The sequence below is a fragment of the Vulpes vulpes genome, chromosome 7, assembly GCF_048418805.1.
Source record: "Vulpes vulpes isolate BD-2025 chromosome 7, VulVul3, whole genome shotgun sequence".
Lineage (NCBI taxonomy): Eukaryota > Metazoa > Chordata > Mammalia > Carnivora > Canidae > Vulpes > Vulpes vulpes.
In genome coordinates this window covers 108,307,217-108,432,201 of record NC_132786.1, presented here as the reverse complement: position 1 = coordinate 108,432,201, position 124,985 = coordinate 108,307,217, and the positions used below count along the sequence as shown (strand labels likewise).

Below are 124,985 nucleotides of genomic sequence, written 5' to 3'. Positions count from 1 at the left end.
AGGCCCCCCTTGGTCCTGTGCAGACTGACCATGCACACCCCCCCCCAATCCTGGGGCCCTCGGTCATGCCTCCACCCCGGGCTCGGGCTCTGAAATGCCGCCAGAGCCATTAGGCCCTCTCGGGGGGCCGCACTGGTTAACCTCATTAGGCACCTGCTCCTCCCGGCCGCGCCAGCCCTGGCGAGCATCTGCTTCGGCGTGGGCAGTCCCTCGCTGAGCTGGCTGTCCTGGAAGGTGGCCTCATTGGCAGACGCTCCTCCTTAGTAGGCAAGCTCTGGCACCCAGACCCCTTGGGGGTGGGGGAGAGCCCTGGACCCTCCTGTTTAGCCCTTTCACGGCCCAGATTTACAAAGCTGAGGAAGGCCTGAGACCACAAGAGGATTCCTCGCCCCAGCCTTCTTTTTTCTTTTCTTTCTTTTTTTTTTAAAGATCTTATTTATTTATTCATGAGAGACAGAGAGAGAAGCAGAGACACAGGCAGAGGAAGAAGCAGGCTCCATGCAGGGAGCCCGATGCAGGACCTTCGGCACTGGGCCGAAGGCAGGCGCTAAACCCCTGAGCCACCCGGGGATCCCCTCGCCCCAGCCTTCTGGCCCCACTCCCAGCAGGGCCCCGACGCCCTGACCTGTCAGCCCAGTGCGCGGGGGATGAGCCGCGGCAGGTGCCGAGCATCTGTGGGGTGGGAAGTGGAAGGTGAGAAGGACGCGGCCCTGCTGGAGGGTCTGTGGTGCAGGCGCCACCCGAGGCCCAACGCCACGGGACCCCCGGTTTCCCGAGGAGGAGGCGGGCTAGCCGTGGAGAGGAACGTGGACGGAGAGAGGAATCCGGGGCTCCCGGACCCCGAGCACCGTGTGAGGACGTAGGTAGCAGAGACCCGCTCGGAGGCTCACAGACACGCAGGCAAGGGCTCCAGGGGCCGCAGCGGAGGCCCAGGGGACCGAGAGCCTGCTGGGCCCTGCAGAGGTGCCCCCGGGCACCACGAGCGCACGCGTGCCCCGTTCACCAGGGCCCTGTGGGTGAAGGGGGCGCACAGGCAGGGAGGCAACTGGATGGGAAGGGGGGCTGTCCCACACCAGGTTGGCCCCGTCACAGGCCTAGGGCTGACGCGGGGTGTCCCGGAGTGGGGGGGCTGTGAGGCACACGGTTGGGGGGGCCTTTCCTAGAAGGACACTTCCGCCAGGGTCAGGGAGACGTCTGTGGAAAGGATGGTGTCTGCAGCCAGAGAGCCTGGCCAGGGGCCTGCTGCCCTGAGAACACGCCTGTGCTGCGGGGCTGCTCTGCAAGAGCAGATTTGGGGACCTTCATCTCCAGACTGGGTGGGATCTAGGGATCTGCATGTTAACAAGCCCCTCAGTTGCTTCCGTTGCTGTCTGGTGTGGGAGCCACTGAACAAGGGGACATCTCGTCTCTTCTTTCCAACACACACGTACTACTCTAGGAAGGGAAGGGGAGTGACCTGACCTGCCTTTCTGGAAACCTGTAATGGAAGGCCTCAAGGCGGTGGCCTCGGGTTTGAGTTTCCCCCAGATTTTGTTAGTAGGGATTTCTTCTTCTTTCTTCTTTCTTCTTCTTCTTCTTCTTCTTCTTCTTCTTCTTCTTCTTCTTCTTCTTCTTCTTCTTCCTCCTCCTCCTCCTCCTCCTCCTCCTCCTCCTTCTTCTTCTCCTTCTTCTTCTTCTTTTCTTCTTCTTCTTCTTCTTCTTCTTCTTCTTCTTCTTCTTCTTCTTCTTCTTCTTTCTTCTCCTTCTCCTCCTCCTCCTTCCTTCCTTCCTCCTCCCTTCCTTCCTTCCTTCTTCCTTCCTTCCTTCCTTCCTTCCTTCCTTCCTTCCTTCCTTCCTTCTTCCTTCCTTCTTCAATTTTATATATTTATTTGAGAGAGAGAGCAAGAGAGATGGAGTACGCAAGCAGGGGAAGGGCAGAGGCCCAACCTGAGGGCACCTCTCCACATGTAAGCAGAAAATTGGAAGATGAGGGCCTTTACATCCTTCTAAGGCTCCCCTGCAGGTGTCCACCTGTTAATGTCACACCGCCATGGGGCCCATGCCTTGATGGGCCCTGACTTCCTACCGGGTGGAGCTAAGGAACCAGACCCCGTGGCCTGGCTCTCCAGGGTTGTGCCCACGGTCCTGTCCCCAGAGGAGTGGAAGCACTCTCCCAACCGCATGTCCTGGCTTAGACAATTGACTTTAGGATCACCCTACTTAAACCTCACATTTGCCTAAGGACGAAGCAGGAGCCAAAAATGCTGCTTGGATAAATGACTGATGAAAGCCAGGGCCACAGAAACTCCAGAATGTTAACTACTGCACTTTGCAAAGAGAGCCCAAGCAGGGGGACCTTCCGAGGCAAAGTCTCTCATCCAGTCTTGATAACTGCTGCTTGGACAAATGAGTGAGTAGGAAGGGGCATCCATCCCTCTGCTTCTGCTGTGAAAACAAGAAAGTAATTAATTGTGCTTCCTAATTAGTTCTGCGGGGCACCAAGCGAAGCCTCCTCTGGCTCCCGAGGCCCAACCCCACTCACTAAACAATCCAGCATCACAGATCCCCATGGAGGCACCTCTGCCCAAGAAGATAGAGAAATTCAAAGACTCTTGTCCTTTCTTCTTTCCTCCCCCAGTTCTGGTCTCCAGGTCCTCTGGAAAAGGCTGGTGGTGGACTCGTGAGCAACCCTGCAGCTGCCCCCTCTCTTTATTCTTCCAGCTTGGCCCAAATACCTTGTCCTTCTGGGGCTTTCCAAAGTGTGCATGATGGAGTCGGTGCCTCTAGTCCCTGTGCTGATGAACCCCCTCAGCCCTGTGTCTCCAAATCCATGTCAGTTCTCGATTTGAACCAGATTCCAGGCTAACCTACACCCCACACCCTCAATGCGCCACACCTAAATGTTAAGGTCTTTATGACATGGGATCATTGCGCATGAAGGTCAAGAAAGAATTCTTTTTTTTTTTTTTTTTTTAAGAAAGAATTCTTGAGATGTTTCCAAAAGGTGCTTTTATTAAAGCATGGGGACAAGGTGGTGGGCAGGAAGAGCTACATTTGTGAGTATGAGGAGTGATGGATTCTGTTCTCTGTAGTTAGTGGGGGTTAGGGATAAGTCTCTAAGGAATTTGTGCACATTGAAAGTGAGGTTTAGGGCATCTTGGAGATCCTGCTCTTGTCAAGAGAAGGTTACCCTGTCTCTTCTAGTAAAACACCTGTCACAAGAGCCTTTAAGAATGTCATGTTCTACATGTCTCAGTGGTGCATCCGTGGGCCGCATGTTGTATATGATTTATTCTTAGTTGTACTTTTCCTGCCTTTGTTTCCCTCAATGTTTACCATTGAAGGAATGAGGGGAAAAAAGGGTCCTTCCTTGGAAATGTGATGCATTCTTTCCCCTACCTAGAAAAATACAAATATATAAAACATACTATGCATTAAATAGTGCAGAAGATTTCTATGGAAATACTCAAAAGAACCACAGACCCAAATTTAAAAGCACATGACCTCAAGACAAAATAAAAGTGCTCTGAGGTAGCTGATGAGTTTCCTCCATTGGTGGTGCTCAGGCCTGCCTGTGTGTTAGAGGCGCTGGGGCATCGTGCGTCACACGGGTTTGTGAGCCCTCTCCAGACCTCCTGAAACACAATCCCGGGGTGTGTGAGTTCGCACTTTTAACAAGCACTCCAGGAGTGCTTCTCACATAGAAGGGCCCCGGGAGCCACCAGTACCCTCCTTCCTTTCCTGGCACACAAGGCCCTTGGCTCCCCGTGTCTCCTGCAGTGTGCATCCCTCCCCCGCAGGGCACAGCTCTCTACCATTCCCCGCACCACCTATCGTCCATAGGCTGGGTCTCCAGCCAGAGCCTTGCCAGCCCCAGCCCTGAATTGCCAGTATCCAGGAAATGTCAGGGTGCCCAGAGAGGTTTCATGTGAACAAAGGGTTCCAAAAACACGAATCTGAAAACCACTGAATTTACACAATCTTAGTCTCTTGGGCTCTCTCCTCTTGGCAGTACCCAGGATAGGAAGGAGCTTTCTAAGTGAGATTGCTAGAGGCAGCTTCTACCCAAGCACGATGGAATGAATCAAAGACAGTACACAAATGAGTGCAAACAGTAGGGCCAGATGTGCCAGGGCACTGAATTTGGAATTAGGGGGTAGACATTCCAGAATAAGCCAGCTTTTACACCAAAATACTAAAGGAGAAAGGAAAGAAGTGAACACTACCATGTGCCTCTGCATGGCAGACAGGACTAAATGTTTTTTCATGTACTTTCTCATTTAATCCTCTTAAAAATCTTGCAGTGTAGGGATGCCTGGGTGGCTCAGTGGTTGAGCATCTGCCTTCAGCCCAGGGCATGATCCTGGAGTCCTGGAATCGAGTCCTGCATGGGGCTCCCTGCGAGGAGCCTGCTTCTCCCTCTGCCTGTGTCTCTGCCTCTCTCTCTGTCTCTCTCATGAATGAATAAATAAAATCTTAAAAACAAAAATCTTGCAATATAGAAAAACTCAGCTTATAAAGAAAAAAAAATGCTAGCTACTCTGAGATACCAGTTCTTTTCAGGACGTCTAACCCAGACCTGGGAACTCTTGTCTCTAAAGGGCCTTGAAGTCTCAGAGTTTCTCTGCCTCGAACCTCTTCTCAGAGTCTACGCATTTTATAAGAAATTTAAAATTTACTGCTTTCATTTTAGTTATAAAATGCTAGTGATACTCTTAAAAATTTAGTAATTGTCTTAAAAATATTTCACCTTAAAACACCCTTTTCATAGTGTCAATGGAAAGATAGTTTGATAATACAAAGCATTAGCTGAAGTTCCTCTAACATATCCCACGGGGTTTTGAGATTGGGGTTTTGAGATTTTGTGTCCACTACCGGTTAATACGATATACTACATTTGTTAACCTGCCTTCGTACTATCTACTCGATGACTGCCGGGCTTTTAGACTTGGGGACCTGCATGTTGAGCCAAGAGTTGAGTTATGGATGTGCCTTGGGGGTAGACATTCCAAAACAAGCCAGCTTTTACACTAAAATACTAAATGTGGGAACTACCCTAGAGAACATTTTTTTTTTTTAACTTCAATTAGCCAACATATAGTGCATCATTAGTTTCAGATGTACAAGTCAATAATCCATCAGTTGTGTGAGAATATTCATTCTTAAGTCAAATATTTATTGAACACCTACTGAGTGCTAGGCACTCCTCCGGGCATAATGGGCATATAGCCGTGAATAAAACAGACCCAAATCCCAGACCTCATGGAACCTACATTCTGACAGGGAGGGTGAAAATTAGACAAGATAAAGAAGGAAAACATACTACAAAATGTTAACCATGGGTGCCTGGGTGGTTTAGTTGGTTAAGTGTCTGCCTTCATCTCAGGCCCAGGGTCCTAGGATCGAGCCCCGTTTGGGGATCCCTGCTCAGTGGGAAATCTGTTTCTCTTTCTCCCCTGCCCCTCCCTCCCTGCTTGTGCTCTCTCTTGCTATGTCTGTCAAATAAATAAATAAAATCTTAAAAAAAAAAAAGTGTTAACCTTTAAAGAGGACAAAATAAACGAGGAATGGGATATAAAGTGCATATGTGTCTGAAAGCGAGGGGAGGAGGGTTTGGCTGGAGGTTGAAACTGGGTTTGGCTGGGGAGGCCCCATTAGGGTGAGAGCAGAGGGAGTACCTGTGAGCATCTGGGGCGTGGCAGGAAGTGTTACAGATGGAAAAGCCAGTGCCAAGGTCCTGCTTCTGTGTGTGCATGCATGCGTGTGTATGTGTGTGTAGGAGGTTGGGGGGAAACCACTGAATCTGGATTTGAAGGACGAATGCGATCACTTCAGCCCCGATGTCAAAAATAGACTATGAGACCGAGTTCAGTTAAGAGTCTTGCAATAAACCAGCAGGGAGATGATGGCCACACCAGGGTGATGGCCCAATTCTGAATACCCAGTGAGGATGGATTTGATGGCCTGGATGTGGCATATAGGAGAAAGAGCAGTCATGATGGGCATCGAGGAGCTGTTACTAACTGACAGGTCAGGTTTGCAAGCTTGTTTCAGAATTCCTTTCAGAAAAATGAAAGGTCTGGTCTCGATTTTTAAAAGAATGTTAATAATTTTTTTTAAGCTTGTCGGTTTCTTTTTCCTTTCCCACAATTTCACTGTGCTTAATCTCACTATCAATTAACTTGCACTCAGATGCAGAACAGTGGGTTTTGATGAACTAAAAAAGGTTTTAATTAGCCTAAGTTGTTTTAGTTAGCATAATCGCTTTTGCGTTGATTGTTGGTGATTGAGTCTTAAGACTTAAAAAATGCAGACATTGTCTGGAAAAAGTCTACACAGGCTCACTTCTGTACCAAGTCCAGAACATTACATGAGGGGGCAGAGAGCTTTGGCTCCCAAAGAGAGAAGGGCTCTCTCTTTTCAGCCTCATGTTTATGAAACTTCCATTAGGTTCAGGCTCAGGCTCTGGCTTGGGACAGACATGGAGGGTTACAGCAGGGCCATCACAGCTAGATTCTGGAAGGGTTGGGACTGGAATGCACATTATATCTAGTACGGCCCTACCCACCCATATCCTGAAAGCTCTTGGCTCCATGAGATCACCCATGGACACTGAAATCCCACTGCATACTTACTTGCCCCTCTTCCCCGCCCCACTTATCTAATTGTCTCACTGGTATGGTTTTTTTTTTTTTTAAGATTTTATTTATTTATTCATGAGAGACACAGAGAGAAAGAGAGGCAGAGACACAGGCAGAGGGAGAAGCAGGCTCCATGCAGAGAGCTCGACATGGGACTCGATCCCAGGTCTCCAGGATCATACCTCAGGCTGCAGGCAGCGCTAAGCTGCTGCGCCACCAGGGCCGCCCCGGTATGGGTTCTTAATAAATTCGTATTTTCAAGGGGAAGTGCTTTTGGGGGAGTAATGGATCCAGCATTTCATAGTATGAAAGTTCACAACAGTAGGATAGTAGTGAAAACACCAAAAGGAACCACAATCTCTGCTGAGGGATACCCCCCCAGCTCATCTTGACTACATTGCCCTGCCCCAACACATACATTACAGAGTCTGGGCTCCCACAGAGTAGATGGACATTTGCTAATTCAAACAGACTCCTTTCTCTTTGAAATCCAATTGCACATCATGAGGACTGATGCGTCTCAAGTCAGTGTCCAGGGCTATAGGTCTGCAATCTCCTCTCTGCCTAGTTTGGATTGGCCTTAGATTTAAAAATCAAGGCAGAAATGGCTCACTCGTTGGCTTTTTCTCACTTAACACAAGTGCCAGTCACCCCACTGGGCTCTATCTGCCTAGAGCTCTGATGACAGAGAGCTTCTTTCTTTTTGAATGAGGATGTTGAGTTTCTCTAATAGTCAAGGCTTATTGGCTTTAGGTTATACAAATTGCTCAAGGTGACACTACCTGTATGTAGTATCAGAGCTCAATTCACATGTGGACACAAGAATTCAGGCCAAGGACAGAAACTTTCCTCTCAATCAGCTCGCATGGCAAACTTCAAGGAGTGAGGGAAATAGACATACACTCAGCTATTTCATGGGCACATTTGCTAAAAATGGAACCCATTCTGTTCAACCAGCTTTCAGAAAAGGAAATAAGCCTCAAGGACGGTAGCGAAAGGACCACTGACAACTCAGCTCTCCCCTCTGCAAGCAAAGGCCCTCCCTCATCGTTCCCCTTATCATACTTCCCTTAGCACCCATCATAGCACCGTACACCATAGAGCTGTGTACAGGTTTGTGCCCTAACTGCCTGGGCCGCTGACTTGGTTCTTGGACACAAGCCCTAACCTGGGCAAAAGAATCTGAAATGGTTTCACAAATGATACCTAAATGGTTTTGGTAAATCTAGGTATCAAGGCAAACATGCTCTGAAAGAACCTCCCCATGCTGAGTAGAAACTGTGTGTCCTTCATGGTACATACTCCCAAATGGGCTAATTTCAAACAGCGGATGAGATAAAAGCAGGAAGATGAGCAAGTGCCGAAGTGCCAGAGCAGAGAGAACAAAGCGGGGAGTGGTAACGGGAGTGGAGAGGAAAGGGGGAGGACAGAAGAGGAAGATTAGCTAGCTAGGGAACTAAGCAGTCAGTGGTTGAGGACAGAAACTGAGGTGCATGGAGACAGAACGTAGTTCCGTAGCACACAGGGAGCGTACTAATAGTCTTCTTACCCCTTCTCTCCTCTGTCAGCAATATCTTCCTTAAGGAGAGATCTACAGTTTTTCTTGAGTTAAGCCATGACTGATAAAACTAGACTTCTTAACCGGGCTGAGAATCAGCTCTTACAAACGCCAAAAGATTGGACAAGGAGGAAAGGTCTTGAGTTGTAGGGCGAAGTTATATACAAATAAGCGTTTCCAATAGCAAGAAACTATTTACACCTTGTAATATGGGGCTGAGTCCAACTCTAGTTTAGTTAGGATAGTGACCAGCATGGGAAGTAAGTTAGTAGGCTTCTCCAGGAGCTCCATCCCTTACAGACCTACGAACAGATCCAGTTAGCCACAAAACCAACTTCTCGATTCCAAGACAGTGATCAAGCTGGCTCTAGGTCAAGCTTAGCCATGTTGATTCCAAGAGCTCAAGCTTTTCCGACCCTCGAGAAGGGAAGTTCCCACTGCTGTCAGAGAGCATGCAGATATCCCCATCCAGTGAGGCTGAATATCCTGAGACACTTTTCTAAAGGTAAGATTTTCTCAGACACTTCAAGACACTCTTTCTCAAGTTCTCTTCATCTCTAGTCACAAAAGGTAGAAACTAGCAAAACACAGATGGCAGCATAATGTGTTTGACTTTGAACGTGGTTCAAAACTGGTTCTGCCCTCTACTACCTGAGTGAACCTGAAAACGTTTAGCTTTCTTTTACTTTTATGGAAAAGGACAATAATAATACTTAAGTTACTGGAAGGGTTAAAAGACATAACCCATAGGAACCCTCTTTGGACACGGCTTGTCACATGGTAGGCACCCTACAAACGTGCCCTTCCCTCTGTAAACACTGTTACAATTTCACTGAAGTCTCTGGACAGAACCAGAGCTGGCCGGGCAAATGGGTCAGTTGAGAGGAATTCATCCCCCAACACAAGGTAAGAGAAACAGAAATAAGCTGTAGAGATGCTCAGGGTTTGTGAGAGCACATTTAGAGATCTCTCAGTGGAGTACCACAAAATCAATGCCTGCTAAATTCACCTTTTTCTGGAAACTTTGAGATTGGCTTTACCCCTATTGTCAGAAGAAACCCTTTATTCAGGAGGCCCTTCCCCAATTTGGGCGGAAGTGGGGAGCAGTCCTCAGTCTCTTTATGGCTTGGGCTAAAGCATCCGTTACAGTAGTGGTTCTCCTAGCGTGCTTTCAAAATAATACCGATGCACAGGGCCCATCTTGGAGAAACTCATTAAACTGGTTTGAAGGGGACATAGACATGGGTATTTTTTTTAAAGCTCAAGTGATTCTAATGTGCAGCCAGGGTTAGTATCATTTACTATGGCAACAGGTTTCCAAAGATGTGTCCTTGGGGCACCTAGGTGGCTCAGTGGTTGAGCATCTGCCTTTGGCTCAGGTTGTGATCCCAGGGTCGAGTGCCACATTGGACTCCCCGCGGGGAGCCTGCTTCTCCCTCTGCCTATGTCTCTGCCTTTCTCTCTGTGTCTCTCATGAATAAATAAATAAAATCTTAAAAAAAAAAAAGATATGTCCTTTAACATGCTAAGAAGATACACCATCTCGCTGGGAGAATAGCATGTCACCAACACAGGAGAGCTCCTGGACAAGAGGACAGGGTCATGGGCTGCTTCCTTCCAGCAACTCCTGTCAAAGCTCCCAAATTCTATCCCAATTTCCAAAAAAGACTTTAATTCCATCTGCAAGATTTTAACACAATTACTGCTTAGAGGCAGCCTGATAACCAAGAATTACTGAAGAGGCAACAAGAGTTGAATTCTGAAGCACAGCAAAATTGTTCATCCATTCACTTATTGAATCAACTAAATTTCTTTGTGGTGTTGGCCAAATGCCAAAATAAAACCTGCCTTAAACAGACTATCAGCAAAGATGCTGGTGCAAATTTCTTGAACATGAGCAATGCTATCAAAAACCTCTCCATCCTAGCCTCAGCCCAAATATACAGATGAATAGTTCTCTTTGGTGACAAAGGGTTAAATGCAACTATATCCAGAGATAATTTGTATTTATTTCCAGGGTACCTAGTTCTCTTATGAAAGATTCCATTAGCTGAAACAGTTGCTACCATTACCCTATGTTTATATTGATTAAGGAAAAAGCAAAGGAAGGTCTAAAATGAGTGCATTTCAAGTGATTTATTGAACAAAATAATTTTGCAAGCTGTTGTCACAGAGATCATCTAACATCTCTAGTACCATCTCATGCAATTAGTAAGATCATTTCTATAGTTATATGACTTGGCAATGAATTCCATTTCTGGAACATTCACCTATGTTCAGGATTTTACTGTTATGAGCTGTTAGGCAGTATTAAGTATTTTTCTGGACTCCTGCAGAAGTCAGGCACAGACCACTTCTCTGGACATACCTCCTTACTGTATTTGAATGCCCTGAATTCCAACCTAGGTTTTAAAGAAACTACTGTGTTCCTATGCACATTCCACAGAAACCAGTTTGAATCTGACCCTTCACCATCACTATTTTTGGAGAGTGATAAACAGGGGTAACTTCTCGGAGACAGTGCTATTTATCTAGCTCTTATAGAACTAGCCCACAGTCTGATACATACAAATACATAAATACTATTAAAGGCCTCATAGAGCATCAAGCCAGAAAGACCTTGGCTTCAAATATATATTGAGCTTGAACAGAAGAGAGGTGTATGTGTGAGCATGCACACACATGCACAAAACTCTTCATTCATAAGATAGTTCTTCAACTGCTTATGCTCAGCATCAAGCACATGTGGCACAAACAGAACCAGTGAGCTCTGCTTCTGGCCCCCATTCCCCACTCAGGTAATCAATCACTCTAGGGACAGCAGGTGTTCTCTCAGGAGAAATCATGCACTGGTCCTAGGGGAAGAATAGAGAAGAGGAAGGGAGGGCTCCCAGAATTAATATCTAGCACTGAACTCATGACAGATGTATTTGCCAATGAAAAGTGAAGACAGCTTTAGTTATAATCCCTTTATGATCCAAAGTAGGCAGTCACACTATGTATTAAATGTGTATCTTTACCGGTGCCTGGGTGGCTCAGATGATTAAGCCTTTGGCCCAGGTCATGATCCCAGGATCCTAGGATCAAGTCCTGCATCAGACTTTCTGTTCAGCAGGAAGCCTGCTTCTCCCTCGCCTGCTTGTCATTCCCCCTGTTTGTACTCTCTCTCTCTCATGCTATCTCAAATAAATTAAGTTTTAAAAAATGTATCTTTACTATTAATGAGCTCATAACAATGTGAGGTGGTGGTGACTGATTGGCTATGGAGGTACTGGCTGTAAAACGAAGTAAATGAGAATAAGCAAAGCCCAGCCCCAATGTGAGAATGCTAGACTATGCAAGTCAGGAGCTTTAAGAAATCTGAGGTGAGGGCACCTGGGTGGCTCAGTCAGTTAAGCATCTGCCTTCAACTCAGGTCGTGATCGGGCATCTTAGGATCAGCAGGGAGTCTGCTTGTCTCTCTTCCCTGCTGCTCTTGCTCTCTCTCTCTTAAATAAAATCTTAAAAAAAAAAAAAAAAAAAAGAACGAGGTGAAAGGAATCCCTAGAAAATGAACACTCAGTGTACTCAAAATCTAGTTCCTTATCAGTAAAAGGACCAGACAGAAGAGAAATAAGCTTCAGTAAAAAGCTTTCTTCCCCCAGAGATTCATTAAAAAATTCAAGACTCATCCAAAGTCTATGTATTGAATAACTACTATGTTAAGTACTGTGGCAGACACTATCAGAGAGGAGATAAAAATGAAGGGAATTCCTGGGAGATCCACTATTTCAATTGTTCTTCATTCCCAAGACAAAAGAAACATTCTGGAGACTACCCTGCCCCTACCCTACGCTGTCTGAGAGGAGGCTGAGACACTAGACAAAGTCTTAACTCTAGAGAGTTGTTCAAATTTGCACATCCCTGAATGTTTTCCTAACAAGTAAATATATGTGTTTGAGTGTTCTATACAAAAACATAATAGAAGTAAAGTCCCTCAAATCTGAGCCCAAAACTTCTAGGCTAGAATCATGACACTGTGATGGTTGAGAATTACTAAGTCAGACAAGATGGGTGGCAAGTTCAACAACTGCCAGAGCTACTTGCAAAGCCAAGACAAGCATGCCCTAGGATAGCAGGCTTCTGCCAATGCGCTCCCCCTCTTGGAGACTCAGAAGAGCAAAGTCCTCTGTTCACATAACATCACGGCTGCCAGCCCTAAGCCCCCACTGCAGCATGCTTCCTCCTCTTCCTCCTCCACTGTTCCTGCACCTCCCATCCCTACCTCAGCTTTTTCTAGAAGTGGTTCCAGCTGCTGAGAGAATGCTGTCTCTTTAACACAATGCATCACTTTCTCAGAAAAAGAGAAAGAATAGAAAAGGCAAATCTAGAGAGACAGAGAGTAGGTAAGTGGTTGTTTGGGGCTGGGGTTGGAATGGACAGTGATGCTAAGTGCACATGTGACTTCTTTCTGGAGTAATGGAAATGTTCTAAAATTGGATTGCAGTGATGGCTACACAATTCTGTAAATACATTAACCATCACTGAATCAGACACTTAAAACTATTGAGTTTTATGGTATGTAAATTTTACCCCAATTACAGCTGTTGATGAAAAAAATGTATTAACTGCGTTTAACATTAAGCCATGAGTATGTCTACCCAAAGGTGGAAAAATACAGCTTTGCTGAAAATGCAGAAACATGAGCAAATGAATTACAAGTTTTTCAGAATTCCTTCAACTTTAATTATGGGGGTCAAATTAGGCAACCACTGAGGATAAAATGCAGTCCTCAGGAGTAATTGCAATGCTGTTTGTAAAGTGGACATGATAAGAGCTACTTTGTCATCAGGGCAAGTGGTCGTCAGATGTCGCCAAATTCGTTATTCCTCGATTGCCAGTCTCTTGCCCTTCAAAGACAGGATACCTGGCCTCTACATCGGCCCACGTGATGCTGCCATTGGCCAGATCACAGACCACACTGGGCAGTTCAGAGACCTGGGGGAAAGGAAAGAGAATTGCAAGAATCAACAAACTTAATTAGACTGCCAAAAAGAAGAGTCACTCTGAACTCAGGAGACCTTCTAGAGAGCCAAATCAGTGTGTAAATGATGACAAGATCCCTCTGTAAACTGGTCCCCACAGAATGTTTCCCATCATTCCTACTGAAGCCTCCTTACTTACTTATACTCACCTCTTTCCCAGTCCTGCGGTCATGCTTTACCTCCAGCCCAAAATATCTACCAGCTGCCCTGGATAACTTAATTCTCCCGCAAAGCCCCTCCTAGTTATTCTAAATCTCTGTCACCTGAAGCTACTTCATGTGTGTTAAACTTTAACTCTTAGAAGAGGAGCTGGTCAAGTAACATGAGTGAGGGAAAGCTGGCAAACTGGAGAGCCCTGAGCAAGGGGGCCAGCTGTTCCTTAGCCATAACCAAATATTGGTTACTACACAGCAGCAATTCTTAAACTTGTATCATAATCATCCAGAGGTCTTGCTGAAACAGTCATGTCATGCCCACCCTCATGGGTCTCTAACCTCCCACCCACCTCTGTTTCTCATTCAGTAGGTGAAGATTTTGCTTGTTGACAAAACCCCAGGTGATATGAATGCTGCTGGTTCAGGGACCACACTCTGAGAATCACTATCAAGTGGGTATGTAGGTTCAGAGTAGCCAGATCTGGGTTTGTAAAAAGAAAAACCAGAAATCTTTGACTTCCAAATTAGAATATAGACTCCTTTGGGAAAAAAAGCATTCTTTCACTTCTGTTTTCCTATTATTAACTCTCTGTAGAAAGCTGAGCACATAACAGGCACTCTAAATAAAACCTCTGCTCAAAATTAATAAATTAGTCAGGCAGTTGTCAATTAAAGTGAGTGTTCTTTCCTTTCCCATCTCCATTAACCCTTCCCATTAAGTAAAATTACTGAAACATTATTGGCTATTTTGAATGGATTAATAGGAAAAGCTTATACATACATATGTATACATTTGTATAGAAATATAAAGATAAATATGTCTAAGCCCACCAAAGCCTGCCAATAAAACTATGGCAGCAACCACTCGGGATTGTATTTCTCTTACCCAAGTAAACAAACAGCTATATAAAAGCAAACTGCTGGAGAATGAGCCCAGAGTGAGCCAAATGGTTATAAAACATTAGATAACTGTTAACGGGTATTTTCGTAATTAAACCAAGGGGATTTGGGAATCTGTGCTCTGATATCAGCCTATGATTAAAATTCAAAAGGGGAAAAAAAGGGAGGGTGCATACAAACAACAAAATCCGGGTCAAGTCAGAAGGAACCAGTAGACATTTCTAAGACTAAAAATGCTAAAGAAAACGCCAACCACCTCTGCTCTAATTTGCCGCATAGAGTCTCGGTCCCGCAGGGTTGCTGTGTGAGGGGTCTTGTTCACTGTATCGAAGTCAATGGTGATGCCAAAAGCCACGCCAATCTCATCAGTCCTGGCATAGCGTCTTCCAATAGACCCAGAGGAGTCGTCTACTTTATGAGAGACGCCGTTCCTGGTCAGGGCTTCCGCTATCCAAAACAAATTAAGTAAATTTAAAAAAAAAATGGAGAAAGTCCCAATGTCATTTAAATATTGTCACACAAGCTCAAGAAATTTGTAAAAGGGACTGAGACAAGAGAGCAATAAGTAACAACTGCAAAAGAAAGAAAAACCCCCAAAGTTTACTAAGTGCCTTGCTGGAGTCCAACCCTTCACTCCTACTACCATCTCACATAGGAGAATGAGTATCACACCAAGAGTCAAGGCCGGAAGGCCCTGTCCAGACTCCCTCACCTCTACTTGCATGACTCCAAGCAACTCAATGAACATCTCCCATTTCCCGATTCTGAAATAAGTGGGCCCCACCACACGAACACTAGGAGCCTGTTCAGTGCTGTGGGAACAGTGGATGTAGATCTACCAGGGTTGTTAACACTCTACTAGGATTCCCCCAATGAGGGGAGCAGTGCCAAGGTCAAGAGGAGAAGTGAGGATACTTCAAATCTGACCCTTGGTTCCTATCTTTGACTAATTCAAATGCTAGGAGAAAACATTCTGAACAAGCATACTCTCTCTTTTAGAAATAAGGGCAGAGGCTAAAATCACTTAGATTTATTCTTTATTTAATATGTATTTCTATTGAAAAAAAAGATACATTTCCTAAAATTCAGATTCAGTCTACTTGACAGTGTTCCCCTGGAGATTATTACCCAATTGGATTTGCTTACATAATTCCTTGACAAATGGCATGAACTCCTGGTTTTGACTCAGTGGCAGGACCGAACACTTGAATGGAGCTACTACAGCAGGGAAACTGAAGAACTGCATGTTTTTAAAAAGAAAGAAATCCAAAGGTGTTAGTTTATAAACATCTAAACATTATGTCCAAACTGTATTATCAAAATACCAAAACACATGATATGAAAAGCAGAGTAACAAAAGAGAAGAAACAAGATAATCAGGACCAGAAGGATCTGGTTTTCAGCTCTAAATTCAAACTGCCTTAGTGAACTCTGGATCTTAGTCTCTCCATCTAAAAGCAGGTACCTACCATCTGCTCTTACTTCACACGTCTGCTGTAAAAAGCTGAATGATGTGAAAGCATTCAGAAAGCTACCATATAAGATGGTCATTTTCTGGTACCACTTAAAGCCTTACGTCTTTCTATGGAGACTGCTAAAGACCCTCTCTCCAAATCACCAAATAATAGGTGGCAATGCCAAAAAACAAAATCCCATTCTGTCCTTTAAGAAATTCAGCATAGCTGAAGGATCTGTGAGTCTTAGTGACCAGGTAAAATAGAAAAACTTAAATAATTTGCAAATGCATATCCAAATAGTATGAAACAAAAAGAGATGCTTTATATACCTGCATTGAAAAGTACAACCCATCTAAACTGCTCCTGAAATAGGTTTCAGAGTTACTCAGAAATAAAAAATCAAAGGTACTCTGTGGAAGGCAAACTAGTCTTCCACTTTGAGTTAGAAATAAAAGTTGAAGCCAGTTTTTAAATAATATTTGTATAAAAGGTCCACAGGAAGGCAAGAATATGGAACTCAGAATGACAAAGTCCCATAAAAATCACTGACATGGGTTCTAGCTGAGTCCCTCAAAAGCCTCATTAGCCTTAAATGCCAAGCAATGGTGACTACCCACTGTGAGTAAGCCCTAGAGTCCATGGCTTCCTGAATCATATAACATTCAGAATTCCACTCCTCTCTTCTATCTGGTGAGAGAGAAGCGAGGACCTACCTTTATAGAAAAATAAATTTTTTTAAATAACTTTTTAAATCTCACTGACAATGTTTTTATACCAAATTTATAGGAAAATGGATTAAGGGACTAGGTAATAAAAATTTAGAAGCATTTTTTGGCTTCCAAGAGCCTAATCAAATTTCTCTTCATGAGGGTAATCTCTATACGATTCATAAAACACTGTCACTAATTTATTCTTGATTAGGCCTTATAAAAATCTCTATTAACATTCCAGTTATATCAATATTGTTAGATTCAAAGAAACAGCTAAAAGATTTTTAAAAGACCTTTTTATTAGAAAAATAAATAGAAAAGGCTCGAAGCAAACTTGGTATCTAAAAAGAATACTTTCAGTATGCTGCCATTCCTCAGGAATAACCATGCCTATATTTATTTACATGTTTGGTGTCTAGACCAGGTTCTTACTGTCTGTTGAATGAATGAGGAGCTTATTCCTTAAATGTCAGGAAATAAAGATGCAATTAGGGTAGAGAATAAAACAGTAAGTTTATTAGCTACATTATTACCAAGAGTATATCAGATTTTTTAAAATACTGGCACCAAGAACGTATCAGTCTATTCTTCAAGGTTAAATGTCCTAGAAAGATCTACAGAGTTGATGTCTCACATCATATACACTCATCTGTAGAATGGTTGTGCAGATAAGAATGTTTCATTCACTTAATTTGGCATATACAACCTCTCCACTCTAGCCAGTCTTCTGATTTTCCTGGAAATCTGTGCCTATAAATTAAAGGAGTATAATTTCTGCAGGCAGTGGCAAAGTGTGAAAGGTAGAATAAGGCACAGTGAAGAGATAAAGTGGAAGGCAAGGAGCAGTGAGTCAGACGCATCAGAGCCAAAAAAAAAAACAGCTTGTGGGAGTTAATGAAGACTTCTTAGAAACATTTATCTTTAGCAGTGCTTGAATGCTAGGAAAGGCTATACTCCAAGTACTACTGCCCAATTTACTATCTGTCGATCTCTCACTTGGAATTCTCATAAGAAAAAAATATAGATCCTTGGGCTCAGTCCTGTGAATCAGTATCTTTGGACCAAAACGTTTACCCCTAAAGTCCTCGAATTTTATGTAGTTTGAGAAAGTTCCCTTTAATGCTTCCTCTTCCTCCCAATTTTCTGAAAACATGAGTATATCCAGAAAGTGCCAGTATCTTTCATTGAGGCAATACAGATAGTAGTATGTTCTGTCTCAGATAAAGAGCACCAGGCAACTGCACCTAGAATAATCTACATATCCCAAAGCTCAAATGAGCTAACATAAGAATGTAAACAGCAAAGGAGAGAGGAGTGTTCACACCAGTAGCGCATGCAGTAACTAACCAATCACTAACCATTTCAGAGCCTTACTAATAATGTACTTCAGTAAATTTCATTCCCTGACACTATGAGAGAATAGCACAATATCCAAGACAACTTACTGTTCTCTGCTCATCTCCCTCACGCACATGGAATGTATGTTCAAATACCGTATACATGATCCTGCCCAGTCCAAAGGAGGGTTCAATTACATTCGGAACAACCTCTTCCACTGAAAAAAAAAGAGAAATCCAATTAACACGTTCTCTCAAACTCTACATAATGCATTGTGGGTCCTCTCTCAACAACTTATTAACACTAAAAATATTTCTACTCTTTTTTTTTTTTTTAGGATTTTATTTATTTATTCATGAGAGAGAGAAAGGCAGAGACACAGCCAGAGGGAGAAGCAGGCTCCATGCAGGGAGCCCAACGTGGGACTCAATCCCGGGTCTCCAGGGTCAGGCCCTGGTCTGAAGGTGGCGCTAAACTGCTGAGCCACCCAGGCTGCCCCAAAGATCTCTGCTCTGCATGGACTTGATTGATCCTATACATCAGGACAAAGAAGTGAGAACATTCCTTAAAACTATCTGATAGGAAACATGATGCCTTTAAAGAGAAAGTTGGAGTGAAAAGATTTTTCATCAAATGTTTGTTTATACAACATAAAAATGAAACAAGGTAGCAGAGCATTCCTTCCATAGTAGACCACAAAATGTTATGTATACCAAGTATACCACAGTTGGTAAGCTATGAGCAGCAACAGCCAGTCCATCATCTGCCTTGCCTTGCAGAAAGCATTAAACCTCTCAAGCTTTTATAACACTTTGCTAGAACCAAAAATCTACCACCACAGCTGGCCAAATTAACAAAAACAATTCCTATACACAATAAATATCACATGCTTTGTGTTTAACTTTTTATCTTGCTATCCTGATGAGAACTCTTTAAGAGAGCCAAATTACTGCCATTGTACTTCCAAGGTTCTGGGGTCAAGAGGCCCTCAGAGAGGAGTTTGCTCGGGGATCTGCACTCAATCAAAGAAATTTACCAGAGGCCTCACAGAGGAGAGGCTCCACCTCTGGTACACACAGGAAATGTATTAATTATTACTTATTATTTGGAAAGGAAGGAGTGCTAAGCACTAGGTCTAAGGTAACTAAAATGATTTAACTTTGGACAGTTTGTTTCAAGGGAAATGAGATAAGTAGAATAAAAAATTCACATATGTGGAAGAAAAGAGCGGCCGTTTCCTTTGTGATATAGAGTAAGAATAACATCTTAAAAATAGGGATCCCTGGGTGGCTCAGCGGTTTAGAGCCTGCCTTTGGCCCAGGGCGCAATCCTGGAGACCCAGGGTTGAGTCCCACGTCAGGCTCCCTGCATGGAGCCTGCTTCTCCCTCTGCCTGTGTCTCTCTCTGCCTCTCTCTCTCTCTCTATCATGAATAAATAAATAAAATCTTTTAAAAAAGGAAAAAAAAAATCTTAAAAATACAACCAAGGCATCCTCTGCCCATCCTTTTGGGTCACCCAAGCAACGGTGAAGTACAGTTCTGAACCAGCTGTCAGGATGGTGGTTAAAAGCCCCAGAGAGGGGCACTGGAGTGGCTCAGTGGTTGAGCGTCTACCTTTGGCTCAGGTCATGATCCCAGGGTCCTGGGATTGAGTCCTGCATCAGGATCCCTGCAGGGAGCCTGCTTCTCCCTCTGCATATGTCTCTGCATCTCTTTCTGTGTCTCTCATGAATAAATAAATAAAATCTTAAAAAAAAAAAAAAAGCCCCAGAGCAAGAAAGATCCCCTTGCTTACTCTGATCACTGCTCAAATTGTTTTTTACAGCTCCCTGAAGCCTGGCTATAGGGCAGACCAAAAACAAACAGAAAAGTAGGCATGGTCTCTCCATGAGCAGTAGCTTCTCAAATACCCACCTACTACCCCCAGTTTCCAGAAGCTTCCAGCCAGTCACAGTTAACCATAAGCATCCTCTGTATATTCCCTGAAACACTCATGTTCCAATTCATGTAATTTGTTCTTCAAAAAATAATCACCTCCTTATCTTTTAAAAAAAGCATGAAAGATCTAAATGACTTTTTAACAGATTAATTTGCCACAAAAGACAGAAGGGGTGAGTTCTCTCCTTTGCTTAAAAAACAAAAGGACATTTCCTTAAAATGGAAAGAAAAAAAAAAAAGATGGGTTTTAATTACAGAGATATTCTTCATATGTACTTAGGGCCGCAGGAAATATAAAGATGGCATTATGAACTGTCTTTCAGTATTAAATACAATTAAGTTTTTAAAAAGGCAGAAGATAATGCCTTAAACATATTCATAAAATTTAGAGTTGTGGCACTGAAGATTTATTTTTCTTCTTCAAATTTTCTGTAAAATGGTTATGTCATTAAAAAAAAAAAAAACTTTAAGGAGTAATGACCTTTTGTGTTAGTTTCTTAATTATTTTTACAAACTTACCATGTAGTGTTTTCTGGAATCTCTTCACGCTGACCATGTCTTTTGTTAACTGAAATGTTTTCCCCTCAGTTTCAACAGTGAATTCCCTACAAAGAAAAACACATAATATAATCAGTGAAACATGCATCCCTATGCCTTAATTTATTTATTTATTTTTTTAAAATAGTTTGTTTTTATTTTTTTTTAATTTATTATTATTATTTTTTTAATGATAGTCACAGAGAGAGAGAGAGAGAGAGAGAGGCAGAGACATAGGCAGAGGGAGAAGCAGGCTCCATGCACCGGGAGCCCGACGTGGGATTCGATCCCGCGTCTCCAGGATCGCGCCCTGGGCCAAAGGCAGGCGCCAAACCGCTGCGCCACCCAGGGATCCCCCTATGCCTTAATTTAAAGGATTTTTTTACCAAATGCTAAACTGTTTTCATTTTAAGTGTAATACAGCTTGGTCAATATTTTTATCCAGATAAAAATAGCTGAAGTCAAATTTAAATTATTTGGAACACCAAATTAAGTATTATAAGGAACACTAAATTAAATATTATTTTAACAATGACATCAAACAGTATTCTGGGAAGCACCCAAAAATGTGACTAGTTTTATAAAGTTCCACAAGTGTCTCAATGATTAATTCCTTTGGTTTTGAGATCAAAGTAAAGTCGAAACCACTTTTTTAAAAAATTCAGTTTTAGAATAATTAACATAAATTTGTCAGAAACCGGTCTGCTGGCAAAACGATCACCGTTTTCATTACTGTTCTAACAAATGTAAAAATGACCAGCTTGTCATCTTATAGAAAGTAATCTTAAAATCCCCAGACTAATTCAATGTAATTTGACACCTACATTGATAAAGAGCAGCTTGCAGAAGTTTAATGATTTGGGTTGATATGTCAATATAAAACATTATCCCTCTGAAAATCACGGACTATATTATGCTCATACCCTGAGATATGCCCATTTCATTTGTAAGATTCACTTTTATCAAGTGCTTCATGTAATACCTGTATTTCAGTTTAGGAAGTATTTCCTTAACGTTTTGATCTGTTTGGATTTGTCTTGGCTCACAAGCAGCTCAGTACCAGGAAAAGAGAGCCCTCGTGTGGTTGTCTTTAAGCTGTGTAGCTGGTACACTGCACTGCATTTTGCTAGTTTCTAGCACTGATAAGCTTGTGCATCATGAATGGTTCTCACTGATTCTGTCTATTTTTACTATTTTGTCTGAGGTTGTAAAGACATTAAAATTTACATAAACATTTTCATATATATTCTGTGAGTACAGTTTTAGAGTAGGTAATAGTCATAAAAAAGCTAAAATCAGTGAAGAGACGTTATTTGAGAATAAAGGTTTTTGACAGATAATGATATCTAACTAGTGCTCTAACTTGCCCATTTTAATGAGATTTGATGTTGTTTTTAGCATAAATAGATGTTAATTCTGGGAGACCAGAATGCTTTAAAATTTTCCTACTTAAATGGTTGATTGTATCTTCAACTTGTTACAAACTTTCATATCACAGAAGTTCTTCTGACAAATGTATGTGCACATGCAACCATCACGCTCCATTTCAATCTTCTTCATTCCCAAACAGACGTGCTTTCTTCCACTATAACCGAGACTCATCTTTCCTAGTTTTACATATAATCTTTTCTGTCAGACTTCTTTCATTTTGGCCAGATATGAAGTACTTCATGGTTAGCAGGCCATATGCAGTCTCTCCCATGTTGTCTTTTTAAATAACACTTTGAAAACGCAAACTTCAGTTAGAGGGCTATTCAAAAATACAACATAAAAGACTTTATACGTGCACTTAAAAAACTATACTCTTCGGCTATTAGATATTTTTTAAATGGCAATTAAGTTGGTTATAAATTTATACCTTCAAACTCCTATCATTTTGTTTTGTCGGCTTACTCTACCAATTACTGAGAAGGGTGTAGAAATCTCTGACTACAATTGTGGATTTGTTTATATTTCCTTCCAGTTCTGTCAAGTTTGCTTTATAGACTGAGGCTGTTTTTAGTTGCATAGTTAGAATATGCCTTCTTGATGAACTGATTTTTTTAAAAGACTTTTATTTGAGAGAGAGAGCGAGCAAACGAGCAAGCACACAAGAGGGGCAGAGGGAGAGGTAGAAGCAGACTTCCCACGGAGCAAGGAAGCTGAGCCAATGTGGGGCTCAATCCCAGGACTCCGGGATCATGACCCAAGCAGAAGGCAGATGCTTAACTGAGCCACCCGGGTGCTCCTGAGCTGATCCCTTTAACATTAGGAAATGCAACCCTTGTCCCTAGCAATTTCCCTTGTTCTGAAGTTGACTTTGATATTAATACAGCCACTCCTATTAATTAATGTAACACTCATCACTCATTTGTATGGGAAATATTTTTTGATTCTTTTACCCTTAAACCTCTTGGTGTATTACAATTACAGTCAATTTCCTGTAAACAGCACTTAATTTGGTCTTGATTTTTTTAACTAGTCTGACAATTGATGGCTATTAATTCAAGTGTTTAAATAATTGTATTTAGGGCAGCCCCAGCGGCACCGCCTGCAGCCCAGGGTGTGATCCTGGAGACCCTGGATCCAGTCCCACATCAGGCTCTCTGTATGATGCCTGCTTCTCCCTCTGCCTATGTCTCTGCCTCTCTCTCTCTCTCTGTCTCTATGAATAAATAAATAAAATCTTTAAAATAAATAAATAAATAAATAAATAAATAAATAAATAAATGCATTTAATATAATTATTGACACTACTGAGTTTAAATCTCCATCTCAGGAGTTACTTTCTATTTGTCTCATCTTTTCTTTGTGTTTTCCTTTCTCCTGTCTTCGTCTGCAGTTATTTTTTTATTATTCTATTTTATCTTCCTTATTGGTTTACTAGTTATAGCCCTTTGGTTTCCTTGTTTTTTCCAGGTAATTGCTCTGGAGTTTACTGTATGTACTTTTTCAAACTTATCATAGTTTATCCCCCCCCCCCCGCAAAGAGTATCATGCCACTTCACATATAACGTATGCACCTTAGAACAGTATGCTCTCTCAATTCTTTGCTCTCATTCTCTGAGCTGCTGATGGTGTATGTTTTACTTCTAGAAGTTTCACAATACATTGTTAGTTGTTTTTGCTTTCGACAGTCTACCATCTCTTAAAGAAATTAAGAGATGTCATTTTAAAGAAATTAAAGAATATGTTATTTATATTCACCCACATATTTATCATTTCTTTGAGTAGCTAGATTTCCACATTTCTGCCTGAAGAACTTCTAACAATTCACCTAGTATAGGTCTGCTGGCAATGTATTCTCTCAGCTTTTATTTTATGAAAGTATTTTGCATGGTAGAGTTATTTTTGGTTGCTATGCACTTTAAAAGATCTCAATCTATTGTACCATGGCTTGCACGTTTTTTGACAAGAACTCTAATCATTATTCTTATCTTTGCTCCTTTTTATGTAATGAGTCCTTGTTCCCCTGGCTACTTTAAAAACTTTTCATTATTGGTTTTCAGCAATTCTTTTTAAAGATTTTATTTATTTATTCATTAGAGACAGAGAGAGAGAGAGAGACAGAGACACAGGCAGAGACACAGGCAGAGGGAGAAGCAGGCTCCAAGCAAGGAGCCCAACGTGGGAGTTGATTCCAGGACTCCAGGATGAGGCCCAGGATCGAAGGCAGGTGCTAAACCGCTGAGCTACCCAGGGATCCTGGTTTTCAGCAATCTGATTCTAATGTACCTTTCAGGTGGTTTTCTTTATGTTTATTCTGTTTGAGGTTGAACTTCTTGAATTGGCTTACAGGTGTTATTACATTCAGAAAATTTTGACCTATTCTACGTATCTTTGGATATTTTCTCCATATGTCCTCTGTGACTCCCAATTACACGTTAGATTGCCTTATATTGATCCAAAGGACATTTTTTTCCCACTCCCTTTTTTTCTATGCTTCCCTTTGGATAGTTTCTATTGCTATGTCTTCAAATTCAATGATCTTCCTTCTGCAATGTTTAATCTGCTGTTATCCCAGTTGGTGCATTTTCATTTGCAATACTGCCTCTAAATTTCTGCTGGTTCTTTTTTTTTTATATGTCTTAATTTGTTACTTCATATGTTCATGTTTTCCCTTACATCCTTAACCATATGAAGTACATTTATTACTGTTTTAACATGCTTGTGTGTTTATTCCATCACGTTCGTCACTTCATGTTTCTTTTAACTGACCTCCTCAATACGGGTCAAATTTTTGTGCTTTTTCATATGTTTAGATTTTTTTAAGTAGGCTCCATGCCCAGCATGGAATCCAACATGGGGCTTGAACTCATGACCCTGAGATCAAGAGTCAGACACTTAACTGAGACACCCAGGCACCCCTGTTGAGAATTTTACTGTTTGTCAGACAGTAAATTTTACACTGTTTAGTGCTGGATTTTGTCATATTCTTTTATAAGAATACAATATATCTCTATTGTTTTTATATTCACGCTTAAAATAATTAGAGACTACTCCAAAGCTCAAAAGAAGAACAATGACTAAAGAGACATGTCATTTTTAATTATTCTTCAGTCACTTCCTTAGACAAGTACTCTCCTCTAAGAAAGTTATCACAGAAAAAAAAATATTATGGTTCATTTCAAATCTATTTCCAGGCTGTAATGCCAAAATTTCAGCAAACTGCTGAGATTTAAATATAGCCAAGAGATAATACTTACCTGGAAAAAATTTCTAAAGAAACTGATCTCACCCTTTCCAAACCCGCACAGAGGATGTATCTAAGTGGAGCCCACATAAAAGCACAAATTTTAAATCTTACCCTTTTTCATTCAGTAGTTTCTCCATTTCTGTAATGTAACACTCATCACAAACAGCCAGGTACTCCAGCACCAGCTTTGCATCCTTCTTATATGCCTTACCAATTGCTCCCTTACTGGGTTCAAACTGAACAACATTGACAGTTTTGTATGAAGTAGTCAAGGAACCCAAAAACAGAGAATTGTCATGGTATTTTAGGAAACGATCTTGAGAACAATCCATCATCGAGTTAAAATGACTAGTTCTCTACTGGCATCCTAGATACTGTTTATAATGACTTCAAATGTAAGATTAAATAACTACTGACAAAATCATTCAGACAAACCTCACTCAAAATAAGTAAATGCTGTCAACAAAGACTTCTACAAAGTTACAGTGAGATAAAAGGGATATTATATCTAATCAGCAACATAACCCGAGACACAGCATAATTACCTCTGCTAACTATTGCTGATTTCTGAAATGTCCCAAACACAACAGGATCTACTTTCTGTCACTGGCCTAACCCTAAGATGAGCCTACAACATCACTGCCTGGTAAAGAATGGAAACTTCTACTTTGCTGATTTACAGATCAAGTGAGCTAAATTATTATGTCATCTACCATAGAATGGCACTTATCTTTTAGTAGAGAAAGGATTCACCAGGTGCCCTTTATTTAAAGAACATGTATGTAGGTAGGTACAGGTGTGGAGAAATGCATTGTGGAAATAGTTAAGAATAACTGGCCAACACTCAGAAAGATGTTCAGGGCACTCTTCTGAACATGCTTCTTTTAAAAACTGAATATTGAGTGAGTGTGCCAGATTACAAAAAAAGAGACTCAGAAAGGAGCAATAAGATGGGTAGAATAATAGGTTTAAATAAGTATTACTACAATATTCCAAACATCTCAATAGACTTGGACTTAACTACTTTCAGGATGTTTATACTTTAGTCCTAAGTTGCTGAAGTGACCAGAAAGGATATGGGCTCTTTCAGAGGTTTCTCAGCGACAAGTGGGACTTTGGTGGCTCGAGCATGACAAGAAAGGTCATAACAGGAACGATCAGCACATCCAACAATTTCAATCCAGCCCTAGGAAGACATAATACATAAAAGCACTTATTACTTATGATGGGTTCATTCATAGATGCTTGCAGATTATAATTCAATTATAGTATCTCCACTCAACTTTTGTAAATGTTTAAAATGGGAATAGTTCTATACATTAGGCAGCTAATAACCCTATAAAATATTATTCACACATGTACACAAAGTTGTCTTATTTTCTAGACTTATTTTGCCATATTGTGAATATGGGGGTAAGCTAATATATTCTAAGATTCAATTAAGGAAATAAAATGTGAACCTAGACAAAAACTAGTAGATGGCGTTTCAAATCTGTGACCATGATTCAAAATTAACCTGGCAAAAACCACCACTCCCTTTGGATGAAGCATCTATTGCATTCACAACTTGGCATCACCTGGTTGCGCTAAATACACACCTCAGTTGGCCATGAATAATGTGGGCTTTTGTGTTCAATTCTATTTCCTTCCCAACAAAAGAAATCTCAATAAAGAGCAGGTAACATTTAAGTCAGAATAAAACTTAACAGCATTACCACCACATAGATGTCAGTTTCCATTTCTCGTATGATACTTTTCAAAAGCACAATCTAAACTTTTTTCTTTTTTAAAGATTTTACTTATTTATTCATGAGAGACACACAGAGAGGTTGAGACACAGGCAGAGGGAGAAGCAGACTCCTCGCAGGGAGCCCGATGTGGGACTTGATTTCCAGACGCCGGGATCATGCCCTGAGCCAAAGGCAGATGCTCAACCTCTGAGCCACCCAAGTGCCCCTAAATTGTTTTCAAAGACCTGTAAGAACCTGTTATTTGAGTAAGAATGAAAGAAATAAAAGGCTTATTTTAGTAGATATCTAGTTAGTCCTTCCCATGATTATTTGGATTTTGCCTTTGACCCAAAGAGTATGAAAAATTACAACTGTCACAACTACTAAGCTTTCCAAGCATGGTACCACATAGGGTGCATCGATGAAAGAGGGCAAATAAAAACCTCACAAGCTCAGAAACCCCAACACATAACAACAAAACAAGAATTAAAATTCAAGGCTAAAATCATGTACCTTGATCATCTAACATTCACTGAAGATGTTAGCATACTTATAAATTAAAAGGAAAAATTATAAAAACACGTCCAAGAATGGCAAACAACAACTCTGGAAGAGTGGTTACCCCTAAGGAAGAAGAGAAGGGTGGAACATTACCTAACTTTTTTTCCATTAAAAGAATAACATTATGGGGCAGTCCAGGTGGCTCAGCAGTTTAGCGCCACCTTCAGTCCAGGGCAGGATCCTGGAGACCCAGGCCTGAGTCCCATGTCAGGCTTCCTGCATGGAGCCTGCTTCTCCCTCTGCCTGTGTCTCTGCGTCTCTCATGAATAAATAAAGTCTTTTAAAAACAAACAAACAAAAAGAATAACATATGAAGCACAGAGAAGTGTTCAAGTCCTTTTTCGAATGCATACACTGTCCAGTTTTATTCACCAGACACTGTTCTCTTGATGGAGTGCTTCAGATGGGGGAAGGAAGCTCTTTACCTGTTTCATTTCCCTGATTTAAATGAGTAAGAAACAATTCTCCTTTGTTCCCTTAGGCTGCGATGGAACAACTTTAACAGGGTTTTGGCATTTCATTTACTTCATAAAACATGCTCAGCAAACTGCACCAGTTGTTCACAGTTTGGTAAACTGTTAACAATTACAACATTTTATAAAGCAACTAGTTAAACTCACTATTGTGAGGACTTAAAATAATAAAAAGTCTTTAAAGGGACTTCTCCCCTCTCCTCAAAAATTCCTGCCATTTTTGAGCTTCTGGTTTTGTGTAGTTTTCTAGTGACCTTACATAAAATGCTGTAGCATAATCTCAATGCTGGGCCCACATTTTCTTTTTTATCAATTTTTTCTTTAATTAAAAAAAAAAAATTTACAACTGACATGAAACATCGTTAGTTTCAAGTATGCAATATAATGATTCAGTATTTGTATATATTGCAAAATGAGCGCCATAAGTCCACTTAACATCCAGCACCATATGTGGTTACAGAACTTACGGGATTTACTCTCTTAGTAACTTTCAAATATATAATACAGCATTATTAACTATAGTCATTGGGCTGTTCATCTCATCTCCAGGACTGAGGCATGGACTGGAGTCATTTCTGACTCCCATTACAGGACGATTTAGCCACAGCTCACCATGACACTCAGAAAGGATGAGCAGGAATGTAGTAGGTTCTATTAAAGCAACGTAGCACAATGGTTAGGAGCAAGAGCCTGGACGGAGACAGTCCTGGTTCATATCCCAGCTCTACCACTCACTGTGAGAGTCAAGCAAATGTCTTACCTTCTCAGCACTTGTCTCCTCAGAAATAGGATCTAGGTTGAGGATTACATAAGATACTACATATGAAGCAATTTAAATGGTAAGCAGAACCCCTACCAATTATACAGGCTGAACGAACAAACAAATGAAATAAATAAAATGTAATCCAGGCCACATTCAGAATCTCAAATGAGATAGTAAGAATCTACACCTGCTTTAACCAAATTAGCGTCAAAGCAAACTAAGAAAGGGAACTGGTATGAAACAAAGAGAAAATAAATAATCTTTTCTCATACAACACAGAGTATTTTATTGGTTTGACTTGCAAATATGAAGAAATCCCAGAAAATCTAAAACAAGTGAAAAAATTAATAGTCATCTGTAATTAAAAAACTACTACTACTATCATTTTGGCATATATATATATATATATATATACACGTCAAGCCAGCCTGTGAGGAAAAGAAAGTAACAAGAAAAACTTAACAGACTATAGAAATTCCTTCCTAAATCCACAAAAGAAAAAGAATACATTTAAAGCAACATCAATAAGAGCCACTACAGATATTTGCATACCATTATGCATGTATACATGAGTGCATGTTTATAATGCATGTAAAGCCATCTAGAACAGGGGCTGAAAAGCCCATGGGGCTACATTTTAAAGAGTTGTAAAAAAGAACTGACAAAAATCTGCAAAGCCTAAAATATTTTTACTATATTTACTATAGAAAACAGTTGCTGATCTAAAAGAGACATGAACCACTTTTGGGAAGATGTATATAACTGAAGTTTCACTTTCTACATAATCTTCAGAATTACTTTTTGTTTTTTATTTACAAAAATGAGTCCCTTTCTAAATGGCTGATTTTTAATTTTTAAAAGTGAATCTGTTAAAAGAAAGTCATTTTGAAAAGTAAAGAGTGAAACCAAGAGCATATAGGAATGAATGATTATTTTAAGTCATTGGGAAGCCTCTCTAGCATCAAATAAGGGAAATGCCAGAAGGCTCTCAGGCCCTTTGTTCCGATGCTACCTTATTCCCACTGCCACCAGGGCAGAAAGCATTTTCTACATCCAAATGTCTTTGTTTTTTTTCTTCTTTTTACTTTTTAAAAAAAAAATGTTTATTTTTAGTAATCTCTATACCCAAAATGGGACTCAAATTCAGGACTCTGAGATCAAGAGTCACACACTTTTCTGAGTCAGTCAGTCAACTTTTCTGAGTTTGCCCCTCCTATGCCCAAATATCTGTCAATCTTAAGGTCCGGTATGAATGTTCATGTTTGGGAGGTGGGGGGTGGTAAGGTATTGCGAAGTGGTAGCCTGGAGGTCTTCTCTGAATTATTATTAAATACACAGAATTTGAGAAAAGGTAACTCCTAAACAAGAGATCATAATCTACTAGTCTATCGATAAAACCTAATAAAGAAGCTCTCTAAACGAAGAGTACCATGTCTGTCTTTACTCATCCCTACCACCATTTCCAACATTTGCTAGTGTCCTTGTCAGGAAGGAGGCTACCCCATCTTAGCTGCACCTGGGGATACTACCCAAAACACTGCCTATCCCAGGAATGTACACACCAGCACTGCCCCACCATCACTGACCATCCCCCCCACCTTCGTCCTCTGTTTGTAAGTCTATAAAGGACTCTTGGGATGCAAAAATAACCCCTTCCTTCTTAGAAGGCAGGCAGCAACTGCTTTTTCTATTTTGCTTGGGAAAAGACCTCTTTTCTCTTTGTTCCACTCTGACATAAAGCACACAAAAAGCAATTTTGATATCCATGCTCCTAATTAACAGTGTGAAGATCATATGCTCAAAACCCTTCCATTCTCCTTACATAGGATGTTTTAGATTCGGCATCCCAACAGTCACAGGCATAGTGGGCCATCTCATTCTCCATGTGCTGGCGGAAGCGGAGCTTATCTGGAGATACTCCAACCTTCGTGAGGTAGAGGTAGATGCGGCCAATGAAGTAGCCTAATACTGAGTTGTTAATCACACCCTAAAAATCAATGAATAGACAAGTAAATAAGCAAGGAAACATGCAAGGACATAAAAAGGAAACAACACATTCTCTCAAAGGTCAATGTACCATTTTCAATTTACCCCTAATCTATTGAAAAACACAAGGTAAGCTAATTTATCCAGCTTTCAGAACAATCTCAAATACCCAGAATGTGATTGTGGCTATTTTTAAAGAAGTTACTCTCAAGTAAACTAACTGATAAGAACAGTTATTCAACATCTTTCTGCCACACTCACTGGGTCAGCAAAATTTCAGCCCAATACTTCTTATCTTCTGAATATATAGTACTAAAACTGACATTCATAATAATGACCCTACAAAGAGAGAGAGGCAGATTTCTTTCTTCTGAACTAACAAAAGTAGTAATACATGTTGAGAGGAGTTCAATGTATCCTCATCCACTGAAGTTTGTGCACCTCATACTGTATATGTCATTTTATGATTCCAGGACCAGAAGGATCTTAGAAATCATTGAGCCTCATTTCCAACCTGCTACAGGGCTCTCTTCTGCAAAATGGCTGGCAAGTCATAATCCAGTCTCCAGTGGAATATTTTCAGGAGCAGGAAGTTCATTGTTCCCTGGGGCAATTCATTCCATTCTCAGACAGCAGCTACTATTAGAAAGTTTCACTCACTCATTTCTCTAGACAAATGATTAGAGAAATTCTATTCTATGCAAGACTTAATCCCAACTGCTATGCGGAATACAGGAAAGATTAAAACCCAGAGGCCTTGCTTTCTAGGAGTCAAAATGTTTCCCCAAAAGTAATACATGTTGATAAAAGTTGGATTGACAGGGCACAGTTCAGACCAAGATCTTTTTTCCAAGTGATCTGCTAAATATTTTTTTCATGTTAGCTCCCTGGACTGCAAATTGGCATGTTTGGGTAATTTCTTCCCACTATATTAAAAAAAGCGGGGGGAGAGGGGCGCCTGGGTGGCCCAGCGGTTGAGTGTCTACCTTTGGCTCAGGGTTGTGATCCTGGAGTCCTGGGATCAAGTCCTGCATCGGGCTCCCTGCAGGGACCCTGCTTCTCCCTCTGCCTATCTCTGTCTCTCATGAATAAATAAATAAAATATTTTTAAAAAATCTCCTCCCCTTATAATAATAGTGTAGGATAAATATGGTCTAAAAACAAATACTAGGGGATCACTGGGTGGCTCAGCAGTTCAGTGCCCGTCTTCGGCTCAGGGCCTGATCCTGGAGACCTGGGATCGAGTCCCACATTGGGCTCCTGGCATGGAGCCTGCTTCTCCCTCTGCCTGTGTCTCTGCCTCTCTCTCTCTGTGACTATCATAAATAAAAAAACAAAAAAACAAATACTATATAAAAAATAAAATGATCACTAAAATAAATATTTTGTCATCCAGTACACAGAATTTGCTAAGAGCTGTAGGCCCTAATTAAGAATAATCTAAATGAAGTCACTGGTGGAATCTTACCTGATCAACAGCGTCTCCTAAGCGCATTTTTCGAGCAGATTGTCCGCTGACTTGGGCTTTTGCTGAATACAAATAAAGGTGGAGGTCTGCCACATTCTGAAACTTAGGATGTTCCTTCTCACTGGGATCTACAAAGTGCTCAATTTCTGCCATTGTGAATTCCCTGGAAGCAAAAACATAAGGGATAAAAAATAAACAAGACCCTTATTTTCAACTTTACTCTACAATGATATAGGCCCTCATACTACAGGAATCTCTTATCACCAAACAAGAAAATTGTTTCCTAAGGGAATGGTAAAAAAAAAAAAAAAAAAAAAGTTGGATTAAGTTTGTCTGGGTGGCTATTATTTTAAACATATTAATGAAAACTTTACAACTCACTTGAATAGTATTTTAAATAAATATAATACAATCAAACATCCCTCAAATATTAACTCTTGTCTAATGACAAAGATTCTTTACTTGCCCAAATGTTAGTCTCCTGAACCTTTCCTTCTAGGCCCATCTATATACTTCCTTGTAAAATTCAGTTTTAGCAAGAACCCTAATAAGTTATTTTATTTTTAGATTTTATTTTTTATTTATTCATGATAGAGAGAGAGAGAGGCAGAGACACAGGCAGAGGGAGAAGCAGGCTCCACACTGGGAGCCTGACACAGGACTCGATCCCAGGACTCCAGGTTCACTCCCTGAACCAAAGGCAGGGACTAAATCGCTGAGCCACCCAGAGATCCCGATAAGTTAGTTTAACTAGAAATCCCCTCCCACCCCTCCAGCCCCCCCAACCCCAGCTATGTGATCACCTCTGATATCTTTTTTGGGTCCGTCATCCTCCACCATCCCCTAGGTGGTATCTGATCACTCTGGCCTGTGTCCAGCAAGATCCTATTAGGTTGGTTTAGCCAGAAGCCCCCTTACCTTGGCCCTGATATTCCCTTTTAGTAATTTTCTAACCACTGACTCCACTCACCCTGAGCCTTGGCTATGAATCCTCTCTTGTCTATACTATATTCAAAATTGAGCCCTGTTCTATACCGATCTCTTTTCCCCTACTGCAATAGTGTTGAATAAAATCTGTTTCTACCACCTTAACTATTGTCCATCTGTTTTTCCTTCCATACTAGTCACAACAACAAAAGATTATTACTTTCAATGGAAAATAATTTTTATGGGCACCTGGGTGGCTTAGTTGGTTAAGAATCTGCCTTCAGTTCAGGTCATGATCCCAGGGTCCTGGGATCGAGCCCCAACATCAGGCTCTCTGCTCAGTGGAGAGCCTGCTTCTCCCTCTCCCTCTGTCCCTTCCTCATCCCTCCTGTGTTCTTTCTCTCGCTTGCTCTATCTCAAATAAATTTTTTTTAAATAAAGAAAATAATTTTTAAAGAAAAGCTTGATACAGTTTTTAAATATTAGGGAAACTTAAATGTTAGACACAAAAAAGAAATGACATACTGGATAGTGACTTCCAAATAAAATGATTTTCTTTTATAGCACTAGCAAGTCTTTATAAATACTTACTAAGTGAAGTTCCTGATATTTCCTTTTCAAAGAATGGGAAATTAAAAGTGAAGTGAAATTGTTCTTTAGAGCTTTTATAGTAGTTTGGTTTCTTACTTTTTATTGCTCTGAACAAGTAAATGACTGATAATGGCATCATACAGCTGGCTTCTTTAGAGTAACAGCTTTTTGAATAAAATGTTATTCAAGGCAGAGGACATAAGACATGAATTGAACAGGCTTGCATCAAGCTAACTGCATAATGATGAAATAAATATGCATATAGTAATGGTTTCCCAAAGAGATTTCTCTGAATGGCAATTAAGTAGCTATTGGGGGAAAAGTATTTTAAGTTAATTTTATGAGTCAAAATCAAATCTCTCTTCTTTTAACGCACTCCTCCACACACATTTACTAGTGCACTTTCATGATTATCTCAGATGTTTTAGAAGTAATGAAAAATTGCTTAAATGGATTCTAAAAATACATGAAATGCATTGCAAAAGAACTCTGATTTTTAAAATTTTTAATAGTATTTCTTCTTTGGTCCTATAGCACCTATATCTTGTCTTTCAACCACTACCAAACATCATCTGTGTGCAGAGAAATACGATAGAGACAAAGAAGCACAATGTCTATCCTCACATACCTTATAGCCTGGCTGATAGCAAAAGAACATCTAAAATGCAAGATATCAAAATAAGGGCCCTGCCCAGAATCCCCAGATAATCTGCTGCCAGAGCCTTTCCATCTGTTCTGTCAAATAATCCCAGCTCACAGACAGGAGATGGAAATCAACACCAATGGTGATTTTACCAGCGGTCTCTTGTCTTTGAGTTCAGAGACTATACCTGAGCTGTGGAGAACTACAATACATATAGTCTACAAGACAGAAACAGCCAATCAAAATAAAAATAGATTTTTAAAAATTTCACATGAACAGTCTAATACTCCCAACCTAAATAAAAGAAATCATAGCCATGCAAAGACTAATCACTGGACAACTCTAGAAATCAAGAAAGAAATCACAACACTAAACAAATCCTAGCCTTATCTGTGGAACAAAAACCATGGGCATACTAGCTCATGGAAATGAGTGGACTTCTAGTCAGGATCTTACAGATGTATGTAACAAAAAACCAGCCAGAATCCAGGCCAGGATGCTTTAAAGTGAAAATGGCCAAGGAATAAAATATCAAGAAGCTCCACAGACCTTTTACCAGTTACCTCCTAGGATCACTCCTCAGTTCTGAGCTGCTTTGTCAATTTACCACTTTCTAATCCTCAGGCCCCAGGTTTTGCCTTACTTCATGGTCCTTCCGTAACTTCCAAGAGCTGCTCTATATTATATAAATCCTCTCCAAAACACTGGCTTTAGACAAAGTCAGCCTTACCGGGCTTCCTTGGTATTTTGAAAGCATGCTTGCAGACACTACTGGAACAGATGGAAAGCAAAAAACAAAAGGAAAAAGAGTGACAGAAAAACCCAGATGCCAGGAAGTAGAGTAAGACTCAATCCTGTCAAGTTTTTCATTGTTATTATAGCTGATTCAAGTTTCTGAATACCTCTTCTTTCCGCATGAAGGCAGAATCACTCCCACCCCATTTCTCTAAGTCGTGTAAGGTCCTTCCTTCTCTGTGCAGTCTCCCCTTTCTTGACCAGAAGGCTGACCAATCACAGGCCTGAAGAAATAGTTTGGTCAATACATAGGGGTGTTTCCTCAGCAGGTGTCATGGGGATTAAAAGATGAAGCAGATGCTTTGGGTGCTTTGATGTAGAGTCAGTGGCTGGGATGTACTATGACAAGTCTGTGATTATACTGAGTAAGAAAAGAGAGGAGATGGGTGGGGTGATGGAGCTGTAGAAAATCCTTCTGGAGTCTAAGATAGTTAAATTTACCTATGTATCTTATTTTTTATATGGAATTTATTACATCAAGAGATGCTATCAGTAAGAAAATACAAAGAAATCACAAAAAGCTTAAGTCATAGGCAGCTAAATCACAGTAAATTTCTAAAGAAAACTATAACTTATTGCTAATATGCCCTCCCACACATTCCTGGATACATCTGGCAAAGAGAGGTTATTAGAATAGAGACAGGTTTCTCGAGAAGCAAGCCTGCTAGCTGGCCTGCTATACAGGCACCTCAAGTATCTGGAGGAATGTCAACTGGTTATGGAAACACCCTTGGCCCAACTCCAACAGTACTGTTTGCCCTGGACACCCAGCTTGACTCTCCCCTCATGACCATCACCCTGTCCTCACCTCACCCTAGAGTTACATACATCACCACTGCCAGAAAATGCCTTGGTTTAGACAATCAAGATCTTGCCATCCTCTAAACATATGATGAACAAGGGTGAAAGATCATTTTGAAGCAGGTGAGAAACGTGATCTATTCTTTACCTTCCTTCCTTTCCCTCCAAGTTCTCATTAGTTACTCACAACTACCTGATGTCCCAGAGATTACAAACAAAACATAATTTTTTGGACCAAATAAATACATGGTCATGCAAAAATGAAGCAGAATTGTTTCAACACAGAAAGCTTCCCTTTTCCACTCAATGCCAAGCTCATTCATGAATTTTACTGGAGAATTATATGGGCAGTACCTGACTCTGATCAGTCCAGATCGAGGGGAAATCTCATTTCTAAAAGAATTTCCAATCTGAGCAGCAGCAAAAGGCAACTTTCCTTGGTTGAATTCCAAAAGTCTCTTGAAATTCAGGAAAATCCCCTGTGCAGTTTCTGGTCTCAAGTACCTATAAATTTAAATAAATCAGACTGTTAGAAGGAAAGAAATTATGTTTTCCAAAAATCAGAAACTCTAGATACAAATCCTAAAAGTCCTAAATATACTAATTTCACACAAAACAGTACCTATACTTTCTAAAGAAAAGTTTTAAGAGTATTTTCCTTGGTAGCAAACATTCTCAAGCAAGTGTCAGAGCATGAATCAATCAACTGGTATGACAATACTACTATTTACTATTAGAAATGTCTTTTATTTCATCAGTCCAGTGAGTCAAAAGTCAAATACCACATCTCTCTTAATGTCGCTAAAACCTAATTTATCATTTACATGGAGGCAGACAATAATTCAGATTCTTCTGAAAATAAGACTCTAAATATATGCCTGTTAACCCACATATTAGAGAATAGGTGGGTGGCTACAAAGAAGCCAGTATAGGCTCACACTTAACATTAGAGCTCACTCATCACAATCATCACAACAGGCAAATTTCAACGTTTTCCTTATCATTTTCTCCTTTGGTAATTCTACATTTCCAGCCAGAGGCTTCTTCTTTTCTTCTCCGTGTTTTAAAGATACAACCAAGCAAATAAAACATGATAACCATTGCCCTCTTCTCAATTTTACAGGAAATATTCTGTGCAAAAATATCAATTAGGAAAGCTTTCCCAATAGCCTACTTCAAAATATAGTTGTACCCTCTTCTCACTCTAACACACCAACTCCTCATTCTGGTGGCCCTTTCCAGATTTCATCCAAAAGAAGTATAACTACAGTTTATATACATTTTTTTTAAAAAAAGCTGTGAGATTTTCAATTTTTATTTATTTATAAGTAGACTCTACACCCAACATGGGATTTGAACTCATGACCCTGAGATCAAGAGTCGTATGTGTTATCAATTAGCCAGGTACCCCTATGTGCATGATTTATAAGAAGAATGTATAAAATTATGTATTCTTTATTTTTCCATTTTTGAAATAATCACAAAAATTTCTCATATTTAACAGTTGCAGAGTATTCTACTAAAATGATCCACTTTACTATAACTTACTTACTCATCTCAAGTTTTTGGACAGATAGGTTATTTCTACTTTGAATCTATATAGTCTTGATAAACATAGCTTCCTTTCCTTTTGAATTATTTCCTTAGATAAATTTCCAGGAGTGGGATGATAGGTCAGAGGGTCTGGCCCACTTAATGACCTTCTGTATGTACTGCCAAAATGAAAGGCTTATCTTTGGACTCTTTCTATAAAATATCCCAAGTCAACCCAGTGTGTGACTAAAATAATTCCAGTAATACATTCTGTCAAAATTTTTACCATTCTTTCATTTCTACTCCAGAAAACATGATCTATCTAGATTCATCTAACAAAAGCCTACCCCTACCCTCTACTACCCTACAATGAGACTGTAAGAAAAAGATCTCAAGTTATAAAGTGAAATACTTTGGCTAAGTTTGTTAACATGGAGAAGGAATCTGTAAATACACATTCTAGTTCTGGATCATACTGTAAACAGTTTAACAGCTTTCTTTACTGTTAAAACCACATCTTTTAAATAATAAGCTAAATCTAAGTTGTTCAAATATGGTAGACCACTAGTGAAATGCCTGTTTAAATTTAAATTTAATACATTTCAAAGTTGAGGTCCTCAGAAGTACTAACGCCATTTCAATGGCTCAACAGCCATATATGGCTAGTGGCTACCATACTGGACAGTACAGATCACAGAACATTTACACCATTGCAGAAAATTCTATTGGACAGTGTTGATCTGTACTAAATGGTTTCTAAGTCTCCTTCAGCAATAAGTTCAATGACTTTCAAATCATTCTTCAACTATCTCTCCTGCCCTATACAGCTATCACAAGACATAATTATCACAGACCTGTTTATTTTGTGGCAAAAAAAAAAAAAAAAAAATCACACACACACACACAAAAATTTCATTCAAAAATAATTAGAAGGAATGCATTTAAGAATATATGTCATTATTTCTCCTTACTATACTTATCTATACTTTCTATATATATATATCATTTTTCAAAAAATTTCCTTCACTGATTTGATGTTTACTTTTTATTACAAGCAATTTTAGTAATTTCATTACATAAAGAATAAGTGATACATACCCAGGCATGTTTCCTCCAGGCCCAATGAAGGTCTTGAACATTAAGTTAAAAGATACTGGAGGGGAGAGATCATTTCCAGTATTGGGGGATTTTACATTATAGTTCACAAAAAGATCCCCAAGTTCTTGCTGTCCATAGTTATCAAGCTAAAGGATAGGCAGAGAAAATAACGTAAAAGACAGGAAAAAACAGAGCATAAAAGTATTATATATATAAAACCCATCCATCATTAAGTCACCCAAAGTAAGAACATCCAAGTTAATCTAACCTTCAAAAAACTCAAATTAAAACCATAAGCAGCTCACACACACTTTTCACTTATCAGTTTTACCATTTACCACTCTAGAGAAATGGAGTATCTTTCTGGGACTGACCTAAAACTCACATATTCATCATTTCACAAGGGAAGATAAAGAAAAATATCTTTGGTTCAATTATAATAGTTACTCATTGGCAGGAATCTGAAATCATATAAGTTTTCAAAGTTAAATTTTATGACTGTATATTTAAGAGTCAGGTACATACCTCTGTCTATTAATTAAATGTGCACGTACCTTTTCTTTCCCACTAAATATTAAGCTCTTAGAGGTAAAAATTATTTCCTATTCGTGTCTACTTATTCCAGTGTATTTCAATTTTTATACAATGGTAATCATCGTGAAACCCTCTAAAATGGTGCATGACCTCCAAGTCAAAAATTTCAAATGATTATGACAAACCATTTAATACTGAACAATATTTAAAAGTTAAAAAAAAATCTCCTAATAGAAACAAAATCGATAAATCAACTCAAGACCATAAGAACTGAGGCTCTGGAGTCAGAAAAATGTGGATAAACTGCCCAACTCTACCATTTACAGATTGCGTGACTCAAGAGTAAATTCTTACCTAACTACTCTGAGCCTCAATTTGCGTATCTGTGAAATAGGGAAATAGAATCTACTTTACTATGAAGATTAACTACATAAAGTACTTAGCATAGGGCCTGGCACACAGCACATGCTATACCACTTACTAAGTGTTTTGCCAAAATATCTGATTGGGCCTCTAGGCCTGACTACCAAATTATAAGTAATGTAGACATAAAGCAAAATTTAGTGATGTAGAAACATCACTAAAATAATGCAGTCAGCTAAATCCAGATAGTAGAAAACATTAAAGAACAAATGTCTCAAAAAAAAAAAAAGAACAAATGTCTCAACTTCAAAAAATAATTTTTTAAATGAAAATGAAGGAAAATTAGAGATGAAGAACCTACAGATTGCAAGAGATTTAAGAATTATACCAACCACTCATAAAGTATGGACTTAATGTGGATCCCAATTCAAACAGAAAAAAACTGGTTAACATTTGAGAAAATGTAATACAATGATGTTATAGATGTACTTCAAAATAATCCTGGAGAAGATGACAGGAAAGCAGGGAAGGATTCAACAAAATCTGATAAAACTGTAACAGGTTCATGAGTATGTAAGTATTTAATAAACTATTTTCTATTTGTATATGTTTTGAATTTGTCATAACAAAAAGTTTAAAAAATGACTTAATAACTGGTACATGCAGAGATGGGTCAGCACAAATGGACAGAGAAGAAAAACAGTTCTGAGCTGCTGAATCCACTTACAGGAATAAAGCTCTTCCTACCAGAGGGTGAATCAGTGCCTTTTAAGGAAACCATCATGCTGCATAAAGCTGAAAAGGAATCACAGGCACTAACAGGTGGAGAAAACACTATCATTTGATCAAGCAAACAGATGGGCCTTTGGCCATAAATCCACCAGGGCCATTACTGAGACCACAGTCTCCAAATTTTCAATAAAAGTTAGTTACATTGACAGCTTGTACGTACATCTGATATGGCAAATCAAGAAACAGATTGCTCTCTCGGGCACCTGGGTGTCTTAGTTGGTTAAGCATCTGACTCTTGATTTCAGATCAGGTCATGATCTCAGGGTCATGAGATTGAGCCCTACTTTGGGCTCCCGCATTGGGCTACACACTGGGTGTGGAGCCTACTTAAGAGTCTCTCTCCCTTTCCTTTTGCACCTTTCCACACCAGCACATGTGCATTTTCTCTAAAAAAAATCAAAACCAAAAAAACAGATTGTTCTCCTAAGACCATGGATGTGTGAATGAGACAGTGTTCAAACTATAAATGGCTTAATAAACCAGCTAATTACTTCCTGCTCTGACAACTGACTCAAAAATAAATGAAACTGTTAAGATCAAAAACACATATGCACAAAATCTTAGTAAGTCTAACATTCTAAATGGGAAACAGTAATTTAGGGGTAATTAGCAGGGCTTTTCATTTCTTCTTTCTAATAAAGGTCATGCCTTTGGGAAAGAAAGGAAATGAGAAATGAATGCTCAGCTATAATGGTGTCAAAATCCAAGAATTAATTTACTAAACTATGAGCAACAATACTAAAGCAATGAGCTTCAAGCAAAGGAAAAATATACCTCACAAGACGAAAATAAATTGGGAGATGAGTCAACAGCCAAATTAAGAGTTTCTTTCAATTTAAATGAGGAAGGAGAAAATTTCTTAGCTACTGTTAGAAAGCCAGATATCACAGGGAGAAAAAAAATCAGCGTATTTTTAGAAAATAAGGCAGCAGTTCAAAAATACCCAATAAACTGTCATGAGAAAAAAAGCAGAGATAAGGATTCCTATATATAGCCTCACCTATTTATATACCAATATAAAGAAAATATTTATAAATACAGCACGGGTTTCTGTGTGTATGCATGTACATTTTTGCCCAAGTAAATAATATTTAAGAGGTGAGCCTTGGTGGACATGATCAAACATGGTGTTGAAGAAATGTACTTTGCCTTAAATGGATACATGAGGTGACAATATATATACATGGACCTGTGCATCTTCCTGGGGAAAAGAGGTGCAGTTTTCATAACATTCTTTTTTTTTTTAATTCATGAGAGACACAGAGAGAAAGAAAGAGAAAGAGAAAGAGAAAGAGAAAGAGAAAGAGAAAGAGAAAGAAAGAGAAAGAGAAAGAGAGAGAGAGAGAAAGAGAGAGAGACAGAGACAGAGACAGAGACAGAGACACAGGCAGTGGGAGAAGCAGGCTTCCTGCTAGGAGCCTGATGTAGACTCGATCCCGGATCCCAGGATCACGCCCTGAGCTGAAGGCAGGCGCTCAACTGCTGAGCCACCCAGGCATTCCTCATGATATTCTTAAAATGATATGTGACCCCAAAAAAGGATAAGAACTACTTCTGATATAGAGGGTATTCCTGCTCTTGGTAAAAATCAGAACATTATTTCTATGGTCTCTTTTAAGTCTTCCCTAAACTTTGCCAACTTAAACAGAAGTTAAAAAATTTTTAGTCTATAGGAAAAGCAGGGGGCCTGCTCATCATGTTCTAAGAATAATACCATGTAGCCAGGCTCAGTGCAACCAGAAGCAGACAAAGTGGCTGATGAGACAGTGCTCAAAAGAGATCTGCCCCAAAATCTCCACATCAAGACTGAACACTATTCATCACTAGTCATGCCTCTGGTTTTTACTATTAAATCCAGAAAATTGGTTTCCAAGGAGACAGAACAAATTTCATGCCTATTTACACTGAATTGCTAGTTTGGGGTAAAATAAAGTGTTAGTCACAAAAAGTAGAGAGAGAAGAAAACAAAAATTCAGAGAGAGACAGAAGGTAATTCCCCTTCCTTACAATCGTGGCCTGGGTCAGCACAATGTGGAATTCAACAGTCACTAAACACTGAAAGACAACACCTACCTGAGTTGCTATGATAACATCTCTAAAGTACTCACCTGAGCCAAGACACTTTCCATCTCTGATTTCTTCTCAGCAGAACACTTCTTATCAGACATCAATTTCTGTAAATGAGCTATAAGAACAGTGTTGGTACATGTCAATTTCAATCAATGGATAAAAGGACAATGTACTTTGAGTTTCAGTGCTGGAAAGGTAAGAAAATGAATACAAGGATAATGTTCTTACTTTATATAAATTCCATGGCTGATTTTACAGGGAGAATCGTGATGCTACCTTGATTCTTTTGCTAACTTAGAATTTCTAATTATCATATACTACTTTTTGTTAAATAAGGGACTTGGGTTGTATAGGCATACCTTGGAGATAGTGTGGGTTCAGTTCTAAACCACCACAATACAGCAAATATTTCAATAAAGCAAATCAAATGAACATTTTGGTTTCCCAGTGCATATAAAAGTTGTTTGCACCATACTGTACTCTGTTAAACATGCAATAGCATTATATCTTTAAAAAAGTATACTTTTATTAAAATATATATTACTAAAAAAAAATGCTAACCATCACCTGAGCTTTCAATGAGTCCTAATCACTGAACACCATAACAAATATAATAATAAAGTTTGAAATATTGCAAGAATTACCGAAACATGAGAGAGACAAAGTGAGCAAAAGCTGTTGGAAAAATAGCACTGATAGACTTGCTTCACAAATTGACCTTTGATTTGTAAAACACATAGTATTGTAAAGCACAGTAAGTGGAGTGCAATATGAGGTCTGCTTGTATGTTTAATTACAATCTATGCACTTTACTCTGTGTTATGCCCAAAAAAAATTTTAATAGAAAAAATGAGTATACACGCTGCCAAAGCAAGCTCATAGAAAAAAATGAGAAAAGTTTAATCTAAACCCTTTGTTTTGATCATTTTTACTTGGAAGAACATTTATCTGAAGTGAAAAAACCATACCTTTTAAAAGATGGTCAGCACGAAAACACTCTCCATTTTTTACGTCTTTCACCATGAAGTCTGCAAATTTGTCTACATGGCCAGAGGTCCTAAGTTAACAAATGCCAAGCCAATTGGTTATTTTCATACAAATTAATACATAGACTTTACCTCCTAAGACAATAGTATATCATGCTTAAATAGTATATCATGCATCTGTGTATATCAAAGATGGAAACTCCCATATATATATATATAGTGATACATCCATGGTAGATAATAATTTAGGCCAGAGAAAATTCTTCCTCAAATCTATCCCCACCCTTTCCCCAAGCTCTTCCTTTCCACAGGAAAAAGACTTCAACTGGATTACACTGTTTTACAAGCTGTCATAAAGTACGTGCTATCTTACAGAATCAATTAATTCAAGAGTTAAATCAATTAATTAATTACATAATGAATTAATTACTAATGCTTAGATCCCATTACTAGTGATCTAAGCAAAGGTCAAAATCATGGGGAACTTGACTAGGAAAGAATTCATGATAAATCTTAAGGAAAGCGTCTTCTGCCACTGAACACTATAGGGACACTGGCATTATCTCTTACACAGTTCCTATTAGTGGAGCAAGTAGCTAAGGAAAAGGTTGTCTTGATCTTTTAGATCCATCATCAGGAATTCATCTTGTTTTTATTGGCTGAAATTACTGAGAGAGCCCAAAGGATCTAAACAGTGAAAATGGGCTCTTTACCAGGCAGCATTAAATGAAATGATGAGGAGCACCTGGGTGGCTCAATCAGTTAAGCGTCAGCCTTCAGCTCAGGCCATAATCTCAGGGTCCTGGGATCGAGCCAAGCATCAAGGTCCCTGCTCAGCAGGGAGTCTGCTTGTCCCTCTCCCTCTACCCTTCCTCCCCACTCATGAGCACACTTGTAGGCTCTGCCTGTCAAATAAATAAATAAAATCTTTTTAAAAATACAATGAAGTGATGAGAGATACAAAATGTAAGAATTCTTCTTCTTTCATTTTATATTCTACAAATCCTGCCCTGATTTCAATGTTAGTAGGAATGACCTAAATTTCTGCACTAACACTTCAGCACAAATAGTAATTATAAGTGTATACACACCTTTGCCCAGAACTTCTAAAAACTTAGAGTAAGGAAATAATCACATATACATAAAATCCATCAGGATGTTCAATGGACTCAAACATCAGAAACAAATTTTTTTTTTTTAAGATTTGAGAGTGAGCACACACATACATGAAAATGAGGGCAGGGGCGGGGGTGGGGGGAGAGAGACACACCTCACACAGGCTCCCTGCTGAGCACAGAGCCTGCCGTGGGGCTCAATCCCAGGATCTTGAGATCATAACCTGAGCTGAAACTAAAGAGTTGGCCGCTTAACCAACTAAGCCACCCAGGTACCCAAGGAACAATTTAAATGCCTACAATATGGCACTAGCTAAAGAAACTGTGGTATATCTATAAGAAAATATTATGCTGTCATTAAAAATGCTTTAGGAGAATATTAATATTTAATGATATAAGTAAATGTTCACCTATATTACATTAAAAAAGCAGTGTGCTAACACTGATGTATATACAAGGACTTACAAAGAAACACTGATGTATATACAAGGATTTACAAAGAAAGAAGACAATAAGGATAAACACAATAATTTTGACATGGCTGTCTATAAACATTAGGTGTATATTTTGTTTTTCTTTATGTTCTACATTTTTACAATGAATATGTTTGGTAATCAGAAGTTACTTAAATACACATATTAATGAATTTCAGCCGCCAAAGTAGAAATCTTACTTTAAAACTGGCTCAGGAGTGAGCATGGTACAATCAATCTCCAGGATCTGTTCCTCTTGGATAAAGTGCTGCCTCCAGGTCTGAATAATATTGTTCTTCAAAGCACATCCAACTGGCCCAAAATCATACAGACCACTAACACCTATAAAATATGAACAAGGAACTTTACCTTGTCACTGTCAGCAAATGAAAGTGAGGAGACATGAAAAACTGTAAAACTTCACATATTCCCTAAAAAGGTATTAAAGTCAATAATTCAAGCCCCTCAATATAGAAAAGCCTTACTTCCAGCTAGCTACAGAAGTAAAATTAAAAACTCTTGCTTCATTTACTATCTCCATATCAAGAATTTCAAGTAGGATTAGTAAAAAACTAAAGGGAAAAGATGTTCCTCCATATATGAGAAACAATGAAAAACAGACTACAGTTTTCTGCCATAGAACTAACTTGTTGCATCAGCTGATAACAATGATGAATTTTAGCACCCAATTCTCTAATTTATTCTTGGATATATGAGCCACTATATTTAAACCTCAAAAACCAAACTCGAATCAAGTTTCAATGGTAAAGTACTGAAAGTCTAACACCGGTATAATGATCTCCACTGACTATGAAAGATACTACTGCACATTTAATCAGGGAATTATCTTTGCCTATACCTTCATACAATGTTCAGAAGGATGCAGATTTACCTATATATCCATGAAGAATGTTTTCTCCTGACAGTTGTCATGAAGAATAATCTAGGGACCCTGGCTTATCACTGCCCTTGTGTGGAGAGGCACAGTACAGTAGTTCAGTGTTACAACGGCCCCTGACTGCTCCTAAGAAGAGTCTATCTGATAGGCACAGGGACATATTAAATGCTTACTACTTGGCCTCCTAACAATTCCCTACATCCTAATGGAAAAAAGCAGTCTTTGAGAATAAGTAGAGTAGAAAGAAATAAACAGATTTTACACCAAGTGGCCAATTTTAAACAAACAAGGGCAAAATACTGTTTTATGTGACCTGATACAATTAGGTATCAATTGAAAAGCCAAGTTTTTTTATTTAAGAATATTAAACCAACCAACAACACAACTGCTCTATCATTAATCCCCTACCTCCATAAATAGCAAAAGCTTGATCGTAGAAAAACCTCCTTTTCAGGGTATCTTCCATTTTTGCTCTGTCTACAATGTCATCTTTGGGTTGTAATGCTAGCTCCTGTAAGGGATTTTTAAATAGAAAACGTGTGATTAGGGATGAGAAGAAACATAAATTTATATATGTGAATTCCACTGATTCCGTAGCCAAATTCAATATAAAATTTAACAGACAAAATTTTGATAACTTTAAAAAATAAAATCCTTAGGGTTTTTTCCCCTTTTAATTGCAGAAAAGATACCTTTAATTATTTAGGAATAGGAAGACTAAGCTTACTTAGATGCAGATACTGATAAGCAATATCTGAATTTTTAATGGATCACTGTAGTGAGACTTGGAACTCCAAACTATTTCAGTTTGGTGATGGGAGATTTATTGTTTGAAAGATTTGAGAAGAGGTATCAGATAGATACACCCTTTCCTTAAAAGAAAAAATATTTAATACATAACCATTATTTCCAAGCATAGAATTCATAAGGAAGGGCAAGAACAAAACAAAACGAAACAAAACGAAGAGCAAACACAATGCCTTCCAGGGAAATTCATGAAGTGTATCAAATCCAGGATTCTGGGGAGGGGTAGGTCAGAAGTCATAGAGGCTTCACAGACAACGTGATGTTGTAAGAGACGGTGTGAAAGCATGAGAAATCTGCCAGGTAGAGGAGGAGAAGCCATGCTGGATAAATAGAGATAAAGCAAATGATACTTGCTCAGAAACTTTTTTAGGTCTTTCCCACCTAAAGAGATTAAATAAAGATGAACAATCCTGTACCTATTTACATTCTCCTTTTAGGATCCCAAGACTCACCTTTGCTTCCAGAACCCTCTTCCGGGCTTTGAGCTCAGCTACAGCTCTGTCTACATCTACTTGGGGTGCTTTATCTTCTTTCAGTTTTCGTACAAGATCTCCCTAAGTCAACAAAGACAGTTTATATTCAGGATTGGTTTCAAAAGTCAAAAAAGTAATGAATGTGTTTTTAAGCATGTCTTTTTAAAAAGTATCTGTGTAAGAATGTTTATTATGTGAGATGTCATTATAAATAACTGAAGGTCTTTGCCCTTAGCATTTATAATCCAGCAAAATACACAAAGTATACAAATAACTATGTTCTAAGGGTGATTAGTACTAGTGTGCTTTTTTCTTTTTTCCTTTTGAGAGAGGAGACAGGTGGAAAAGGAGGAGAGGAAAGCATTGATAAAAACTATGAAACAAGGTTAGTACTGAGAACGCAACCAATAAATAAACGACTCTCCCAGGCGGCCCGGGTGGCTCAGCGGTTTAGCACTGCCTTCAGTCCAAGGCATGATCCTGGAAACCCCGGGATCGAGTCCCACTTCAGGCTCCCTGCATGGAGCCTGCTTCTGCCTCTGCCTGTGTCTCTGCCTCTCTCTCTCTCTGTCTCTCAGGAATAAATAAATAAAACCTTAAATAAATAAATCAATAAACAAACAAACGACTCTCCCCTCTCCTGAATCTCTCTCTTACCTACAAAAACAACCCTTTTGGTTTCCCACCTACTTTGACCATTTCTTCTTAGTCACAACTGACTCAATTCCTCTGCTCTGTTCTTGGTAGAATTTTTCCTTGCTAATTACTCTAGAATACCGCATTCACTTCCAACAACCTACCACCTATATACTGATTCCCATACTCATGGTAATGTGGTGAAATAAGTAATCTGAAAAAGCAAACAAACAGAACATTACCTACATGACCTAGAAAACTTCAAGTCGAGAAATTAAAGTTGTCAAATTGATAGAGCCTTTGAGTTCCCAAAGGAAGTAACTGCCCTCTAGAGAAGCAGACCTTCCACACAGGCCTTTTAGGATTCCACAGATCAAGGTAACCAAAATAATAAGCATTCAATTCAAAATTTAAAAACCCATTGCAGAAAAAAGCCACTATAGGGGAGACTCACTGGAAATGACAACAGAATTAGACCCTCGAAAGTATTAAAATGATCAAATACAATTGTTAAATGCTCAGGACATTAAAAAAAAAAAAAGTCAAAAACAGGAGCAAAGAACAGACTATAAGAAACAATCAGGAAACTTGCAAAAGAACTGCACAGGTTCAGGTCTAAAAGAGACAACAAAAGGGTGAGGAAGGGGCAAAATGGGTGAAAGGGAGTGGGAGACAGAGGCTTCTAGTTATGGAATGAATATGTCACAAGAAAAAAAGAGCATAGAGAATACAATCAATTGTATTACAACAGCATTATATGGTGACAGATGGTAACTACACTTGCATAGCATAACGTATAAACTTGTCAAATTACTACTTTGTACACCTATATAACGTGTGTCACCTACACGTCAAAATAAGTAAATAAATAAATAAGCAAAGAAAACGAATCACGTAGATCATCTAGAAATAAATCACTGAAATTAAAAACTCACTGGACAGGTTAAATAGGAGATCAAAGTTTAAGAGAGAATTAGTGATTTACAGTACAGTACAGATCTAAAGAAATTATCCATGCGTAATCCATTTAATGGAGCAGAGAGACAAAGATTTAAAAATACAAACAGGGCAATGAGACACAGAAAAAAGACAGTCTGACACTCATCCAACCAGAATTCTCAAAGAAAATAAAGAAAATCCATAAGAGGTTCTATTTGAAAAGATAATGAGGGATGCCTGGGTGGCTCAGCAGTTGAGCATCTGCCTTCAGCTCAGGGCGTGATCCTGGCATGATCCTGGCATGATCCTGGAGTCCCGGGGATCAAGTCCCACATCAGGCCCCCTGCATGGAGCCTGCTTCTCCTCCCTCTGCCTAGGTCTCTGCCCCTCACTCTGTTGTCTCTCTTGAACAAATAAAATCTTAAAAAAAAAAAAAAGAAAGATAATGACTATGAATTTTTCTATAATTGCTCAAACACTTGAATTCTCAGATTTAGGAAGCACCATAAAATCCAAACTATATACAAAACAAAAACCTACATCTAGACAAGTCTGTAAAACATTGTATTTATGAGGAATTAAAGACTTTTTAGAGGTTTTATGCCCTCTAGCTAATTGTGAAATCCTGAGCAAGCTGATACCTTTTTGAGCTTCTTTCCTCAACTGTTCAATACTCCCTGAACTGATGACAATACTCACTGAACTGTTATAAAGAGTGAATAAAACAATTTAAGTACGATATTTTTTTTAATTTTTTTAAATTTATTTATTTATGATAGTCACAGAGTGAGAGAGAGAGAGAGGCAGAGACATAGGCAGAGGGAGAAGCAGGCTCCATGCACCGGGAGCCCGACATGGGATTCGATCCCCGGTCTCCAGGATCGCGCCCTGGGCCAAAGGCAGGCGCTAAACCACTGCGCCACCCAGGGATCCCAAGTACGATATTTTTAATAGCACCTATCACTGAACTGTTATAAAGAGTGAATAAAACAATTTAAGTACGATATTTTAATAGCACCTAACCTTTATTAGACACAAAAAATTATAGTTATCGTGCTATAAAACACCCCAACTTTGAAGTGGCTGAGTTACTTTTCAAATACTTCAAATCCAACTAGTTTATAACTAAATTATTTTTCTCTGCCCTACACTTGTTCCTTCTTTTCCTTCTTTTAAGTATTGCCTTCCATTTGTTAACAACAACCAAATCTACCATTTCCCAAACAAGAAACATCAAGTTATCCTTCTTTATCTCCAATATCTGGTCATTTTCAAATTTCAATCTACTCTCTCCCTTTTATACCCCAAAATGAGATTGCTAAAACATTATAAGGTTCTCATCCAAAAGTGTCTATGCTAAGATACACCGCAACCTACTCTAATTCATGTCATTTCTCTCCCACCTTTGTAAATCTTTTCACAAGCACAAAGCATTTCTAATTTTGTGACTGTTCCTACTCCCAAGCCTTCAATAATGTTTACTTTCAGGGTAGATATTTTGTATGAATTTCATTGTTGGAGAATAATGGGGAATTTCAAAATATCTGATGTAAAAGGGGACACTGCGTGTGTCAAATATTTGTTGACTGATATCACAACCTAAACCTAGCAAAGTACAAAGCACTTATGATGCAGTAAATATCTACTGACTTATTTCTTTACTCACTCAGTGGTTCTTTTCCTTTCCTCTACCTATCAGAACACCTATCTTACAAATGTTCACTAACAGAGCTTTTGATGAGGATAAGAACTATGTGAGAGCCTTTGTTTTGAAAAGCAGCAAATGGTAGTTCTTTTTGAATGTCTGAAACAAGCAAGTAGTTCTGAATGTCTATCCTCCATGTGTCAAAGGTTAGCACTCCCACACACTTAATCTACCTTTTCTTTTGAAACTTCTAAGAGAACACTAGCAAGCAAAGCCACAAATAAAGGAAGGGAAATTTTTAAATAAATTCCCCTAAAACAATTTTTTGGGGGTCTTTTAAGGTTCTAGCACAGAATACATGCAACAAAGAAAGTGTAACTATTAAAAAAAAAAAAAAAAGTACGAGTGAGGACTCCTACACTGAGTTAATCCTTTGTAAAACGCAGTAAAGAAAGGAAATAATAAAAAAAGAAAAAAGAAAAAAAGAAAGGAAATAATCATGCTTATCCTAAATAATAGAATAATTAAACCATGATTTATAATGATCCAATCCTGAAAACAGAAGAATTGGAGGTGATCTAAACATGGAATACAGATAGAGTCCTATTTTCTAATTCTTTTTCTCCCTTCTCTGTTCACCACTCAATTATATTTTGGGTTGTGCTTGCATGCATGCATTGGGTGTGCTGAATGAAGGTGACATGAAATATCATGACTATCTCTAAACCACCCTTAAGATAAAGTTTAGTTCCTGGATAAATTCCTACCATAAAGACATATATTAGAACTAAGAGCCTGCAATCATTAAACAGAGTAGCTATTACATAAATCATTCCAAGGGATCTTTTTCACAGATCCTTCATATATATCATGGTACATATTCAGCCAGCCAAAAAAAACCAACAAGAAAACATTTCCTCACCTAGCTTTACTTACACATATGTAGGTAGAAAACTCTTGTTAAGATTGAGTTCATCTCAGATTCCCAAATGTTTTATAATCATTGGCAGAAACGTCATAAACTTTTCATTTTCCCTTTGTGGATTAAGCAAGAGCTTTAGTGGGCACTCTTAGTCTAGAAAATCAAAGCAGAGAAAAATCCAGGGCTCTTCACCCTAAGTCTTATTACTACTACAACGATGTGAGTTTCATCTGTCTTCCCAATCACAGCAAAAGAAAATTTGAAATACTAAAACACAAGTAATATTATTCACCCACCTACCACTATTCCTACCATTAGCGTGGAAGACAGTAAATCATTACAAAAGACCTCCCAAGAAAGCACCAAAAAGGCTTTTCTAGTATCCTATCTCACCAAATTCAGACATCAATCCTCCCCTAAAGGTGCAGAATGTTATCAAACTGGCAATCACAAGAAAATGTGAGCTCCATGCCAGCAATGGTTTGGTAAAACTAGCATCCCAATAAACTACAATCATCTCAGAGCAATACCTAAGTTAGCAAGAACTTACTCACTATATGTACTGTTGGCAACATTCTCAGCACTTCACATGAACTATCTCATTTTAATGTTTTCCTGAACAGCTGAACATCAGCTAATAGATCCAAACTCTAGAAATACAACTACATTTTTTAAAAAGATTTATTTACTTATTTGAGAGAGAGAAAGAGAGAGCTGGGGAAGTGGGGCAGAGACAGAAGAGGGAAGGAGATAATCTTAAGCAGACTCCCCACTGAGCACAGAGCCTGACACAGGGCTTGATCCCAGGACCCTGAGATCATGAGCTGAAATCAAGAGTCAGACACTTAACCAACTGAGCCACCCTATAGCCTACACTTTTATAACTAGACACAGCAACACAAAAATATACAAAGGTATAAAGAGACCCAACCAGCAATTCTGCAAAAACGTTGATCTTGACAGTTTAAAAGAAAAAAAAAAAAAAAAAAAAAAAAAAAGGTTTACAACAGGTTAAAAAAAAACAAAAAGGTCCTTCTTGGCTGCTTTTCTCCATATTAATTACTATGGTAGAGCATCAAGCAATATCCACCAAAATCATTTGAGTGACCTCTTAATTCCAAGCAATGAAACTGAAACTATATCACCAAATCTCTACACCAGTTCCTCCCTAAATCTCCAGATCAAATGAAAGTCATCTCAATAGATCCTGTTTGTATTGAGACTTGAGATACATATTTCTTCAGCTACAGAATCTCACTTCCTGTTTAGACAAAGCTCGGGGTGGGGAAGCAATCTTGACAAGAAAGTGTGATCAACACAATTAAATGCTGAAGATAGGTAAAATGATGATCATTGAAAAGTACCTGTTAGGGTTCCAGACAAGGGCAGTAGTAGAGCCAAAGGCAGAGAGCAGTGGAAAAAATGAATGAGAAATGAGAAAGTGGAGACAATGAGAGGATAGGAGAAAACACTGAGCTGTAAAGGGAAAAAACAGGCTGAGGGGAATGGGAGCTTGTGGGGGGCTGCATTCCAGACAAGGGCCCAAATCTGTCTTCATATAAATCAGATACTTCCATTCCTCTAAAACATCAGTTCCACAATTTCTTGGTCTTAGAACCTCTTTATACAGTTAAAAATTACTGAGGATCCCAAAAAGTTTTTGTTGTTGTGGGCTATTTTTACCAATTTTTACTATATTAGAAATTAAAATGCAAATTTAAAATATTAATTCATTTAAATAATAAAAGCTCAATATGTGCCAATGTGCTAACAGTAACATTTCTGTGAAAATAATTGTATTTTCCAAAACGAAATAAAAAGTGAGAGTGGGTTTTATAATTTTGCAAATCTCTTTATTTCTAGCTTAACAGAAGATAGCTAGATTTGCATATCTGCCTCTCTTGCAATATACCATTTTAATGGTGAAGTATACAAAGAATGTCGTAAGTTAGAAAAGGGAGAGTTTTAAAAGCTTTTTGAAATAACTGTGGATATTCTTCTTTTAGACTATACCAAAATTCTGACAAGTGGTAGTTTCTTAAAGGTTATTTCTAAAAGGTTACTAGCAATGTGAAATTGGAAGCTATACCAATGAACTTTTTATACTCTGTTACATTAAATCCATTAATGTATCTTAGACTCTGAAAAAATCTTTTACCAATACTTGATTCTATAACATCATGCATTGATCATTTGGAAAATATTAGATAACTGAGTAATGTAGATCTTCTAGATACTGACCCATTTATTACACTATATCAAAAAAAGTACATTTGTTAATAACACTACTCATCCCATCAGAAAAGTCTGTTAAGTACTGTGAAGCTGCCAAGCTCATGCAGCAGGTAAGGTTTCCAAAATTCTAAAATTAACCAAAAACCTGATTCAAGTATTGCCTACAAATACTATCAGTTGTTTTCTTGAAATCACAGGCACACTTCACTCATTTTTCAGAAAATGAATGCTTAGTATCCAAAGTGAATTAGACAAATAGTGTTCCATGAAAATAAGACAGTTCAGCTTGCAACTCAATCATACAAGTGTTTTTCCTCAATCATATTTCTGTATGCTTTATGCATATTTCCATTTTGTCACACAGAACACCAAAAAGGTGTATGAACAAAGGTCTGGATTTAACAAAATTAATAATTTTTGCTGCTCCATCAAAGACACTCTAAAGCAAAACTTTTTTTTCTTTTTTACCTGTTAGGTTGTAACAGAGAATATGACTTAGGGTCCTCATTTGTTTAATGCTAAGGCAGTTTTATCCACTACTGCTTTTACATCTTCTGTACAAATAACGCTACAGTAAAAAATGAAAATAACATTTCAATTTTATTATGAAAATGGCTTTGACTTTGAGGACCTCCAAAGGTTTGCAGATCAGAGAACCACTGCCCTGGAGCAACTGTTCCCAAGCGAAGACACTCCAAATGGAGTTTTTTCCAAAATATGGTAAATGGGGAAAAAAAGACAATGTATTAGATCTTTCTTCAAACCTAGAGCTATTAAATATTAAAACCTAAATAAAGATTTAAAAAATTTAATTAAAAATAAAATAGGGGATGCCTGAGTGGCTTAGTGGTTAAGTACCTGCCTTCAGCCCAGGGTGTGATCCTGGGGTCCAGGATCGAGTCCCACATTGGGCTCCCTGCATGGAGCCTGCTTCTCCCTCTGCCTATGTCTCTGCCTCTCTCTCTCTGTGTGTGTCTCTCATGAATAAATAAATAAAATCTTTAAAAATAAAATAAAATAATAAAAGCTAAATATAAAAGACTGCTCTTAAAAAAAAATTGAGGCATTTGGATCGATCAGTTGGTAAAGCATGCAACTCTTGATTTCAGGATTGTACTTTCAAGCCCCACCTTGAGAGTAGAGATTACTTAAAAATAAAATCTTAGGGGATCCCTGAGTGGTTCAGCGGTTTAGTGCCTGCCTTTGGTCCATGGCGTGATCCTGGAGTCCCAGGATCGAGTCCCACATCAGGCTCCTGCATGGAGCCTGCTTCTCCCTCTGCCTGTGTCCCTGCCTCTCTCTCTGTCTCTCATGAATAAATAAATAAAATCTTAAAATAAATAAATAAATAAAACCTTAAAAAAAGACTGCTCCTTTTTTGAGTTATAATCTTTTTTGTATTAAAATATAATTTCTTTATAAAAAAAAGGGGAAAGTAGATGGTAGTCTGAGGATTATACTAGTTTTTTTAAAAAATTTTATTTGGTTAAAAAAATCTTATTTGGCAAAATGAAGGCTGGCCACACTGTGCTAATTCCCAAATTTTTTTAAAATAACATTTTATTTTATTATTTAAAGATGTATTTATTTTAGAGCGAGAGTGAGAGCACAAGCCAAGAGAGGGGCAGAAGGAAAGGAAGAGGACCTTAAGCAGACTCCCCACTGAGCATCAAGGAGCCTGACAGAGGGCTTGATTCCAAGACCTGAGCAGAAACCGACAGTCAGATGCTTAACCAACTGAGCCACCCAGGTGCCCTAATTCCCAACTTTTTTTATAAATTCAATTGCCCTGGGTGACTGGCTGGCTCAGTTGGTGGACCATGCAACTCCTGATCTCAGGGTCCTAAATTCCAGCCCTAAGTGGGGGATGGAGATTATATATAAATATATATAAATTATATATACCTTAAGTCCCCAGGGTGCCCTTGATCAAACAACAAATGTGTTTTCTAGATGCTCTGAAGCCCTCCTACAAGTTCCACAACGAATTCTCCATGAAATAACTAAGAAAATGCCATGGGAAAATACATTTCGATCAATCAACAAGCCAAACCTTTAAAAAGCAACAGCATCCATGTAGTCAAGCAAACTTACATAAAACACATGTCACTAAGAAGACCGGTTGTTAAGTGCCTTAAAAATCCCACTCCAAGAACATCTTCAACGGTGCAAACTTCACAAAGAATAGATGTCAAATGGAGAGATGTGGCAATGTCTCATTTCCTCAAAAGCAACACAAGGAAAGAAAGGAGGAAGGAAGGAAAGAAAGGAAGGAAAGGAAGAAAGGAAAGAAAAAGAAGAAAGAAAGAAAGAAAGAAAGAAAGAAAGAAAGAAAGAAAGAAAGAAAGAAAGAAAAAGAAGCTTTAATTAGATGATCTTTAAATTCTCTTCCAGGGCAGCCCTGTGGCTCAGCGGTTTAGTGCCGCCTTCAGCCCAGGGCCTGGTCCTGGAGACCCGGGATGGAGTCTGACGTTGGGCTCCCTGCATGGAGCCTGCTTCTCCCTCTGCCTGTGTCTCTGCCTCTCTCTGTGTGTGTGTCTCTCATGAATGAATAAATGAAATCTTAGAAAGAAAGAAGAAAGAAAGAAAGAAAGAAAGAAAAGAAAGAAAGAAAGAAAGAAAGAAAGAAAGAAAGAAAGAAAGAAAGAAAGAAAGAAAGAAAGAAAAAGTTAAATTATCTTCCAGCTGACACTGGAATCTGTGCAATTCAAAGTTCCAGGTAGCTAACTGATACACGTGTGGTCCTGGAGAAATAGAAAAAGAACTTTAACTTACAAGAACTAACTTACATCTTCAGGAAAAAAAATCTGAAAAGTTCTCAAAACAAAACAAAAAACCGGAGCCAACATAAACAACACACTAAATAGTAAGCACATCAGAAGGTCGTTGCAGGATCAAAGTTTACTTCAGTGAACTAGCTCCACAGTCTTACTACAACATGGTAAGGACACTTTTGCGCTGCAGTTTCAGGCTAACGTGGCAGAGGGAGGGGTTTGGGTGTGTGTTTTTCCAAATTAGATGTAGTCTCCCTCCTCAAGTAAAGGATATGGGGGGGGGGGGGGGGGACGGGACTGAGAGTTACAGAAAGGACAAAGGAACCACACCTCATTTTATTTGGGTAGGGTGCCGTGGAGGGAAACAGAAAACAAGCATACACAGTAGTCTGATACCAACAACAAGGAAAAATTAAGCTTATAGTGAAATTTCAAGAGAAATACTTATTGGATCACAGGCTCTAAGTGGAGAGAAGTCGACATCACAAAGTGGCAGAAATCTGCTTAATTTTTGGCAACTCTGCTCAAAAAAAAAAAAAAAAAAAAAAATCATTTCCGAGGCTGGGTTCCACCCTCCAGAGCTAAGGCAAGTTATTGCATCAGGCACTCGCGCGGAAGAAACCCCTTTTGGTATTCCACTACTAGGTCACCGACACCCGAGTCCTGTGCCGAGTTTTTGGCTTTTTTTGTGTGAGCATCCACTCGAGCTGATCTTTTCCCTCGTCCTCCCTACATTCCGATATTCACGCCGCGCCCTAGGAAAAGGAGGCCTGAATTCAATCATCAAGCCCTCCAGCTCACGAAACTTCCCCCCACCCCACCCCACCCCCCAAAAATCAAAACATTTCAAAATGTTCCATAAGGAGGATGGATGGCTGACTTCACCCAGGTAACTCAGCCACATTTTAGTCCTCCCAGGTTTGCGATGCGTAAAGCTCACTCAAACCCAAACCGTCTGTCCCTTGGGAACCCGGAGATGACAGGAGCGAGCGAAGGGCGACCAACTCCCATCACGATCAGAAAGAGAAGCTGGGACACCTCCTCTCCACGTTTCAACTTATTTTCTCAGCCTCCTATGTGGCTGAGAACTAAGCACCGAGGGAAGGGAGATGTCAAGGAGGAAACGCTTGATCCAAAGCATCCTGACGATTTAAAAAAAAAAAAAGGGGGGGGGTGTCCAGCAATAAGAAGGCAGAACCGACAGCTCCGCCTGTGACCCGGGATGAATTAGGACCTCGCCCCCCGGGTGGCACAAGGGGTACCGCAGAGGCCGGAACCCTGGAGCGGGGGATACTGAGCTAGGCCGGGGGGGGGGGGGGCGCACGGGCTGCGGCCCCGCCCGAGGCCGGAGGGGCGCACACGCGGCCGAGGGCCGGAAGGAGAGCAGAGGGCGAGCGGAGGGCCGCGGGGTGGAGGGCACCCCGAGGGGGCCCCGCGAGGAGGGACCGAGCACACGGGGACCCGAGTCCAGGGCGGCGGGGGCGAGGAAGACCCCAGGGGACCAAGGGCTACCAGCGGATGAAGGAGAGAGGTAGGGAGCGGGGGCGGGGGGAGCAGGGCCCCGGGCCCCGGGGAGCGGCGGAATGCGCGTACCTGCTGGCGCACCGCAAGCCTGAGAGGCGCCAGCACCTCCTCAGCCCCGGCGCCGTCCATGCTGCTGCTCCGGGCGGCGGCGGCGGGGAAGGAGGCCGCGGCGCGGGCGGGCGCGCTGAGCGGCCGGCAGGGCGGGAGAGGAGCGGGCCGGGCCGGCAGCCGGGACGGCAGGGACAGCAGCAGCGCGGCGCGGGCGGCTCGGAGCAGCGCCGAACGCGGAGAGGGCATGAGCCGGCGAGCCTGGGCGGTCCGCGGCGGGCGGGCGGGCGGGCGGAAGCGGTGCGCAGGCGCGCAGGCGCGCACGCGCGCAGGGCCCGCCCCCTCCCACGAGCATGATGAAATCGCCGCGTAAACGCCGCGGCGCGCGCGCAGCCGCACATTCCGCACCCCACGACGCGGCGCCGGCTCGGCCGCCCGCAGATTCGACACGGGATGCGCGACCCTCTCTACCTTGGGCGCGCTGGAGGGCTGCGGGACCTCAGGGGACACCCGGCCGGCAGATCTGCACGAAGATGGGCCGGGCCCCTCGCCAGCCACTCCGGTAGAGCGGACCGAGACGCGCGAGGACCTTCGCAGCACACAGGCTTTGGGCGCGGATGCTGGGGCTCGCCCGCGGGAATACGCACATCTGTATACAAGCCTCGTAACACATCAGGGACGGGGAGTCCTTGTTGCTCAAGCCCTCACGCTCCTCGTATGGAGGCACAAAAGAGGTTAATGATTTGCCCATTTTAACACACACCCCACCCCTGCCTCGACCTCATGGAAATAGCTGGGGAAAGGCGGAGGAGATGGGAAGGGCTTTTTGGAGGTGAGCCCTGAGCAACCTTTGTAGGGTGAGCAGGATTTGAACCAGCAGAGATGAGGAAAGACTAAGAAACAAGATAATGCAGGGAGGGGAGTGGAGCTGAGCATCCAGGTGCCTGCGATTCCCTCCGCCCCCCTCCACCAGGCCTTGCCTCCGCACACCTGCCGCAAGCCGACCTGTGCTGGGGGCCCCAGCGGATGACTTGCCAGACATGGCTTTCTTCCCTGGCTTCTGCCCCCAAACGCGGGTCGGCAGGCAAAGCTGGAGTCCCTTTCCAGAGAGGGAATAGGAAATTAAAGAAAGGGTTGGTTTATGGAAATAGCATTGTGCACAACCACTAGGATGTCTAAAATGAAAGTGATAGAAAAATGCCAAGTGAGGCTCTGGGACTGTCCCACACTGCTGAGAGGACTGTGGACGCTACAGCCGCTCTAAGGAACTGTTTGGCGTCTACTAAAGCCAACCATACACACATTGCCTGTGACCAACAGTTTCCAAATTCCCAGGAGTTTGGGAGAGAGTAGACAGGGTCACCAGAATGGGGTTGCCTTTCCCAGTACTATCGAAGTCCATATTCTCTTCCTGTTCCCATTCGTGGTTCTGGAAAAGTACTGACAGTTTAGCATAAGCAGGGCAGGTGCAAGAGAACCTTCTGTAATATTAAGCAATTTGTGCTTTTAAAACTTTTATGTCAAGATTTGATATTTATCACAATTATTGGGGTTTGTTTTATTTTATTTTATTCTATTTTACTTTAAGACTTCATATTTATTTATTCACGAGAGAGGCAGAGACATAAGTAGGCTCCCTGTGCAGAGCCTGATGCAGGACTTGATCCCAGGACTGATCAGGACCTGAGCCAAAGGCAGACACTCAACCACTGAGCCACCCAGGCCAGGCGCCCCATATTTGGCTTCATTTTAATAGATAATTTTGAATTTAATGTTTTTAAAGTTGGAAAACAACTTTAACTTGTACATATACTCTTATTTACATTTTTATTAAAACGTATTCAAATTCTGTGTATTTTAAATACAATTCCATATGTATTTGTAGTTCTTTAGATCAATAATGTCTCATGGGTTTTCTCGTGAGGACAGTCCTAGCTCTAGTCTCTAAATCTGTTTTTCCCCCCTCCAGTGCATCTCCCTACTGCTGCCTCAGTGATTATTTCTAAAACGCAAAGCTGTGCATCTTGCTCATCTGCTCAGGACGCTTCAGTAGGTCCACATGGCCCTTAGCAGAATTCCCTAAGTGGTTTCCCATAGGAAACTACATCTACAAGACAATAAAAATAGGTTATATTCACTGAAGGTGTACTATGCACAAATTAACATTCTAACTCACCTCTTGTAAATTTATTCACAATCTGATGAAGTAGACTCCGTAATAATTCCTATTTCATAGATTCAGGATTCAGAGCACTAAGATATAAATAACTTGGCCATGGTCATATAACTACTGAGTGGAGGACCAGAATGTGAGCTGGGAGCAGAGGCCGTTTTAACATATAACTTAATGAAGTTCGGTTTGTCTCTTTTCTTTTCCTTTGCTCATTTATTTTGTTTCTTAAATTCCAAATATGAGTGAGACCATGTGATATTTTCTTTATCTGACTTATTTTACTTACCGTTATACTTTCTAGCTCTGTCCTTGTTGCAAATGACAAGATTTCATTCTTTTCTTTTTATAGCTGAATAATATTTCATTGTATATATATCCACCACATCTTATTTATCCATTCACTTATTAAGGAACACTTAGGCTGTTTCCCTAATTTGGTTATTATTAATAATGCTGTGATAAACATAGGAGTGCACATATCCCTTCGTATTAGTATTTTTATATTTTAGGGATAAATACCCAATAGTGTGATTATTGGATCATAGGGTAGTTCTATTTTTAATTTTTTTGAAGAACCTCCATACTGTTTTCCACAGTGGCTACACCAGTTTGCATTCCCAACAGCAGTGCAAGAAGGTTCCTTTTTCTCCACATCCTCACCAACACTTGTTTCTTATATTTTTTATTTTAATCATTCGTCTGTTGGCCATCTGTATGTCTTCTTTGGAGAAGTGTCTATTCATGTCTTCTGCCCTTTTTTTAATTGGATTATTTGGTTTTGGGGTATTGAGTTGTATCAGTTCTTTTTTTTTTTTTTTTTTTTTTTTTGTATTTTATGCTTTAGGGAGAAAGACTTTTTTTTTTTATTGTAGTTCAATTTGCCAACATATAGCATAACACCCAGTGCTCATCCCATCAAGTGCCCCCCTCAGTGCCCGTTACCCCCGCCCACCTCCCTTTCCACCACCCCTTGTTCGTTTCTCAGAGTTAGGAGTCTCTCATGTTCTGTCTCCCTCTCTGATATTTCCCACTCATTTTCTCTCCTTTCCCCTTTATTCCCTTTCACTGTTTTTTATATTCCCCAAATGAATGAGACCATATAATGTTTGTCCTTCTCTGATTGACTTATTTCACTCAGCATAATACCCTCCAGTTCTATCCACCTCTGGAAGCAAATGGTAGATAGTATCAGTTCTTTATATATTTTGGATACTAACCCTTCATTTGCGAATATCTTCTCCCATTCTGTAGGTTGCCTTTTAGGTTTGTTGATTGTTTCCTTCACTGTGCAGAAGCTTTTTATTTTGATGTAGTCCCAATAGTTTATTTTTTCATTTATTTCCCTTGCCTCAGGAGGCATACCTAGAAAAATGTTGCTACAGCCAATTTCAGAGATTACTGCCTGTGCTGTCTTCTAGGATTTTTATGGTTTCAGGTCTCACATTTAGGTCTTTAATCCATTTTAATTTTTTTTTAAGATTTTATTTATTTATTAGAGACAGAGAGAGAGAGAGAGAGAGAGGGGGACTTGATCCCGGGTCTCCAGGATCAGGCCCTGGGCTGAAGATGGTGCTAAACTGCTGAGCCACCCAGGCTGCCCTCTTTAATCCATTTTAAATTTACTTGTAAGTCATCCAGTTTCATTCTTTTGCATATAGCTATTCAGTTTTCCCAACACCATTTGTTGAAGAGACTGTCTTTTTCCCATTGTATATTCTTTTCTGCTTTGACCATATAATAGTGGGTTTATTTCTGGGTTTTCTATTTTTGTTCCATGGGTCTCACCCCGAAATTGTTTTCTTGATTTCACTTTCTGCTGCTTCATTGTTGGTATATAGGAATGCAACACGGGGCGCCTGTGTGGCTCAGTCGGTTAAGTGTCTGCCTTCAGTTCAGGTCATGATCCTGGGTCCTAAGATGGAGCCCTGCATCAGGCTCCCTGCTCAGCAGGGAGTCTGCTTCTCCCTCTGTCCCTCCCCCCACTCATGCTTGCACTTGCTCTCTCCCTCTCTGAAATAAATAAAACCTTAAAAAAAGGAATGCAACAGATTTCTGTACATTTTTATATCCTACAACTTTATTGAATTCACTTATTGGTAGTCTTTTGGTGGACTCTTTAGTTTTCCTATAGGTGGATTTCTCAGATTTCACTACTGAGTGTGATGTTTGCTATGGGTTTTTCATGTAAAGACTTTACATTTATCTTTATTATCTTTTTTTTTTAAGATTTTACTTTTTTATTCATGAGAGACACAGAGAGAAGCAAAGACATAGGCAGAAGGAGAAACAGACCCCTGTGGGAGCCTGATGTCAGACTTGATCCCAGGATCCTGGGATGATGACCTGATCCGAAGGCAGACACTCAACCATTGAGCTACCCAGGTGCCCCAGACTTTATTATCCTGAGATATGTTCCCACTAGACCTACTTTGCACAAGATTTTTTTTTGTCACAAATGGATATTTTACTTTGTGAAATGCTTTTTCTGCATCTATTGAAATGATCATATAGTTTTTATTCTTTCTCTTATTGATGTGACATGTCACACTGATTGTTTTGCACGTATTAAACCACCTTTATATCCCAGGAATAAATCCCACTTGATTGTGGTATATGTTTTTTTTTTAATATAATGTTGGATTCCCTTTGTTAATATTTTGTTGAGGATTTTTGGATCTATATTCATGGGAGATATTGGCCAGTAGTTCTCTTTTTTTAGTATCTTTATCTGGTTTGGGTACCAGGGTGATACTGGCCTCATGGAATGAATTTGGAAGTTTTCCTTCTTCTTGTGTTTTTTTGGAATAGTTTGAGAAGAATAGGTATTAACTCTTTAAATGTTTGATAGATTTCTCCTATGAGGTCTTCTGGTCCTGGACTTTTATATTCTGGGAGTTTTTTTGATTACTGATTCAATTTCATTGCTGATAACTGGTCCATTCCAATTTGCTATTTCTTCCTGCTTTCATTTTGGTAGGTTATATGTTCCTAGGAATTTATCCATTTCTTCTAGATTGTCAGTTTGTTGGCCTATAGGTTTTCATAGTATTCTGTTACAATTGTTCGTATTTCTTTGGTGTTGGTTGTTATTTCTCCTCTTTCATTAGTGATTTTGTCTATTTGGGTCCTCTCCTTCTCTCGCTCTCTCGCTCTTTTTTTTTTTTTTTTTTAATGAGTCTTGGTAGAGGTTTCTCAATTTTGTTAATCGTTTCAAAGAACCAGTTCCTGGTTTCTTTGATCTGTTGTATTTTTTTAGTTTCTATGTCATTTATTTTTGTTCTAAACTTCCTCTTGCTGGGTTTGGGTTTTGTTTGTTGTCGTCCCTGAAGACTATTCTCAGTTTACATGATTTTCTTTCCTCTCCTTTGCTCAGCTTGGTTACTTTCCAGTACTCTGCCTTCCAGTTCATGAATTCATTCCTCTACTTCATTTAGCCTCCTACTTATTCCATCAAGTATATTTTTTATTTCATTTGCTGTGTTCTAAATCTCTGATTGGCTCTTTTTTATCTCTGTATTAAGGGTCTCACTGATGTTTCCCTACTCTTTTCTCAAGTCCAGAGAGTATCTTTATGATCATTATTTTTAAATCTCTACCAGACATATTATTTATATCCATTTCACTTTGGTCTCTTGCTGTCGTTTGATCCTGTTCTTATGCTTGGGAGATATTTCTCTGTCTCCTCATTTTGTCTTTTTCTGTTTGTTTGTTTGGTTGGTTTTGTGTGTGTGTGTGTGTGTGTGTGTGTGTGTGTGTGTGTTAGGGAAGTCAGCTACTTTTCTGGTTTTTAACAATAACAGCCTTATGAAGAAGAAAGAGGTCCTGTAGTGCCCTGCAGTGTGGTGTTCCAGTTCCCCAGGGCTTGGCACTTCAGGGAGTATCTCCGAAGTGTGTTGCCTGTGCTCTGCTGTTGAGTTTTCCCTTCTTTTTCCTTCATCCAGTTATTTGCAGAGGCTCTCTTTGCCTATTGTGAGGAGTGTTTGGTCCCCAGCAGGAATGGGTTACATCTTATCAAGGTGGATAAGGTGGGGTGGTCTGCTTGTGAAACAAGATATACACCCACTGCGGCTGGAACTGAGATCTTGCAAAATGAACAAGTCTAGAGATGTGTTGTTAGCCAGATTTGTACAGGTCTGGTGAGCATAGATTAAGGTGAGCGTGACTGGAAAAGGCAGATCTGTTAGATGGTGTTGGGGGGTGCTGGTGCAAGCAGATTAAGTAGAGAGTTTTGTTGAGGTGTTGCTGCCTGCAGGTATCCATTGTTTATGCTGCGGGGCACAAGAGGAAAGTAATGCCTGCCAGCTCCTTTGTACCTAGAGGGGTCTCCCTGTGACCCTTCTCTCTCTAGGCCACACTTTGAGATAAGCAAATCACTCTCCCTCTCATCTGCAATCACCTTCCCTCTCATCTACCCCTGGCATTTTTTAAACTGATAGGTCTATGCTGCATCTGCATAGGCTGTTGTCATACTATCTCTTTAAGGATAAGGAGTCCACTTCCCAACCCTCTCCAGGCTCCCCCAGAACTGAGCCTGCAGATTTTTAATTTCTAGGCTTTAAATCCTGCTGGTTGTAAGAACCCATGAAACTGTCACCTCTGTCTTTCAAAAGCAAATGTTGTGGGGATTTATTCTTCCTGTTTATGGGCTCTCTGCTGTGATAGTCTGTTTTCCCTCCTTTTCCATGTCACTGACTTCTTCCCCGTCCCAGATGGCTATGGTCCGTTTTGCTTCCAGACTGCATCTTCACCCTTCCTGCCTTCTTTGATGAGGCCTCTTGGGGATCCCTGGGTGGCGCAGTGGTTTAGCGCCTGCCTTTGGCCCAGGGCGTGATCCTGGAGACCCGTGATCGAATCCCACGTCGGGCTCCCGGTGCATGGAGCCTGCTTCTCCCTCTGCCTGTGTCTCTGCCTCTCTCTCTCTCTGTGTGTGTGACTATTAAAAAAAAAAAAAAAAAAAACTATTAAAAAAAAAAAGTCTCTTTGATGAGGCCTCTTCTCAACCTTTGGTTGTGGAGTTTGTCTGCCAGTCTTCAGATTGTTTTCGGGGTTATTTATGCTGCTGTGTTACCTAGTTGTATGCTTGGAACAGGGTGACCTTAAGGTCCTCCTGCTCTACCATCTTCCCCAACACTAATTGTTAAATGGAAAAAAGCTCACAATATTTATTTTACCATTGATCAGATACAGTGCCTGTGTTGCAAATAAATTGACTATATTAGTGTAAGCCATTCCTGTGATCCCTGTTCTGTTCTGGTGATCCATCTGTCTGTCAACCTTTATGCCAATATCACACTTTCTTGACTGCTGTTGCTTTAGAGTAAGTCTTAAAGTCAGATAATATACATTTTCCATCTTTCTTTCTTTTTCAAAATTGTTTTTGACTATTCCAGGTCCTTTCCATTTTTGTATAAATTTTAGAATTGATTTGTCAATTAAAAAAATATTTCGGGAGAAATGACAGTTTAATACAGGCTTTGGGTGTCTTTTGTTAAATTTATTTTTAAGTGTTTTTACTTGTTAGCTCTGAGTGTTAATTTTGTTTTTCAATGGTTTGTTACTAATGTTTAGAAATATAATTGATTTTGTGTAGTGATCTTTTATTTACTAATTTTAGTAGTTGGGTTTTTTTTGGTAGATTCCTTGGGATTTTCTACATTAATAATCATGTCATTTGTATATAGAATCAGTTTTACTTCTTCCTCTCCAATCTTTACACTTCTTTTTTTTTTTTAACTTGCCTGGCTGTATAGTCCATGTCATCTTGTACAATAATGAATAGAAGTGGTGAGGATGGGGTACCTATCAGCTCAGTCGGTTAAGTGTCTGCCTTTGGCTCAGTTCATGATCCAAGGTCCTAGGATAGAGCCCCACATTAAACTCCCTGCTCAGTGGGGAGTCTGCTACCCTCTCTTCCTCTTCCCTTCCCCCTGTCTCTCTCTGCTCATGCTCTCTCTCACTCACTCTCTCTCAACCAAATAAAATATTTAAAAAAGACTTATTTAATTTCCATATATTGAAAACTTTAAACATACACTAGTATTTTTTTATTTTTGCTTTCTAGCTTTTTTCCTATGTGATTAGAGAAAAACATTTGAAATTTATCAACTTCAGTAAATTTTGTGACCCAGCATATGGCAGTACCTTGGTGAATGTTCCATATGTACTTAAAAAGAATATGCATTAGGCAGTTGTTATGCATAACATTTTATAAGGGTCAGTTAGATAAGGTAGTTGATAATGCTTAGATAAGGTGGCTGTTCAGATCTATGTCTTACTACTTTTTTGTCTAGTTCTATAAATAACTGAGAGAGGATGTTAAAGCCTCTGATAGAAAATTTGTCTATTTTTACCTTTTGTTCTCTTGTGTTTGCTTCATGTATTAACTTTATTATGCATATACACATTTATAATTGTTACATCTTTTGCTGATACTTTTGTTATTATAAAATGTTCATCTCTAAATATATCTCTATCTTTAAGTCTACTTAGTCTCATATTAAGGTAGCCACTGAAGCTTTTTTATAATCAGTGCCAAGGGCTAATGAGGTGCTGAGTCCTCTTGCCATAAGCCTTATGTGTGGACCACCTAGGAGTCATGCCTTCCAGCCCCAATCCAGCCTTCAGATGACTGCAGCCCCAGTCAACATCTTGGATCTAACCGTATAGGAGAGGTCCTGCCCAGAACCACCTAGCTGAGCTGCTTCCAAATTTCTGATATATGGAAAATGTGAGATAATAGATGTTTGTAGCTCTTTAAACTGCTGGGTTTGGGATAACTTGTTACACAACAATGGATAACTAATACAGGATTCTTCCCTGAACTGGTTGTACAGTCTCTTTTTTTGAGAAATGAGTGACCAAACTGCTGGCTTTCAAGGAACCTTCTGAGGCTTTGACAGTGATTGTCACTGCAGTGAGAATAATATACTTCCTGAATCTTTTTACTACAGAAAATCCAGGTACCTATCATATTCAGTAAACATTTATCCCTTTACCTAAGAAACAGAAAACTCCACAGCTTGATTTTCTGGGCCTTTTTTCCTTAGGTGCAGGCAGCTACAGCGGAGGCTAAAGCAGAGAGGTGCCCTGAAGAGGATTATAAATATAGGGTGAGTGAACCTGGCCTGTGATCCACGTGGTCTGGCTTCCATAATTCTCTTGCACTGACTCTCCTTTCTGGCCCCTAAACCATTGACAAAGTTTTGCATCAAATTCCAGCCTCCCTTAGCAAAGATTTGTTTCAGCCTCTGTTATCCAACAACAAGGATGTAAGGATGTTTCCTTGAAACCTTAGTGATAATGTCCATGGCTAAGGCAGGGTAATTTATTGTAAGATTAATTTCTGTTTTGATTTCACTGGCGTAGAAGCATCAGGAAAAAAGAGAACAGCTTCTGTCCCCTTCCTCCTTGATTCCCAGGGCATAGGTAAGGGAAGATTTAATCTTCTAAAACTCTGAAATTAGGAGCCAGGGGATGATCCCCACTTAAGGCTTGTACAGTGAGAAGCAGAAGTGGCTAGAGTAGTAAGATTTTCTCTGAGATGAGGAATAGGCATCTATGGACCCATAAGAAATGGAGACCAGCAACTGTTCCCAAAAACCATATGGTCACAGTGCTAAGGTCTCAGTGAGAGGTGGTTAATGTGACACCGATAGGGGGACTGGATCCAAGTGCTGGGACTTGGCTTTGAAAGGATTCTTTGCTCCAGCTTGGCACAAAAGTGACCAAACTGTTGGCCTTCAGGTCACCCCCTAAGGATTTGGACAGGGAATGTCCAGTGGTGAGGCAGTGTCTCCACTAAAACTTCTGTGATGCTTAAGAGCCCTGATGCCTGTCACATAGTTACTCAGTAAACATTTACCAAGCACCTAGTCTGTGCCAAACATTGTTCTAGATACTGGAGAAACAGATTGAACACAACCAACAAATTTCCTCTTCACAGGAACTTAGATGCTTTGAAACCAAGTGCACAATATGAAAGTAAGCTGGTTAGGGGTGCCCAAGGGGCTCAGTCAGTTAAGCATCTGACTCTTGTTTTTGGCTCAGGTCATAATCTCAGGCTCCATGCTGGGCCTAGAGTCTTCTTGAGATTTTTTCCCTCTCCTTCTCCATCTGCTCCTGCCCCCATTCATATTCTCTCTCTCTCTCTCTCTCAAATAAAATAAATAAAATCTTTTAAAAAATAAGCTGGCTAATAAATAATTTCAGATAGTGATAAGGACTCTAAAAATAATAAATCTGGGAGGGGCACCTGGGTGGCTCAGTCAGTTAGGTGTCCAACTTTTAATTTCAGCTCAAGTCATGATCTCAGGGTTGTGAGATCAAGCCCCACATCAGGCTCCACGCTAGGCATGGAGCCTACTTGAGATTCTGTCTCTCCATCTACCCCACTCTCCCTCTCTCCCCACCTCTCTAAAAAGCAATAATAATAGGGGTGCCTGGGTGGCTCAGTCAGTTAAGCCTCTGTCTTCAGCTCAAGTCATGATCCCAGGGTCCTGGGATAGAGCCCCACATCAGTCTCCCTGCCTGGCAGAGATCCTGCTTTCCTTCTCTGTCTGCTGCTTCTCCTGCTTGTGCTCTCTCTCTGTCAAATAAATAAATAAAATCTTTAAAAAATAATAATAATAAAGCAGGGAAATTTGGAAAAGCATGATATGGGATGAGGCTAGTCTTTACATAGATGGTCAGGTGTCTCCAAGCAGGTGACATTTGATCTGAGATAATAGAGATAACAAGGAATCAGCTATGAGAAGCTCTAAAATAGTGGCATGTGCAAAGGCCCTGAGGCAGGGACCTACTTAGCTTGCATAAAGAATAGTTAAGAAAACCCATGTGTCTGTAATGTTGTGAATTAAAAGGAGAAAGATTTGAAATAAGATCAGAGAAGTCAACAAAGTCCAGATCATATAGATATTATAGGCCATGATTTTTTAAAAATGTTATTTATTTCACCTGCAAGGGGGAGTTGCTAAAGCATTTTAAGCAGGGAGTAAATGGTCTGACATCTGTTTTAAGATGATCATTTTGGCTGTGTGTGAAGATTGGGCTGGAGTGAGACTTTCCTTTGGGGAGTTTTGGAACCACGCTGACAAGAGTCCCCTGTACTCGTGGAGCCATTTGCCACAGTGTGTGGGCTGCACTCCGTCCTTGGCAGGGAGAGCCTGCAGGAGGCATGCCTCAGCACCAGCTCTGTCATAGATTTCCAAGGGCAGCAGGAGGGGTCCTTGGTCAGTGACACTCCCTGTAGTAGGAGCTCTGTAAGGCACATTTTGATGGGGCCTCACCTCCCATCAGATCAACATTTAACTCAGTTTTTTTTTTATTTTTTTTTTAAAGATTTTATTTATTTATTCATGAGACATACACACAGAGGAAGAGACACTGGCAGAGGGAGAAGCAGGCTCCCGGCAAGGAGCCCAATGTGGGACTCGATCCCAGATCTCGGGATCACGTCCTGAGCCGAAGGGAGATGCTCAACCGCTGAGCCACCCAGGTGTCCCAAACCCAGGTTTAGATTTAGTTTTGTCTTGTCCCTTCTGGATCCTTTGAGTTCCAGCCAATGGAACACGATTGAATTTGCCGCACGCTACTTCTCAGCCTCACCTAGAGGAAATCCTGTGTGCCGTCCTTGTGCCCTTCCCTCTCTGTTGGCTGAAGATTGTTATCCACATGTTAAATAAAGACAGCAGAGCATGGTCCCTGAGTAACTGTGTGAACAGAGCCCATTGCTCCACCTTTTCCTGATAAGCTCTTTAAACTGTTGACAGGAGCGAAAAGTAAATCTCTATTGCATTTGAGCTGTGATTCATTCTGGTCCATTCGTTAGAGCCACAAGCTCACCAGAGTTACTACACTGCTGTGGGCCAGCTATGAAAAAGATGGTAAAGAGATCCAAGACACAGAAGAAGGGGGAGAGATCAAAGAGAGCATTTGATTTACAGAAGTTCTGTGGATACATGAGTTTTTAGGAGAATGGAGTTGGCCTGTACTGGGATCACTCACGGCTGATGGGCAGTTATCCTGTGTGAGTGGACTGACAGGTGGTCCTGGTACCTTCTCTGGGCCAGTATCTCCCTACCTTTCTCATGCCCCTACTTGCAGTGAGATACCCACCCCTTCTCTTTTGCCTTCTTCTCCTGCTGTTTGTCTTCCCCTGCTCCCAGAGCGCCAGCCCATGCCTCTAGGATCCTGAGGGATGCTTCCCAGACCTTGGTAAGAGGGAGGAGTCTCCTGTCTAAGCCCCGCTCTTCCCCTAACTCTGTCTTTTGTTTTCAACAAGGCCTTTCACCTCTCTGGCCTCAGTCTCCCTCTCTAAACAATAAAGGGGGGGCAGCCTGGGTGGCTCAGCGATTTAGCGCCTGCCTTCAGCCCAGGGTGATCCTGGGAATCCCAGATCGAGTCCCACGTCAGGCTCCCTGAATGGAGCCTGCTTCTCCCTCTGCCTGTGTCTCTGCCTCTCTCTCTCTCTCTCTCTCTCTCTCTCTCTCTGTGTGTGTGTGTGTGTGTCTGTCTGTCTGTCTGTCATGAATAAATAAATAAAATCTTAAAAAAAAAAAGTAAACAATAAAGGGGGCTGGACCCGCTGACTTCTGGCTCCTTCCCACTCTCACTATGGGTTTATGAACTTATGACTTAGGGAAACAAATCTGTAAGAAATGGAAGGAGAGCAGGTTCCCCTCTGTCCAGCAGAGGGGACCAGTTCCTCACAAACTAGCACCTAGGCAGCAAGTGAGCTGTCAGGTGCTTGCAGGCCCGGCCTTCAGAGGCTTTCAGAGCAGAAAGGAGCCAGAGCTCTGAGCATGAGAGAGCCCCTGCACCAACATGGTGAGCTCATGGAAGCCCGCCAAGCCGTTCTCCGCTCTATGAGAAGTCATTCAGGCCCGCCAAGCCTCTCCTGCAGAGAAGGGGCGGGGCAGTCACCAAATATTCGTGGGGCTCTGACTTTGCCAGTTTGATGGGAAGGAGGAAGCTTATGTAAGCTAGAAAGACAAGACAGGCAAAAACAGACCAACAGGAGGATCCCTGGGTGGTTCAGTGGTTTGGCACCTGCCTTCAGCCTAGGGCCTGATCCTGGAGTCCCAGGATCAAAAAAAAAAACAAAAACAAAAACAAAAAAAACAACAAAAGCCTCACCAAAGCTTTTACTCCCAGATTGACAAGCCTGCAGCAGAACGGGTCTTCAGACTTTGGGTTATGGTTTGAATTGTGCCCCTTCAGAACATCAGGCCACCTCAGAATGTGACCTTATTTGGAAGGAGGGGTCAGTGCAGATAGAATTAGTTGAGTTCATACAGGAGTAGGGTGGACCCTTAATCCAATATGACTGGTGTCCTGATAAAATGAGGGGAATAGGGATCCCTGGGTGGCGCAGAGGTTTGGCGCCCGCCTTTGGCCCAGGGCGCGATCCTGGAGACCCGGGATCGAACCCCACATCGGGCTCCCGGTGCATGGAGCCTGCTTCTCCCTCTGCCTATGTCTCTGCCTCTGTCTCTCTCTCTCTCTCTCTCTCTATGTGACTATCATAAATAAATAAAAATTTAAAAAAAATAAAATGAGGGGAATATGGACACAGAGGGAAGATGGCCATGTGAAGATGGAGGCAGAAGTTGGAATCATGCCACCAGAGGCCAGGTAACCCCTGGAGCTGCCAGAGGCTGGGAATACCTCCCATAGAAGCTTCAGAAGGAGCATGGCCCTGCCAATGCTACGAGCCTCCAGAACTGTGAGACAATACATTTCTGTTGTTTAAGTCACCCAAATTTGGGGTACTCTGCTATAGCAGCCCTAGCAAACCAGTATACTCGGCCTCTCATCTTCCACGGCAGAGGCAGTGCATCGGCTCCGTCCCACCTCTGCAGCAGGATTTGTTGGATTGCACAGCATTTGTTGCTGCTACTGGTTTCAGTTTGTGCGCCACTACTGGACTGCTCTGTGGGCATTTGAGCTGCAGTCCCTACTTCATACTTCCTTGAGGGGATTGGGAGAAAGAGCCCCTCAGCCTCCTCCCAAAGGCCTTTCAGATGGGCTATTTGTTCCCCCACTGGGCTTCCTGTCCACACAGGGCAGCTCTGATGCAGAGAAGTTTCTTTATGTTGGGCAAAAATATGCCTCCCTACAACTTTCGGCCTGCCAGTCCTTGCTGTGTACTCTAGGGCCACAAAGAACCCTCTGTATTCTCTGCCTTTAACACTTCCACACAGGAGCCTTTTAGCCTTAAAAATTGTCTAATCCCAGATCCCTCAGAACGTCCTCATTAATATGGTTTCCTGATGGCCACCTTATCTAGACAATTCCAGTTGTTAAACTCCCCCCTGTAGTTAGGGACCAAGACTAGACATGATACACCTGGTGTGTGTTCTAACCAGAATCAAGGGGCCAAGAGCATCACCTTCCTGGTTATGAATTCAATACCTTTGATGATGCAGCCTAAGGCCACTTGAAAGACTATGACTATTACGATTTCAGGAGAGGGATGAGAAATGATAAGTTCCTTGGCCACCAGGAACACTTCCACGGATACAGAGGTGTGTTGTGAGGATGATAAACTGCCTGCCGAGGAAGGAGTGATATCGAGCCAGGTGCTCAAGCCAGAATTCTTGCTTCTGAACTTGACCTCTCTACTTTTCCTATCGAATATAGTTCTTGCCTATTTTATTTATCTCTAAGTCTCTCTGAAATCTGTTTCTTCTTTCCCACCACCCCGTCATCTCTTTTAGAATCCCTGCAATAAGTTTCCCTGTCTTCAGACATACACACAAGATCTACCCACCCACCCCCATGTTTTCAGGATAAAGCCCAGTGTCACCAGGGCCTGTGTCCCAGCCTCACTCCATACACATCATATGATCCAGTCTTACTAACTTACAAGAGGAGTGGTCGTTCACCTTTGGCCTCTGCCTATACTCCTACCTGGAACATTTTTTTTCATCTCACTTTCCCCACCACACCTCTAATTTCTCAGTCCCTCCCACCTAGCACATACCTTCTACCAGGAAGAGTCCTTGGATACAAATAGGATCCCGTTCAGGTCAGGCTTGCCCCAGTGGCAGGACATGTATTAGGGCAACAGCAGGAGGACTCACAGAGTCAGCAGGAGCCTAGAGATGAAGCTCAAGAATGAAATTGCTCTGAATGGCCAAGAAGCAAAGGCCAGTGTACGAGTTAGGTTATGAGACTGATGCGCTGCCTGCTGCGCTAAGAAGGCATCAGGCATGTTAGTTAGGACTTGCCTTTGACCGTAAGTCCTAGAGACATGAAAAACAGATACAGAACAACAAGTGCTCTATTTTTCTACCACCTAAAAAGAAGCTTAAAGAACATGGAACAGCCCAGCTTATTGGTGTCCTTCCCAGCAGCCATGTGCAGCAACTTCTGACATCTCATTGACAAGAACTGGGTCATTCGATGTGATGGTTAATTTCATGTGTCAACTTGGCTAGGCCATGGCATTCAGATATTGGGTCAAACAGATCTGGATGTTGCTGTAAAGGAGTTTTTATATAAGATCAACATTTAAATCAGATTGGTCAAGTGAACCTCCGTAACGTAGGTACACCTTACCCCATCCATCAAAGGCCTTTGGAGAAAGAGGCCCTCTGAGGATTCGGTCCATGGGCTGTACTTCGGAAGCCTCGGTCTGAGGTTAGCAGACAAGGAGATAGAAAGTACAGTGTAAGGGGCCAAAGGGGAGGGGAGGAAACTAGTGTGAGAGCAGAGGGGGATCTGGGCAAAAAGGAGCCCTTTACATTTTCCAGGGACAGATGAAAGGAGAGTCTTTGTTGTTGCTCCGCAGTTTACCTGCATGGAAAAAAAAGGGTGAAAAGGTCTGTTTAGCTGGAAAGGTGTCTCTGCCATCTCAGGGTGGGCCCAGCATCTGTCCTGCTGGCCAGATGCCAAAATGCATTCAGCTCACTGTGATTTGTTTCTCCTGAAAACAGCAGGTGGAGAAATCTCTCTCTCAGCACCATGGCAACCAGATCTCATTCTCCTGTAACAGGAGAATTGGCAAGTGCACCCCTGCAGGTGCTGATCCATTAGTGTGCAGCTATGCTCCTTTCAAGGCCAGGCCATGGGTTGAGTGGTTGGAATGCGAAGATGCATAAACTGAAGCCCCGACTTGAAGGGAGTACAGAGGCTGGCAGAGGAGACGGAGATGCACAGCCAACCGTATACTAAGGAATCCAGAGAAGGGATGGACCCAGTGTTGCCCGAGCAGCTCCTCCTCCCTGGGATCCAGGAACTGACCTGCTGGGCTTCTCCAAAGAGCTGAGCTTGACTTGAATTTGAGTCAGTCACAGTTGGTCAAGGCCCAAGGAAGAAACCAACTTGGGAAGGGCTTCCCCCCTGCTGAGACTTAGACACCCCTGGGGAGACATTCTGTGGCCCTTCCTCCACACACAGGTGCAGTTTCAGAGAGCACAGGTCACTCCAGGTTGCTGTTGAATTTGATTTGGATCATGGTTGCATTGGTTTGGTTAAGGAATGTGAACAGGCCTCTGATTGCAATACACGGCTTCACCCAAGGCCACCTGGGCATCAGGAGAAGCAGGTGAATTTGTATCAGTTGGGTAGACACAAGGTTGTCCCAGTCGGGTGTTTGAGTAGTGTTCAGAGGCATGTTTGAGGATGCTATCAGAGCACCTGGCCCCGAGGAATACTTGAGAAACGGCCATGACCTTGTGAATTTTCATACTTCCATAGTGTGCAGGTGTACAGACAAGGATGACAAAGCCCACAGAAGGGCAGGTGGTAGCAGTAGGGGCCCCCTGGCCCAGGCAGACCTTGTGACTGCTCCCAGCTTAGCAGACAAGGAACACAGCAGTTGCACCTCTGTCCTCACATCTCAGCACCTGCAGGATCCAAGGTATGTCCTCCCCAGGTGCTGGGGTTACTGCCGTCCCTCTACCCCACAGAATCAGTACAACCCATTCTAGTACCTGTACCTTCATCTTTCAGTCATCCCTACCACGCATCCAGACCTTCTGTCCAGAAGGGACAAGTGCAAGGATGACAAGGACGTTTTTGCATCATGTACAGAAACCTACATAAAGAGATGTATGGGTCACTGCAGGAGCAGGGCTCTTAACCAAGGGGTCATTGATCTTTGTGATCCAGGACCATCTCAAGCCAAAGGGAAAATCCAGGTAGCTGAAATAGAATTAAGTTTGTGTCCTCTCAGTCCATTTTGGGGTCCCTTTTTAGCTTGTAGAGGGAAAAAAAAAAAGCATCATGACCAGGAATGGTCAAAGTAGAATCCCAAATTTTCGAAATAGGCTTATATGACTCACCACACCCTCTTGTCATTACTTGGGAAGCACCAAGGAGAGATGATCCCATGCTAGACCTGGCACATTGAGTGACTGTTAGCTTGAGTTGCCATAACAAAATACCACAGCCTGGGTGCCTTAAACAATAGACATGTACTTTCTCATCCTTCCCGAGGCTGGAAGCCCACGATTGAGGTGCTGGCAAATTCATGTTCTGGTAAGAGCCCTCTCCCTGGCTTGCAGGGGACTGCCCTCTCATCATGTGCTCACATGGCCTTTGGTATTATCCATGATCCGGTGTCTCTTCCTCTTTTTGTAAGGACACCAGTTCTACTGGATCAGGACCCCACCCTTATGACCTTAATTATACTTCTAAAGGCCCTCTCTTTTAATACAATCACATTGGGGGCTAGGGCTTCCACCTGTAAATTTAGGGGGGAACACAGTTCAGCCCGTAACAGTAACCTCGATGAGAGAAGGAGATAGGGGTAAAGTTAGATGTCTGTAAGTTAAGTTTGGAGGAGACTATCCCAATGCTGGATAATACCACATGCCTGCAGATGAGAGAGCATGGCAGGACCATGGCATGTGGTGACAATGGACCATCTCTTGGGTGGCCTTTGCATTATCAACCGTAGGCAGTATGGAAAGCTGAAAACAAAATACAGTTTTGTTTCAAGGGCTATAAGGGCACATGTGGCTTATGGAGCTGTATTCCTTAGTGCCTAGAACAGTGCCTGGCTGTTCTAGCCCCGACATGTGCTCAGTAAATTAATAGTCACTGGGCTTCTTTGCCTATCTCATTCTTTTAAACTCTCTCTCTCTCTCTCTCTCTTTTTTTTTTTTAAGGTTTTATTTATTTAATCAAGAGAGAGACAGAGGCAGAGACACAGGCAGAGGGAGAAGCAGGCTCCATGCAGGGAGCCTGATGTGGGACTCGATTCCGGGTCTCCAGGATCACACCCTGGACTGTAGGCGGTGCTAAACTGCTGAGCCACCTGGGCTGCCCTAAACTCTCTTATTTCCATTTAATTTTGTGGAATTTTTGTCATTCTTGCCTTCTGTGTCCTTAATATTTTCAACAATGTTTTTTTTTTTCTCCCTTGGGCTATTTTCCGTTTTTCTTTATTTTCTTTTTCCACTCTTTTCCTGAGTTCATGTTTCACCTCCTGATGTCTTACCATCTTTTCCCTGTACTCTTTCATCTTAATGGCAAACCCCTTCATTATGTTTTTTAAATGTTCGGCAAGCATTTGGTTGAAACTTTTGTCTGCTCCGTGGCAGCATTTTCCTGGTAAGGGTTCCACACCTGTCACTTGTGTTTCCCATCCCTTTCCTGTGCTTGGAAAGATCCTTTGCATTTTCCTTCTGATGATTCATCTTTGGACAAGTAGAGTTTTTCCTGAACCAGTATGCTGAGGGAGTCATGTGAGACGGGGTCAGAGCAATGCTCCTCATTAGCCAGAATTTTCCTGATGACCCAGGGTTTACATATGAGCTCGATCAACCTTCACTTCTCAGCTTAGGCATGTCTGGGCAAGTTTGGCAACTCAGAGATGCTGGCCTCTGCCAAGGAGATGTGCATGATTTGGTTTTCATTTATTTATTCGGTTGCTACCTGGATGATTAGAGAAGTTTAAGTCCCAGTGCCTGGGGGCAGAGAGAGGTTGGAAAAATAGTGTGTCTGCAGTCAGCCTCCCAAGGACCAGGTTTGTAGCAGTCTGGACAGAGTTACTGCAGGCAACATAAAACAGAGGTCTTCAGCTTTGGGGCCAGATGCTCATGTGAGAGAGGCCACAGCATCAGAAAGGGCAAGACCTTCCCCCCTCTCCTGCCAGGATCAGGAGCTCAGGAACATGGGCTGAGAGGAACACAGCCCTGCTTTGGAATCATGTTAACTGAAATCTTAAGTTCTAGAGGACAGAAGCCAGCTGACCAACATGTGCAAGCACCCAAGCTTTTCTTTCTCCTTCCACCTTCTCCACGTTTCCAGTATAGCTGTCAACAATAAGACCGCCCTTCCCACATCTTGCCACCCCTGGACACCTTCTGGCCCTGGACCCAAGCTTGGCCTAGAACTTTTGAAGACCTAGTTAGGAGTCTAAATATTTGAACATCTTTTTTTTTTTTTTTTTTTTTTTTTTTTAAGATTTTATTTATTTGAGAGAGAGAGAACACAAAAGCAGGAAGGAGAGGGAGAGGCGTGCTCCAAGTGGGGAGCCTGAGGCAGTGCTGGATTCCAGGACCCTGGGATCATGACTTAAGCCAAAGGCAGATGCTTAACCGACTAAGCCACCCAGGCATCCCAGTCTTTGAACATCTTAATCAAAGAAGAATCTATTGTAGATCACAAGATCAAAGGAGGAATTGAGTATCCAACTCTATAGATGGGGCCCTGCCTCAGGTGGCTCAGCTAGAAATCCTCTTTGGACTACCCTTCACATTCAAAGTCCTGGAATGAGAATCTTATCAATAATGTGAGAAAATAACTAAAATACATCAGCTGCCAAGGACTAATGTCATCTTTTTCATTTTTGCTTTTATAGAAGAAACACCAGTGCAGTATCATGCTTGAGCCTGTGCTCCTTAGAGATTGCCTGACCATTTCATTTATTCAGTTAAGATCAAAGGAACCAAATGATAGCAATGGCCGTACTTAATTGTCAAGAACCCTATACTCTTTACCCTGGGTAAAAACCAGCCAACCACTCATTTCACTATGGGTTTCAAATTAAAATGTGGTATTCCTTTGGAAATGTCCGTTTCCTTTTGTAATCTTTATGTAATAGGTTACCGTGGCTTTGGGGTCTTCATTTAGTTACTAAAAAGATTTGATCTCAACTCAGCCCCATCCATATCACCTACTGGCATGAGTTACACTGTGGAGCTCAGATGAAATGCTTGCTGAAAACCTGCCTAAACTCAACTCAGCAGTCTAAGAGGAATTCTGATGGGAAGGATTAGGAGAGGACTAAATTTGGGGAAGATTCAATTAAATCAATAAAAGGATTAGAAATTGGACCTAAATAAGAAAAAGGAATTCATGGAGAAGAAAAAGATGTTGCATTACACAGTGAAATTAAAACCTGAAGCAATTACCATTGAGATTTTTTGTTCAGGAAATGAGTATCGACTACCTACTGGGTGCCAAATGATGTACTTCATACTAATGGTACCAAAATAGATAAGACGTAGGCCCAGAACTCATTGAGCAGTGGAAAAAGTCTTTGTTTCTGAGGAATCATCAGGAACTGGGATCGGCAATTTATTTACTTCATATATTATATGCTTATTGAAGAGAATTTGGGAAACAGAGATTTAAAATTGTCTCTAATGCCACCAGCAGAAATAATCACTGTTAATGTTTTCTGTAGGTATATGTGGTTATAATAAACACTGACATTGATTAAATGCATTCCATCTTCCAGACTCCCATTTCATCATTAGCCCTATGAAGTGGGTACCATAGTCATCCTCATTTTACATATGAGGAAACAAGTTTTGAGATTAATCAGCTCAAAATTACATGGCAGAGGCAGAATTAATCCAAGGCTTATCTTGTTTATTCTCAAGCTCTCAAGCAGCCCAGGGACCAGAAGAACCCCACAGCCAAGGCTTTGTCATCAGAGGGGCAAGGCAGTTCTGAATACAGCCCCCGGCTGCAACTCAGATCTGACTTTCAGAGGACGAATGCCCAATTCCTATGGAGAGAGAAGGGCTGAACTAGCTGTACTGTCTAAAAATCAAAACAAAACAAAACAGAAAATCTTGGTCTCTTTGGGAACTCTACAAGTAATGCAAGGGGCAAAGAAGATTTGTCACCCTGTGAGAACAAGGCAACAAATCAAAAAGGCTGTGCCTGCTAGTATAGTGCTGCCACCTGGTGGAATTGGTGACATAGGACATTGTGTCCAGCAAGACCAACCCTGAAACACTCCCTGGGAGGAGAAGAAATACATGGAGAGAACTTTACAAGAAGTTGAAAGTCTTGCATTAGCAGTTAGGGACAAGAGTTATAACTGCTAATGTCACCCCCTAATTCTCTCCATTTCCTGATAAAGGGATGAAGAAACTCAGATTCTATATATTTTCCTATATATAATCACAAAAAATATTTTCTTCTATACTTTATTATAGTGAAATTACCTCTGATGTTCACACTCCTTAAATACTAAGTAGATCTACTAGGTCATTTTCAGGAGTTGGTTGGCCAGCATCTAACATCAAGAATAGGGCACAGAGTAAGTGATCAAAAAGTGCCATCTGGGGACTCCGGGCTGGCACAGTTGGTAGAACATGCAACTCTTTTTTTTTTTTTTTTTTTTTTTTTTTTATTCACAAGCCACACAGGGAGAGAGAGAGGCAGAGACGCAGGCAGAGGGAGAAGCAGGCTCCATGCAGGAAGCCTGACGCAGGACTCAACCCCAGGTCTCCAGGATCACGCCTTGGTCTGAAGACAGCGCTAAACCGCTGAGCCACCCCGGCTGCCCAGCATGCAACTCTTGATCTTGGGGTTTGTGAATGTAAGCCCCATGTTGGGTATAGAAATTTTTTTTAATTTAAAGTAAATAAAAAAGTATTGGGCTCCCCACAAGGAGCCTGCTTCTCCCTCTGCCTATGTCTCTGCCTCTCTGTGTGTCTCTCATGAATAAATAAGTAAAATCTTTAAAATAAAATGAAATAAAATTGAAAGTCCTAGGGGCTCCAAAGGAGCACAGTATGAAAATTACTGTCTCTGGATGATCATGTGAGTCATTGAATTGACACTCAAAAAGATAACTAACATTCTTAGGGAAGATTTTGCAAAAAAAGAAAAAAAGTTGTGTTTAAATTGAACTTGGATGACCTAGTCAGATCTCCTATCGATTTAAATTAAATCTAGAATGAGGAGCCCCTGTGTCTTTCCTTTTCATTTGAATTTCTCATTGATAGTCAGTTAGCAGGGGCTTCTTGTTTAGCATTTTGCTTTTTTTTTTTTTTTTTTTTTTTGCTTTCCACACTGCCACACATCTAATGAAAGAAAACATTTAAAGATTATTGGGTTTAAATGAAGTTCTGGAAAAAGCAAATTTAATCTATGGCAGAAGAGCAGAAGAATGGTGGCTCCCTCTAGGAGGTAGGGTGAGGGTAAAGATTTGCTGAGAAGGAATACTGGAACATTTGGGGATGATGCGGGAATGTACATTTGTCAAAACGTTAATGGATATGCACTTAAGATTTTTCTCATTTCATTGAATTTGAATTCCACATTTAAAATATGTGAATACAGGGACACCTGGGTGGCTCAGCAATTGAGTGTCTGCCTTTGACTCAGGGCATGATTCCGGGGTCCAGGATCAAGTCCCACACCTGGCTCCCCAGGGGGAGCCTGCTTCTCCCTCTACCTATGTCTCTGCCTCTCTCTCTGTATGTCTCTCATAAATAAATAAATAAAATCTTTAAAAAAATAAAATATGTGAATACATACAATGGAATATTATTCAGCCTTAGAAAGAAAGAAAATCCTGTCACTTGCTATTATGAGGATGAGCCTTAAGAACATCATGCTAAGTGACATTAGCCAGTCTCACAAAGGTCTTGTAAAGGCGTAACCTTAGAGCATCTGCTCATGGCAAACTGACCATCTCTGATTTTGGCAACTAGGAACTTAACCTAACAACCTTATCTAGGTGAGGACACTACATAAGTCAGGATCTGGCAGGGAAAGGTGACTCACTCAAACAAGGTAACTGAAGAGAATTTAATAAAAGGACCGTTCAACAGAGATGCGAACAGGTTCAAGGGATGGCTCCCTTCCACCTGGACCCCACCGAGGTCCCCACCCTTTATGTAAGCTTATGCTCCAGCCTCCTCTGTGTTCCATCTTAGTTCAGGTAGCCCATCCTTAGTCCCTCTGAGGGTGGAGGTGTGGGCTCTGTCAGTGGTTGACAGTCCCAGTGAGCAATCAATTTACCTGGGGAACCTTTAAAATACATCAGTGTCTGGGCCCCGCCGCCAGAAGTTCTAACTTAATGGGTCTCTGGTGCAGCCTGGGCATAGGTGCTGTTTAAAAGCTCTCAGGAGATTCCAGCAGGCCCAGATCAATTATTTCAGACTCTCAGGGATGTAGACCTGGGTATTTTTTCAAATCTCCCCAGTACAGCCAGAGCCGAGAAGCTCTGCTCTGTTTTCTATCAAAATCTGTTGTTTTGGCATAAACTTGGGGCTCCGTTATCCTTAGACCTTCCTTTCAAAGTGGATTTCAGAAGCAAAATAGTTCAGTTTAAAAATTGAGCATTGATTAATTTCATCCTAATAACACCACTTGGGGTATTGTCAGTATCTCTGGCCAGAGCAGAGTCAAGAACAAGGGAATAGAGAAAAGCAACATCAATATTTCAAAGCAGCATTTTTCACTATAGCCAAAAGGTAGTTTCCACTGACAAATGGGTGGATAAACAGAGTGTGATGTGTGTGTGAATGGAATACTACTCAACCTTGAAAAAGAGGGGGAGTCTGACACACACTACAACATGGATGAACCATGAGGACCTCATGCTGAGTGACACAAGCCAGCCACAAAAAGGATAAATACTCTATGACTCCACTTACATGACAGACTTACATAGCCAAATTCATAGGGACAAAATAGAAAGGTGGTGGCCAGGGGCTGGGGGAGGGGAGAACAGGAGAATTGTTCAACAGGTCTAGGGCATCAGTTTTGTTTTGTAAGATGAAAAGAATTCTAAAGATGGGTTGCACAGCAATGTCTTAACGCCATACCTAAAAATGATTAGGATGGTAAATTTTATCTGTATATTACAATTTAAGCACATTTTTAAAGCAGGAATGTTTAAATAGTTCACATTATACCTTTGTACACACGTTAGACAAGAGAAACTCAGTCTTCCTCCTGCCCCACCCCTAGGCTTGCTCTGGATACTGGGGAACAAATCTTACTATCTTCCTTTCTTCTTAACCTGGCCTGGTGGGAAGATCCGGCTGGGCTTAAGAACATGAACTAACTGGAAAAGGAAAACAACTTCGCAGGCTTCTGCTAATTCTTCATGTGGTCAGCGAGGGTGTCTAGAGTGAGAGGCTCAGCTGTCCAGAAGGAAGCCAACAAGGACTCTGTCGTGGGAGGGACAACCTGGGGCAGGGTGGAGGAGGAGAAAAGTGGAAGTAAAACTTCTCTGCATAATAAGGCAGAAGGAAGAGGATGTTATTGCCATTGGTACTGCTGTAGGAAAGTGTTCTTCATTGACATGGGTCCCTACTCTACTGTCTCTGAGCAGTGTTTATCATGCGAGCTGCATATGTGGGCTTCTGGCCAAGAGTCACCCTCAGAGGGGCTGGGGAATCCCAGGGGAAAGGGGGCCCTGTGATATCACCTGGCCTTGAGGAAGAGAGCTCACAGGGTCTGAGGGACCTGGAGCAATGCCCATCCTGGGCTCCTTTGCTGGAGCTCTTTGGCCACAGGATTCTAAACGAAACTCACCATCAGCTTTATTTACCATCTTCCACTGTGCCACTCAGGGTAAAGGTACAGATACTAGAGCAACAACAGCCTGTGTAAGCTTCCCTGGGCAGCCTACAGAACCGAAGAGGGTTAAGTTTGAGAAACCGAAAGTGAGGCTGGAGCTCCTTATGCCCTCCAGAGGACTCTTAAATTGTATTTAACATTTTCCCCCTTTCAATCCTAGGAACAATAGTTAGCATCTACTTTTTCTTCTGTGAAGATCAACAAGGACCAACCAAATGAGATTATTTATTCAGGGCTAGCTGTATAGCAAAGGAGTCAGCCACCATCACACATTTTGGCAGAGACTCAGAAGCAGACAGAGGAATGGGAAAGCTTTATCATGGAAAGAAGGGAAGGCCATGTCCATGCTCCTGTTGGAGGCTGTTGGCAGGTGCAAACTATTGGCTGCCTAACTAGAAGTGGGGTATTTTGTGCGACTGGTCAGGAATGTATATTTGCTTTCTCTGGAAAAATTAGGGGCAAGAATTAAGGAGGCTGACAGTTATGAATAAAGTGCTGACCATTTGGGTCTAATGGTTACAGGAGTTCTTGCTTGACTTCCTGGACTGGGTGGTAGAGACAGAGATCTGACTTCCTACAAGTCTGACTTACAGAGAGTAGAGTCGCCGCCTGGGATGGTTGCTGCAGGGTGTAGGTTAGAGTTCTCTTGCATATGTGACCTGGCCATTGTCCATTTGTATATTTAGTCTCTCCCTACCAAACCTTGAGGTGCTTCAGCCCGATAGTCCAGTGATGGTGGATTGCAGAAATACAAAAGCTGGGCAACCGAGGGTAGTGCAGCTTTCTTTGCTCCCCCTCTGCTCAGGCCAAAGTGGCAATGGCAGTATCAGATCAAAGGGGATAGTGGTCCAGAAGTTCCAGGTGTGGCTACTACCAAGATGGAAAGCAAGGAGTGGCAGGTAACAACAGGGAAGCGACGTCCACAGTGTGAGCCAGCTCAGAAGTCACAGTGACAGCCCTTTCCCAAATGTAGAAGAAGAAGGTCACCTTGACAGTAGAAGGAAGCACTCCAGTTATGTTGTCTAAAATAAGGGTATTCCCAGAGAGTGCAATCCTTTGATAAAATCCCTAATATCCCTGAGTTTTTATTTCAGAGTTTGCCATTGAAAGTGACGTAAACCAGACAATATGTCCTAGCATCAGACTTATAAACAGCTTCTTTGCTTCCCTTCTCCCACATTCAGTTGGCCCCAAGCTCTAACTAGAAATCTTCAGATTTCTGAAGGTCTCTGAGGGGACCCTTGGCTGGCTAGGTTGGTTAATTGTCTGCCTTTGGCTCAGGTCATGATCCCAGGGTCCTGGGACTGAGCCACACATCAGGCTCTGTGCTCAGTGGGGAGCCTGCTTCTCTCTCTGCCTGCCACTCCCCCCTGCTTATGCTTGCTCTCTCCCTTTCTCTGTCAAATAAATAAAATCTTTTTTTTTAAAGCATCTCTGAGAATCATCCTTTCCCACCTGACCCCGTAAGATTTGGTTATGATTCTCATAGGGCTTATGATTGCTGTATGGTTTGTTGTATTCATATTAACTTCCCTTAACCTCCACCAGACTGCAAGATCTCTCTGTTTTATCACCTGCAGGGCTGGTATAGGCATTACAAAGACACTAGCTGATCTGTGTCTCTGTGACAGATGAACACCTTCATTCTCCCAGTCTGTACAGAGAGGCTTTTTCCTTCCAAAGCAGAAGACAGGTGCTGGAGGACACAAAGACCAGACAGGCACCACCTCAGGCAGTGAGAAGAGCAACCAAGTAGTTAAATACAATGTGGTAAGTGCTAAGTAAAGGACAGGGAAGTCCCAAGTACCTTGGGAACGCAAAAAAAGGAGGTGACTTGCTTTGATAGGCAAATCAGGCTTCACAGAAGAGCTAATGTTGGAAGGATGACAGGAAGTTCTCCTTGCAGAGAAGGGGTGAGACATCCAGGTGAAGGGAGAGGTTTGGGAATGTGGATGGCAGACAGGTGGAGGGCTGGTGGAGATGGAGCTGCCCATCTCCACAGGGACAAGGTTGTGAAGGACCTTGTTTGCCATTTCTATAGGCATTTGGATTTCATTCTAGTGGCAACGTAGAGTCTATTCAGGCTGCTAAGCAGAGGAATGTCAAACATCTGTGTTTTATTATAATTTTGGCATCTATGTGGCAGATGGATGGGTATGCCCAGTTAAGAGACTGCAGATTGTAGGGACCTGAAGTAGGACAAATGATGAGGACAAAAAGTAGAAAGGAAGAGTGGACTTAAGATGTATTAAGGAAGCAGAATTAGTGGGGCTTGGGAAGCGGATGTAGTTTTGGAATGTTGGTGAGGTCCAGAGCTGATGGCCAAGAAAGAATTCTTGTGATGTCTTTGGTGTAAAAAAGGTGATATTTTTTAAAGCACGGGGCAGGACTCATGGGCAGAAAGAGCTGCTACACTGGAGTTGTGAGGCATGATTGGCTGATGATATACTTAGGAGTTGGGGGAGCTGAAGCATCTGCCTTCAGCTCAGGGCATGATCTCAGAGTCCCAGGATTGAGTCCCATATCAGGCTCCCTGCTGGGACCCTGCTTCTCTTTCTGCCTGTCTGTCTGTCTGTCTCTCTCTTTTTATTTTATTTTATTTTATTTATATATTCTTGAGAGAGAGAGAGAGACAGGCAGAGACACAGGCAGAGAGGGAGAAGCAGGCTCCATTTAGGGACCCCGATGTGGACACAATCCCGGGACTCCAGGATCATGCCCGGAGCCAATGGCAGGTGCTAAACCGCTGAGTCACCCGGGGATCCCTTCTGCCTCTCTCTTTGTCTCTCATGAATAAATAAATACAATCTTAAAAAAAAAAAAAAAAAGATAGTCGGGAGCATCCTGGAGGAATGTTACCCTCTGCTTGCCTCAAGTGTTTGTCAATGGGCTGCAGGTTATAAGGACATTTAACTTTATCTACATTTCCTTCTGCCTTTGTTTCCTATGTCAGAGGGAGTGAAACAGAAGAATTGAGGGTGCTAGGCTCTTATTTTAGACTACTGGATTCGTGATAAGGAATTATAATTGAGAGGTTCAGTGCTGGTTTATGATGGGCATGCCCGGGGAAGGGGCACCAGTGGCCATTACAGAGAGGAGAGCACACCACATACACTCCATAGCCGAAATCACAAGGTTTCTCTGAAAGTCTGTAAATCACTGAAATTCTCTTCTGCTCCTGCGGTGCAAACTGCTCTCCTTGGTAGTTTCAGGCAGGCAGCTTGCCAACAGGCACAAAGGGAAGTCTCGCTGTACTACCTCCTGTGTGGAGTTTGCTTTGATAACTCTGCCCTGCCTTTATTCTCTAATGGTCTGTGCTCGATTGGTCTCCCGCATATATGAGTAAATATCAGCTGTGATGAGTGTCTCTGAATTATTCTTTGATAGTTATTTCTGGAATCTCCATTGAGATCAGTCCACCTTAGTTCCCTTGTTGGAGCCTATATGTGGCATCTCTTCTGGACACCTTGAATTCTGAATTGTCTTCCTTCGGCCCCTCTGGGGGATCTCTTTGGGTAACCATTAAGATTTATGACTCCTGGATGCTAAAACTGGTCTCTGAGTAGTGCTAGCTCCACAGTAGCTGCCCCCTTTTTCTTTTCCCCTATTGGTGGAAGAAAAGCCAGTGGTTAAGCCTTGATTATCTCTGATCTCTGTCAAGTGGCAAACGACTGGGAGCCCCGTATCTCTTTGGATTTTTTGTTGTTGTTGTTCCTATTTTTCCTGAAGATTCTAATATTTGGGAAACCTGTATGTATGCCTTGAGATCACAAGACAATGGGTTTTATCAAGCACTTGCCACCTTCAACTATAAAGCTGAAAATTCAGTTATGTCATATCCAACACTGTTGATTTATTATATTTTTTGACTATTAATAGAACCCTTTGTGTTCTTTGTCTTATGCCCTATATTTACTTTTGCCAGTTCTCTGAGTATCTATAAATGAACAAGCCTTATCCTTCCTTGCAAAGGAAGGAAATATTTTTTAGCAGTTTGTTAATAATTATATTTCTTTTGTATTTATAGAAATTAAAAAAAAATTTTTAAAGATTTTTATTTATTCATGAGAGATACAGAGAGAGAGGCAGAGACACAGGCAGAGGGAGAAGCAGGCTCCATGCAGGGAGCCCGATGTGGGACTTGATCCGGGTCTCCAGGATCATGCCCTGGGCTGAAGGCTAAACCACTGGGCCACTCAGGGATCCCCCCCAAAAAATTTTTTAAGTAGACTTTCTGTCCAGAATGGAGCCCAACACAGGGCTTGAACTCACAATCCTGAGATCAAGACCTGAGCTGGGATCAGGAGCCCAACACTTAACTGACTGAGCCACCTAGGTACCCCATATATTTGTGGAAATCTTTTTAAGCAGATTTATTGAGAGGTAATTCACACACCATGAAATTCATTAATTTAAAGCATAAATATAGTAGGTTTTAGTATAGCCACAGAGTTATGCAGCCATCACCACACTTTTAGAACATGTATTCTCACCCCAAAGAGAAACCCATACTTATTAGCAGTCACTCCCTTTTCTCCCTAACAGCTGTGCTCCTACCCCTACCCCAAGCCCTAGGCAACTACTAATCTATTTTCTCTATATATAGATTTGCCTATTCTGGGTATTTCATATACATGGAATCATACAATATGTGGTATTTTGTGGCTGGCTTCTTTCATTTAGCATAATGTGTTCAGAGTTCATCCATATTGTAACACATACCAGTACTTCATTTCTTTTTAAAACCAAATGATATTCCATTGTATGGATATAACACATTTTGTTTATTCATTCATCAGTTGATAAGCATTTGAGTTGTTTCCACTTTGGGGCTATTATGAATAATGATTCTATGAACATTTGTATATAAATTTTTGTGTAGACACGTGTTTTCATTTCTCTTGGGAATATTCCAAGGAGTGGAATTGCTGGGTCATATGGTAACTCTATGTTTAACTTTTTTGAGGAACTGCCAAACTGTTTTCCAAAGCGGCTGCACCATTTACATTTCCATCTGTAGTGTATGAGGGTTCCAATCATATCCTCCCCAACACTTATTACTGTCTTTTTGACAATCCTAGTGGTACGAAGTTGTATCTCATTGTATTTGGCATTTCTCTGATGGCTACTTATCTTTTTTTTTTTTTTTTTTTATGATAGTCACACAGAGAGAGAGAGGCAGAGACACAGGCTGAGGGAGAAGCAGGCTCCATGCACCGGGAGCCCGATGTGGGACACGATCCCGGTCTCCAGGATCGAGCCCTGGGCCAAAGGCAGGGGCCAAACCGCTGCGCCACCCAGGGATCCCATGATGGCTACTTATCTTGATCAGATATATGATTAGCAAGTAGTTTCTCCCATTCTGTGGATTTTTTTCCCCACTTTTTTGATGATGTCTTTTTTTTTTTTTTTTAAGATTTTATTTATTTATTCATGAGAGAGACAGAGATATAGGCAAAGGGAAAAACAGGCTCCATGCAGGGACCCCAATGTGGGACTCCATCCCAGGACTCCAGATCATGCCCCGAGCCAAAGGCAGACCATTAACCACTGAGCCACCCAGGTGTCCCTTCATAGTGTCTTTTGAAACACAAAAGCTTTTAATTTTGATGAAGACTAACTTATTTTTTTCTTTTTCACTTGTGCTTTTGATGTCACATTTAAGAAGAGTTGCCTAACTCAACGTAATAAAGATTTACTGTTTCTATCTAAGAATTTTACAGTTTCAGCCCTCCTGTTTAGGGTCTATCACCATTTTGAGGTGATTTTTGTATATGATATGAAAAAGAGTCCAGCTTCATTCTTTTGCATGTGGATATCTAATTGTTCCAACACCATTTACTGAAAAACCTATACTTTCTCCCATTGAATTATCTTGCTAACCTTGTTGAAAATCAATTAACTACAAATACAAGGGTTTGTTTCTGGACTCTGACTTTATTGATCTGTAAGTTTTTCTTTACACCACAACCACATCGTCTTTGCTTTGTAGTAAGTTCTGAAATTGAGACGTGTGAATCCTCTGATTATATTGTTTTTCTTTTTTTTTCTAAATTATTCTAGCCACTCACACCCGCATCCCAGGAGTCCTATCAGACACCTTTTTTTGGTTGTTAATTATTGGAGATTAATCAGCCACAAGACTTTTTTTTTTTTGTCATTTGTGAACACCATAGGTTATATCTAATTCAAACATGCATATCTTCTATCAAAGAGGAGGGAAATGTATACGAATAAAAAAGAAACAATTGAAATTGGTTTTTCATGACCTGGAAAATAAAGAACTCTAGCTGATATCAATTGTATAAATATACTGAATGTGTGCTTTGGGAATGCAGATGGAGTAGGAGTAATTGCTTCTGGCTTCTTAGAGCTTCATGACACACCATTAAATTTTTTTTCCACCCCATGAAATTGTAAAGGTTCTGAGTACAAGGCTCTTTCTTCTTCCATTCTCTACCCGAAGAAATAGGGAAGCTCAATAGAAATACATGCAAATGAGCCCTGTTAAGGTATGAAGGAACTCATATCTCATCGATTCCTCCAATAGTTACCTAGCTTTCCTGACAGTTCGATATTTTCAATGTACAGATATGTGATGGTTAATTTTGTGTCCATTTAAAGGGTGTTTGGGAATGAAATGAACATTTAAATCTGGACTATCCTCCAAAATGTGGATGGGCCTCACCCACTCACTCGAAGTCCCGAAGAGAACAAAGAGAGAGACCAGCCTCCCTGAGCAAGAAGGAATTCACCAGCAGACTGTCTTTGGACTTCACGTGCACCATCCACTCTCCTGGGTCACAAGCCTCTGGGCCACATTGAAGATTTGGACTTACCAGTCTCCATAATAGTGCAAGCCAATTTCTTGGAATAAGTCTCTCTCTATATGGACACATCCCATTGATTTGTTTCTCTGGAGAACCTTCATAGATACAAGGTATAAATAATTTCTAAACAAATGGATTGGTATATCTTTGCCTACCTCCAGAGAGGATTTATAAATTGCATTATAAAACACCTTAAAATTAAAGGTGCCTCTATTTTGATTGACTTTTAGAAACTAATTGTCTTTTTTAATAGAAGTATAATTGACACAGCATGTTATATTAGTTTCAGGTGTACAATACAGTGATCCAGCAATTCTGTACGTTATTTAGTGTTCATTACATTAAGTGTTCTCTTAATCCCCTTTATCTATTTCACCCATCCCCCCATCTACCTTCCCTCTGGTAACCATCAGTTTGTTCTCTGTATTCAAGTGTCTGGGTTTTTTTTGTCTCTTTTTTCTTTGTTTTGTTTCATAAATTCCACATGTGAGTGAAATCATATATATTTGTCTTTCTCTGTCTGACCTATTTCACTTAGCATAATACCCATTAGGTTCATCCATATTGTGCAAATAGCAAGATTTCATTCTTTTTTATGACAGAATAATATTCTACTGTATATATATATATACCACATCTTTATTCATCTATTAGTGGACACTTGGGTTGCTTCCATATTTGCCTGTTGTAAATGCTGCAGTAAATGTAGGGGTGTATATATCCTTTTTTTTATGATTTATTTTATTTGACAGAGAGAGAGCACAAGCAGGGAAGCAGCAGGCAGAAGGAGAAGCAGGCTACCAGCTGAGCAGGGAGTCTGATACGGGGTTCCATCCCAGGACCCTGGGATCATGACCTGAGCCAAAGGCGGACGTTTAACCAACTAAGTCACTCAGGTGCCCTATATATCTTTTTCAATAAGTATTTTCCTTTTCTCTGGGTAAATACCTAGTAGTGGAAGTACTGGATCATATGGTAATTCTATTTTTAATTTTTTTTAAAGATTTGTTTATTTATTCATGAGAGATATAGACTGAGAGTGAGGCAGAGACACAGGCAGAGGGAGAAGCAGGTTCCTCACAGGGAGCCCAGTGTAGGACTCAATCCTGGATCCCGGGATCATGACCTGAACCAAAGGCAGGTGCCCAACCATTGAGCCACCCAGGCATCTCTCTATTTTTAATTTTTTAAGGAAACTCCATCCTGTTTTTCATAGAGTATTTGGGAATTGGCTACAAACTGGCTACACCACTTTGCCTTCCCACAAATAGTGCAGGAGGGTTCCTTTTTTCCCCATCCTTACCAATGCTTCTTATCTTATGTCTTTGTGATTCTAGCCATTCTGATAGGTGTGAGATGACATCTCATTATGGTTTTTTTTTTTAAAGATTTATTTGTTTTATTTTGAGAGACAGAGAGAGTGCACAAGCAGGGGAAAGGGCAAAGAGAGGGAGAGAGAATCTGAAGCAGGCTCCATACTCAGTGTGGAGTCTGACTCCAGGATTGATCCTACAACCACAAGATCATGACCTGAGCTGAAACCAAGAGTCAGTTGCTTAGCCCACTGAGCGACCCCACTCATTGTGATTTTGATTTATATGTACCTAAGGACAAAGGATGAGGAGCATCTTTTCATGTGTCTGTTGACCATTTGTATGTCTTCTTTGTATGTCTATTTAGATCCTCTCCCTACCTTTTAATCAGATTACTTATTTTTTTGGTGTTGAGTTTATAAGTTCTTTATGTAGTTTGGATATTAACCCTTTATTGGATAGATATATCATTTGCAAATATCTTCTCCCATTCGGTAGGTTGCCTTTTCATCTTGACGATGGCTTCCTTCACTGTGCAAAATATTGTTATTGTGGTGTAGTCCCAACTGTTTAATTTTGCTTTTGTTTCCCTTGCCTGAGGAGACCTCTAGAAAAATGTTTCTACAGCCAATGTCAGAAATTACTGCCTATATTTTCTTGTAGGAGTTTTACGGTTTAGGTCTGAGATTTAGGTCTTTCATCCATTTTTATTTTTGTGTATGGTATAAGGAAGTGGTCCACTTTCATTCTTTCACATGTAGCTGTTCAGTTTTCCCAGCATCATTTGTTAAAGAGACTGTCTTTTGCCCTTTGTATATTCTTGCCTCCTGTGTCATAGCTTAAATGACCATATAAGAATGGGTTTATATCTGGGCTCTCTATTCTGTTCCATTGATCTGTGTCTATTTTTATGCCTGTTTTGATTTTATAGTATAACTTGAAATCTGCGATTGTGATACCTTAGTTTTATTCTTCTTCCTTAAGATTGTTTTGGCAATTTGGGTCTTTTGTGGTTCCATACAAGTTTTAGGATTATTTATTCTAGTTCTCTGAAAAATGTTGTTGGTATTTTGACAGATATCGCATTAAATCTGTAGATTGCTCTGAGTAGTACAGACATTTTTACAAGATCAGTTCTTCCAATCCATAAACATAGAACTAGAAACTAATAATCTTTCATATAAATCTAGGAGAATTCAAGAAAAGAAAAAAATATTTAATCCCATATGCTTTAGATCTACTGATTTGACTATTTTGATTTAAAAACAATAGTACGTTTTCTCTTTTAAACAAAGAAAAAAATAAAATATTGGCAGCTAATATTCTAGCTTTTGCAAGATCTGGATTTATTTATTCCTATAAAGTCTTACTAATCTGAACTTCCTGAATCATTTACTAGCCTTGCTCTTCAAATAACCTTATGTTACTAATTATTTGACAATATAGAAATATTAAGAAATGTATATGCCCAACTACACTGAGTTATAATTATATCTCTTTTAAAGATTTGGTTTTAAGAATTTCAAGCAATGTTAGGCAGCCCGGGTGGCTCGGCAGTTTAGCGCCGCCTTCAGCCCAGGGCCTGATCCTAGAGACCCGGGATCGAGTCCCATGTCGGGTTCCCTGCATGGAGCCTGCTTCTCCCTCTTCCTGTGTCTCTGCCTCTCTCTCTCTGTGTCTCTCATGAATAAATAAATAAAATATTTTAAAATAAAAATAATAAAAATAAAAAAATAAAGAATTTCAAGCAATGTTAACACCTATTTAGAATTAGTTACTCCACTTCCACATAAAATTCACTATATCACCCCTCTGATAATATTTGATGGCAACAGTGATCATATTATTCTATAGCCTCAGCTTAAACCGTAACATCAAGATCTTAAATTGACTTTGAGACCCTGGACTATAACCTTTAGCTGATCAAAATTCAAAAAATTAGAGAATATAAAAACAAGCATAGTTTTAATATATCTGCCGTTGCCTCCTACTTTTATTCTCTAGAGAATGATCATCAGTTAGTAGATTAATAAGTGATATACCGATGCCTTCAGGTCATATTAGCATGCATGATACCATTTGCCCCACTAAGGACTTGCAGAATGAATGAATGTGGAATATGTGTTTACAGTACACAACCAGGTTGTCCTTGTAGAGCACTGCTAAGGCAGTTGACTATGGCAGACAGGGCTCAGTTACTTCCCTCCCAGTTTTCTCTGCACCTGATAGGGAACAGAAGTTAGTTTCTTTGGTTAAAAACTATCATAAAATGAGTACCAAAATAGTATTTGCAAAGAGATGCAAATATATGACATGATAGGTATGTTTTATTGGGTTTTAAAGAAAATTGCTATCGTTTTATTAAGATGGTAAATTCAATGTGGTGTATGTTTTACCTTCTAAGGCTATAAATTTATCACTTAACTGTGTGTGTATGTCTAAATATATACACCTAAAGTCATGTGAATTAAACAAAGTTTATAAATGGTAAAAATAGTTCAGAAAAAGATGATCTTTGAATATCTTTTTTTTTGGTTTTGCCATACATTGGAATAATTTTTTTTTAATTTTTAAAAGATTTTATTTATTCATTTGGGAGAGAGAGAGCACAAGCAATGGGGAGAAGCAGAGGGAGAGGGAGAAGCAGACTCCCCACTGAGCAGGGAGATTGATGCAGGACTTGATTCTAGGACCTCAGGATCATGATCTTAATGCTTAACCAACTGAGCCACCCAGGCACCTTGGAATCATTTTTTTTTTTTTAATTCTTCAGTTCTGAGAAAGTTAGGATTCTTAGGAATTATTATTGCCTTTTACTGTTTTTATTATAAATTGTCCATTTGACAGAGATTGTCATAACTTTCCTATTTTTAGGCACCTATTATTTGTGCTCTTATCTTTATGTATGTTCATATCTCATTTGACAACTCTTTTATTCCCATATTCAAGTTCTAACTCAAGATGGTAAAGCTGTTAAGATACCTTATGCAATCTTGACATTCTTCAGATGGCTACTGAATAGCACCACCTTTTGTCTCTTTACCTTTTCAAGGAGAGTTACTGGAGATAATTAGACATGTTTGGCTTTTCCATATTTCTCTTAGCTGAATCACTGTAAGAGCTATCTAAAACACATGTTCCAGAGCCCCTCCCTTGGGAACCAGATGTTAAATAGGCCTTTTCCTTTCCTGAGCAGACTTTATATAGCAGCTCCTGCCTTCAGACAACCTGACCATGCTACATCTTTTGCATTATTTGTACAGAAAAGGCAAGTGCTATGCAAAAGCTAAAAACATATCACAAGCCTATGGCCTACGTTGGATAGTTTTCTGTACCTTGTTTCTTCCTGTGGCTAAGACAGTTAAACTTCAGTAGGAATTATGTTAGTTCCACTTGTTACTTACTACCCTCTTCAAATTTGTAGTTCAAACCTAATTGCTTCAAAACAATGCAGAACAGTTATTTGTGTTTTACCTGTGATGGTTTTTCATTGTCCACTTCCCATGTAATTGTCAAGCACCACCCCAACCTCAATAACTCAATCTAAGGAAATCCATTTAATAACACCCCCTCTTAATTAAAGTGAATCTCATGACTACTGAACAGCTCTTCAGACTCTTAGTATTCCCCATCCTGACTGATATTCCCTTGGCCAATGCTAGTGTATTATTTTTTCATGGTTCTGATTTTAAAAATAAGCAAGTACATTCTGTGCTGCATAAATTATAACTTCAGAACTCTGCCTCTTAACAAGAGCATGCCATCCTTTTAAAGATTTAAGAGTTCAAAACACCCTGATGGTAGATATGCCTTTGGATCATTTAAGATCTTGGCATGTTTTGAAAGCAAATAGGTTTTCTAACTTCCTTGGGCACCTGAATCAAAGATGGAAATGAATTAATAACTAACTAGAGACAAGGTAACACCTGAAAGAAATATTATTTTTAAAATACTACCTAAATACTACTATAAATACATACTAATAATACTTTTGAAGCTAAAGGAAGTGCCCCAGCCATTTACTACATAAAACAAAAAGCCCTTACTGATTTTCCCATTTTTGTTATTATAGGGAGAGCTACTTAATATGATTTCATCAATCCAGAAGAATTTATTTGAATACAATGATCTGCCCCTACAGAAGGAGAAAAGATTCTGTATCAAAACTCTCATGCAGTGTTTTGGGTTTTGTACTTCCCATGATGGCCACCTGGTGGCTCTCAAGTACACCTACAAGCCTTTATTACATTGGTTACAAGGAAGCATCTACCCTGCCAAGGATGAATTCATCTAAAATACAAAAATATGGTTGAGAAAAGTTCTATCTGAGGCCCAATAGGTGACTGAAACTTCTTTTTTTTTTTTTTTTTGAAACTTCTTTGTAAGTATCAAAATCCAAGAAAAACTGTAAAGAAAGGGCAAAGTTCAGAATCCCACCTGAAGATTTGCTTAAACACAAGTGATAAAATTTTAAATATGTTTCAGTAGTAGACTTTTCTTATAGTTTTTTTTTAATTGGGACAAATGCTTTATTCTGCTAAAAGGGTAATACTTTAATTGATTTTAAAAAACAAACTTGGGATTTTATTTTTTTCTACTTAGAAGGAGGAGCTTACAGTTTCTGTACTTAAGAATCTGTGCAAAATCTTCAAATAAAGCAGAAACTTTATTGCCCATTTTATCCCCCAAAGTTCTAGAAAGGTAAAGCAAACTAATGATTTTTTAAAAAATATTTTGTTTATTTATCTGGGAGAGAGAGAGAGAGAGAGAGAGCACAAATAGGAGGAGGGGCAGAGGGCGAAGCAGACTCCTCTGCTGAGCAGGGAGCCTGATTCAGGGCTTGATCCCAAGACCCTGGGTCATGTCCTGAGCTGAAGGCAGACACTTAACTGACTGAGCCACCCAGGTGCTCTAATTAATGATATTTTAAAATCAAAACTCAAAATTTCCAGAACTTAACCTTTCTTGACTTAAAGATCAAGAAATGACCTAATGGTAATGTGATGTACACTACAAAAACCTCAAACTCTTACCATAAGAAATTCATCTAAGAAGACCCATGAAGGGGGCACCTGGCTCAGTCAGTAGAGAGTGTGACTCTTGATCATGGGGCTGTAAGTGCAAGCCCATGTCAAGCATAGTTTACTTGAAAAAGAAGACCAGTGAAGCTCAGATTGACTCCTTCTCCAACAGATTTTACCTTGTTACAATCCAATCTTGTAATCTGTTGTCAAAAAGTCAAAACTAATACCATGTACTCAATCACATGCCCATTAGGTTCAAGCTGCACTTTGAACATGACAACATCAAACACATTCCTACATGATATAAAACCAGGAAACTGGGTATACTGAGAAGGATGCCAAGACATCAGCCTTGGAAAAGTCATATCATGGACTTTGATCAGCCAATTGCTCTTAAACTCTAAGGTGCGTACTCATGGATTCATGATTCCTGCTGTAAACGTGCTAAGGATTCTACAATTTGGACATCCAATCCCACTGGAGATATATAACCCTGAGGCTTAGTAAAAAGCTTTTAGAAGCACACAGCTCTGTAAATAGATCACTACTTCAAGATCTATGAATCAAAATGATGATATGAGGTGTAGACATTTTCTACCCAAGACTTCCAGATTAAGATTGTGTTTAGGATTTATATTTTGTTATTACTTTATTACTTATATGCCTCCCTTTGTGTGGGTCAAAGGATGAGATTGTAAAATGACTGCCATAGTCCTGTTTGCTTTTCTCTCAGCTGTCTTCTTTGCCATAAACCCTTTGAACTCTCTAATTCACCTATCTCAAACAATTGCAATGGCTGCCAATTTTAATAATGGATGGATTTGGCTGCCTGGGTGGCTCAGTCAGTTAAGCATCTGCCTTTCAGCTCAGGTCATGATTCTGGAGTCCTGGAATGGAGCCCTGCATCAGGCTCCCTGCTCAGTGGGGAGCCTTGTTCTCTGCCCCTGCCTACAGTTCCTCCTGCTTGTGTTCTTGCTCTCTCTCTCTGTCAAATAAATAATAAAATCTTTTTTAAAATGGAGATGGATTTACCAATGGCTTTAGACTCCTCTAAGAAGACCCCCTAATATATCTATGTCTTAACTGAACCGTTGGCCTCTAACAACTAGCTGCTGTTACTGAAATCTACATAAGCCTCAAAGGAATTCAAGGAATATGAGGGATTTAAAAAAAAAAAAAAAAAAGACAAGAGATTTATTTGCCCAGTTTGGGCTAAGCCAACTAGGATACAAACTGGTTTCAAATGTTTTTTTATTATATTTGTAATTGTTCTCATATTTTATGAGCTCCTCCATGTCTGATATCCAGCCACTTAAATATTACTAGGAGCTATTATCTCAAGTCAGCATCCAGTGGGTGATACTGCATCAGGAAGACACTAAAGTCTTCATGGTCAGCCATGGTCCTGGGTCTGAGTCTGGCCATAAGAGGGAAGAAATGAAATAGTTCTAGCTTAACTATGGTATAGATACCAACCGAGGGAAGGACGTTAGCAGCCAATATCAAAATGAAAATAGGTACTTCCTACGTATTCCACAGCTGAAGTCACAGGATTTCTGGAGAAAAATCACAAAAACTAAAATTGTCTATCCTGGTAATAATACAGTCTGCTTGGGTACAAATTGCCCCCTGGATAGTTTCAGCCAACTAAGCATGCTTAAGTTCAAAACAAAACAAAAAACGTTCTTACTCTTCCACCGACTAAGGGTTCCTGTTTTGCCTCTTTGGTGACAATCTATATGTGACTAGATCTCCCCTTTGTATGAGTAAATGTCATCTGTGCTTTAAATGTCTGTGAGACATTCTTTGACAGTGATTATGTCAACATCAAAGATACGCAATAAAAGCAGGGCAGATAGGCTAGAAAGGGGTTAAGGATTAGCACATGCAGAGTTTATGGTAATTGTAAGACATACAGGAAGTAAGTAATTAATTAAAAGAGAAGATGGAGGCTGGAGACAAAATTAGGAGTATTAACATGAAATTGGTATGATTTTAAAATAGATTACCCACAATGCAGAAGGAAAAAGAGTGAATCACCACCAGATTATCTATACCATCATCTAAGGGTTTGCCGAGGAAGCGGAGTCAATGAAGAAGACTGCATAGAGCTATCAGAGGGGAAGGATGTTCACAGGGATGTCAATGGCACAGGAGCAGAGAGTTTCCAGGAGAAGGGAATGGGCATGGTATGAAATGTAAAGAGTGAAGAAATTGAATTTACCAAATACAAGGTACCACTGATTTTAAGACATCCTGACCTCAGAAATGTGAAAATTGTGTGTGTTAGAATTGATGAAATACAGCAGAATGTGAGCTGAAAAGAAAGCACTGGATTTCGAAATTAGGAAGGCATTGCTTTCCTTAGTTAGAGAAATCGGTAAGTGCAGAACTGATGGCTGTAAGCTGGAGCAAATGGGAGGTGTGGAAGTAGGAACCACATGCTGACCACCATTTTGAGAAATTTGTAGTGATGGAAAGATATGATGAAACTGGAATTGAGGGAAGGTTTACGGGAAGGTAATGTTTGTATGAGGAAGAATGGAGCCTCTTTGAAAGCTAAGGAGAAGACGCTGATGGAGAGGCAGAGATTAAAGGTCCATGCAAGGCAATGTAAAATAGATTAGTGGAGGGAAGCACAGCTATGGAGTCAATCTGGGCTGGATGTAAATAGTAACTTCTCTACTTATTACTAGCTATCTGGCATTGGGTGTCTCACTTAGCTTGGATCCTCCTGAGCTTGGATCTTTTCATTTATAAAAATGGAGTTATCATTCCCCTACCTCATGTGGTTATATGTATTAAGTGAGATTATCCACATAAAGTGCTTGGCACAGTAGCCAGGTGATATCAAATGTTCCATAAATTGGATTACTATTAAGGAATTAAGAGAGAACATAACTGATTAGTCAAGTCCAGATGGGAAATGATAGAATCAAGCTTATAGGTGGATGAATTAGCCATGAAAAGGAAGAGGATCCCTCTGTGATGGTTCTAAAAGATGACCACAAATTATTTGATACCCCTTCCTTCAAAATATGGGGGCTAATCCCCATCCTCTTGAGTTAGGTGGTATTTAGTGACTCTAATAGAATGAGGTGGAAGTGACAATGTGGGACTTTTAAAAGGAAGTTATAAAAGGCATTGCCATGTTTCCTGTGCTCTTTCTTTTAGATCATTCAATCTAGGGGAAGCCAGCTGATATTTCATGAAAACATGCAAGCAAGCAACCCTGTGGAAAGGCCCATGGACCAAGGACTGAGGTCTCTTGCTAACAGCCATGTGAATGATACATCTAGGAGGTTGGTCCTTCAGCCCCAGTCAAGCTTTCAGATGAATGCAGCCTCAGCTGTTATTTTGACTGCAACTTCATGAAAGATCTAAGCCAGACCATCCCAGCTAAGCTGCTTCTAAATTCCTGACCCATGGAAACTGTAAGATAATGAATGTTTGTTTTTTAAGCTCTAAATTTTAGGGTTGTTACACAGCAATTTGTTGCTACCTCTTTCTCTGAGTCAGAAGGAAATTGAAGAATGACAGGTGAAGACATGCATGATATGGAAAAGGATAGAAAGCAGATGCCTGACTGTCTATCTTTTCTCTGTAAATTAAAATATGAGGGATGCTATTTGCTGAGCATATGGTGGCTTGACAAGACTGGCAGGAGGTTGAAATGCCATGCAGAAAACAGGAAAAGAAATCAACTAGGAACATTCGTAAGATTGATGGGGGTTTTTTGTGCTTGTCTTCCTTTATGCCAAACCCAACCACAGAGATCACACTTGTTACTAGAGCTAGATCAGACTCCACATAATGAACTGTCATCTCAAGTGTGAAATTCAGAGGCATTGTAGCCTGTCTGGGCCAGCCACAGAGATGGCCATGTTGGCAAACTGCTGATGAGCAAGTTCAAGGGTCAGAACGGCTCAGGCTCATGATGGAAAAATGCTCCCTGCTGTCAAAAATGATTTGCAGCAACTATAAAGGGCCTACCACATTCTTTATGAAGAGAGAGAATATCAGAGGAAAGTATTATACGAGAAAGGTCAACAAGCATTATATATTCTGCAACAAGCATATTGCAATAAGGGAGAACACCCACAGTCTTTTAAATGTCTAATTTGCATTATTCTTTCCTCCTTAGTCAAGAGCCCACACCTCTCTCTCTCAACTCTGGTTATTAGCAGGGGAACTCTGGGAATTCTCCTGATGTAGCCAGCCTTCAATCTTATCTCAGAATAGATCCAGCTCATAGAAGGCATCAGGCTAGGCCTTCTGCCTTCTAAAGTTATACCACTTTATAGCCCTGGTATTTTTAAACCTCTAAGGTCCACCAGGAATTGAGTCACTGCTCTCCTTGTAGGATAATAAGCCCTCTCTCCTTGGGAGCTTAACTTCCCTGCACTGACTCTGTTTGCAAATTGGGAAGCTAAAACTTCCCTGTTAAACTGGCGTCTTTTCTGCCTTATACAATTGAGTTCATTCATTCATTCATTCGTTCGTTCATTCATCCTTTCACTCAGTTATTCAATTATTTGGCAACTCATTGCTGGGTGTCTACTCAATAATGGGACAGGCATGTACTAAGTTTTGGGAATGAAAAGATGAATGTTGTGGTTTTAAGGAGTAGCAAAATGGCCTGCTGGTCCATACTAAGTACTCTATAAATATGTGCTGAATGAGTAATGATTCTTGCCCTCTGTGGGCATCTAGTCTAGTAGGGTAAGGAAGCGAATCAATTAAAATAAAATGGTTTTAGTGCAAGAGTGAAGGAAAGAAGTGTTATAAACATTGAAGACTGAATCTTAGATAGAAGTTAGGGATGGGTAACATTAGTTTGATCTTAAAGAACAATAAGAGTTTTCCAGAAAAGTAGGAAAAGTCTTTGCAGGCAGACTGAAACTGCATGCAGGATTCTTTCACTCCAGTCCAATCCTACTTTGCTAATGTAAATATTAACCAACATTTTGCTGGGTTTCAGTCTTTTGAATTTATTTTTACTTTTGTTCCCTAGGCAGTGATAGCTTGGCAAAGTAAGATTCAAAACAATTCTACAAAAAAGATTAAATTTGACAGAGTGAATGAAATTGATTCAAGAAAAAAGGATGTATTCTAAGTTTCTTCCTGAGAAATATTCACATTGCTAAGCCAGATGGAAGATATTCTTATTAAAAATAGTCTCCCTGTCACTTCCAAACCTTCCTCTCTGATACCTGGCTGAGAACCCAGAAAGCACCTCTGTTCTGTGCCTCACTGGTGTTTTTATGTCATTTGCTGACTTTGGAGAACATCAGATATTGTACACACTAAACCAGATTGGCAGAAGGACCTGCAGCAGCCAAATGCAGTAAATCTAATTTGTCATTATCAATTCATTAGTGATTTTATATATTGAAAAAATTCTTAATTGCATGACAGCTTGGAAAATCATATTACATCAGGGAGTAGAATTTGCTAAGCCAACGATTTTCTCCAAATGGGAATTTAGAAAGAACTCTTATTTGCAGCAGGAAACATGAATCAGTACTGACACTTACTAAAATGTTTTAATGAGTAAGCTCAAGCATTTTGTTTCAAGAAGCTACTGGCCTAACAAGACCTGCCATTGTTATCAATGGTAATTAGGTACATTTCCATGAAGTTGTCTAACCTGTTTTATTAAGCCTATAAACTTCTTTGACAATCTTAAAGGAATTAAAAAGGAACAAAATAAGTTGGCAAATAGAAGAAAGAAGCAAGGAGCCAGGGATGCCTGGATGGCTCAGTGGTTGAGCATCTCTGCCTTTAGCTCAGGTCATGATCCCGGGGTCCTGGGATGGAGTCCCACATTGGGCTCCGCACAGGGAGCCTGCTTCTCCCTCTGTCTGTGTCTCTGCCTCTCCCTCTCTGTGTCTCTCATGAGTAAATTTTTTTAAAAGTAGAAGGCTTTAAATAAAAAAAAGAACCAAGGAGCCAAATCTTTTTCCAATTTGAGAATTGGGGACTCTATCACTTTTGCTTTCAGCCTTGTAATCAAATTCTTATTTTCACCAGCTTGCAACCATTATTGCATTTAATAGAAGTTGATGGTTGATGGGTATTTAGTTTTATACATGACTCTACAGTTCAGATTATCAGGTATCTTCAGTTTCTGGTTATCAGGTATTTAGCCAGCAAAGGCATGCAACATTTCCATGAGTCAATCTGTGATAAAAGGTTATCTATCACCCACCAAACCAGGCAGTAGCAGACCAGAACAGTATAAGGATTTAGAATCTTCCCTTTCTAGCTAACACACCGTTACTTGTCTTCAATTTTCTCGATAATTTAGAGATTTATTTAATATGATTCTTCAAGAACTGAATAGTCATCCTAAACAAATCAGGTCAGCCTATCAACAGAGCATCATTTTCCATACTCTGAGTAATATGCTTTCCACACCCAAGGGGTTCTGTGACCAAAGAGGTGTGGGAAAATCAGGACAAACACCTCACCAGGTTTCTTCACTACAGGCATTCTCAAACTCCTTTGTGTGGTAACAGACATCATGAATCTCTTAAGAGGGAATACAGAATATACTATTTTCCAGCTCATTCGACTACAGAGCTGTTTTTAGATGGAGGACCATCTAGTGGGGCCAATGTCCCAAGCATGTCCCAAGCATCATATTTTGGGAAATATTGCTGTTCAAATATAGTTGTTATTCTTAAACACCCCCCTATTGTTAATAGAGCATCAGACACTGTAAGGAGACCCCAGGGAAGGAGCAGCATATTAGTAATAATTGATTTTCACTTCCCACAACATCCACCAAGCACTTACTGGAGGCAAAGCTTCTACCATCATCCCTTGAAAATAGTAAGGACATCACATTCCTTCAGTGAGTATATGTGGGAACTGGAGTGACCTGTCAGGGACACACATCAAATCTGTTAAACTCTTCACTCTCATCTCAGATCAGAGGAACTTGATGTCCGAGTTATCCACCAACATTCTTTTTTCTTTTTTTGCCTCCCACACCCACTCCTTGATCCACCAACATTCTACTGTTATTTCTCACACCACTGATGAGAAACCTTGAAAAATAAATGGTTTGCTTGTTTGTTTTCTTTTTTTACTAAGGTGAAATCCACATAATCTAATATTAACCCTCTCAGAGTGAACAACCCGGTGTCATGTAGTACATTTACAATTTGTGCAACCACCACCTCTTTCTAGTTCCAAGACATTTTCATCACCCCAACATAAAACCCTGTACCCACTAAGTAGTTACTCCTCCTCTGCCTAGCACCAGTCAACTTTCTGTTTCTATGGGGTTTACCAATTCTGGATATTTCATATAAATGGAGTCATACAATCTGTGACCTTTTATGTCTGGCTTCTTTCAGTTACCATAATGGTTTTTTAGGTTCATCCATGGTGTAGCTTGTATCAGTACTTCATTCTTTTTTTTTAAGCTTTTATTTATTTATTTATTTATTCATGAGAGACAGAGAGAGTGGCAGAGACATAGGCAGACTGAGAAGCAGTCTCCCTGCAGGAGCCTAATGCGGCACTCGATCTCAGGACCCCAGGAGCGAAAGATCAATACTCAACCACTGAGCCACCCAAGCACCCCTATTTCATTACTTTCTATGGCTGAATAATATTCCATTGTATGGACATACCACCTTTTATTTACCCATTCATCAGCTGATGGACTTTGGGTTATTTCCACCTTTGGGCTGTTGTGAGTAGTGCTGCTGTGAAGATCTGTACACAAGTATTTATTTAATACCTATTTTCACTTTGTTTGGTTATATGCTCAAGAGTGGAATTGTTGGATCACAGAAGTAAAATTCTAAAGCATATGAATTCTAATAAAATTTGTATGATTTAGCTACCTTGAGACAGTTTTTAATGCATCTAAAAAATATGCTTATAAAATGCACTACCCTCAGGAGGCTTAGAGGATGACTTACTGAAGCAAGTTTCTCCTCCACACAAAACATACCTATTTCTCCCATGAACAACTGTCATTTTCATTGAGCCATTTGAGTTTCTGTTACTCAGCTATCTAGAGTTTTTGTTGTCTTCTCAGCCAATAAGCATTTAACAAAGACAATAAGTAGAGATGCCTTTTGGGAGCTCTATTATTGGGGTGTGTTGTATTCATGTGAAAGCAGAAAATAATGAAGAAGAAAAAAGGTTGACACCAGCACTAGATCAGCTATTCTGGAAAGATTTCCAAACATCCAGAGTTGTTTTATAGTCAAGTAAAACGCTTCATTTCAGTGTATGTCTCTGAGAAGTGTTAATTGTTGATTAAATATTGTTGAATAGACTGAAAACATGAAATCCAAGCACATTAATTAAGCAGAGAATTCACGCATAGTTCTCACTTTCCATAAATGTTTCCAAATGCTTAAACTAGGCCACCTTCCAAAGCCTTTCTTCCTATGGGGACATGGAGAAAACCTTGGCTCTCATCTAATTATTATACACGATATTAAGAATTTACTGAGTTTAAATTTCCAGGAAGAAAAGAATGAGGTCTATTATCAAGGGAAACATTGGGATTCTCACTTAAGTAAATCTACATTCTACAGTGTTATTGCTTATATTACTGCTATTATTGGCAGTAGAAACGTGCAACAATATTCTTCCTTTACGATTTAATTTCAGTTAAACTTAAGGGATTACAAATTACATGGACATATACACGGAGGAGATGAATATATTATTTATGATTCAGTTTGTCAGACTTTAACATTAATGGTAGTTCATCTTGGGACTGGTACATCTCAATCAAATGTAGCTATGGTAAATGACACGGGGATGCCTGAATTGCTAGATTTCCAGAATCTTCTGAAAGGAACTTAAGGTTGGCAGTAAGATCTCACAGGTCATTGTCCTAGAATATATGTGTGGCCTTCTCCTAAACCAGACTGGAAAAAAATATTCTGGGTCTTGTATCCACTGGCATCTCACAGGACAAAGATGGAATATCCAGATAGACCCCCTGAGATTCTACTGCTGTAGGCCTCTTAGAATGGGGTTGTATCCTTCCACGGAGAAGGTTAACCTGCTCTGGCCTCATTATCTGACATGATGAGAGACAGACCCATTTGGGAATGTGTTTGCTGCAACTGTTTTATTTTGGACAGCTTATTTAGTCAACATCCTCTTTTTACCCTCCTGATATTAGATCTATAGATATTGACTTAAAAGTCCACAGGATATGAATATAATAATATATGTATTGTTATATAATAAAAGTAATACAGGAATGCTCAAACATGGAAAAAATACTAAAGAATACAGAATGAGGAAAATGAAAGCTTTTTGTCCAACCTGCTCCCCTAATCCCCATCCCTCCAATTCTATGTCCCTTCCCACAGATCAGCACTGTTAGCAGTTTGGTATATGCCTTTCTAAAGTATATGGTTATAGATATAAATACATATAGATATAGAAATACAAAGGAGACCATTTACTAAGCACTAAAAAACTATATTGGAACTACTTTTCAGGGTTAATCTCAAAACAAGAATATGGATTATCTGTCAAACCCCCTGAGAAATTACTGCCCACCAGAATTTACTCTTTTTTTCCCCCCAGAACACTTCTGATTTAATATATATTCAGTCATGTGGCCATGAGCAGGGAGGAGAGATAAATATAAATACTCTATGGCTAATAAAATATATGCAGAATCCTGTATGTTTAAGGATTAATATAAATTTTTAAATCTTAAGTTAGAGCTAAAGGACAAATGCATCTCAGTAAGTCAAGGAAAGCTGGAAAAAATTATAGAGAAAAAAGGGTTTGGGAGCCTCTGTGAAGGGTAGGAGAGATTTTGACTCTGGTTTGATTAATCAGCAAGTATTTATTATTCACCTATGCTGTGGTAAGCACTGTAGGTGTATAGAAAGATAAGGTATAGTTCCTGCTTCCAAAGGGTTTATCATCAGCTGCGAAATCAGACTGGACAAATAGAATGGAAGCAAAAAGCTTGCACAAGAGCTTGAACTTGATAAAGTAATAGATAACAGACAACCTCACAAGGTTTCTGCATGAAGGAGTGATACAAAAAAAGCAAATTAAAAGAATATGTCTTTGGAGTGCCTGGGTGGCTCAGTAAGTTAAGCATCCAACTCTTAGTTTTGGGTCAGGTCATGATCTCCGTGTTGTGAGATCGAGCCCCACTTTGGGTTCCACACTTTGGACATGGAGCCAGCTTAAGATTCCCTCTCTCTCCCCCTCTGCCCCTTCCCCCATCCCTCTCTTTCTCTCCTTCAGAAGGAAGGAAGGAAGGAAGGAAGGAAGGAAGGAAGGAAGGAAGGAAGGAGAAAGAAAAGAAAGAAAGAAAGAAAGAAAGAAAGAAAGAAAGAAAGAAAGAAAGAAGAAAAAGGTGTCGCCACTCCTTTCCATCCCTTCATTTCCTTTCTGTCACTACTGCCCTAGCTCTGACTTTTATGACCTTGCCTATTGCAATGAACTTGTGTCCAGCATTCAACCATCTCAACATCCTACTCCCTCCCAGGCCATCTTACACTCAGCCACAAGAAAGAGTTTCTAAATGTGCAGGAGAGCCCCTATCTGCTCAAAAGTCAAACATGTCTCCCCTTTGACCACTAAATAGTCTGAGCTTTTTAGTGCAAAATTCAAGACCCTCCTGTAAATTATGTTAGTCTCCTTCCAGACTTGTCTCCCATTCCCTAATACAAACCTATTATTCCACTGAAATTGAACTACTTACCATTCCCCCAAACCCCTTCCGTGCTGTCCTCATGTGATCCTCCACCCTTACCCTATCTCCAGAGAAAAGCAGAGTCAGGGAAAACAGCTAGGAAATCCAGGTGTGAGCTGATGTCACCAGGGAGAAGATAGTGAGTGTGAGAATGCAGAGGATGGCTGATGGCAGCAGATCTTCCTGACTGATTGGACACAGGGTTTGAAAGAAAGAGATGAGTCAAAGGTAACTCATTTTAGGCTTTAGGAAGCAAACCAATTCCTTCTCCATAACTGCTTATTCCACATCCTTGCAGTTGTTGGAAGTTTGTTTATTTCATACTGCCTGTGTAACCTGGGACCACAAATAATTAATGATTTATCTATATTTTAGGTCACTAATATTTATTTTTAAAAAATAATACAGGCATAGCAAAATACTTTGGGAGCTAGAAGTCTTCAAGACACTCTCTAAAATATTATTGTGGGATTAAATATGCCTCATTTCACATAAACTTTGTGCACTTAATAGAATCTTTCATTTCATTACCAGTGTGGTTTGGAGTATAAGGCTTATGAGACTATCTCGTGAAAACAAAAGTGAGAAATTCAGCTGGATCTGTTAACAGCTGGAGCCAAGCACTTCAGTGAGCTCAGGGCTTGGATTTCTCTAGCTCCATTCTCTCCTTAGGTGTGGTCTTTCTTCTCAGTCACTCAGATCACCTGCCTCCTCTTCCCATTCCATCTGACACCAGCTCCAAGAGCCACAAGCCATAGTCTAGGCGCCCAGTGAAGAGCCTCACCTTCCCAGACCCAAGTTCAAGTTCTCAGGAAAGAAAATTAGCACGAAAAGCACAACCCTGTAATCCCTGATCAGTGCTTCCTTCTAGAAGGAAAATCTACTAAGAAGACAGACCACAGGAGGGCACATGATGTGATAAGCACTGGGTATTATACAAAAATGACAAATTATTGAACACTACATCTGGAACTAATAATGTACTATATGTTGACTAATTGAATTTAAATTAGGAAAAAAAAAGAAGACAACAGACTACAACTGGGAAGTTGTTTGGTAAACATAGACTCACACTTCAGCCTCTCAGCAGGTGCAGTCTTCTCTACCATAAATAGCACCCTCAATCAGTCCTCTTCTCTCTCACTTCACTCCCGCAACCTCAGTCCAAGGCCACCATCCACTTTTGTCAAGACTTATGTAATAGCTTCTTGATGTGTCTCTTAACTCTTAATTTAATTCCCCGTTGGGATCGATTCTCTGCTCAGCATCCACAATTATCCTATCGACGAGCACATGATATCACATCTCTGCCTAAAACACCCTAATCAATTTTTATCTCTTATAATAAAACTCTGGGATCCCTGGGTGGCTTAGTGGTTTAGTGCTTGCCTTTAGCCTGGGGCGTGATCCTGGAGTCCTGGGATCGAGTCCCACATCAGGCTTCCTGCATGGAGCCTGCTTCTCCCTCTCCCTCTGCCTCTCTCTCTCTCTCTCTCTCTCATAAATAAATAAATAAAATATTTAAAAAATAAAATAAAATAAAAAATAAAACTCTTAGCATGGCCTTCAAGGTGTTGCATGAGCTGGGCTTTGCAGCCTCAGCCTCATCTCCCACCACTCTCCCTCTTATTCCTTCCTTTCTAACCACCTGATCTATGGTTCCTCAAACATGCTCAACTCTTGTCTGGAGCCTTCTCAGGTGGATTTATTTTCCTAGTGGAAGAAAATGCATTGATCACTGAACACACATACCTTGTTTATTTATTTATTTATTTATTTTTTACAGCTCTCATTGTATATCAACTAATTGGCATTCTGATGTGTACACCTATCTCTTATGAATCTGGCTACTGTGTATCTACTCCCAGAGTCAAGATTAAATTTCCTAGCCCACAGAGCTAAGAATGAGAACCAGTCCCTATCTGTCCCACTAAAGTACTAAATGGCCCTAAATGGCCTTGCCAAAGCAGCCAGCTTGGCCTTGCTCATGAGACACATAGCCTTCTTATTATACAACTTGTGAAACTTTCCATAATGTGCAGATGTTTCGGCTTGGAGTATACTTTTTAAAATGATAATGCTAAAATCAATTACAGCAATAGTATTCAAAGTGGATAGAAACAAAATTCTATTTTTATTTTTATTTTTTTTTAAATTTTTTTTTTTTTAATTTATGATAGTCACACACAGAGAGAGAGAGAGAGAGGCAGAGACACAGGCAGAGGGAGAAGCAGGCTCCATGCAGGGAGCCTGATGTGGGATTTGATCCCGGGTCTCCAGGATCGCGCCCTGGGCCAAAGGCAGGCACTAAACCGCTGCGCCACCCAGGGATCCCTATTTTTATTTTTAAACTAAAAAATTAGAATTTTGCTTTGAAATCCTTCACTACATTTAGTAAATATACTTAAATCTTAAAAGAAGAATTTCGCTTTATTATGACACTAGAACTCATAGTCAGGGAGATGTTACCTGTCTCATGAGAGGTGAGGTATCCTGGGGAAGAGTGGGAGTGCCCCTTTGAGGAGAGGGTGCTGGGGACACCTTCATTCATTTACTTTCCATGTCTTGTGATTTACTGCAACTTACTGGTAGATTTACAGAGAACTAACTAATTCTCACAAAAAAAGATTTCTATGAAAAAACTGGACTAAAGCTCTTACTAAACTTGCAAGCACAAGGCAGCTGGGTGGCTCAGTTGGTTAAGTGCTTGACTTTTGATTTCGACTCAGATCATGATCTCAGAATCATGATATCAAGACCCATGTCGGGCTCTGCACTCAGCAGGGAGTCTACTTGAGATTCTCTGCCTCTCCCTCTGCCCCTCCCTACTTGCACATGCATATGCACACGCTTGCTCTCAAATAAGTAAATAAATAAAATCTTTAAAAAATAAAATGACAAGCACAAGAAAAGAAAAAAAGAGACGAAGGTCACATTTCTGACTTCTGATATAGGCTCTTTTATCACTTACATTCTGGTATAAAAATAACGGTAAGCTACTATAATCCAACAAGGTCAGTCAAAAAATGGAAATTTGCAAGAAGACTATTTGAAATATGGATTTCTATCCACTATTATTTATAATTAATTTGACCCTACATGTATGTTTGCATTATCATGTCAGTTAAAACACTTATTTTTAATTTGCCATTTTGAAGGTAGAATACTATATACATAGTGTATGAATGTGTGTTCACAAATTTTAATGATTCAATAAAAAATTTAAAGACCACTAGACTGAATAATGGCGCTTGGGAGAAATCTGACCTCTAACTTATTATCAAGTGACTGAAAGCTAGAATTATTATTTTTTTAAAGATTGTATTTATTTATTCATGAGAGACACAGAAGAGAGAGGCAGAGACATATGCAGAGAGAGAAGCAAGCTCCATTCAGGGAGGCTGACGCGGGACTCAATCCCAGGACCAAGGATCACGACCTGAGCTTCCCAGGTGCCCCAAAAGCTAGAATTATTATGAAATAATATCCTTACAGATAAGGTAGAGATTGTACTAGAAAGTGGGCTACCTAGGGCACCAGCGCTTTACAGTTTGAGAAATTTGGTAGTCAGTACCCAGGAATGATTGTAGAATCAGGAGGGTTTGGCTGTTAAACTAGCTTGCCATTGCTAGCTACAACCTGGGGCAAATGAGTTAACCTACTGCATCTCAGTTTCTTCAACTGTAAAATGAGAATAAAATTAGTACTTTCTGCATAAGGTTATTTTTGGGATTAAATGAGTTAATATTTATGAGTTTAAATTGGTGCCTGGTGTTTGGTAAGTGCTCAGTGAATATTTACTAAATATTAAGCTTTGATTAAATTTGGAACAAAAACCCTTGCTATCTACTGCCTTGGCCAACAGGGGTCAGTACACAGCAATTTACATGGGGAAGCTAAATAAAATGCTTGATGAGTATAAGAAACGATTTTCAGTTTGAGGAAAACTTAGTGCTTCAGAAAATTTTTGTAAAATGGTGTTAAAAGAAATCAGTAACCATAAAAGTAAGCAATTAGTGAGAAACATAGGAAGAGGAAAAAAAAGTCAAAGACCTTAGAAAATAATTCAATAATAAATACATTTAAAATGTCTAAAAGCGATTGAAAATGCAGAAGGACATTTTAAGTGGGAATGTCCCAAAGCAGAGGCCTTAAAAATTCATGGTGCCGTAGAGCGCTGTCTTGCCAAGAAGAACAGCTTGCTCAATGGCTCAATGAAGTAACCAAGTATGTATTTCAAGTTCTACTTGAAGACTACTCTGATGTCTGAGGGTTGGGAAAAGGCATGAGCCTTCCTATTTTTCCAATTACCTAACAGTGTTATTGCCTATTGAGTGCTCACTGTATGCCAAGTGCTGTACACACATCACCATATTTCTCTTCTGACTTTTTTTTTTTAAGATTTTATTTATTTATTCATGAGAGACACACAGAGAGAGACAGAGACAGGCAGAGGAAGAAGCAGGCTCCACATGGGGAGCCCAATGTGGGACTTGATCCCGGGTCTCCAGGATCACGCCCTGGGCTGAAAGCAGATGCTCAACCGCCGAGCCACCCAGGCGTCCCTTTTTTCTGACTTTTTAACATGAAAATGGTCAAATATATAGAATAGATAGAATAATAAAATGAACATCCATATACACATCCATCAATTGAACATTTAACACTTTCCATATTTTAATTTTTCTAAATTATTTTAAGATACAGATATAAAACATTTTATCCTTAAATACATTAATATGTATATCTAAAAGAGAGACATTTTTCTACATAAGCACAATGCTATTGTCATACCTTATAAAAAAGCCATTGTTTAATATCATCTCATGCCCTGGTTTGTATGCAGATTTAATTGTCCCCAAAATATCTTTTATATCTGGTTTATTGAACCAGAACCAAGGACAAGCCATTGCACATAGTTACTATGTCTCTTAAATTTATTTTAATCTAGAACACTCTGCCCTCAGTCTTTTTTTTTTTTTTTTTTTGTAATTACAGGGACTCAATTTAAGAGACAGCCATTTGTTCTACAGGATGTCCCACCATTTGTTCAGAATTTTTCTTATGGTTTCCTCTCAGTATCATTTTATTCTTTTACCCTTGTTGTTCCTGCTTGAGCTTGATTATATAGAAGTGAAAGAGTTTGGGAAACAATGCTTCACAGACAATACTAGTGCTTCATATTGTATCACATCAGGACACACATAATGTCGGGTTGGTCCACTTTTAGTGATTATAAGATCAATCTAGGTTAAAGTGGGAGGAACCAGATTCCTTCATTGTCATTATGTTTTTCTTCGCACCACAGCTAGCAATCCCTGGGGCTTAATTTGGCCCTAGGTGAATATTCTTTTCCCCATCACCCTGTCACCAAATGGTTTCATTGATGATCCTGGCGTGAATCAGTGATTTCATTAGGGGCTACAAATTGGTGATTTTTTCCAATTCTATCATTCATCTTACATTATTTAACTGGCATACGTTTGTAAAGAGAACTGTTTCCTCATTAGCTGGGACTATTTGGTTACCCTGAAATACAGCTGCAAGTAGAAGGGCAAGATAAATGTTTATTTTCTTAGATTACCACTTTTCAGAGTAAAGAGTTTCTGTAATAGTCACCATGGCAAATGAGGCTTTAAACTTTTTTTTTAAATATATTTGGTTTACTCTTCTGGTGGGGCTTTTATGTCTGACATTCTCAATCAATTGCAGTCATTATTTTTGGTGCTCAAGTTGTTCTAATTTTGGCCAGTGGGCATTCCTTCAAGTTGGCTCCCATGTCATTTTGGAAGGACCTTGTTTGTCTTGGATACTTCCAGACTTTACTGTCACAAGATGTCCCAGGCACTCCTATTCGTTCTCAGTTTTTGACCCCGCAGAAACCATTTCTCCAAAGAGCCCTGGGACCTTTTAGTGGAGAGTGGTATTTAGAGATCAAAATCTGGGCACCAGGGCGCCTGGGTGGCTCAGTGGTTGAGCGGCTGCCTTTGGCTGGGGCCCTGGGGTCCTGGGATCGAGTCCCGCATCAGGCCCCCTGCATGGAGCCTGCTTCTCCCTCTGCCTGTGTCTCTGCCTCTCTCTGTGTCTCTCATGAAAAAGTAAAATACACCCCTCCCCCCCCCCAAAAAAAAAATTGGGTGCAAAGGAAAACCATTGCCCTGAGTTCAAATTAATATTTTCATTTCAAAGTTAACAAATATAAGGTTTTACTTCTCGTTTTTACCCTTTCATATCTTATCTTACCCTGGAGTTTTTGCACCTAATAACATGAACAAAATCATTCTTTAAATACTTAAAGCAACCCTGTGAGATAGGGGATCACAAGCTGTATAGCATGCGATCGTGATTTACGTGCAAGTCGCTATTTTACAAGGAGGAAACAGACAAGAGGTGCCCAGGTTTACGCGGGGCAGTAAAGGGCAGCGTCGGGATTTGAACCCCGCACGCTAGTTCCGTCCAGGAAGGGAGTCCCGGACATTCCGAGGGGCTTCTCCGCGGAAGTGATCAGGGCCGGGGATGCAGGGACCAGCATGTGGGGGGACAGCCCGCCGTGGCCGAACCGGGAGCTCCAGGGGGCCACACCTGCCCCACCTGAAGGGGAGAAACCCCGGTCCGCACCCGCGCAGCGCAACCCCCAAAACCGAACCCACCGGACCCGACCGGCCTCTCCGAAGCGCCCGCCCACCCGCCAATCACAGGGAGCCTCGGGTATCTGGGCGGGACAATAGAGGAGCACGTCCAATGAGGAATCGGCTCCCGGTCGCCTCAGGACTGAGCCTTTCAGAGTCCTAACAGGAGAGTGGATAGGAGGTGGCGGGCTTGGCCAATCATCGGGGGGGTAACGCTATAGTTGGGACCGACAGCCAATCAGAAGAGCGGTCGCATCCGGCTCGCCCGGCCCACGCTTCCCGCCTTTCGGCTCCCTCCCGAGGCGCCGGCTGGCTGGCGGCGGGAGTTGCGGCGCTCGCAGGCGGTGTCCTCGCCGTGGTGCCGGCGCCCCGGGCCGCGGTGTGCGGCGCGCCATGGCGGACTCGGGCTGTGAGGACCCGCAGGGCCAGGACGGGGAGAGTTTTCTGTACTTCGCCTACGGTAGCAATCTGCTGACCGAGCGGATCCACCTCCGAAACCCGTCGGCCGCGTTCTGCTGCGTGGCCCGCCTGCAGGTCAGTGCTGCCCGCCCCGCCGCCGACGGGGCCGCGTTCCGAGGAGTCGCCTTCCCGGGGCCGGGCGCAGCCTGCTGCGGGGGCACGTCGGGGCGCCCCGCGGGGTCGGCGGCCCTCCCCGGGACGCTGGGCCTGGACGTGGCCGACGTGGGGCGCGCGCACAGCCTCCCCGCCTCGGTTCCTCCCCACGTCTGTGCCCCCAGTCGGGGACGGGTCGGTAGGAGGGGCTGTGCCCGGCTACGTCGGGGGCTGCTCGTCGGGGGCTGCTCGCACCGCAGCCCACCTGGGTGAGGGCGCTGCTCTGCGGGGAGCCTGGGACTCTCGTCTCGGCGTCGGAGTTCCCGCCGCTGTTGGGCGTAGACATCGCTGAAATGAATAAAATCTAAAAAAAAAAAAAAAAAGTTGGGCAGCCCCAGTGCCTCAGCAGTTAAGCACCACCTTCAGCCCAGGGCGTGATCCTGGGGACCCGGGATCAAGTTCCACGTCGGGCTCCCTGCGTAGAGCCTGCTTCTCCCTCTGCCTGGGTCTCTGCCTCTCTCTCTCTCTCTCTCTCTCTCTCATGAATAAATAAGTAACTTTTTTTTTTTAAAGTTAAAAAAAAAATTGCTCTGCGGTACAACCAGTTCATTTCTTCGGATTTTCTTCCCTGCAGATAACAAAAGTTGATAAAGTTGGCTCCTTTGAGGACCTCCAGGTCAATGAGAGGGACACCCCAAAACAGATTATGTACGAAATCTTTTGACATTGTTGAATTAGACAAACACGGTCTCTGCTGTCGTTGTCCGGGTTTCTTAGTTGCAAGCAACAGAAAGTGGCTGATGTCAGCAGAAAAAAAGAGTCTGTTTGAAAGGCTGTTGGAGGACTCACAGAATGACCAGGAAGGTAGGACCACAGAGCTGACCAAACAGGCCAGGCAGGCAGAGGAGGGGTTCGTTGTTGAGTCAGTGGATGGAGCCTGGGACCCTTGATCTCAGGGTTGTGAGGTCAAGCCCCACTTTGGATATGGAGATATGGAGCCTACTTTAAAAACGAAAATGAAGAACAGGCAGGCATAAAGGGGAGCACAGCAACCGTAACAGCCAGTGTCACAGATAGAACTAGCTCAGGGGGCCGCTGGTGCACCGCTGCTGAACTTGATGAGTGTGGACACTGCGTTGTGCGTCACTGACCCCGCCTGCTCTGGACCTTACCTGCTACTGTCACAGCTCAGGGCAGTTCCTGAAAACTAGATGCGTCCTCCACCTCTAGGGGGTCATTTCCGCGGTTCTTGGGCACTAGCACTGGCTTCTAATTCAGAGTCCCAGGTGAGTGTCCTGATTGGCTAACTTGGCCATGTGCCCATGCCCTGACTGCAAGCAAACCTGGGAGAAGCAACTGCTGGCATTTGAAGCCTCAAAAATGGGAGTTGTGCTCTAGCACTTTCTAACCCCCAGACTCCTGAGGGCGGAGGTTGCCCAACTGTGGGAAATAAGTTCAGATGCTTATAGTTGGGACAAGTGGAAGAGCTATCAAGCAAATGATTATTCAGTTACGGATATGGTGAGTTTAAAGAGGAGACAGGGATCCCTGGGTGGCACAGCGGTTTGGCGCCTGCCTTTGGCCCAGGGCGCGATCCTGGAGACCCGGGATCGAATCCCACATCAGGCTCCCGGTGCATGGAGCCTGCTTCTCCCTCTGCCTATGTCTCTGCCTCTCTCTCTCTCTCTCTGACTATCATAAATAAATAAAAATTAAAAAAATAAAAAAAAAAAAGAGGAGACATGTTGTACCTTCCTCTGAATTTTTCTGTGAACCTAAAACTGCTATAAAAAAGTGAAGTCTTTGGGATCCCTGGGTGGCGCAGTGGTTTGGTGCTTGCCTTTGGCCCAGGGCGCGATCCTGGAGATCCGGGATCGAATCCCACATTAGGTTCCCGGTGCATGGAGCCTGTTTCTCCCTCTGCCTATGTCTCTGCCTCTATCTCTGTCTCTCTGTGACTATCATAAATAAATTTAAAAAAAAATTAAAAAAAAAAAAAGTGAAGTCTTTAAAAAAGAAAGGGGGGGGTGGTGCAGCCCCAGTGGCCCAGCGGTTTGGCGCCGCCTTGGGCCTACGGTGTGATCCTGGAGACCCAAGATCAAGTCCCATGTCGGGCTCCCTGCATGGAGCCTCTTCTCTCCCTCTCCCTCTCCCTCTCCCTCTGCCTGTGTCTCTGCCTCTCTCACTCTGTGTTTGTCTCTCATTAATAAATAAATAAAATCTTAAAAAAAAAAAAACCTACAAGATACTATGGGAATGTATGACTTGGGGTCCTGACCTAAGAGCTTAGTAAAGCTCTTCCTGAAAATATGACTTTTACGCAGAGACTTGAATGATTGGGCAGGGGGAGACCAAGAAAAGAGAAGGAACAGCATGTACGAATGACCTCAGGAAAGAAGAAGCTGGATCATCCAGCTGCTATGGCTGGAGTTTAATGTGTGAGGAGGATATAGCATGGCAACTAGAGAGGTAGAGAAGTACCACATGTTACAGGGCCATAGAGGCCAAAGAAGACTTTGGTCTTTATCTTGTGAGCAATGAAAAGATCCATTGCAGAATTTAAGCAAATGAAAGATGAAATTTACAACCTCAAAGCTCATTCTGGTTGCTATGGAAAATGGATTGGAAAGGGAGACAGCAGTGGTTGTAGGGAGCCCAGTTAGAAAGCTTTTGTAGCAATGCATGCTAAGGATAATGGTACCTTGAACTGATAGCAGCGGAGGGTAAATGGGCTAGAGAGAGATTTAGGAGATACCAGTGTTAGGCCTTGGTGATTGATTGTGAAGGGAGGAAGAGATAACAGAGGTGACTAAGGTTTTTGATGCGATAGGGTAGATGATGGTGTATTTGTAAAGAGAAGAGGAGAATTAGTTTTTGAACATACTGAGTTGGAGATGCTTGTCGTACATCCAAGTGAGCAGTGAAATATTTCATTTCACTAAATATAGCATTTATTAACTATTCACTGTGTGGTAGGCCCTGTTCTAAGCACTTCTGAAGTTTAGAAGAGAGATCTGGGTTGAATTAAAACACGATTGGAATATTGGATGGTATTTAAAGTCATTGGAGCGGATAGACTGTCTTGAACAAATTGCTGATGAACAGGGAAAAGGACCTAAACTGAGCCCTTAGCCACTCTACCATTTAAAGGCCAGGTATGGAGGAAGAGTTAGCAAAGGGAATTAAGATCAGGGAACAGTCTGAAAGTCAGGAAGGAGACAGAACAAGACAGGGTGGTTAACTATGTTAGAAGCAGCCAAAATGTGGAGCAAGCAGAGGAATGAAAATTGTCTATTGGATTTAGCAGTGGACAGCCAGTACCTAATGTGGTTGTGACTTTTTATCCGCTCTCCTGATGTCCTGACAGGGCTACTTGGTCCAGTATACCAATTGAAGAAGATACTGGTCACTCATACCAACCTTTCTTCTGAAACGTCTGACATTTCTAAGAAAATAAAGGTGACAGGGATAAAATATAAACCTTAGATTCAGTATCTAGTCCAGCCTTTTATTATTAAGGAAACTAAGCTCTGGAGAGATGAAAAGAAATTTTCTATACCAAACAGCCAAATAAGGGTTTTTAATCTTTCCCAGTACTCTCTGCTCTGATTACCCATCTCTATAGGGAATCGGCCCAACTGGAAACCTGGCTCCACTACCCATTAGTTGTGAGACCTTGGGCAAGTTGCTTAATCTTTAGAAGCCACAGTTTTTCTTACTGATAAATGGGTATAATAAGGTTGTTGGCAGGATAAAAATGAGAGTCCATATAAAGCTCATAGTGTAATTATAGCACTAGTAACGTACTAGTGTTAGCTGCTCTTAAGCTTATTATAGATATAATTCATGAATGTTAAATTACTGTTAGTAAGTATACAAATCACCGTCAAATGCCAGCTCCTTGAGGGCAGACATGGTGATAGATGCTAGTAGGATACTCTCTACATACATAAAAGTAGGTTATAAGCCCTATGTAGCTACCGAGACTCAACAATTATATATACTATGGTTGCCTATAAGTTAAAATCTATGTGTATGTAGGTAGACTGGTCAAAAATGAAAATAGTTATGTTAAGGCATTGGAATTACAAGAGTTTTTTAAACCTTTAAACCTGTTTATGGTAAGATGTATACATATTATATATGTAGTGTACATTTCACTTTTAAAGAAGAATATGAAAAAATACAGTCCTTGAGATCTGGGTCCTTGTTTTATCTTTGTATTTTTTATGGTTCCTTATGCAGAGAAGGAACTCAAAGTTTATGTTTTAATTGCATGGAGTTCAGGGTAATGTTTTTTTTTATTTTAAGGAAGGAAATTTGGGTTTAAGTGGATATTGATTATATCATTTTGGTTTCCTTTGTAGGATTTTAAGCTTGACTTTGGCAATTCCCAAGGCAAAACAAGTGAAACTTGGCATGGAGGTATAGCCACCATTTTTCAAAGTCCTGGAGATGAAGTATGGGGAGTAGTATGGAAAATGAACAAAAGCAATTTAAGTTCTCTGGATAAGTAGGTGGCTTCTAATTATAAGTTAAATAATAACTAATTCAGAAAGTGGATCATATGCAAAGATGTGTATATATGTGTTGGTTTTTCAAAACCATATACTATGTTCTTTACACTTTAGAGTTAACATAAAAGTTATAATGTGCACATCCTAAAAAGAAAAGCCTAGTGGCCTCTGACTGACTCAGTCCATAGAGCATGCAACTCTTGATCTCAGGGTTGTCAGTTCAAGCCCTATGTTGGGTGTAGAGCCTACATTAAAAAAGAAAAAGAAAATGCCTAGAAGGCTCACATATTTTGATTGAGATTTGAGGGGACGTTTATAATCTCTAATGCAAAAAATGGAAGTCCTTATTTTTGTTCTATTTATCTTTTATAAAAGATCTTTGTAGTTTCATATTGTGAAAATGCCTAAAGATATTTGTAATTGTTGCATCTTTTTATTGGTTTCAAAAGCAGTTCAATTTTTATTAGAGTCACTTTTTTAAAAAGTAATTCTTTAAGGCTGCAGTGGAGTCAGCAAAAAAGGAATAACTTGTGAAAACTTTGACAACATACTAGAAATGTTTTTGATACTTTTTACAACTAGAACTCTCAAGAGTTGTGTGACAGAACATGTATACAAAGAAAGTTGGCAGAAAGGAGTAGGACTTTAGAAGAACACATTATCTGATATGCTTGATACCTTAATGTCACTGGTGAATGAGAATGAGCCCTTCCTTCTACTTTTCTTTGGATGAATATTGTTGTCAGAACACAGTCGTTTTTTATAGCCTAGATGGCAATGTTGAAGGGTATAAAGATTGAAATAACTATATTCAAGCATGTGCTTAGATAGGATAAATATAGAGGTCTGTTAGAAGTATACCAAGTAATACTAAGAGGCTTTCCAATTGAAATACTAAGTTTACTTTTGTTGTAGTAGTATTTATAATATGTTCTGCATATCCCAAAATACGTAGGGAGCAAGTACCTCCATATATAGGTAAATTTTTAATCCAGTAAACTAACTTGGTTAAGTCAAATATGGTTAAAATGTGGCTGTTCTGGTTTCAGGCAAGAAGGGGTTAAAAGCGGGACGTATGTTCCAATAGAAGTTGATGTTTATACTCAAGAAGGAAAAGAAATAACCTGTCGAAGTTATCAGATGAAAAATTATGAGAGTGCTCCCCCATCTCCCCAGTATAAAAAGGTAAACTACTTGCAAAGACTTTTGGTGATTCCTTTTTATTTTTCAATGAGCTAAACTAAAAAAGATCTTGTTTTAAAAAGACTTTGTATGCATTAAATTCTACCTGAATACTTCATTCTTTTTTTGCCTGTCCTACCCCTGTGGACACTTCATTTTAATCAAAATGTTTTTAATGCAAAGGTGATAGTTATTTACCTGACTTGCAAATTGAAAAATGTTCAGATTTATTTGTAATGAAAGAACCATGTTCCTAAACCACATTTATTTTTAAAAACTTTGGAAATATATAAAGCCATAATTCCAGGTGTGTGTTTTCTTTCCTCAAGTAGAAAATAACATATATGCGTGTATTTTTAGTGGATTTATTCTGTACATAGGCTTTTGTAATCATTTTTTTTTCCTCCACAAAAGAATATTTCATAGTAGTAAGATTCATTTTTATGGAGAAAAAATATATTTCCTATTGCTGAAATGTTTTCCATCCTAAAATGGAGGGAAAAAAAGTCATCTTGTCTTTCAGAACCAGAGAAACCACTCCCACAAGCATAGGAGAAGAATGTGGGATAGAAACCCCAACATCCCTTTTTAGAAACCTAAACTTAGGTACTTGTGGAAGGCCTAATCAGGACATAGCGCCTGGAGTGGATGACCAGTTCCTGGGCTAATCTGGAATTTTCTAGTATGGAGCCTAGAAGAAGTAAACTGCTATGAATCTGAGAAGTACCCACTAAGCATAGTTGTCATTTATTACCTCAGTTCTAATTCAGAGGCAGAGTAGACTCAGATTAAACTAAAACTGCTCCCTGAAAACTTTAATTTTTTTTAAAGAATGGTGTTTTTTCTTAATAGATCATGTGAATTCTATACAAAAAGTTTTTGTCATAAAATAAAAATGTTTTAAATTAGAATGAGTAGAATCAAAAACAAAAGAAGTAACATGTTAGCAAGAATGTGGAGAAAAAGAAACCCTGATGTGCTGCTTGTGGGAATGCAAACTGGTACAGCCACTGTGGAAAACAGTATAGGGGTTCCTCAAAAAATTAAAAATAGCATTATCATTTGATCCAGTAATTCTGATACTGGGTATTTACCCAAAGAAAATGAAAACATTAATTTGAAAAGATATATGCACCCCTGTGTTTACCGCAGCATTATTTACAATAACCAAGATATGGAAGCAACCCAAGTGTCCATCCATAGTTATGGATAAATAAGACATGGTGTGTGTGGGTATACACACATACACACACACACACACATACACACATACAATGGAATATCACTCAGCCATAAAAAAGAAAAAATGAGATCTTGCTATTTACAGCAACACAGCTGGACCTAGAAGGTATTATGGTAAATGAAATAAGTCGGACAGAAAGACAAATACTATATGATTTCATTCATACTTGGAATTTATGAGCAAACAAATGAACAGACAAAAAAAATAGACTCTTAAATACAGAGAACAAACTGGTGGTTACCTTAGGGGAGGTGGGTAGGGGAATGAAATAGGCGAAAGAGGTTAAGAGCATACTTACTATGATGAACACTGAGTAATGTAAAGAATTCTTGAGTCCTTATATTGTATACCTGAAACTAATATAACACTATATGTTCTACTTCAGTTTTTAAAAACATCTGAATATGTTATTGAGTAGAATTGATACTCCCATAAGGATGTATCTTGTGACTTTGAAAACTCCCTGCACATTCATGCTCATTGTGAGAGCAATGACTGTCTATATTTTGTTCTATAATTGTTTATTCTAGAGTTATCTGAAAGCTAATATTTTGTACTTTGATACTGCACATGAAGCTGTGGTCTATTTAATTATGTTCCCAACTAAAAGGTATTTCTTATTTATTTTAACCATTTCTAGGTCATTTGCCTAGGTGCAAAAGAAAACGGTTTGCCACTGGAGTATCAAAAGAAGTTAAATGCAATAGAACCAAATGACTACAAAGGAGAAGTCTCAGAAGAAATTGAAGACATTATCAAAAAGGGAGAAATAAAAACTCGTTAGGACCTAATAGAATATATCTACAGATATTTTCTATATGTGCTAATATATTTTTAACATTTAGAACAGAGATTTGAGATATCTCTATGTTTAATATATTTTCAGCAGTGCTCTGAAGGGGTGTCTTACTTAGGTGATTCTTTGTTTTCAGATTATAAAAAGAAACTAGGTTAGAAATTAGATAATTGAAAAGGATGCCATGAGGCACTGGAATGCATGACAAGTGGATATGGGTACTCCATCTATGAATACTTAAAAGTTATTTTCTGGAGTTGAACGTGTTCTTGCTCTGTGACAAAGGAGAGATTTGCAACTTAACGATCGTGCGGGTGAATTGCTCTGCTCTTGGATTTTTAAAATCAGTTTAATAAGAGCAAGGAAACTGCAGAGACAGTTGATAATTTTTTTTTAATTTAAAAATGGTATACTGTTCTTAGAGAAATAAATGTATTTGTGGTTTAACCTATATTCTTTCTAAAGTACTATATTTCACTTTGTTAGAGACTCCTATCATCACACATACTGGGTATGGTGTTGGCTGTACAGATTATGAGGGATTATGAGGAGAAAAACATTTTACGGAAGCTCCAATTTGACTCTTGGCTTCTTGAATTTACTGAACAAATGAAGAAAGAAGAGTCATGAATAAAACAGCACTGATTATCAAAAACTCAGGTCTCTGGAGTTAGACTTTTGAAATAGGTTATTGGAATGAAGTGAGCTAGCTGCAGAAACATAAAGATTTGGTTTATTCTCTTGGGAAAAATAACCAAAGAATTTTTCAGCTACAGCTTTTATAGTGGGACTGAACCATAGACTTCAGGTTAGATCATGTTTTATAGCTGGTATACCTCACTGTTTTCAAGTATACTCTGTAATATTCTAGTTTTCATCAGTTCCTAACTCCTCCCAAGAAGACTGAGTTTGTCAGTACCCAGAACTCAGTTACAGTAATATAGTGAACAAGGCTTAGTTTTGGTGTAAAAACAATATTCTCATAATCTATCTCATCCACCTAAAATGACAACTTTCATTAAGGAATTTAAAACACTAACAATAAAGACTTCATGTCTGGCCTTTGAACGTAAATCTGGTAATTATGAAATACATTGTTTTTCCAGTTTTCAAGGTAGTACTACCAAATGTCCTATGCAGGGGTTTGCATTTCCTCCAGTGATTTTGGCCCTCTAACCACAATACCACCAGCTCCTGCATAAAACTCTAACAAACAGTTTTTGAAAAGCATTTCTGGGCTTGCAGAAAAATGAGGAATACCTTCAAGTTGTACCAATCCTTTTCTCACAAAAAGAAGATAAAGTATTTTCTAGCACTGGTAAAGAAGTGAAGCTAACAACTTTGGGTACAAATGCCAATAATAGCCCTGGAATTTGTCTACTAACCCTTGAGCAATCCTGCTGCAGGACAGGAAAACAACCTGAGAATTCTATATGAAACTAGGACCCATGGGATCCCTGGGTGGCGCAGCGGTTTGGCGCCTGCCTTTGGCCCAGGGCGTGATCCTAGAGACCCGGGATCGAGTCCCACGTCGGGTTCCCAGTGCATGGAGCCTGCTTCTCCCTCTGCCTGTGTCTCTGCCTCTCTCTCTCTCTCTCATGAATAAATAATTTTAAAAAATTTAAAAAAAAAAAAAGAAAGGAACTAGGACCCTTGAAGAGAATTAAAATGATCTCTAGTAAGCCTCGTGGCTTCCAGCAGAGGTATATGCAAATCCTCTCTGGAGAAAGCAATTTTAATTTATTTAGGTCCTCAGAATGTCCACCTGAAAATTTAAAAAGATAATAATAAGGAAAATGATGTATCATAAATGAGAACAGAAAAAATATCTAGATCCTCAGGGGTTTGAGATACTGAAATGATCAAAAACGGTATGAAATAATTATATCTGGAGACTGACTTCTGGAAAGATAGACATAATCTTCCTTATTCCTTCTGTTACGTACAACTAAAACATTATATATAAAACAAGATTCCGAAAGGAGGAGCGAAAGCAGGCTAGCCAGGGACCTCAGGACCAAGACACAAGATGGTACTGAATTCCCTGAGTTTTCTCTTGCCTCATACAGCTCAAATGTGTAGCTGAAGAAGTCAGCAATCTATCTGAGCACAGACAAGCAAAATAAGGAAAACCTACTCTGTAGTCAAAGGACTAGGAAATGTACTATCTAATCCGACAAAACTTTGGGAAAATAAATGTTCTCCAGCCAATTACCACAAGGAAAAATTATGGACCCCACTCCTACCTCTAATCCATTCCAAGAAAGGTCAAGAGGGGAGCCTAGACTTCTACCCTCACCAGCACTCTTAACACTGTCCCCTATCACAACTACCAGGGCAGTGTCAGAAAAGGCTGAGAAGGACCCCCCCCCCCCGCCCCCAGCAATAACAGGCCCTGTCTCTGCCTACCCCACTTCATGTTAGTGGATACCATGCAGGGAGCCTGGACTTAGAATGGCCATTGGGCATTAACAAGGTGCCTCCCTCTCTGCTGGGGTGGTGTCAGAGGCCAAGTGGTAGTTGAGGACTTTCATCACCACCCAATGACAAAAAAAGCCATCCTTTCCTATTACATCAGTGAATGCCATTTAGGGGGGCAGTGATAAGGCATTCCTACTCCTAGGAGCTGGGGAAGTACCAGTGGAGGCTTATTGGGAGGTTGGAACTCCCACCTCCACTCAACAGTAACACTGTTATACTCCCTTGAGTGACAATAGTAGCTGAGTGGTAACCTGAACTTCTACCTCCATTTAGCAATATCAAGACAATGACCCTTGCTGCCTTCTGCTGGAGTGGTTTCAGGTTAAGCTAGCTAAAGTAGATTTCAATAAGATCCAGAGGCTTATAATTTCCAGAATGTCCAGGTTTTAATTGAAAATCACTAATTCCAAGAGCCAGGAAGATCTCAAACTAAATGAGAAAAGATCATCAGTAGATGCCAAAACAGGTTATCTTAGAGGAAAAAAGCAGTGAACTGGAAGAAAGAAAAAAGAAATCGTTCTATCTAGCACAGAAAAAACAGACTGGAAAAAAAATTAACATCCTCAAGGACCTATGGGACTATAATAGAAGATCTAACATTTGTGTCATGGGAGTCTCAGAAAGAAAGAAGAAGAAAAAAAAAGAGGGCAGATTGGAAAAATACCCAAAGAAGTAATGGTTTAGGGCAGCCCAAGTGGCTCAGCGGTTTAGTGCTGCCTTCGGCCCAGGGCATGATCCTGAAGACCCGGGATCGAGTCCCACGTCAGGCTCCCTGCATGGAGCCTGCTTCTCCCTCTGCCTGTGTCTGCCTCTCTCTCTCTCATGAATAAATAAATAAAATCTTAAAATATATATATATAGTTTAAATGTCCTAAATATGTTAAAAGACATAAACCTATAGATTCAAGAAATTGAATGAAGCCATGACAGTTTGATGTTGTTTAACCCAAACATCTAACTCCCAGGTTTGTGGGTGGAATTAACAATAGTGTATATAAAATGCCTAGCACAGTACGTTGATATACAGCTGTTGCCTAGTAAGTAGTAGTTAACATTAGAGGGAGGAGGACGTGAGTGAACCCCAAACAAACAGAAATCTGTACCAGACACTTTATAATCACACTTGTAAGAACCAATGACAAGGGATGCCTGGTTGGCTTAGCAGTTGAGTATCTGCCTTTGGCTCAGGGCATGATCCTGGGTCTGGGGATCAAGTCCCCTCATCAGGTTC

At 40.5% G+C, this 124,985-nt stretch overlaps 2 protein-coding genes and 1 long non-coding RNA gene across 5 annotated transcripts; 2 read left to right on the top strand and 1 right to left on the bottom strand.

The window, feature by feature from the left end:
* Window positions 1–10,299: 10,299 nt before the first annotated feature.
* On the bottom strand, window positions 10,300–57,904 carry GARS1 (glycyl-tRNA synthetase 1). The gene is made up of 17 exons (XM_026019087.2): window positions 57,537–57,904; window positions 46,772–46,873; window positions 45,921–46,023; window positions 44,815–44,956; window positions 43,009–43,097; window positions 42,079–42,155; window positions 38,282–38,427; window positions 36,005–36,154; window positions 31,894–32,056; window positions 30,262–30,426; window positions 25,991–26,098; window positions 25,024–25,169; window positions 20,220–20,305; window positions 17,870–17,979; window positions 15,404–15,497; window positions 14,514–14,704; window positions 10,300–13,155 (listed from the first exon to the last, which is right to left on the bottom strand). Exons 1-17 carry the CDS (start codon window positions 57,762–57,764, stop codon window positions 13,006–13,008), a joined length of 2,250 nt encoding a protein of 749 aa, XP_025874872.2. The 5' UTR covers window positions 57,765–57,904; the 3' UTR covers window positions 10,300–13,005.
* Window positions 57,901–103,504, top strand: LOC112935381 (uncharacterized). Of its 3 annotated transcripts, none has more exons than XR_012002740.1 (4): window positions 57,901–58,249; window positions 66,735–66,797; window positions 87,637–89,416; window positions 98,818–103,504. It is a non-coding gene; the product is annotated as an uncharacterized lncRNA (long non-coding RNA). The 3 variants fall into 3 exon arrangements; XR_012002741.1 differs by lacking the exon at window positions 98,818–103,504 and adding an exon at window positions 90,059–90,202; XR_003238164.2 differs by lacking the exon at window positions 98,818–103,504 and having other exon boundaries at window positions 87,637–89,805.
* A 9,751-nt stretch (window positions 103,505–113,255) lies between these two features.
* GGCT (gamma-glutamylcyclotransferase) lies at window positions 113,256–121,724 on the top strand. Its single transcript, XM_026019124.2, has 4 exons — window positions 113,256–113,517; window positions 117,903–118,048; window positions 119,102–119,237; window positions 121,118–121,724. Exons 1-4 carry the CDS (start codon window positions 113,377–113,379, stop codon window positions 121,259–121,261), a joined length of 567 nt encoding a protein of 188 aa, XP_025874909.1. The 5' UTR covers window positions 113,256–113,376; the 3' UTR covers window positions 121,262–121,724.
* Window positions 121,725–124,985: the final 3,261 nt, after the last annotated feature.

Coding starts and splice junctions, on each gene's coding strand:
- GARS1 (XM_026019087.2), bottom strand. CDS start 57,764: ATGCCCTCTCCGCGTTCGGCGCTGCTCCGAGCCGCCCGCGCCGCGCTG. Junction 30,427..31,893: donor TAGGAGACGCTGTTGATCAG/GTAAGATTCCAC, acceptor ATTGATTTTTAG/GGTGTGATTAACAACTCAGT. Junction 20,306..25,023: donor AAACTACTGAATGAAAAAGG/GTAAGATTTAAA, acceptor TTTTCTTTGTAG/GGAATTCACTGTTGAAACTG.
- GGCT (XM_026019124.2), top strand. CDS start 113,377: ATGGCGGACTCGGGCTGTGAGGACCCGCAGGGCCAGGACGGGGAGAGT. Junction 113,518..117,902: donor GCTGCGTGGCCCGCCTGCAG/GTCAGTGCTGCC, acceptor TTTCCTTTGTAG/GATTTTAAGCTTGACTTTGG. Junction 118,049..119,101: donor AATTTAAGTTCTCTGGATAA/GTAGGTGGCTTC, acceptor TTCTGGTTTCAG/GCAAGAAGGGGTTAAAAGCG.